The sequence below is a fragment of the Hyla sarda genome, chromosome 4 (genome assembly GCF_029499605.1).
Source record: "Hyla sarda isolate aHylSar1 chromosome 4, aHylSar1.hap1, whole genome shotgun sequence".
Taxonomy (NCBI): Eukaryota; Metazoa; Chordata; class Amphibia; order Anura; family Hylidae; genus Hyla; species Hyla sarda.
Genome location: NC_079192.1, coordinates 102,137,824 through 102,254,036, shown reverse-complemented (window position 1 = coordinate 102,254,036; position 116,213 = coordinate 102,137,824). Strand labels below are relative to the sequence as shown.

General features: G+C 44.7%; 2 protein-coding genes across 7 annotated transcripts; one reads left to right on the top strand and one right to left on the bottom strand.

Annotated features, from left to right (window-relative positions):
• Nucleotides 1–1,423: 1,423 nt before the first annotated feature.
• Nucleotides 1,424–11,751, bottom strand: LYSMD4 (LysM domain containing 4). Of its 2 annotated transcripts, none has more exons than XM_056569242.1 (4): nucleotides 11,566–11,751; nucleotides 9,434–9,506; nucleotides 3,438–3,723; nucleotides 1,424–2,162 (listed from the first exon to the last, which is right to left on the bottom strand). In XM_056569242.1, the coding sequence occupies exons 3-4, from the start codon at nucleotides 3,708–3,710 to the stop codon at nucleotides 1,593–1,595; spliced, it is 843 nt and encodes a 280-aa protein (XP_056425217.1). In that variant the 5' UTR covers nucleotides 3,711–3,723; nucleotides 9,434–9,506; nucleotides 11,566–11,751; the 3' UTR covers nucleotides 1,424–1,592. The 2 variants fall into 2 exon arrangements, with proteins under 2 accessions (XP_056425217.1, XP_056425218.1); XM_056569243.1 differs by having other exon boundaries at nucleotides 11,570–11,751.
• A 65-nt stretch (nucleotides 11,752–11,816) lies between these two features.
• Nucleotides 11,817–114,341, top strand: RNF212 (ring finger protein 212). Of its 5 annotated transcripts, none has more exons than XM_056571822.1 (12): nucleotides 11,817–11,851; nucleotides 17,388–17,539; nucleotides 26,501–26,562; nucleotides 55,170–55,244; nucleotides 56,673–56,729; nucleotides 86,927–86,976; nucleotides 88,543–88,607; nucleotides 101,446–101,536; nucleotides 102,314–102,356; nucleotides 102,441–102,501; nucleotides 104,082–104,118; nucleotides 114,112–114,341. In XM_056571822.1, the coding sequence occupies exons 2-12, from the start codon at nucleotides 17,428–17,430 to the stop codon at nucleotides 114,305–114,307; spliced, it is 849 nt and encodes a 282-aa protein (XP_056427797.1). In that variant the 5' UTR covers nucleotides 11,817–11,851; nucleotides 17,388–17,427; the 3' UTR covers nucleotides 114,308–114,341. The 5 variants fall into 5 exon arrangements, with proteins under 5 accessions (XP_056427797.1, XP_056427794.1, XP_056427796.1 ...); XM_056571819.1 differs by having other exon boundaries at nucleotides 11,830–11,954; nucleotides 114,112–114,340; XM_056571821.1 differs by lacking the exon at nucleotides 11,817–11,851 and adding an exon at nucleotides 11,892–12,006.
• The last annotated feature ends 1,872 nt before the right edge of the window (nucleotides 114,342–116,213 follow it).

Here is a 116,213-nt window from a genome sequence, read left to right as displayed (position 1 = left end):
TTTGGAATAAAATATTAAAAAAGCAGCAATTTTGGACTTTTTTAAAAAAAAATTTTACGTTCACGCTATTCACCGTACGGTATCATTACCTTAAATATATTTTAATAGTTTGGATATTTACGCACGAAGCGATATCAAATATGTATGTACATTTATTTTGTTTTACACTTTTTGGTGGTGAAATAGGGAAAATGGGACAATTTACGTTTTTATTGGGGGAGGGGGTTTTTCGCTTTTTTTTTTACCCTTTAATAGTCCCCATAGGGGTCTATTTATTGCAATCATTTGATTGCTAATACTGTTCAGTGCTATGCATAGGACATAGCCCTGATCAGTATTATCAGTCATCTTCTGCTCTGGTCTGCTCGATCTCAGACCAGAGCAGAAGACCCAATGAAGGCAGCGGAGGCAGGTGAGGGGACCTCAGTCTACCGTTCTGCATGATCGGATCGCCGCGGCAGCACTGTGGGCGATCCGATCATCCATTTTAGTGTCTGCAATGCTGAGGGGTTAATGGCGAACATCCACGCGATCAGCAGCCGGGACCTGCTTGCGCGTGATCCGGGCATTGCTCCGATGCTCGCTGTTATGTATAGGACGTACATTTACGTCCTGTGTTGTTAAGGGGTTAAAACGCCAATACATTTTGAGCCAACGACAGTTTTTAGTCATTGCAGGCGCCATTCCAACCCCCTGCAGGAAGCTGCGGCCGACGCCCCCTCCATTTATCTACATGTATGTACAGCAGACTCCTGGGGCCCTATTCCAAAGGTTAGGGGATAAGTTATAGATAAGGGGGGGGGTCCAACTGCTGGGACCCTCCCCCTCCCATCTATAACTTATCTCCTGTCCTTTGGATAGGGGCTAAGTGATTTTTTACTACACTACTCCTTTAATAGCCATTATTATAGACCAACCAGACCAACCAGCAGATAGCGTCTACTAACCTTTGACTGTGAAACAGAATACTCTCATGTAACATGATGTCCTGCCAAGTCAGTGAGACATCCACACAGCAGTGAGTGGGATCAAGTCCTGGCATCATAAACTAGAGTGTCATCTCTGTTCACACAGGGCATTTTTTTTTTTTTTTTTACACTTAACCAACATGGTATTTTACTTCCATGTCTAGAAGTACAATACTAGTAAAATATATATCTGAGGGAAACACTAAACCCTGCACTGTTCTGTAACGTTCCAGCTCTGTATTCGGGCAATCATTCTGCTGTGCAGATTAGAATATTTCACCAAGGTTATAATGCTAAATCAATCGCCATAGCAACACACGTAAACATCCTGATAAGAAAGAACCAGGGAAAGCCAAGATATAGTCTGCAACATCAGGAGATAATGGGGACTAGCAGCACTTTATGACCATCTGGAGCATTCTACAGTCCTGGCATCAGAGGATTTAGTAAAACAGATTAAAGGTATAGGAGGCGAGCCCAGTGTTGATCTTCTAAAACACCTACAATGAATGCTCCTGGGGTAGTCAATGGTAAACCTCACCAAGCAGCACTGTAGAGTTAATATACTGGTTTACATAAAGGCAGGATGCAGTGACAAGTTAGCTCTAAACGTTCTTTCCCATCTTAGCCTCCTGTATCAAAAGGTCTTTGAGCATAATGTAAGGGTCTTGGAATTTGTCCTGCCAGATCTCTGCTTGTGTTTGGCATAGCGGAGACTGCGGCACTGGCAGAGTGTAATTGTTCTTGGCCTTTCCATGTTTCATAGTAAAGGATATAAAATACTGGCAGCACTATTCCAATTAAAAGCATAATAAAAACTGCATTCCACCATCGTATGCCCCAGTCTGCTCCTAGACTGGGGTCTTTGTGTGCGAGGATGGAGGAGAGCTGATGGCTGCTTGTACCGAGATCTAATGATTCACTGAACAGCTCCTGGTTCTGAGCTGCAGCTTCAATGTTCTGGTCTATTTCCCGGAAGTACTGAGTTATATCTCTGTTTTCCGTCACAGTGACTGATGCCTCATCGCCAGACTCAACCACAACGTCTATAGAATCTTCTGATGGGCCTTGTGCGCTGGCCTCCTCGTACCGCTCTGTCAAAACGCTATGAACCTTGACCGGAATCTTAATGGTCTTTAAGGCGTACATATCCTGCTCTGTCAAGAAGTTGTTTATCCTCTTAATATCGGCTACCTACAGAAGGAAATTACGTATTATTAGGAAAGGTTAATGCTGTTTGCAGAGAAAATTACAGTACAAGCAGAGTTACATAATGGTAATAATAGCAGCAGCATAGGACATCAATATAGGATCGGTGGAGGTTCAGACTCACTGCAACAGATGGGTAAAGGTGCCACAGTATATGCAGCCATACTCATATAGTTGGTCATGCTCAGAACAATGATTTTTTTGTAGTGGATGTGCTTGGTACTGCAGAACAGTTCTAGTAAGATGACCGAAACTGAACTATGTGTATTGCCATGCAGAGCCGCTATAAAATGGAAGGAGCCATACCTGGTCATAAAAAAAAACGCAGTGCTTGTTTGAGTGCTATGGCCCATTCCAGCACCCCCATCTATCAGTTGGACCTTAAAAGGGGTACTCCCGTGGAAAACTTATTTTTTATTTTTTTTTTTTTAAATCACCTGGTGCCAGAAAGTTAAACAGATTTGTAAATCACTTCTATTAAAAAAAAAATCTTAATCCTTCCAGTACTTTTTAGGGGCTGTATACTAAAGAGAAATCCAAATAAGAAATGCATTTCCTCTGATGTCATGACCACAGTGCTCTCTGCTGACCTCTGCTGTCCATTTTAGGAACTGTCCAGAGCAGCATATGTTTGCTATGGAGATTTTCTCCTGCTCTGGACAGTTCCTAAAATGGACAGCAGAGGTCAGCAGAGAGCACTGTGGTCATGACATCAGAGGAAATGCATTTTTTGGGGGGGATTTCTCTTTAGTATACAGCCCCTAAAAAGTACTGGAAGGATTAAGATTTTTTAATAGAAGTGATTTGCAAATCTGTTTAACTTTCTGGCACCAGTTGATAAAAAAAAAAAAAAGGTTTCCACCGGAGTACACCTTTAACGCCAGTTGGTTGATGCCAATGACCTAAAAATTGTCCATGATGTAAAAAAAAAAAAAAAGCCAAAATGTAAAAGGCTAAGTTGGGACTATGGCATTTCATAGCGTAATTACAATGCAGCACAGTCCCATTGCTGTCAATTGGATTTGGCTGCACAGTGCACGCTATAGTATTTTTTAAGGCAGAGCTTTCCCGGTGAAATTCTGCCGCAAAAACAATGATCTAATTCAGTCAGAGGAGTACATTGTAGTCTATGGGGACTGACAATGCATACGCTGTCCTAGTCTGAACCTAGCCTAGGACCAGTTTCTGGCAATACCTTTTGACGTTCTTTAAATGTAAAAAAAAAAAAAAAAAGATTGGAATATCGACGTAAGTAACTACCTTGCAGCCATACTGCAGTGCCAGTTTGTTAAGGTTGTCATTCTCTGTAAGGTTATGTTCCAACAGAACGATGTCCCCGACTCTTTCCCTTGATGGAGTCTGTCTGTGTAGCTCCCCTCCTCTCGCTCGCAGCTCTGTAACGTCAAGTTCGTCTTCTGAAAAGCTGTCGAGGTCTGCTGACCCATTGGTAAATGTGTAAACATGGCTTCCCCGAGATGAATGGATCGTAGTCGGGGGGTGGAAGGAGTGAGAAGGTTCCTTCTTCAGGCGCATGGTTGTTACATCCCTGCATAAGCAAAGCAGACAGTGAGTATGAACTAACTAAAATAGAGGTCAGGTATCTAAACTACCGGAAGGAAGACAGCAGCAAACTAACACATGTTGTAACCTTTAAAGGGGTACTCCACTGGAAAACATTTTTTTTTTTAAATCAACTGGTGCCAAAAAGTAAAACAGATTTGTAAATGACTTCTATTTAAAAATCTTAATCCTTCCAGTACTTATCAGCTGCTAAATGCTCCATAGGAAATTTTCTTTTTGAATTTCCTTTCTGTCTGACCACAGTGCTCTCGGCTGACACCTCTGTCCATTTTAGGAACTGTCCATAGTAGGAGCAAATCCCCATAGCAAACCTATCCTGCTCCGGACAGTTCCTAAAATGAACAGAGGTGTCAGCAGAGAGCACTGTGGTCAGAAAGAAAGGAAATTCAAAAAGAAAAGAACTTCCTCCAGAACATACAGCAGCTGATGAGTACTGGAAGGATTAAGATTTTTAAATAGAAGTAATTTACAAATCTGTTTAACTTTCTGGCACCAGATGATTAAAACATAAAAATAAATTCCAGTGGAGTATCCCTTTAATCTGAGTATGTATCATGTAGCCTTAGGCCAGTGTTTCCCAACCAGGGTGCCTTCAGCTGCTGCGAAACTACAACTCCCAGCATGCCCGGACAGCCGAAGGCTGTCCGGGCATGCTGGGAGTTGTAGTTTTGCAGCAGCTGAAGGCACCCTGGTTGGGAAACACTGCCTTAGGCAATCACATCATAAATGACATGGGCAGGGCCTCCCCAACACTGAAGGTAGAGGCACTGAAAAGGTCTTCCTATTTCAGATTGTACTGATAACCTTGTGGATGGCTGGATTGTGCCTTATGTACCCATGTACAGTAGGACAAACACATTCAGCAACACATGACACTATACAAACAGAAGGCTCTCATGGGTGGATGCCTGCTTTCTACATGTCTAGGTGTACAAAGCAAACACAAGGGCCCTTGTCACTCTTAGGCCTGTTTTAGGTTATGTTAACACGTAGTGTATACACTGTGGATTTTATGCTGTGCAAATCCATGTAAATAAATGAGCAGCATAAAATTCAGTGTATGTACTAATACTCTCAAACTGAGTTTCTATTTATCTGGATTCTGATGGAGATTTTGTGTAACTAAATGTGACCTGTGGTGAATTAAAGGGGTAATCCCCTGGAAAACATTTTTTTTTTTTTTAATCAACTGGTGCCAGAAAGTTAAACAGATGTGTAAATTACTTCTAATTAAAAATCGTAATCCTTCCAGTACTTATCAACTTCTATTTGCTCCACAGGAAGTTCTTTTCTTTTTGAATTTCCTTTCTGTCATGACCACAGTGCTCTCTGCTGACACCTCTGCCCATGTCAGGAACTGTCCAGAGGAGAAGAAAATCCCCATAGCAAACTTCTCCTGCTCCAGACAGTTCCTAAAATGGACAGAGGTGTCAGCAGAGAGCACTGTGGTCAGACAGAAAGGACATTCTAAAAGAAAAGAACTTCCTGTGGAGCAAATAGAAGCTGATAAGTACTGGAAGGATTAAGATTTTTAAATAGAAGTCATTCACAAATCTGTTAAAAAGGGGTATTCCAGGATTTTTTTTTTATTTGACTATGCTACAGGGGCTGTAAAGTTAGTGTAGTTCATAATATAGTGTCTGTACCTATGTGTGACGGTTTTCTTACAATTCTTCTGTGATTTCCACCCCAATATGTATTATTAACAGCATACAAAATTACTGTTATCTCAGTTTTTTCCCAGGTTGCAATGCGGCCAAGACCTGACTCACTAGTCAGCTGATGACAGGGAGCCTGTCTGCTTCAATGGGTGGAGTGACCACTGGGTGGGAGAGAGATCAATCTGCAACTAATGCAAAAGCTGTAGGCACCCTGATTGAAAACCACAGGTCTTTTGAATGGATGCAGCTCATTTATGTTTCAATGGGTGGATTGGCTGATGTGTGGGAGGGAGGAAAATGGAATTATGGGATTTGTAGGCAAAGAGGAAAACTCAAAAAGGAAATACCAGTTCACAAAAAGCTAGCCACAGTGTTATGGTAATCTCATGACATAGTCATTTAGCCCCAAGTCAAACGCAGATCCTTCCTAAGCATGTCTATTACTGTCTGCCAGGTACGTACTAAAATCACCGTAATGGTGGATAACCCCTTTAACTTTCTGGCACCAGTTGATTTTTTTTTAAAAAGTTTTCCAGAGGAGTACCCCTTTAACAAGTAAATGTCCAATATTGGAAAACATTTGTGCCTAGTTTTGTCTAAAGTGTAGGGGGATCTTAACCCCTTGAGGATCTCCTCCCCTTCTAAAAACTATAACCATTGATTTTTGTGCCACCAATTTTACTTTGTAATGACATCAATCATTTCATCACAAAATCAAAAGCGAAACCAAAGAAAAAAATTAAATTCTACGCAGAGCACTTTTCAGTAAAAATGGCACCTTATCTTTATTCTGTAGGTCCATACGGTTAAACTGAACATTTTTTTTTTTTTTTTAAGGGTGGGAGGGGTGTTAGGAGTAGTTATGGAACATAGAGGTAGTTTAGAACAGTTTATTTGGTGACAGGTACTTTTTAATACTCTCCAGTGTTTAAATCTGGCAGTTTTAGCAATCTAAAATTGCGAAATAGCAAAGAAAAAAAAAAGAAATAATAATTCAGGTTACTACATAATGTCAACCACTAAGCAACCGGATTGTGTTTTTATACAACGCAACGTTTCAACCCATGTAGGTTTTTATCATACATGTTACGTGATATGGTAAACACCATCGTTTGTGCCATGGAGGAATAAAGAAAATATACAAAATAATAATAAAATAATAAAGAAAACCCCCTCTTCATGATGAGCCTGTTACGCTGCTCTTGCTGGACTATTTAAACCTATCAGCAGCCGGGACCTGCCGCCCATGACCCGAGCTCGCGGTTATGTATAGGACATAAATGTACGTCCTGGTGCGTTAAGTACCAGCTCACCAGGATGTAAATTTATGTCCTGCGTCGTGAAGGGGTTAAAAAAAAATGGTGACATTCCCTTTAATGGGATGTAGATCTGGGGAGTTTCTTAGCCATGGATGCAAGAATTCAATGTTTTTTTCACCATCTACTTAGTTATGACTTTTGCCTTGGGACAGTCACCATCCTCCTGCAAAAAGCATTTATCACCAAATTGCTACTGGATGGGTGGGAAAAGTTGCTTTTGGAGGCGACCCCACACATGAAGGGCCCCCGCTTACTTTAGTGTTGGCATAACACAGAACTCATGTTAGGGCCCAGCTTTTCTTATAGGTGTCCCAAACAGTTTAAAGAGTGTTAAAGGGGTTATCCAGGAAAAAAACTTTTATATATATGTATCAACTGGCTCCAGAAAGTTGAACAGATTTGTAAATTACTTCTATTAAAAAATCTTAATGCTTTCAGTACTTATGAGCTGCTGAAGTTGAGTTGTTCTTTTCTGCCTAAGTGCTATCTGATGACACCTGTCTCGGGAACTGTCCAGAGTAGAAGCAAATCCCCATAGCAAACCTTTTCTACTCTGTGTAGTTCCGAAGACAAGCAGAGATGTCAGCAGAGAGCACTGTTGCCAGACAGAAAAGAACAACTCAACTTCAGCAGCTGATAATTATTGGAAGGATCATGATTTTTTAACCTCCTGGGGACCAAGGGCATACCTGAAGTGTAGTGTAGTGTTTTTAGGGTACAGTCACACAGGCGGGGGTTCACAGTGAGTTTCCCGCTGGGAGTTTGAGCTGCGGCGGAAGCTCAAACTTGCAGCAGGATACTCACTGTAAACCCCGACCGTCACAAACCTCTCCAGCTGTTGTAAAACTACAACTCTCAGCATGGAATGACAGGCCTTGCATGCTGGGAGTTGTAGCTTTGCAACAGCTGGAAGCACACTGGTGAGGAAACACCGAGTTAGGTAACAGACAAACTCAGTGCTTCCCCACCTGTGTGCCTCCAGCTGTTACAAAACTCCCAGCATGCAGGGTCTGTCAGTGCATGCTGGGAGTTCTAGTTTTGCAACAGCTGGAAGCACACTGGTGGGAAAACACTGAGTTAGGTTCTGTTACCTAACTTTGTGTTTTCTCACCAGTGTGCCTCCAGCTGTGGCAAAGCTACAACTCCCAGCATGCACTGACAGACTGTGCATGCTGGCAGTTGTAGTTATGCAACATCTGGAGGGACACAGTTTAGGGACCACTGCACAGTGATCTCCAAACAGTGGCCCTCCAGGTGTTGCAAAACTAAAAATCCCAGCATGCCCACACAGCCATTTGCTGTCTGGGCATGCTGGGATTTGTAGTTTTGCAAGATCTGAAGGGCCACAGCTTAGAGACTCTAAATTGTGGTCCTCCAGACCACTTACCCAGATCGCCACCGCTGAAGTTCTGCGCCGCCGTCGCAGGATGACGTCATCGAAGCCGCCCCCTGCACCTGGATTAGGTGAGCTCCACCGTTTCCCCGCTCTGCCCGGACACCCATAGGTGGGCAGAGCGGGGTAACTGAACTTTAACCTCCCCGCCCCCTTTCTGCGATTGGTCGGTTGCTTCTGACCGATCAATTGCAGGGATAGGAGGGGTGGCACTCCTGCCACCTCACTCCTATCCCTTCAGGGGATCGGGGCTGTGTCTGACAGCCCCGATCCCCCTTATTTTCCGGGTCACCGGAGACCCTTCTGACCCAGAATCGCCAAAAATTCAGACCAGCAATTTGCGGCGATTGCCAATATGGGGGGGGGGTGCCTGCAGAATGATTTCCCCCTGTGTCCTCAAGAGGTTAAAGGGGTTTTCCAACTGTGCAGTGGTCCCTACCAAATGTTATCCCCTATCTATCTATCAGATTGCAGGAGGTCCAACTACTGGGATTTTAGGAACAGTCTCCAGCTGCCCCATTTATTCCCTATAGGAAACGCCGGTGTAGTGCCATATTTTGTGTTTTGCTGTGGAATGTGTTACAGAACTAAGACAGCTCCATTGGCTGACATGTGCACAGCCACCCCCTACCATCTATTCCGGGGGGGGGGCGGTTGTGCGCATGTCCCATGTTTACAAATATACTGTCTCAAACACCGTTCCCTTCAGTGTGACTTCGGCTAGGTGTCATAAGCTGAGCGGTTGGCATCTCATACAGTCCCCGTTATGGGATCGCACTGCGGCTGACATGTGACACTCTCCCCGCTATGGGGACTGTGCGCCCGCGGGTGTCATAAGCTGAGCGTAGCGGCTGGCATCTCATACAGATCCCCCCCACAGGAGCACGGTCCCCATAGTGGGGAATCAATTACATTACAGTCGCAGCGCTTCGGCTATCACAGCAGGAGACATCCTCTTGCTGTGGTAGCTGAACTCACACTGTAGGGAACGGTGTTTGAGACAGCATATTTGTGGTCACGTGACACGCACCCCCCTAAGGAACCAATAGTAGGGGGCGGGTGTGCGGGTGTCAGCCAATGGAGCTGTCTTAGTCCAGCACTGAAAAGAGCCGAGTCATGTAACACATTCCACGGCAAATCACAAAATATGGCACCACACCGGCGATCGCCTTTTACCGTGTTCTGGTTATCTCTGGCACTGTTCATGTCCAGTACATAACAGATCCACTGGCCCCAGATAATACAAATACAACACAGTCTAATATCAGCTCGGCATATAAAACGTACAGTCAGTATACTTACAAGAAATACTGAAATACCGCTCCTGTCAACCATTACCGGTGGCCTTCAAGCTGAAGACAAATATCCATTAGCACTGGGGGAAAAGACAAACAGAAAAGAAGAAACTCAATAATATATATATATCTCAACTGGCTCCAGAAAGTTAAACAGATTTGTAAATTACTTTCAGTACTTATGAGCTGATGAAGTTGAGTCGTTCTTTTCTGTCTAAGTGCTCTATGATGACACCTGTCTCGGGAACCACCCTGTTTAAAAGCAAATCCCCATAGTAAACCTCTTCTACTCTGTGCAGTTTCCGAGACAAGAAGAGATGTCAGCAGAGAGCACTGTTGCCGGACAGAAAAGAACAACTCAACTTCAGCAGCTGATAATTATTGAAAGGATTAAGATTTTTTTTAATAGAAGTTATTTACAAATCTGTTTAACTTTCTGGAGCCAGTTGATATAAGAAAAAAGTTTTTTCCTGGAATACCCCTTTAAAGTGGTGGTCTGCCTGTAAAATCCCAAGCCCTTCACGCTCAAAATTCACAACTAGTTCCAGTTTGCCGCCAATTTGTTCTTGTGAAATCGGCTGTAAAAAGCCGCCCCGAAATGCATACGGAGTTATTGCAACGTCTTATAGGGTGACAACATTCAGTAACCTACCCAAAAAGTTTGGAGTCTGTTTCACAGCAGCCTAGACTTGGCATTTAACATTAAAAAAAACTAAAGGAAATACACGGTTAATATTCGGCGCAAATATACCACACTAGGCCATGAGTGTGAGAGTGAAGTGCCAAAAATGGCCTATCCTTATGATGGACCATTAAAGGGGTACTCTGGGGGGGGGAAACTTTTTTTTATTTATTTATTTATTTTTTTTAAATCAACTGGTGCCAGAAAGTTAAACAGATTTGTAAATTACTTCTATTAAAAAAAAATCTTTATCCTTCCAGTACTTATTAGCTGCTGTATACTACAGAGGAAATTATTTGCTTTTTTTTTTTTTTTGTCTTGACCACAGTGCTCTCTGCTGACATCTCGCATAGAGAGGTTTGCTGTGGGGATTCGGAAAGTTCCTGATATGGACAGAGGTGTCAGCAGAGAGCACTGCGGACAACACAAAAAAAAAAATTTAAAAAAGAAAAGAATTTCCTCTGTAGCATACAGCTGCTAATAAGTACTGGAAGGATAAAGATTTTCTTAATAGAAGTCATTTAAAAATCTGTTTAACTTTCTGGCACCAGTTGATTTTTTTTTTTTTTTTTAACACAGGAGTAAAGGGGGGGGGCAGACTTTCAGCACCCCACCCATCAGCTGTGTGAGAGGGCCTGTGCCCCCTTCATTGCATAGAGGTGTGATGCTCCTGGGAATTAATAAAGCAAGTTATCAGCCAGCCCTCCAGTCATTCTCTATGGCAGCATTTCCCGACAAGGGTGCCTCCAGCTGTTACAAAACTACAACTCCCAGCTGGAGTTGTAGTTTTGCAACAGCTGGAGGCACCCTTGTTGGGAAACACTGTTCTATGGGGCTTCTGAACATTGCCAAGCTGCATGCTGGGAGTTGTAGTTTTGCAACAGCTGGAGGCACCTTAGTTGGGAAACACTGTTCTATGTGGCTTCTGAACATTGCCGAGCTGCATGCTGGGAGTTGTAGTTTTGCTACAGCATTAAACTAACCTTGAGAAATAAGAGCTGTCAGGAGGACATTATATGCTGATCCAAGTGTCTCCTCAATCAGGGTGCCTCCAGCTGTTGCAAAACAACAACTCCCTGCATGCCCGAACAGCCTTTGGCTGTCCGGGTATGCTGGGAGTTGTCGTTTTGCAACAGCTGGAGGTACCCTGATTGAGGAGACATTTGGATCAGCATATAATGTCATCCTGGGAGTTGTAGTTCTGCAACAGCTGGAGGCGCACTGGCAGGGGAAACACTTCACTATCCTCTATGGCAGTGTTCCCCAACCTGGGAGTCTATAGCTGTTGCAAAACTACAACTCCCATCATGCCCAGCCAGCAGTGCCACAGGTTGGAGGACACTGAAGAGAACACTTGCTGTGTATGTCCCGTCCTGTGTTGTAGCCTCAAATACTATTCGGCAGCCATTTGCAGATTACATAAAGCGCAGGCATTCAGCTGAGGACCAGTAAACTACCTGCCTAGTGTTCTCCGTCCAGACCGTAGCAGGCCCTGGATCCCCGGACTGTGCCGCCCCCCGGGTGCCTCGTCCCTCCTCCCCTTCTTCGGTTCTAGTTGCTCAGCCGGGTCCCAGCCACCTGGACTGTACATGGAGAGACGATGCCAACCAGGGGAGATACTCGACCAATCAGATTCAGGGACGGTGCTGCTTCAACCAATCACAGGTCACCTATCTCTCTAACTGGCCAATGGGAAGGCAGGATAAAACTGCAGAGCCAATGGGAGGGAGCGGAAGTGGTGAGGTAAAGCTCCGGGCAGGCGAGGAGCCGGGGCTTTGACGTGTCTGTGGATCTGTAGTGACTGGGGCTGAGACCTTTGATCTGGGAGGCGTCGGCCATGATTTTGGTTGGTTGAGACGATTAGATGTCTAGAGGGCAGGTAGAAAGTCCAGTATAAGGTACCCAGTGGCGGGAATGGCTGCTAACAGAATAATAGCGAAGGGCAGCAACTGGACATAAGGCTGGGACTACTCAACCCAATGTCAGTGTCAGGCAGCTACAACTAATAGTAGTGGACCCAAAAGGGTTCAGCCGCCATCACTGATGTTCAGGTTAATATTGGGCATCATTGACATAATGTGTAGAAGTCCACAAGTTACTGTCCTGGTGATGTCCCATATAAGACAACTAACGCCATTGTGTGTGAAAGGGACAACAGGAAGTCTGGCTCTATTGGTTACATAGTTTGTAAGGCCAACAAAAACCTATGTCCATTAGGGGTGTGAATCGCCAAGAATTTGGCGATTCGATTCGAATCGCGATACCAGTGTGGCGATTCGATATATCGCGATATATCGCGATACCGTCTAGGTGACGATACATCGCGATATATCGCCCACCTGGGAGCATTCATAGATCCCAATAGACGCCGCTGTCAGCTTTGACAGCGGCGATCTAGTACTCCGGTGCTCACTTTTCTCATGTTATCCCGTCCGGGCTGCAAAATAAAATAAAACGCACTTTCTCTTACCTGCCAACGAGCCCGCGGAGCTCCGGTACAGGTGTTCGGTCCCCGGGCTGTATTCTTCTTACTTCCTGTTAGTCCGGCACGTCACATGGAGCTTCAGCCTATCACCAGCGGAGGCGGGACATCGCTGCGGCTGGTGATAGGCTGAAGCTCCATGTGACGTGCCGGACTAACAGGAAGTAAGAAGAATACAGCCCGGGGACCGAACACCTGTACCGGAGCTCCGGGGGCTCGTTGGCAGGTAAGATAAAGTGCGTTTTATTAAAAATTCCACATCCCTAAAAGAATCGATTCAAAAATATTTTGAATCGATTCTGTATCGGCAAATGAAAAATCGCGATTATCGCGAGAATCGATTTTTTCTTACATCCCTAATGTCCATCATATTACCCTGTGGTGTTCCGCCTAGATCCCAGTAGTGTTCCTGCTAGTCCTTTGTAGTGTTTCGCCTTTTACCCTATAGTGTTCCTCTTAGTACCCTGTAGTGTCGCAGTACCCTGTAGTGTTCTGTCTAGTACCCTGGAGTTTCCTAGTACCCTGTAGTGTTCCACTTAGGTCCCTGTAGTGTCCTGGCTAGTACCCTATAGTGTTCTGCCTAGTACCCTATAGTGTTCTGCCTAGTACCCTATAGTGTTCTGCCTAGTACCCTGTAGTGTTCTGCCTAGTACCCTATAGTGTTCCTCCTAGTACCCTATAGTGTTCTGCCTAGTACCCTATAGTGTTCCTCCTAGTACCCTGTAGTGTTCTGTCTAGTACCCTGTAGCCTAATACCTTATAGTGTTCCTCCTAGTACCTTGTAGTGTTCTGTCTAGTACCCTGTAGTGTTCTGTCTAGTACCCTGTAGTGTTCCTCCTAGTACCTTGTAGTGTTCTGCCTAGTACCCTATAGTGTTCCTCCTAGTACCTTGTAGTGTTCTGTCTAGTACCCTGTAGTGTTCTGCCTAGTACCCTATAGTGTTTCTCTTAATACCCTGTAATATTCTGCCTAGTACCCTGCAGTGTTCTGCCTAATACCCTATAGCCTAGTACCCTGTAGTGTTCTTCCTAGTACCCTATAGTGTTCTGTCTAGTACCCTGTAGTGTTCCGCCTAGTCTTTTATAGTGTTCCTCTTGATACCCTGTAGTATTCCGCCTAGTACCCTAGAGTGTTCTGCCTAGTAACCTATAGTGTTCCTCTTAGTACCCTGTAGTGTTCTGTCTAGCACCCTGTAGTGTTCAGTTAGTACCCTATAGTGTTCTGTCTAGTATCCTATAGTGTTCCTCTTAGAACACTACAGGGTACTAGGCCGAACACTATAGGATACTAGACAGAACACTACAGGATACTAAGAGGAACACTATAGGATACTAGACAGAACACTACAGGGTACTAAGAGGAACACTATAGGGTACTAGACAGAACACTACAGGGTACTAGGCCGAACACTATAGGATACTAGACAGAACACTACAGGGTACTAAGAGGAACACTATAGGATACTAGACAGAACACTACAGGGTACTAAGAGGAACACTATAGGGTACTAGACAGAACACTACAGGGTACTAGGCCGAACACTATAGGATACTAGACAGAACACTACAGGGTACTGTCTAGTACCCTGTAGTGTTCCTCTTAGTACCCTGTAGTGTTCTGTCTAGTATCCTATAGTGTTCTGTCTAGTACCCTATAGTGTTCTGTCTAGTACCCTATAGTGTTCTGTCTAGTACCCTGTAATGTTCCGCCTAGTCTTTTATACTGTTCCTCTTGATACCCTGTAGTATTCCACCTAGCACCCTATAGTGTTCTTCCTAGTCTCCTATAGTGTTCTTCCTAGTCTCCTATAGTGTTCTTCCTAGTCTCCTGTAGTGTTCCACCTAGTCTCTTGTAGTGTTCCACCTAGTCTCCTGTAGTGTTCCACCTAGTCTCCTGTAGTGTCCCACCTAGTCTCCTGTAGTGTTCCACCTAGTCTCCCGTAGTGTTCCACCTAGTCTCCCGTAGTGTTCCACCTAGTCTCCCGTAGTGTTCCACCTAGTCTCCCGTAGTGTTCCACCTAGTCTCCCGTAGTGTTCCACCTAGTCTCCCGTAGTGTTCCACCTAGTCTCCCGTAGTGTTCCACCTAGTCTCCCGTAGTGTTCCACCTAGTCTCCCGTAGTGTTCCACCTAGTCTCCCGTAGTGTTCCGCCTACTATCCTGTAGTGTTCCGCCTATTATCCTGTATTGTTCCACCTACTATCCTGCAGTGTTCCACCTAGTACCCTGTAGTGTTCCGCCTAGTCTTTTATAGTGTTCCTCTTGATACCCTGTAGTATTCCGCCTAGTCTCCTATAGTGTTCTGCCTAGTCTCCTGTAGTGTTCCACCTAGTCTCCTGTAGTGTTAGCCTACTATCCTGTAGTGTTCCGCCTATTATCCTGTAGTGTTCCACCAAGTCCCCTGTAGTGTTCCGCCTACTATCCTGTAGTGTTCCACCAAGTGCCTTGTAGTGTTCCGCCTACTATCCTGTAGTGTTCCGCCTACTATCCTGTAGTGTTCCGCCTAGTATTCCAAAATAAGAGATCTCGAAAATTACACTCCTCAACACTGAAATTGCAACACCATGAAGGTAAAATCATAAAGTTATGGAAATCACGTGATCCAAAGACATGTTAATGATAAGAAAATGGAAACAAAATATTAAAAACATCTCAATTCGTTCAGTATAGAGTATGAATGCCACACACAGAAATGCATGCACTTACACACCTTGGCCAGCTATCAATGAGGTTTTTAATGGTTGTCTCAGGGATGATTTGCCACGTTGAATGCACTTGAGCATACACATCATCAAGATCTGATGCTGGCAGCTCGCTTTGTACTGCTGACCAATTATGTCCCTGATGTGCTTGATGTGAGACAAGTCCAGAGACACTGCAGGTCAGGGTAGCAAGTTTACGCCATTTCAAGGTTGAGGAGTACAATACAGACACCCAAAACAAACAAGGACCCCTGACTAGGCTTCGTAAATAAATGACTCCAGACCAGACTCCTAAATAATTCTACCTTAAATACAGACCAGACTACCTATAAATACAGACTCCCCTTACCAGACTCCTTCTTAATACAGACCAGACTCCCCATGAATACAGACCCTAAACAAGACTTCCCATAAATACAGACCCCAGACCAGACTTCCAAGAGATACAGACCCCAGACCAGACTACTAATACAGCCCCCCTAAATACAGAATTCAAACCAGACTTTCCATAAATGCAGACCCCAGACCCGACTTCCTATAAATACAAACCCCAGACCAGACGAATCCCCATAAATACAGACCCCAGACCAGACTTCCCTTAAATACAGACCTCAGACCAGACGAATCCCCATAAATACAGACCCCAGACCAGACTTCCCTTAAATACAGACCCCAGACCAGACTTCCTATAAATACAGACCTCATACAAGACTACCCATAAATCCAGGCCACCTGACCAGACTTCCCATAAATACAGACCCCAGACCAGACTACTTAATACAGACCCTCTAAATACAGACCCCAAACCAGGCTTTCCATAAATACAGACCCCAGACCATACTTCTAAAAAAATACAAACCCCAGACTGGACTTCCCATAAAAACGGACCCCAGACCAGACTACTCATTAATACAGACCCCAGCCCAGACTATTTACTACACACTTTAAGGGGTACTCCAGTGGGGAAAAAAATATTTATTTATTTATTTTTTCAAATCAACTGTTTCCAGTAAATTAAACAGATTTGTAAATTACTTCTATTAAAAACTCTTAATCCTTCCAGTACTAATCAGCTGCTGTATGCTCCACAGGAAATTGAGGTGTTCTTTTCTGTCTTACCACAGTGCTCTCTGCTGACACCTCTGTCCATTATAGGAACTGTCCAGAGTAGGAGCAAATCCCCATAGAAAACCTCTCCTGCTCTCGACAATTCCTGACATGAACAGAGGTGTCAGCAGAGAGCACTGTGAACAGACTGGTCAGAACTCAACTTCCTGTGGAGCATATAACAGCTGCTAAATAGGATTTTTGAATACAAACCCCAGACCATACTACCGCTGAATACAGACTCCCAGGCTACCCATAATGCAAACACCAGACCAGACTGCCCCTAAATACAGACCCCCCCCAGACTACCTATAATACTCACCCAAGACCAGACTAGACTACTCCTAAACTCAGACCCCAGACGATGCTAAAATAAATACAGACCCCAAATCAGTCTACCGATAAGTACATTACCAGACCAGAAATATTGCTAAATAGAGACCCCAAAACCAGATTAACCCTAAATACAGACCCCCCAGACTAGCTAAATACTGTACAGATCCCAGACTATCCCTAAGTATAGACCCCAGGCCAGTTTATCACTAAATACAGACCTCACATCAGACTACCTTTAAATACAGACACCAGACCAGATGTACAGAGACTTGCCTTTCATGTTCCTATACTCTCTAGGGTTAAGAGCAGTGCAGGAATGGGGCGATGTGAGTATATTCTGCAGCCAAGAAATTTGCCCTTTCTTCCCAGACTCTCGCAGATCTCTTTTTTTTAACAATATTTTGGGAGAGTTGCCAAGTATTAGGAGCTCTGATGAGTAATGCAAATATTACTTACATATTATGGATTAACATTTTCTTATTGGCTTTCTTCATGATGGTTCTCTTCCCTTGTATATACTCTTCTATGGTTGTCTGAATCCAGAGTATTTGATACTCCTGTTTATCTTACTATTAGATGTGTTTATTATTGGATTTGTTTGTATAATTCCCTTTTCACTAATAAAACAACATTTGTTGTTTATTTTTTTTTACAGATTTCAAAATCTCCTTGTCTGATCACGCTTAGCTGATGAAATGTGTGATCTGCAACGATGTAACATCTGCTTTCGGCAGCCTGGCAGGGAAACCTCACGATCTGCGATATCAAGCTGTGGTCATGTCTTCTGTGAACGCTGCCTGCAGAAGGGTACGGTAAATAAGAATGACGTATATGATTATATATTATATCTATGACAGAACAGATGGGTAGTCGATCACAAGGAATCATTGTTTTATTCTGAGACAGTGTAAACTTAGTCTAAACAGTATAAGAATATTCTAGATATTTTAAGTGTATCATGCTGTTGGACTGTGACGTAGCTATAGGGGTCACAGAGGTTGCAGTTGCAACTGGGCTCCTAAGCCAGTGGGGGGGGAGGATCTTAGGACATAGCACGGAGGGCACAGGTAGCACAGTGTGAGGAAGTGCTGCCTGCCACTCCTTGGAGCAATGTTTATCAAACAGTGTTTCTCTAGCTGTTGCCCAACTATACTTCCCAGCATGCTGGAAGTTGTAGTTTTTCAACAGCTGGAGACACACTGATTCAAAAACACAGCCTTATGGGGGCGTGGCCTAGACGCTGAGCCGAACGGACGCATGCTGAACTAGCTCCACTCTGAACCGTGTTGTTTAGCATCCTGTCTTCATCCTGGACCTCAGAACTTTGCCTCAGAGACTTCGGAACCGCAGTGGATCGGTGGGGTCCATCATGCCAGCTAATAAGAGCGGTGTGGCGGCAGCCGCGAAGTTGCAGGGTTTCGCGCGCGGCCATGACCAAGATGGCGCCGGGCCCTCTTCCTCCGCTCCTGCTGAGCCGGTCGCTGACTCTCGCCCGGAGACTCCCTCTACACTGGCCGCTGTCCCAGGGGAGGTGACCCTAAGTGAGGTGTCTGCGCAACTCCTGGCTGCCATTACCATGTGCAAAACTTCCCTGACGAGTATGCTGGAAGAAGTGAAGATTGATATTGGCCTAATCAGGCAGGACCTGCACAATCTCCGGGACAGGGTGAGACAGGCTGAAGATCGTATCTCCTCAGTCGAGGACTCGGTGGCGCCCTTACCTGCTGCGATATCAGACCTGGAGCGCACTGCGTCGCAATGGAAAGAGAAGGCAGACGACCTGGAGAACCGGTTGCGGAGGAACGACCTCCGGATTGTTGGCCTACCGTAACACTCTGGAGGTCAGGACCCCGGCTCCTTCGTTGAAAAGTGGCTGCGGGAGCTGTTGCCTGACGCCCCGTTCACTACCACCTTCGCGGTGGAGAGAGCACACCGGGTCCCGACTCGCCCTCTACCGCCAGGGGCCCCGCCGAGGCCGCTTCTAGCTAGGATGCTGAACTGTAATGACCGGGACATCGCCTTACGACTGCTCCGTCGTCTGCCAGAGCTTACCTTCAATGGATCTGCAGTGTCGATATTCCCTGACTTCTCCCAGGACCTGCAGAAGAAGCGTGCCACCTTCCAAGCGGTGAAGCGGAAGCTGAGAGACATGGCAATCCCTTATTCTATGGTGTACCCAGCCCGACTGAGGGTCGTGGACGGTGAGAGGGCCATCTTCTTCATTACCCCACAGGAGGCTGACGAGTGGGCCTCAAGGAGGCGCAATGTGAGGCGCTGAGGTCTTGCGCACCATCTGGGCCCGGCTGGGCCCTGCCGCCTATTGCTCTGTCTGGTACTCCCGAACTGCCAGTGAACTGTGAGTACTGCTGTCTACAGTGACTTTGCTTCTGGGACCCCTGGTGTGCCCCTGTACCCATCTCCCGGTCCCCTCATGGCCTACTCCCCCATGTGCATATACATTCTCGGATGCACCCAACTGCCACCTTCACCCGTGGACTTTCGCCCTCCGTACCTGCATACCCCACCTGGATACCCCACCCGACCTCGCTGTCCTACCCCCCCCCGTTTCTTCCCCCCCATGGACTGCCCCTCAGTAACTGTATGTTCCCTCTCATGCTGGACCCATGCAGACCCCTTCCTCACGCTGCCCTCTGCCCAATGGATCCTGCATCCTCCCTGTACCGTTTATCCCTTTCCCCTACGCTGGACTTCCCCATAGGGGACCTGGTACTCCACTGGTGAATGTTGCCATACACCTGTGACTGAAGCAGTTCTGACGACCTGTTACTGCTCTGCTGATGGGACTTGAAGCCCGGTTGATACCTCAGGACTGCATGTTGTTCTGCACTGCTCATACTCACTATACTGTGCGGTGTATTGCCCGGGTTATAGCCCACCCGTATTTCCTTTTGTTTATGTACCCTAGTTATTTGATGGCACTGCTGTTTGTCCCTGACGGCAGATCGCGAGGTCTCTTTTCCCTGCGACCTTGATTAACACGGTTCCCCCCGTATTATACATCTCTTCTGGGCCTTAGGCTAATGGCCTTATGCATGTTGCATCTGTTTATGACCCTCTTGTTTTGTCTTTGTCTAGTGTTTTGTGTCTGTTTCGTTTTGTGTACGTCCCGGTCGTGCTGCCTGCCCTTCTTCCCTCTTTCCTTCACTCCTTATCTGTGGTTTCCCTGCTCTTCTACCCCCTTCTGTCATCCCCCTACCTGGCCCCTCTTCTACTTACACATCGGGTACTCGTTTTACCCCTGTTTCTCTTCTCTCACCATTCCTTTAATTTCAGCTTCACTCTCTCCACATGGCGAATGTTAGGTACCTTTCGTGGAATGTGAGGGGTCTTGGCTGTCCTCGTAAGCGATCTCTGGTGTATGCCACTATACGTAAGTACCAACCAACTGTGGTTTGTTTGCAGGAGACGCACTTGATTGCCCCTAACACTCGGTGGTTGTCTAGGCCCTGGGTGCAATGGACGCTACACTCTTGCCACACCTCACATTCCAGGGGAGTCTCTTTTATGATACACAAATCCCTGAGGTGGGAGGCGAGGTACACTCGGGTCGACTCTGAGGGCAGGTATGTGTTCATTTTCTCACTTATTGACAATTCCCCCTATGTCCTCTTGGGTATTTATGTCCCTCCTCCTGGTGCCCTGGAGGTTCTACACCAAGCTGGAGTTTTCGCTGCCTCTTTTCCAGGGGCTAGAGTTCTCTGCATGGGTGACTTCAATAATGTGTTGGACCCGGCTTTGGATAGGAGAGGGGTTGGCATTGTTCCGTCCTCTTCCCCGACTCTGCTGAGTGCCCTGGTTCAGGAATTAGGTTGGAGGGACACCTTTCGGCATTTACATCCCCATGCCCGTGTATATTCCTGTCAGGCTGCTAGTGGCACCTCCCTTTCGCGCATTGATATGGTGTTGGGTAACCCGCTTGTACTCCCTATGGTCCAGGCTGTAGCATATGTCACTAGGGGGGTCTCCGATCATTCCCCTCTCCTGCTGACCCTGCAGACCCCTGGCCCTTCTAATATCCGAAGCTGGAAATTAAATCCTTTTTGGTTGTCCTTATTTGGCCCTCATGATGGTATACCTGTACAACTCTCCATGTTCTTTGTAGATCATAATGGGGTTGACGACCGCATCTTAGTGTGGGAAACCACTAAAGCATTCCTACGGGGGTGTTTACAGTCGGCCATATCTTATATTAAGAGGGAGGCGATGAGGGAGGAGTCTGAGCTGGGGGACCGTTGTGCTGACCTGGAGAGGACTTACATCACTGACCCGACCGATGACAATAAAACTGTATGGCTACAGGCGGGGTGACAGTACTTACATTGTCTGCAGGAGAAAGCGGCTCGTAAGCTTTTTTTTACCCAACAGAAGGCCTTTGAGATGGGAAATCAGTCCAGTAGATTACTGGCCCACCTTATTCACCAGAACGCCCAGTCTCCGACGGTACTACAGGTCCGTTCGGTGGATGGGACTGTGTTGACCACTACTTCCCAGATCTCTGACAGATTTGTCTCCTTCTACTCTGATTTATACACCTCTCAGGCCACCTACTCCTCACGGGAACTGTCTGACTACCTGGACGACATCACATTCCCTCGACTGTCCGCTGTCAGTGCTTCCTCTCTGGAGTCGGAGTTGACTATAGAGGAATTGGAAGATGCCTTGGGTGCCCTGGCGAGAGGTAAGTCGCCGGGCCCTGATGGCATTCCAGTGGAGGTTTACCAGCAATACAAGGAGCAGCTGGCTCCGGTACGTGTTGCCCGAGTCCTTTTATGATGCTACTATAGTGGTCATTTTGAAGCCGGATAAGGACCCCTTAGAATGTTCCTCATACAGACCCATTTCCCTAGATTATAAGTTGCTCGCTAAAATACTCTCCCTTCGGCTGAATCGAGTTATTTTGGAAATCATTCATGCAGATCAATCAGGCTTTATGCCTGGGAGGTCCACATCTGATAACATCAGGAGGGTCCAGACACTCACCCAAATAGGTGCTACAGGGGGGAGGGATTGGGCGCTGGCCTCTTTAGACACGGCTAAGGCATTCGATTCCGTTGAGTGGTCCTTCCTGCTGGAAACTCTTCGGAGATTTGGCTTCGGACCTAACTTTATAAAATGGATTTCTCTTTTATATAGATCCCCGAGGGCACGTATGTCCATCAACGGTGCTCTTTCTCCTTATTTTTCCCTGGGCAGGGGCACGCGACAGGGGTGCCCTATCTCTCCCCTATTATTTGCTATTGCTATTGAACCTTTGGCCCTCCGGATCCGTCAGCATCCGGGATACGCTGGTATAAGCATTGGCTCGAGGGAGGATAGGGTAGGCCTGTATGCTGACGACATGATCTTATTCATGTCTGATCCTGCGTGCACTCTGGCTTTGGGGATCGGCCTCATTGACAACTTTGGGGTTTATTCGGGTCTTAGGATCAATTGGAGCAAGTCGGTGTATATGCCCATCAGAGATTCTCAGGTAGGGAATTGTTTACATGGCCTGCGGGTCGTAGATCAGTTCAAATATTTAGGCATCAATATCAACAGGCGGTTTGGGGAGGATCACCAGACGAACATTCTACCTCTTCTATCCTATGTCCGTACCAAATTCCGGACCTGGGCTGCCCTACCCCTTTCTTTGGCGGGCCGAATTAATCTCATCAAAATGGTGGTCCTCCCCAAGTGTCTTAATCTGTTAGAGCATGCTTCAGCCATAGTACCAGTCTCCTTTTTTAAGCAGCTGCATTCTCTCTTTCCTCCGTTTATATGGGGCTGTAATAGAGCCAAGCTAAAACTGACCACATTGCAAAGACCTAGAACTCAGGGAGGTATGTCACTACCCGACCTACAGTTATATTACATGGCTGGCCAGCTCAGGTATCTTAGACACTGGGTCTCTTTGCAGCCCCTCCCCAATAGTGAGCATCACCTCGCCCATAGTCTACACCTCTCTCATTTGTGGCCCGTCTTGGAGGGTAGGATTGGCCTGGGGGGGCCCTTGACTTCCTTTGCATAGACTGGCCCTGAAACTCTGGACCTATGCTAAACGTTTATTTGTCTTTACGGACAACCTGTTGGATCGACAACTGTGGCATGATCCTACGTTGCCACACTTCTCTGACCAACTGGACCCGCACTTTTGGAGGTCCTATGGTGTGATCTCCATTAGTGATGTCTATGACGGTAGTGCCTTTAGGGACTTCCAGTACTTTATTGACGTTAAGTCTGTCCCCAGGCGATCATTTTACCGATACCTCCAGCTCAGACACGCCTTTCAAGTACAATTCCCTAGGTCTAGTGCTCCATTCTCTCACTTCCCGGTTATTGGGGTGTTCACTACTCAGGGGCCTCGGGGCCTTATATCGGCTCTATATACTGCCCTTTTGAATGCTAAGTGGGGGGGGAGCCGCTGTCGGTTGAGGCGCGCTGGAGGAGCTGTGTAGCTGACATGACCAATGAGGAGTGGGATGATGCCCTCTCCTCACATCTGTATGTCTCACCTTCTATCAACAACCGACTGATTCAGCTGTACATGTTCCACCAGTCGTACCTCACCCCGATACGCTTGGCTAAAATGGGTAGGTGTCCAGACTCATCTTGCCACCATTGTGGGCATCCTGACTCTGACTTTATGCACATGATGTGGTCCTGCCATTATATAGCATCATTCTGGTCCGAGGTGATACAGTTTCTTAATACCTTAACTCGACGACCAGTGCCGATGCTCCCGAGGCACTGCCTTCTGGGTCTTTTTGATGAGGAACTGTGGTCGCCAGCTGAGATTATCTTCCTCGGGGAAGTTCTTTTCCTTGCACGCAAGGCCATAGCATTGCGTTGGATGGACTCTAGGACTCCCACAGTTGCTGGTTGGAAAGCCCTCGTGAACACCTCAGTGAACTATGAGTATCTGGTTTATAAACATCGTAAGAACCCTGCCAAATTCTATAAAATATGGGCGACCTGGTGTGCCTCCCCCCATGCCCAATACACGGTCTCCAGGTTCTTGGCAGCAAGAGACCTCCTTCTATCACAGTCTTCTCCCCCGGCTACTTGATTTCTCTTTTCTCGTCTGACCTAGGCTGATACTCCCCCACTTCTTTGTTTCCCTCTCTCCTTTCCCCTCTTTCTTTTCCTTTCCCCCTTATTTTCTCTTGTTCCCCTCCCTTCTTTTTTCTCTTTTCTCTCCCATCTCCCTCTTCCTTTTCCCCCTTCCCTCCTGACCTGGATGGATTTGTGTGGTGTTTTGTGTTTGTAGTGTATCGTCTTTGTGTTTGTCTTTGTTTCCCTTTCCATAGTTCTTGCGTTCCCACCGTATGGTGGTTGGTTTCAATGTTTTCTGTGTTTTAGTTGATTCATTGCTGATGTATCTGCTCGTGTCATGCTGATGATTGATCCTCCTTTTTCCGGCATGGCGTCTAATGATACCTGTATTTCTCACCGCCAGCTTTTGATATTCTCCGTCTGTATTTATTGTGTTTAGCACTTACATTGCAATAAAAACAGTTTAAAAAAAAAACACAGCCTTATGGTATGTTCCCTCAAGCACAGATGTACCTGTGTGAGTCACAGCCCCCTACTTCAATGGTAGCTTCAGCTTTGAAACGTGCTAAAAATGAAGTGACATGTCTTTTCAGCGAATCTCCTTCTTTGACAACATTATCTTCTCGTCTGGCCAGTCCGTGAAATAACTTGAGTAATGTAAAACAAACATACAGCTGCTGGGACCCTACCCCAATTTCTGGGTCGGCACTGCAGCGTTCTATACACATGGAAGCTTGGAGCTTCCATGTTTGTGATGTCACGCCTCGCCCCCTCCATTCATGTCTATGGGAGGGGGACAGCTAGAACATAGACATGAATGGAGGGGCTGTGATTGCCAGTTATCCGGCACGGAGCAGAGTTCGCTCTGTTAGCTGGATGACTGGGGTGCCGCGTAAATCGGAGTGGGTCACAGCGGCTGGATCCCCACAATCAGAAATCTTATCCCCTATCCTTTGGATAGGAGATAAGATGTTTAGGTGCAGAGTACCCCTTTAAGGACAGGAGATTAGAGTATTTTTTGTCATTCTGTACAAAGGCTGTTTATACATTTCTGAGGTGTTTGGGTTTAGTTGTCATTTTCTTCTTTCTCATGTAATATACCCACACAAATTATATATTGGTTTTCTCGTGCACTTTATATTAGTGGCACATGCTATTTTTATTAATACATGCAGTGTTTTTTCAAAATATTGTGAAAAATGTGAACAATTCTGGCGTTTTTTTAATTTTTTTTATGGTATTCACTGTGTTTTATCTTTATTCTGCAGATCAGTAAGATTATGGCAATACCTAATTTTTATAGCTTTTTATGTGCTTTTTCCTTTTCACAACAAAAGCCTTTTTTCCCCTTTTTTGTGTTACCATGCTCTGTGCAGGATAATTAACATTATCGCTTTATAGTGCAAGTCATTATAAACATGGCAATTCCTATTATGTATAGTTTTTTTAATGATAATACAGTGCTTTATTAGGAATGGGGCATTTATTTTAATTTTTTTTGACACTTTATTTATTTATTGAAAAACATTATTTATTTTTTTTGTATCAAACCAATCAAATTTATTGAAAGAATCATGACAATAATGTACATGTCCCAGCCTCAGCCTGGCGGCCAGAATACTGACAACAAAACAGGTAATAAACATTAACTTAGGCCAACAAGCCCTACATACCAGCCAGTATCAGTAATACATAATAGATAACCATGGGTTCCACACCTTCCGAAACCTGTCAACACCATCCTCCCTCATAGCAGAGAGCTTCTTTGAGAGAAGGATATTATTTACCCTTGCCAACACTCAAAAGAAAGGACTTGAAGAAGATATGAAAATAACTCACGGTACTCGATGTTCATGCTTCATTCATTTATTCCCACAAGAGGTCACTCCCGACACGATAAGTGACCCCTTGTGGGAATAAATTAATGAAGCATGAACATCGAGTGCCGTGAGCTCTTTTCATATCTTCTTCAAGTTGATTCGTGCTGTATCTCTATACATCCTCACTGAGCACCGGCATATGCCATGCTTAAGACTGTTGTACAATTGCATTACGGGTTGAGTCGAAGCGAGGTGTGTTTATAGGTGGAAGAAGACAATTCCGTTAAAAAGATTCACTTTACGGCCCAATAGGCACTTTTATTTTTATATATTTTTTTACCTGTTATACTATGTTGCAGTACATCAGTACTCGGCAGACATGATGCAATCAGCTGGCCTCCTGCCATGGCAACCATGGAGACCCCGCGATCGCATCACGGGGTCGCCGATGGGGACAAGGGGAGCCCTGTCAATCCCTTAGATGGCATGATCAGTACTGATCACGGCATCTATGGGTTTAATGCTGCAGAGACGGAAGCGATCTTGGTCTCGGCAGCTGCTGTGGGATCCCGGTTGTGATTGACAGCTAGGTCCCGCCACTGAAGGTGCAGAAAAAGTACTTTCTCTGAGTGATGGATCAGGTCCATCACATGTTGGAATCGACATGTTTTTGCGTGACGGATCTGATCTGTCTCATGTTGGGAAGGGGTTAAGAGTACATTTACACAGGCATAAAATGTGATGTCAGTTGCCATTATATGTGAGCTGGGAGAGCAGTGTGGCTTCCAATTTATATAGAATCCATGATGCAAATGTGAACACTGCCAAAAATTATATTTAAAAAATGTTGCAAGGTTAATACATTTATGATTATGTATTTCTATTCTCATTGTAGGAAGAAAAGGAGAATGTGGTGTGTGCAAGGTTCCTTGCCGCACAATATTTCTTACAGATGAGGTACGTGCAGGATATTTTGGTCACCTTCTGTATGTGTAGGCATAACAGGCAGACTTAGGTTGCTTTCAGATAGCTGTAATATGGCTCAATGTGGTAGATATATAGATTTTATTTCAAGAACAGAATCAGATCCCTTTAAAATAAAGCAAATGTTTTATTGAATGTTTCCTTTATTTGTTTTAGGGGACACTGTGCTTATTGTGGGGTCTCAACTTTGGACCAGGTGCTGTGCAGAGAATTCCAATACAACCCCATGCAAAACACAGGGTCATGTTCATTCTGTTCTTGTGATTGCAAGGGACCGATTGACTACACTGGGAGCTGAGTTTCAGTAACCCAGCAGTCCACTACACAATGTATGGCGCTGTCGACCTTGAATATTAGTTAGCAATACATGTTACCTGGAAAACTCCTTTAGGTCTATTCACACGTGCAGAATCTTGTTCATATTTGATGACCAGAATTTGATGATGTGTTCGGTCATTTAGTTTACATTGAACTCTGCAGCTTCAAATACGTGCAGGATACTGTAAGTGTGAATAGTTTCTTAAAGGAAAACTTTTTTTTTAAATGAACTGGTGTCAGAAAGTTAAATAGATTTGTAAATGACTTCCATTAAAAAATCTTAATCCTTTTAGCACTTTTTAGCAGCTGTATGCTACAGAGGAAATTCTTTACTTTTTAAATTTCTTTTTTGTGTTGTCCACAGTGCTCTCTGCTGACACTCTTTTTATTATAAAAATACAAAACTTATCCAATACAACAAAAAAACAAGCTTAACCAGCTATAATATAAATAAAAAACAAAACCCCTCCTAACCGGCCAGCCCAGTTTTACAAAGCAAAAAGAAAACAACAAAACCACACTGACAAACATACCGAAAATGAACATAAAACAGCACAACTTGGCTTATCAAAATATAAACATAAAATTAGCACTACCTGGCTGTAACTCAAACCATCCCAACCTAGCACTCCACCCAACCAACTTATATACAAACGTATACATACTAACTTACACACACTGAACCACAACCCACTTTAGGCCCAAGTGCATATCAGCTTATATCAGCTTAAAACAAAACAAAAAACTAGCGTGTGCATGCATTAGCCCACCACCAGGAAGAAGGATGGCAGACTTGATACATCAAAATAATTTTAAAGAAATCTGTCATCAGAATCACCCGCACTAAACCTGTTACACAGGCTTGTAGTGCGGGTGATCCTGATTAAAACGCTCCTTACCTGGTTAAAAATGGTTCAGCGCTTCTTAAGATATCTATATTTTTAGTTTTCTGTTATTCCCTGGCTTGGGACTCAGTGGGAGGTGTTATCATCTGAGACTCGGCCACACGTCATTATAGCTGGGCGGAGCTGCCTCCCGGCTCATGAATATTCATGAACTTATCCTCGTAGTCTAACTCCTTTTTCTAGGTCTGGTGGGGAGGGCCGCGAGGATAAGTTCATGAATATTCATGAGCCGGGCGGCAGCTCCGCCCAGCTAGAATGACGTGTAGCCGAGTCCCAGATGATAACACCTCCCACTGAGTCCCAAGCCAGGGAATAACAGAAAACTAAAAATATAGATATCTTAAGAAGCGCTGAACCATTTTTAACCAGGTAAGGAGCATTTTAATCAGGATCACCCGCACTACAAGCCTGTGTAACAGGTTTAGTGCGGGTGATTCTGATGACAGATTTCCTTTAAACTCTTTTCCTAACTCCCCCTACAATTCTCCCTAATTCTATCCCTCCATTAAAACTAACCCTACTCTCACCCTATCTCTATCCCTATAACACTTCCCCTATCCAAAATAAAGGTACTCTACCCAAAAGATCTAGTACCTAGGGCACATCAAAAGAAAACCCTCTCCACAGGAGAGAAGCCCTACTGGTACCAAGACTGCCATACTCCAAAGACCTGATCTTTCCGAGGTCTCCGGTGATATTCCTACAGACCTCCAACTCGGAAAGGATTTTCTGTTGGGTCGACACTAAACACTGTGCGTTCCACGTGTAGTACCTAACCACTAAGCTAACTAAGAATAAAGTGCCCCGGTCTCGGCCACCCAAGTTCCTAAATGCCCCATAAGCCCACTCCAGGTAGGTAAGGCTGGCAAGTTGTTTCCAGCCGATGGAACTGCCCACCCGGTTGTAGACCCCTATATTAAAGGAAAAATTAAGTAGGAAGTGGTCCATGCTTTCCAGCGTGTCCCCACACTCTTCTCGGGGACATCCCTGGTCATCAGAGTTCCTGTACTTCAAGTTGTCCCTTACATATAGCTTCCCCTGAAAGCAACGCCAGGCCAAGTCCCAAAAATTCTGGGGGATCCTTTTCATGTTTAAAAGGTACAACCCCACCCTCAGATCCCGACCTGGGCAGTCCCTGAGCGCCAGAGGCTTCTGGAAGTAGGTCAACGGAACCCGTTTGTCAAGGAACTGCCTTGACTGGGTCCTGATCTCCCACACTCCCAGACCCCACCGACATATCGCCTTCAGAGTCGGGGTAGCGTAACCCGGAAGATATCCATGGCGCGTTCGGAGGTCCTTCACTCGCCCTCCTCTCTCCCATTCCTGGAAGAAAGGCCAAAACCATTCCCTGCAGGAGAGTACCCACGGAGGAGCCCTCTCTTTCCAGAGATTTGCAATGTTAGCTTTCAAGAAGGTGTTCGTAAAGAACACCACCGGGTTTACCATAGATAAACCCCCTAGTCTCCTCGTGCGGTACGTAACCTCCCTCTTGACTAGGTTCATCCTGTTTCCCCATAACATCTGGAAAAACAGGCTGTAGATCCTAGTGTAGTAAGCCTCTGGCAAGATACATACACTGCCCAGATAGATAAACAAGGGGAGCAGGTACGATTTGATCACGTGTACCCTCTCCCTGAGGGTCAAAGACCAACCCTTCCACTTGTCCACCTTCTGAGTGGCGCTTACCATCCCAGTTTTTGATGGAATAATCATCCTGGCCGAATGTGATGCCTAAGACTTTTGCTGATTCTTGGGGCCCTGGAAGGGTGTCCGGGAGATCAAACGTGGGATCCCCCCCTCCCACCCAGAGACTCTCACACTTATCCCGGTTGATCTTAGACCCGGATGCCTCCAAATAGCGTTCCACCTCCTACATCACCACATCGACCTCCTCTCTCAAGGAGACGAAAATAGTGACATCATCAGCGTACGCCACTACCCTCTGGTTGGCCTCCGGCTCCGCCAGACTCATCCTGACTGCCGCCAATGGTCCACGACTCACCCTCCTAAGGAAGGGATTGATCGTGAACACATATAACAGCGGGCTCAAAGGACAACCCTGACAGACTCCGGACCCCGCTCTAAAAGAGTGGCGAGACCACCCGTTCACCAGTGGGAAACTCTCTGCCCCTGCAAACAAGATCTTAAGCCAATTAACAAAAGTACTCAGTAAGCCATATCTCATGGGGACAGACCAGAGGTACTCGTGGTTCACCCGATCAAATGCTTTGGCCTGATCCAAGGACAGCAAGTACCCCTTCCAGAAACCCGCACTACTCCGCTCCACTGCCTCCCTGACACTAAGGACAGCACTTAAGGTGCTTTGGCCTGGGACAGTGCAGTGCTGGGCCTCCGAAAGGAGCCGGGGTGCAAACTTCACCAACCAATTAAACAGTATCTTAGCCAGAAGCTTCCTGTCCATAATCAGAAGAGCTATGGGCCTCCAATTCTCAATACGGCTGGGATCTTTACCCTTTGAGAGAAGAATCAGGGCTGACCTCCTCATTGACTTTGGCAGAGTGCCCGAGGAGAGACACTCATTGAGTACCTCAGTCAAGAGGGGAGCTAAAGACTCCTTAAAGGTCCTGTACCACTCAGATGTTAAGCCATCCGGACCTGGCGACTTCTTGGGGGCAAACCCCTCGATCACCAGTCTCACTTCCTCTTCCCTGATCTCTTCTGCCAAAACGCCAAGAGAGGGGTCTACCCCTGGCTCAGGAATGGCTTCAGCCAGGAAACCCGACATCACATCCCGATGCAGATCCTTCCTTCCCAAGAGGTGCGAGTAAAAGGATCGGACGACCTCCAAGATCCCCGATCTGGACCGATTCAGAGATCCCGTACTATCAATCAGTCCTGAAATTACTTTACTACTCACTGACATCTTGCAGTTTCTGTAAGGGTCGGGCGAGCGGTACCTCCCGTAATCCCTCTCAAAAACCAAAGATGTGTGCCTATCGTACTGACACCTCATCAGCAAGGACTTCACTCTGGAGATATCCTCTCGGCTACCTCCAATCGAGACGAGAAGTTTGAGTTTCCTCCTCAGACCCTGATACAGGCGATACCTGTTCAGGGACCTGAGGCTCGAGAGCTGGCGGAAGAACCCTGCAACCCGCTTCTTGAATATCTCCCACCACTCCCACCTGACTTACTACTACATAGGTCCAGTAAAGGTACCTGACTCTGAAGAAAATCCTCAAAGGACTGTCTTATCTCCGCTTCCTCCAGGAGGGACGAATTCAGCTTCCAATAACCACGGACACTACGGAAGAGACGGCTTCCTCCTTTAAATAAAACCTGTCTATCCTAGACCTGCGACTGCCTTGATAATAGGTGAAACCTGCGTGGCCCGAGGGGCTCCGGATGTGGGCATCCTCTAGGCGAGCTTTTCTAGCTATGCTAATCAGTGCCACACTATCGCAAGTCAGCGGACCATTGGAGCCTCTCCAATCTTGGAACCTCGTGACATTATTGAAGTCCCCTCCAAAGATCACTTGCCGACTCGTAAAAAGAAAGGGCTTAATCCTCATAACGAGATCGTTACGGCCTGCTTAGTTTGCGGGGCATAAATGTTAATGAGCCAAAGCTCTTGTCCCTTCATGAAGACATCTAAGATCAGACACCTCCTCATTTCTAATTCAATAACCCGTCGACATTCAAGGAGCGGTAAAAAGGACCGCCACCCCACTATACGACTCAGCCGCAAGAGACCAGTGGGAGGGACCGCGCCTCCACTCTCTTCTGGCTTTTACCATAGAGGCTAGATCTGACAACCTGGTCTCCTGCAAAAAGAAAATGTTGACTTCAACGCGGCCGAGAAAATCAAAGCCGTATCAGACTTTATGCTGGCACAATTAATAGATGCCAGCGTCAATAGGGTGAGTGCCGCCATACAGGGTGATAACTTCACCCTTTATTTCTTTTTCCCCTTCTTTTTTGCCCCCTCATCTCCCGAAGAAGACGAGAGGGCTGGACCACACTTAGACCTTTTTTTGGATTTCGATTGATCCATTTGATCTCCGTCTCCATCCAGCCCCGGTCTAGCCCTGCCCTCCGAGGAAGGTGTCCCAATAGGACAGGGCCTAGTTCCCCCCAGAGGCTCTTTCTTCCTAGGCACCCGGTCCTCGCCTTCCCCCTCCAAGGAGGGGGAGGAGATGGTATCGAGGATGAGGTACCGTTTTGACAGGTCAATCAGAGGGGGGCAGTCAGGCTTCCGTCTTGGACCTGGCACGTAGTACAAGGAACAGAGGACTCTGACCTCTTATTTCTCCCTTTCCTTTTGCCCTTATCTTTCTTTTTAGGCCTCTCCCCACTCTCCTCATCCACACTTTCATAGTGGGAGGAATCAGAAGGGTCGGCCATATTGCCCTCCTCTTTGCGCAGCCTCCTGATCTCCTCATCCAGCACATTCTCCTCCAGGGCTTCAGCAGTTACAGGGCCAGCTTCAGGAGCAGGGGCTGAAGCTACCCCCGCCACCTGGGCACTCTCCAACTCCCTACTCCTTCTACGATTTTCCTCCCGCCTTAGTTTGGCGGGGCCCTTTTTCCTCCTCTCTAGCCCTGTTGCACCCCCATCCCTGCCCATACCCTCCCCAGCCGAGGCAACTTCACAGCTCTCCTCAGCCGGTGCGGCCGCTGCACGGGTGAAGGCGCTAGGACAATGGCTGAAAGGGTGTCCGAGGACACCACACAGGTGGCACCGGATCTGCCGACAGGATGCAGCCAGATGACCCACCCCACCACACAAAGCGCAGACCTGCACTGTACACGCTGCACTAAAGTGGGTGGGGCTGCCACACCTGTGACAGACCTTAGGTTGCCCCTGGTAGAAAAAGACACTAAACCCCATGGCCAAAGCCCTGGGTAAAAAAACCCTATTGCTTACCCCTAAAAATTAACTTTTATTCGATACAGGTAAAAGGTCCCAAAACTGAAAAATGTTAAAACTGATACCGGGTGTACCTAGTGCTTATAGTATCAAAATAAAGAGAATAGTATCCACCATTTCTCCAGAAAGTTAGCCCTGCAGTGGCTAATCATATGAAAGGTAACACACTGGTATCACTTAAAAACAAAACACTATTGCTGCCTCGACATGTTTCGCCGCCTCCGCGGCTTTTTCAAGAGGCAATGGTGGCAATTTTTAGGAGTAAGCAATAGGGGTTTTTTACCCCGGGCTTTGGCCCTGGGGTTTAGTGTCTTTTTGGTTATTGACCCCTTACTACCCCAAGGGTAGTTTTGTTTAATTGCCCCTGGTAGAAGACCCGAATCCTATCACGTCCAAGGAAGGAGGCTTACGGAATGTGGGCAACCGTACTCCCTGAACGCTTAAGTTTGACAGAAAACGTCCAGGCCCCAGACCAGATCCCGTGCTCAAAGTTTTTCTTGGGCATGTCCGTCACATCCCCATACCGTTCTAGCCAGGTCATGATGTCATAACAAGAAAGCGACTCATTACGGGTCAAAACGTTCTTGACTCTGTTCTTGACAGAGTTCTGACGGGAAATCGTCTTTACGGCGAAATCCCGCCAGCCGGGCTCAGTCTTCGCCACTTCGTAGTTTGACCAGAAGAGTTCAAGACCCTCTGGCCGAACGAAACTGACATCAAACTCAGACGAACCGTAGGGGGGAATCAGGGCGAAGATGTCACTCGCCCTGAATTCCATCTGAAGGAGGAGCTCAACCACTTTAGCGCGAGGTGGGCACGCATCCTCGCCCCTCCAAATCAGAGGGACCTCATTCCTATGATTATTGTCCTGCCCGGGTGTCGGGAGGGACCAGACCACCTCCCCATTCCACTCTCGGAACGGGGACACCCCTGAACCCCCGGCAGTGACATTAGCATAGCTCCTAGGAGCAGTCACTACCGGGAGGGCAGCCGGACCAGAACCAGACCCAGAACCACTAATAACACCATTCACACCACTACTCTCATCCTCTTTATTTCCATCCATACTACTACCACTCCCATCAACATTCACTCCACTGACACTCCCACATGCACTCCTCTCACCCACAACACTACGACACCCATCAGTCTCACATCCTGCACTCTTGTCCTTATCAATATATTCTTGGCTGGCTGGGACCTGTAGTATGGCTGGATTTAGTATAGTCTTTCGTGCTAGCTTAGCCGCTGCTGGGGTCGACGCCGATGGCTTCTCCTCCATGGCTGATGTTACATCCTGATTCTGGGGCTGCCCCACCGAGCGCACCCCAGCTCCTCCCACAGTGCCAGCACTGACTTTGCCCGACAGCATGGGCTCTGTGGATGATCCCGGCGCCCGGACACTCCCCCCCCTCCCTCACAGAGGAGTGCCCCGAAAACACACTAAACTCGGAGGACCGCACCCCGAGCGCACGGATCCAATGCTCTCTGCCACCGGTGCCCAGACACTCCCCCCCCCCCACCCTCACAGGGGAGTGCCCCGCAGCGCCGGTAATGCCCACAGCACTCGGGGAACCGCTCCCCGAGCACACGGCGGCATAACTCTCCTCTGGCATTTGGACACGCCCCCTGCCACCCTGGGGTGGTCCTGTAGGGCCAGCGCTGCCTACCGTGAGCCCATCCTGCCCATCCCTACCCGCAGGATGGGTGGGCTTTACATTTATTGCATCTGCAGCCATTTCTGACGCCATGCTGTACCCCCCATGCTGGCTCCGTTCCACCACAGAAATGGGGCTGGCAGTCTGGGGGGCCCAGCAGCCTGAACCAGCTTTGCAGGTGGCCCAGACTGCTGGAAAGGAACAAACACATACTGCACAGATGTCTTCTGTTTCTTTACTTTCCTCTTCACTGCCACATCCTCACATAGGTCATCCCAAAGGTAAAATTTTGGAGGTGGGTTGGGGACTCCTGCATGACTATAGCCCTCAATAAGCCCCCAGCCTCACTCTCCACATCCTCCTCCTCACTCTCACTCGAAGGAAGCGCCACCTGGGCAGGTTCAATGTAGCTGTCAATAACCTACAAAATTAGCCCAAAGATATAGTCAAAAAATTCATCTTTATTATGTATACAAAAACAGGTAGAAAAAACACCCATAAAATGACCCACCCTTAAAAAAAAACCAACACAAAGCTAAGCAGGATATCACTGGGATATATACAGTAATCGGTAATGCCAATATACAGTCTAACAGTATTAGTTTGGTCAGCACATAAGAAAACAATAACTTAAATCAACACAATACCTAATTGTGACATGCTGACGGCTTCCCAGTGATGATCCTGCAATGTAGCTGTCCTGGGTTGTCTGGATGTCACAAGGTTCAGCCACAGGCACAGCATCTTCCTCCACCCTTTCCTCCTCCTTTTCTTCTTCACCACCATCAACACTATCTTCACCGCTACTACTCTCCCCATCATCCACCTCCACCTTACCTGGGGATTTCATGGCGGCAAACCGATCTTCATTCACAAGCTTCTCCTGGAAGACACCGCTCCCCTCCAGGATTTCTGCCATCCTCTCCTCCAGCTTTACGATCTCAGCCTTCAGGGCTGTGACTCTTTTCTTCAGCTCTGGCTTATTCCTCCTGGACCCAGAGCTTGCCAGATTCTGGGCATCATGCAGCTCCTCTCTCGCCAGCCTGAGCTCCTTACTGCAGTGGTCATATTCCGCAAACCTTGCGGCCATGCGGGAGCAGTAAGTGGAGCTGGACTCTTTGGGCCCTCTTTCAGCCCACATCTCCACACACTTTCTCCCAGCCTTTCTTCCACTTCTGTATCTCTGGCTGGCACCCGTTGCCGGGGGATCAGAGCCTGCATTACTGCAGACTCTGCCAGATCTTCTCCCCCGGGCCAGAATGGCTGTTGCTGTTTGCTCTCCACCCCCCGCCAGCCTTGAAGAACGGGAGGTGGAGGCCAGGGACGCCATGCAGGGAGGCTCTCCCGAGGAGGCTGCCACACTCCTGGGGAGGCTGATGAAACACCTGCTCTGGTCTGCTGGAAGTCTCTGGAGCACACAAAGAGAAACACCCAAATGATCTGCACATTGAACTGCTCTGGATTACAGGAAGTGCTCTCTGCTGACACCTTTGTCCATGTTAGGAACTGTCCAGAGCAGCATAGGTTTGCTATGGGGATTTTCTCCTGCACTGGACGGTTCCTGATAAGGGCATCAGGTGTCAGCAGAGAGCACTGTGGACAACACAAAAAAAATAGAAAAAATAAAGATTTTCCTCTGTAGCAAACAACTGCTAAAAAGTACTGAAAGGATTAAGATTTTTTTTAATAGAAGTCATTTACAAATCTGTTTAACTTTCTGGCACCAGTTCACTTAAAAAAAAAAAAGTTTTCCACCGGAGTACCACTTTAAGTAGTATCGTAAAAGTGAGGCTACATATAAACGCTTTGTAGCATAACACCTGTGATATCCACTATTGCCACCCATTGGAATACATTAATTTAGGCTGGGTTCACTCTGCGTTTGTGCATTAGCAACCAATCAGATCGCTTCCTTCATTAAAAAAAAAAAAAAAAAAAAAGAAGGCCTGTGGGACTTCCGGTTCATGCACGTGTTTGAGCGGTGGCTCTGCTCCTGACCCCGCTATATTCTCCGTCCCCATCATCCATACTTGCTGCACGGGGGACTCTTGTGCACCCTCCCGTGCTCCTACTTCCCGGCATTGCATGGAGAAATTTCTCCACCGCAGTGGAGACTCCAGACTGGACCCGCCCGCAGCCCGCCCAGCAGAGCACATGGCGTCCACCAAGATGGCGGCGGATGCTGCCTTACACCACAGCAGCTCCTCGCTGCCCTTGTCTCATGTGATTGAAACACGAATGGACACGCAGGAATCCACAGACAACCTGCAGGAGCCGCAGCAGACAACCTGCAGGAGCCGCAGTCAGTGGTCGGGGATGACTAGTACAGGGATATGGCTGAGGCGGTGGCTCCTGCTGCCTGAAATAAAAGTCTCAATGGAGGAGGCGATGGCCAGGTCTATCTCGCAACTGCAATTAGAAGTCTCATCCCATGCTTCACAGCTTACAGAATTGGAAAAAAGAGTCTACTGTTTAGAGGAGGAGGTGGGGCTAGCAATGCCAGTGTGCGACTCTTAAGTCGCTCGAACCAATTCCTGAAGGAGAAAGTGGAGGACATGGAGAATCGCTCCAGGAGGAGCAATCTGCGCATAGTTGGACTGCCTGAATTCATTATGCTGCACCATCTTGCTCAGTTATGTGCTAAGGAAATTCCTGAGGCACTTGGTCTTAATATTGTTTGTACAGTTGAAAGGGCGCATAGAATAGGCCCACCACTGCATCTATCGGCTCAGTCACTGGCTGATGAACCTAAGCCTCGCCAGGTTATCATCAAATACCTGAATTATGCCGACAAAGAATGCATATTGCGCTCATTTAAGAAGTCGCAAACCCCACTGATGCTACAGGGTCAGAAACTTCTGCTCTTCGGTGATTATTTGGTGGATGTTACTAAACGTCCCAAGGCCTTCTCGACTGTATGCTCATCTTCACTTTGTCCTGCAATATCCCGCTAAACTGAAGATCTTCTTTCTGAATGGAAACTCATAGACCTTCACAACTCCGGAAAGCGCTACTGCTAGGCTGGTCTCCCTGAACCTACTGGATGGCGGATCCTGTATGCAGCAAAAGCACCGTCGCATGGAAAAGGACTCTTCCTTCCCACTACCTGAACTTACCTGTCACCTTTGGTGTTCCAATGAGAGGCACTTGTTGTGCACAGATTTAATCCCTTTTGACTGAGAGGTTCGGCGCCTCCTGGCGCTTTATTTTAGTTTTTTATGTTTTACTTTGTTCAGTTTTATGCTTTTTCCCCGGCTGCTGTGATATCCGGACGCTGGACCTAAGAGTTTTAACAGCCATGCAGGGGGGAAATGTGTTTGAGGAGTTGCTCAATACTCTTCTTCATGGATGTTTTATTTTTATTTGTTCTTGGAACCGCTCCACCACCCTTCTCATATAGCTCAGTTTTGCTGCGCCTGTTACTTATGCTACCAGGCGGGGGGGGGGTGGGGGGGTGGGGGGGAGTGTCTTTCTTTTGTTCTACTGTATTATAATCCAATGTTTTCTGCCTAATTATTAGTTCTTATATACGGGCAAGGGGTGCAGGGTTACTTATTGCTGTTATATCGGCTAGGTTGGGAGGAGGGAACGGGAATGCGGTGTAGCTAAATGGTTCTGTGGAGTGAGGGTACAGTGCGCCCTCAGGGGTATGTGGAAGAAGTGAAGTCCGCTATGGTCTTGAGCCTCATGTTTGCTGAGTCTTATTTGGTCTCTGGGTATGCTTAGTGTTTGGCAAGTTTCTCTTTCTGTGGCCTTCTCTTTGGCTGATCTATGGCTCTTTTTCATGTGTTTCCTTCTTCTCCTCTTCTGTTTTCGCTCTTTCTTTTTTTTTTTTTTCTTCTTCCTTACTTCACTGCATCGCCCCATTCGGTTGTCTGCTGGAGCTCACATTATATCTCTGTTTCCCAATTAGTAGTATATCCTGAAAGTAGTGACATGGAATGTCAAGGGTCTGCAATCTCCCGCCAAGAGGCCTATGGTCCTTTGACATCTTAAAAAACTAGAAGCTGATATTGCATTATTGCAAGAGACCCATCTACTCAAATCTGATTTTTCTAGGATTAAACAAACATGGGTAGGGGAGGTGATAGGTCCGCCATCAGATTACATTTCTCTGTGATCTCATCTGACACAGACACTGAGGGTCGCTTGTTGCATGTTCTCTTAGACACGCCTGTAGGTAACTTATCTTTATATAATGTGTATGGTCCGAATATATCTCATCAAGCTTTTTTTCTCTTCTTTAGAAGCCAAGTTGTTGCAGGACGGTTCCCGCAACATTGTGGTCGAGGGGGATCTCAACACGGTACTTAGAGTGGAGGAGGACAGAAAGCGCAGCAGAGACTGTGTAACTGCGAGTTCCAGGGGGGATGACTCCCTACTTCTCTTTACTGAATCTACGTTTCTGACAGATGTGTGGAGGCATTTTAACTCTATGGTTCATGAGTATACGCATTTTTCCCATGCACAAAACGCCTGGTCTAGAATAGATTATGTCCCAGCGTCTCGGGGTCTTCTGTCGAGGGTAGAGGAGATGCTTATTTCTGGCTTAGTCATTTCAGATCACACCCCTGTATGCCTTACATTGCAAGATGTCCATCCCACATGTACAGACATTTTGTGGAGGTTCCCTGCTTTTCTGGCTTCTTTTTCATTTATTTTTTAAACTGTTTATTAAAGGATTTTCAAAATTTTACAAGAAACGGTTAAACATCATCAAGCAAGATAAAATTGTTAAGTGAACAATGAGAGAGGGTCCTCAGGACCCTAAACATCTTAGTATCTCCAATAAAACAGTAAACGGTATATTAAACTCACGACCGACTGGAGATGTACATGTGGTCGTTACTGCTCGTCAGGTCCAATGCACTATCACCCCGGTTAACATACACATGAAAACAACACCCATACGGACACACCACACACAAACAAACAAAAAAGGGAGGGGGGGGGATGGAGGGGAGAAGAATGGGAGAGGGGGTGAGGAAGAGAAGGGAAGGAGAAAGAAGAGTCAGGACGCCCATACCAGCCGCATAGGCGTCATCTTAGAAAAGGAGACAAGCACGGAGAATCATCCCCTGTCATCAGAAAGGCGAAGGGGGCTCAGGGAATCACTAAGCGGAGCCAAAGAATACCACTCCGTGTGACGGAAAGGCAAAACAATTTCATCAATTTGAGGTTTAGTCAGGTGGGTGACCAGAAATGTCCTCCACTTAGCAAAGAATTTCTTGGCGTTACGCTCGCGGTGCCTCTCCGTGTCCAGTCTGTCGGCTTCCAAAAAATCCTTAAAGGGGTTCTCCGATGCTTAAACATCTTATCCCCTATCCAAAGGATAGGGGATAAGAGGCCTGATCGCGGGAGTCCCGCCTCTGGGGACCCCCCGGGATCATGCACGTGGCACCTCGTTTGTAATCAGTCCCCAGAGCGTGTTCGCTCCGGGTCTGATTATGGGCGACTACAGGGCGGCTACCACGCCCCCTCCCATAGGCTTGCATTGAGGGGCGGAGCGTGACGTCGCACGGGGGCGCAGGCGTGACGTCACACGCCGCCCGCCCTGTGGTCGCCGGTAATCAGTCCCGGAGCGAACACGCTCCCGGGACTGATTACGACACGGGGTGCCGCGTGCATGATCCTGGGGGTCCCCAGCGGCGGGACTCCCGCAATCAGGCATCTTATCCCCTATCCTTTGGATAGGGGATAAGATGTTTAAGCACCAGAGAACCCCTTTAAGATCTCCCACCAATGCCGCTACAGATGGAACGACGGGTGTGATCCATTCCCTTAGAATGATTCGTTTAGCTACTAAGAGAATAACATGTACAAATCTGGGTAGGGAGCGAAGGCCCGCTAATTCCGCTATCTCGGAGTCCACAGACTGAAACAGGAGGGCACGTTGAGTCAGTGGCATGCCTACCTTCCAGTATTTGGTGATATAAGCTACAACCTCCTTCCAGTACGATTTAATTTTCTCGCATGACCAGATGCCATGGAGGAAATCTGTGGAAGGCGTTGCGCATTTGGGACAGGACGTGATCCTGTCAGGAAACGCATCTGAAGCCGGGATATTAAAACCCAAGTAACCGAAGTGCATCAATTTAAAGTAGGACTCCCGCCACCGTTCGTTTATGACATTTTGCCTGACCCTAGTCCATCCGTCAAGTATATATTCCCTGGTGTCCGGGTCCTGTAGTATTGCCTCCCATTTAGCAAAGATGGTGTTTTTAGAGACCTTCAGAAGACGGTCGTTAAAGCTTCTATATAGGGTAGAAATGGACACTTTCCTGGGCTGTGTCCCTATCAAATTCTCCAGGGGTGAAGGGTTCACTACTGAGGCCGGAATCCGCAATCTGGCCTGACAAAACGAGCTGTGACATCTGGAGAAAATGAGAGGGGAGCATGTGGAATTGTTGCATTAGTTCAGTCGGGGTCAACCACCGACCCCCTTCAGCTGTCATCAACTGGTCAGCAGTGAGTAGCCCCCTACAATTCCATAAGTCAAAAAGTGCGCTCTCTCTGCCGGGAGTAAACTCCGGGTGGCCCCACAGGTTGAGCCTCCCAGACATCAGAAAAGGCAAGTTATAGGCTTTGCGAATGGATCGCCACGTTACCACCGTGTCCCTGATCAGGATAGAGCATTTTATATGGGCGGGCAGGCTTTGTAATCGGGAGTGCAGGCAGGATGCCAAGTTCCACGGGTACGCATAGTCCTCCTCCACAGCGTAATTGGAATGGTAGCTAGAGGTATGTAGCCAGTCCAGAACATGGCGGAATATGCATGAGAGGTTATAACCTCGGAGATTGGGGAAACTCACTCCCCCATCCGCTCGGTGAAGCATCAATTTCTGGAGAGAGATGCGTGGGTGCTTGCCCGACCAGATAAAACGGGAGAAGGCTGAATTGAGGGAATTTACTTCTTTGTGCTTCAGCAGTATAGGCAAGGTTTGCAAAGGATACAGTAATCTAGGAAAGCTGATCATCTTCACTAGGTCACACTTGCCTAGGAAGGACAGCGTAAGATGACTCCACTTCTGCAATTCGGTACGTATCTGCTGAAAGAGTGGGGGATAATTCAAAGTATATAGAGAGGATGGGGACTTCCCTATTTTAATCCCCGAACAAAGTACGGTATGAAGAAACAGGAAAAAACCCTTTTCGTCGGCGCTGCTCGGATGGTGCAAGAAAGTGGATGGTACCCAGAGTATTATGTAACAATATTTTATTGAAACACATACAAAAAGGGGTACAGACAGGACAAGACGCGTTTCGGGAGTGAGCCCTCCCTTTCTCAATTGTGGACATATGCAGTCTGATGTGACAGGGGATGTGGTACATATAAATACATTTACAATCTGGTGCCAAAAAACATTCCGGCACAGGTCAAAGGTAGAACATAAGAAAAAAGTGATGCTGCATATTCATTTCGAATAAAAATGGTTATTCGAAATGAATATGCAGCATCACTTTTTTCTTATGTTCTACCTTTGACCTGTGCCGGAATGTTTTTTGGCGCCAGATTGTAAATGTATTTATATGTACCACATCCCCTGTCACATCAGACTGCATATGTCCACAATTGAGAAAGGGAGGGCTCACTCCCGAAACGCGTCTTGTCCTGTCTGTACCCCTTTTTGTATGTGTTTCAATAAAATATTGTTACATAATACTCTGGGTACCATCCACTTTCTTGCACCATCCGAGCAGCGCCGACGAAAAGGGTTTTTTCCTGTTTCTTCATACCGTACTTTGTTCTAAGACCTCTGCCGATCCCTGCGAGGACATCGGCCGCAACCCGCAGGCTGCAGCTCCGGACTACCGCTCACTACCCCAACACGGAGGGGTTACATGCATGAACCCAAGGTTCACTCAAGGTGAGCATACTACTTAATCCTTCGCTTTAATATATATCATCGGAATTACACGAGGCGCTGTCCTCCTTCTTTTGCTTTTCTATTTTAATCCCCAGATAAGTGATAGAGGATTTAATTAAACTCCCAGGTACATTAATCACGTCCCAATATTGCATGGGCCTAGGGGCGCCTAAAGGTAACAGTTCACTCTTTGATTGATTCATTTTATACCCCGAGAAGGTTTCAAAGCGGGACAATGTCGACATTAAGGGCGGGTAATGGGCCTTCGGGTCTGCCATAAAAATTAGAATGTCATCGGCAAAGAGAGTCAAATTGACCTCTTTCTATTGTATGACTGTACCTCGATAAGTTGGCGACTCCTCGAGATGCCTGACTAGGGGTTCAAGTGTAATATTAAATAGAAGTGGCGAAAGTGGGCATCCCTGTCGTGTCCCCTTAAAAAGGGGAAAGGAGGGGGATAGGTAGCCAGATGTAAACACTTGGTAAAGGGGAAGTGTATAGACTATGAAGGAAGGTCCTAAAATCCCCTACAATGCTCATTCTGTCCAGCACCATCCCGAGCCAGTCCCATTTGACAATATCAAAAGCCTTTTCCGCATCTAACGCCAACAAAGCTGGGAGTTCGCCTGGCTCGGGATGGTGCTGCACCCTGTCTAGGACCGCCAGAACCCTCCGGATATTAGTCACCGCTGAGCGATTGCGAACAAAGCCCACCTGTGACGAGCCGATGAGCGAGGGTAAGGAAACACTCAAGCGGTCAGCCATGATTTTCGACATCAGTTTGAGGTCCTGATTAATCAGGGATATGGGGCAGTAGGATTGTGGGAGTAAGGGGTCCTTACCGGGTTTCAGGAGGAGTTTGATAGTCGCAGTGTTCGAGCGTAGGGTAAGAACGTCACTGTGTAAGACATGATTGAAGTAAGATGTCAAAGGAGCCGCCACCTGATCCACCAAGATCTTATAGAACTCGCCCGTGAAACCATCGGGTCCAGGGGCTTTGGAGTTGTGCAAGTTTTTTATCGTGGTACGCACTTCCTCCTGAGTAAAATCAGCGTTTAAGGCTTCACGCTGGTTAGAAGTCAGTGAGGGGAGGGTGACTGACTCCAAAAACGCCTCACCTGCAACCATGTCAGCGGGCGAGGACGCATATAGTGTGGAATAATACGAATGGAATATGGAATTAATGGTTTTGGGGTCTGAGTGGGTCACCCCCGCGTCATCTCGCAGGGAAGAAAAGTGTTGGGGGGCGCTCAGAGTCGGGCATACATTGCCAGGCACTTAAGCTCCGACCACAGGTGAAACGTAGTTTTCGCGGCCTTCCATGCCTGGCACGCCTCAGCCGACGGACGAGCAATGTAAGTGGTATAGGCCTTTTGCAAGGAATTGCTAGCTTCTTGAAAGTAATTAAGTGATTTCTTTTTTACCGTTGACATGTACGCGATTAGGCGACCACAGAGGACAGATTTAGCGGACTCCCAGTAAAGCGGGGCATCATGTACATGAGGATTATTATCCCAAGAGTATTCTAGCCACCAATTTCTCAGTGAGTCCGCAAAATTGTCGCCTTTCGCCATATAAGCCGGCAAGCGCCACTGGAAGTCAGACCCTTTCGGAAAAGAATCTGCCACTGACAAGGAAATGGGCAAGGGATCCGAAATAACCATAGTGTGGACTTCTGTGTCCGCCACCCGGGGTACTAGATCAGGGGACACAAGCAGATAGTCTATGCGAGACCATGAGGAGTGGCTGTGTGAAAAGTGAGAATACTCCCTGCTGTCTGAGTGCATCAACCCCCACACATCCCTTAACCCAGAGGATTCCCCCTCCTATCTTCCACCGTCACTGCCACTGCGTTCATGTCACCCCCTACAATTTTGCTGGGGAGTGGGTCGGTTAGGAGTCTGCCAGCTAAGGTCTGAAAGTAAGGCCTATTATCCCCATTGGGGGCGTAACAGGAGTAAAGGCTATAGTCACGGCCCTCAAAAGTTAAACGTACCCACGTCCACCGCCCCTCTGAATCTGACTCGTGTTGCACAACCGTACCCCCGAAATTCCTGTGAAGGAGAATCAATGAGCCCGCCTTACCTCCTACCGCCGGGGAACCCAGGACCGATACTACCCATAGCTTAGACATACGGGTGATATCCTCCGCAGCCAGGTGTGTCTCCTGCAGCAACACCACGTCAGGATGGAGTCGTTTCAGATGTCGGAGAATCTGTACCCTTTTATTGGGGGAACGGAGCCCCTTCACGTTCCAGGATATGATTTGCATGCTACAGGAGACCAGGAGAGAAAAGCGTGAATCAGAGATCGGGAGAAAGGAGGGAGAGAGGGAGGAGAAACGGGGCAGTGGGGGGAGAGAGCAGAGGAAGGAGAGAGATTTAAAAAAACAAAAAAAACACTTAACAGATCACACATGAGACTTGTTCAAGCGGAACACCCCAGATAAGGGGCAAACTCAGCACTATGTGCGTAAAGATCGTCGGCCGACAATCAGCACCGTGCTTGGGACTTCGCTTTTTTCTGCCAGAAATCAAGCGGGCCCCCTGACCACATTTACAGTTACTAATATAGCTAAACAATCCCCAACCAAACCCCCTCCCCCAGGACAAACTCCCCAGAAACGTCCAGAGTGAAACAGCCAGACACTAGTAGAGAAATCTACAAAGTCCCACAAGTGCAACTGCAGGAATCCATGGCTACCAGGGGCAACGTCCTAACTCTCATGAAGTCACATGACTTTCAGGGTAACAGCCCAGCAACCATCGGCCTAGGAAAGCCAGGTCCTTCCACGCAGTGCGGAGAAGAGTAAGGCCGAGAAGCCCAGGAGTGCGGCAGGGAGGTGGGTCAGTAAGTACTCCGAGGAGGGCTCCGCCGTCTAGGGTGGCAGCGGGTCCTCGGGGCCCCCTAGGGACCCTCTCAGACTATCTGGGCTAGCGGGACTATGCAGGGCCGCCTCGGCCGCCGCCGGGCTGCGGAACACCATGGAAATCCCATCCTCATGAAAAATACGTACAATTGCAGGGAATTATAGTTGAAACTTTATTTTCCGATGAAACAGGTCCGAGCAGATCGCGCTGAAGGCTCTGCGTCGCTTGGCAACAGGAGCAGAAAAGTTCTCGAAGATAAGAACGCGGCAGTCCCTGAGAACTAGTGGCCTTTTGCGGTGCCTAAATGCCCTCAAGATATCCTGACGGTCATTGTAGTCTACCAATTTAAAGATGACCTGGCGGGGCCTATTTTGCTGGCCCGATTGAGACATGCGCTGGTCACCACTTCTGTCTTGTCCCAGTCTGTCAGCACATTCCACCCTGCAGTAGTGGTCCAGGCAAAAAGCCTCAGTCAATTCAATCTCACATAAGTGTTGTAAATCAGAGGACGGTATCTGCTCCGACAGCCCCACAAGGTCGCAAATTGTTACGCCTCGAGCGGTTCTCCAGGTCATCAAGTTTGGCCCTTGCAAATTGGCATTCTCTTGAGACAGTTCTGCAATTTGGTTAGATAAGTCAGAATGGCCCGCCTGAAGTTCAGTAACGTCGGAGTGCATCGCAGTCACGGCCACATTAGTCTGGGATGGGTCCTGCCTCAGCGAAAAGGAGGCCTGAAGGGTAGCTTCCAGGGATTTTTGTATATCAGGTACTATCTGTGCCATAATCTGCTCTGCAAGCAGCTTAAAATTAATAGTATGTGGTGCCAGAACAGCTGAGGGGGGAGCAGGCCCACCTGAAGGACCAGCGGCAACCTGAGACAATGAGGGGGAGGCCAGCAATGACCCCTCCTGCAACAATGCCAGTGGCTCTGGTGGATGAGGTGGATTGGAGGACTTCCCAGGTGCCATGGTGCCTCTCACGTCAGTAGAGTGGGCCAGGGAGAGAGATGAAGTGCCCTGATGCAAGGTAAAGTCTCGGGTGGGAGACGGCACCTCCAGCAGGGGGGCAGCAGACCCCATAGAAAAGTCACTGACCTGCGCCGGCGAATAAGGGTCTCCTGTGAACGCAGGCTCCTCATGCGATGCGCCTGGCTGCTTCCGGGATGACGCGGCTTCAGGGGAAGCTGAGGTGAGGCCAGCAGACGTCGGGCTCCGGTGGGCAGCGGTCCTCCCATAGGAGAAGCGGGACAGGCGCTTCCTCGTTTGCAGATGTGCTGCTGCTGCCTTTCCACGCGGTGCAGCCGCGTGCTTCACAGATGCCGAGCAGGAGGACGAGGAGGCTGGCGATTCCCGTGTGTTGCAGAGCAGGTAACCCTCCATGCAGCAGGTCAGGGAGTGGAGAAGGGGGTCCGTGAGCTCCGGGGTCCAGGGGGAATCAGTCTAGCAGTAGAGAGAGCCGTTTAATGTCAGGAAGCGCGGGAGCTCACTCAGCCGTCTCCTCTCATGGCAGCGCCGGAACCTTTTTTGGCTTCTGATGCAGACTTTCTTGCTCAGTTGAAAGGATGGTGACTAGACTACGCCTCCCAGCTTTATTTTGGGATACTGCGAAAGCAGTTCTGAGGGGTCGTATTATCGGCTAAGTAGCTACTAAAAAGAAAAAGTGTGGGACGGCCTATGAAGCATATACTGTTAGGTTGCTTACACTACCTTCCTAGGGTCGCCCTCACCAGAGAATAAAGATTTGTGGGTGGAGGCTAAAAGGGATTTTGAAGCTAACTTGGAGGCCTGGGATAACATTTTCAGGGACTAGAGGTTGGTAGATTTTTTCAAGTTCGGGAATAGGGCTGGCAAATTGCTTGCTCGTATGTAGGGATCGACCGATTATCGGTTTTAAATAGCCGATAACTTATACCGGAATATCGTTATAAGTTATCGGCTATCGGCCTGAAAGGTGACAGATTATCGTATGTCCAAACTGCAGAGAAAGGGGGAATTTATTAGGGAACTGGTAGATGAGGCAGGCGACAAACATACTCACCCCAAAGCCATCAACTTTGTTCTTCAACAATTCTATCAACGTCTCTATGCTAATGTCAAAGTGGATGAGCAGGGCGGACAGCGTTTCCTAGACGCTCTGTCTGTTCCCAAGGTTGCTGAGGAGGATATAGCCAAGCTCAATTCCCCTATAACAACTGAGGAGGTGTCAGCGTGCATTAAAACCCTTTCCTCGGGGAAGGCACCCGGACCTATGGCTTTGTTCTATAAAGTTCTATAAAGCTTTAGAGGCTGATATTTGGAGCCCTTTGGCCACACTTTTTAATGCCATGTTGGGGGGGACGACCCATTATGGGTTCAAGCAAAACAATGTATATAAAAGTCCTTTACAAACAGGGGAAGCCATTGGACCAACCAGGGTCTTATAGACCCATCTCCTTAATAAATCAAGGATTGAAACTGTTAGCTAAAATTATGGCCAATAGGTTAGCCATTTTTTCCCTGGCCTTTTTGGTTGGCATCAGACTGGCTTTGTTAAGGGTCGATCTGGGGTGACCAATATCCGCTCAGTACTAGCAGCGCTGGATGTAACGAGCAGGAGGGAATACTGCACAGACCCGGCTGGCCTCTTGGCCATTGAGGCGGATAAAGTGTTCTATAATGTGAGTTGGACCTGGCTGCGTAGTGTCCTCGACTGCTTTGGGTCCTCGGGTGCCTTCCGAACTTTTATAGATGCCCTCTATATGTAACCATTAGCTAAAATTTCCACACCAGGTTTACTATCGAGTAACATCCATTTACAGAAGGGTACCAGGCAGGGTTGCCCCCTGTCACCCATCTAGTTGAACTTGCCCTTGAGCCATTAGCGGTATATATCCTGACCTCGCCCATGTATAAGGGTTTCATGGTGGGTGACCGAGAATTGAAGTTAGCATGTTTTGCAGATGATATGCTGTTGTTTATGAGTTCCCCTAATACCCAGCTATACGATGTGCTTGATATACTAGCTACTTTCGGTACTTATTCTGGCAACGTTTCGAAGTGTCAAATCCTCTACCTGAGTGAAGGGAGTCATAGAACATCTTCTACTCTTGGTGTGGAGGTGGCTGTGAATCATATCATGTACCTGGGTATTAAGATTGGCCGACACCCTGCCTCCCTATATAAACTTAATTATATCCCCCTTCCACAGGATTTTACGTGATCTCACCAGATGGAAATCTCTTCCCCTGTCCCTTTTTTGGTAGGGTCCACTTAGTGAAATTGTTAGTTTTGGAAGGCTCCTCTACCCTCTACAGATGATTCCTTTATTGTTGCATCATTCGGATGTCTCTCTTCTGCAGAGTTTCCTTTGGAACAGAATGTCTTCCTATGTCTTCCCAAACCTGAGGGGGGTCTGCAGATGCCGGACATTCGATTCTATAATTTGGCGGCACTACACAGACATGCCAGGGACTGGATGTTGCATACATCCTGGTTCTCTAATTTGTGCGTGGAAAAGAGGCTGGCATCACCGTGGGATTTGGGTGCTCTCCTCCACACTCCTGCAAACGGTAAATCGAGCCTTCTTTTGAAAGACACGATTGCTGCGTGGAAGGCTGTTAGGAAGCTCTTTGGGCTTCCCTATATAATGTCCTTGGGTCGACCCTTCTGGAACTCGCCTTCTTTTCCTCAAGGAAGGGATGAAAAGCTTTTTTCTTTCTGGGATCGTGCAGGTATTAGGCAGGTAAGACGTCCTGTCGGGCGCTAACGGCTCTCTGCTCTCCTGGGCTGAATTAGCCGATCAATATGATATAACGGCTGCACAAGCCTTCCAATTTCTCCAGCTAAAGTCATATTTGTGCTCCATGCCGAGCTGTCAGAATTTCTATGCCAATGACAAGGTTTTTTACGCTTTTATAGGAGGGGCGGAGAGCCGTCAGTCGTTGTCGGACATATATTCTCACTTGAAGTGATGGCACTTCATTCTCTTTAACCTCTTAAGGACCAATGACGTCCTGGGACGTCATGGCACCCTGGGCCTTAAGGACCAATGACGTCCCAGGACGTCATGGCTTTTTCCGGTCCCTGACGCTCGCCGGGCAGAGATCGGAACCGGATGCCTGCTAAAAACCTTCAGCAGGCATCCAGGGCAAACGCCGAGGGGGGCCATGTAGGCCCCCATGTCGGCGATCGCCGCAAATCGCAAGGGAAATCGCCCTTGCGATCTGTGGCGATACCGGGCTGATCGGGTCTCTGGGAGGGGGGGGGGGGCGGTTACTTCCTCCCACCCTGCCCGGCCCCTGGAAGTCCGGAGAGGACGGGAGGAAGACCGGAGGACGCAGCGGGGGACGGGGGAGTGCTGGGGCCCGTCCCCGGTACTTACCTCGTCCCTGAAGACCCGGATCCCGGCGATGAAGATTGCGGCGACAGGTGAGTGGATCTTCAGCCGCGGTCGGGCCCTTTACAGAAATGCACGTCGCCGTAAAGCGACGTGCATTGCTGTATTGGGACCCTGTATACTACAACTCCCAGCATGCCCAGACACTGTGGAGACCACTGTGCCCTTCCAGATGTTGCAAAACTACACATCCTCAGCATGCCCTTACTGTCCAGGCATGCTGGGAGTTGTAGTTCTGTAACATCTGGCCCTTCAGATGTTGCAGAACTACAACTCCCAGAATGCCTGGACAGTTTTGGCATACTGGGAGTTGTAGTTTTGCAACATCTGGAAGGGCACAGATTGGGAACCACTGTATTAGTGGTCTGCAAACTGTAGTCCTCCAGATGTTGCAAAACTACAACTCCAAGCATGCTGGGAGTTGTAGTTCGGCAACATCTGGCTCTAAAGATGTTGCCAAACTACTACTTCCAACATGCCTGAGAATGCTGGGAGTTGTAGTTTTGCAACAACAGGAGGCACACTGGTTGGGAAACATTGTCTGTTTCCTAACTCAGTGTTTCCCAACCCGTGTGCCTCCAGCTGTTGCAAAACTATAACTACCAGCATGCACTGATAGACTGTGCATGCTGGGAGTTGTAGTTTTGCAATAGCTGGAGGTTCCCCTCCCCCCCCTGTGAATGTACAGGATACATTCACATGGGCAGGGGGCTTACAGTGAGTATCAGGCTGCAAGTTGGCAATGCAGCAAATTTTGTGCGGCAGGTCAAACTCGCAGCGGGAAACTCGCTGTAATCCCCCGCCCGTGTGACTTTACCCTAAAAACACTACACTACACTAACACAAAATAAAATAAAAAAGTAATAAACACTACATATACACATACCCCTACACAGCCCCCCTCCCCTCCCCAATAAAAATGAAAAACGTCTGGTACGCCACTGTTTTCAAAATGGAGCCTCCAGCTGTTGCAAAACAACAACTCCCAGTATTGCCGGACAGCCGTTGACTGTCCAGGCATGCTGGGAGTTTTGCAACAGCTGGAGGCACCCTGTTTGGGAATCACTGGCGTAGAATACCCCTATGCAAATCCCTAATTCAGGCCTCAAATGCACATGGTGCTCTCACTTCGGAGCCCTGTCGTATTTCAAGGCAACAGTTTAGGGTCACATATGGGGTATCGCCATACTCGGGAGAAATTGCCTAACAAATTTTAGGGGGCTTTTTCTCCTTTCACCCCTTATGAAAAGGTGAAGTTGGGTCTACACCAGCATGTTAGTGTAAAAAAATAATTTTTTTACACTAACATGCTGGTGTTGCCCTATACTTTTCATTTAGACAAGAGGTAAAAGGGAAAAAAGCCCCCCAAAATTTGAAATGCTATTTCTCCCGACTACGTAGATACCCCATATGTGGGCGCAAAGTGCTCTAGGGGCGCACAACAAGGCCCAGAAGGGAGAGTGCACCATGTACATTTGAGGTGATTTGCACAGGGGTGGCTGATTGTTACAGCGATTTTGACAAATGCAAAAAAAAAAAAACCCCACATGTGACCCCATTTCGGAAACTACACCCCTCACGGAATGTAATGAGGGGTGCAGTGAGAATTTACACCCCACTGGTATCTGACAGATCTTTGGAACAGTGGGCTGTGCAAATAAAACATTTTGTACAGCCCACTGTTCCAAAGATCTGACAGACACCAGTGGGGGGTAAATGCTCACTGTACCCCTTGTTACGTTCCTCAGGGGGTCTAGTTTCCAAAATGGTATGCCATGTGGGTATTTTTTGCTGTCCTGGCACCATAGGGGCTTCCTAAATGCCACATGCCCCCGAGCAAAATTTGCTCTCAAAAAGCCAAATATGACTCCTTCTCTTCTGAGCATTGTAGTTCGCCCATAGTGCACTTCAGGTACACTTATGGGATACCTCCATACTCAGAAGAGATGGGGTTACAAATTTTGGGGGTATTTTCTGCTATTAACCCTTGCATAAATGTGAAATTTGGGGGGAAACACACATTTTAGTGAAATATTTAAAAAAAATTTTTACATATGCAAAAGTCGTGTAACACCTGTGGAGTATTAAGGCTCACTTTATTCCTTGTTACATTCCTCAAGGGGTCTAGTTTCCAAAATGGTATGCCATGTGGTTTTTTTTTCCTGTTCTGGCACCATAGGGGCTTCCTAAATGCAACATGCCCCCCAAAAATCATTTCAGAAAAACGTACTCTCCAAAATCCCCTTGTCGCTCCTTTGCTTCTGAGCCCTCTACTGCGCCCGCCGAACACTTTACATAGACATATGAGGTATGTGCTTACTCGAGACACATTGGGCTACAAATATAAGTATACATTTTCTCCTTTTACCCCTTGTAAAAATTCAAAAATTAGATCTACAAGAACATGCGAGTGTAAAAAATGAAGATTGTGAATTTTCTCCTTCACTTTGCTGCTATTCCTGTGAAACACCTAAAGGGTTAAAATGCTGACTGAATGTCATTTTGAATACTTCGGGAGCTGCAGTTTTTATAATGGGGTCATTTGTGGGGTATTTCTAAGATGAAGACCCTTCAAATCCACTTCAAACCTGAACTGGTCCCTGAAAAACTGTGATTTTGGAAATTTTGTGAAAAATTGGAAAATTGCTGCTGAACTTTGAAGCCCTCTGGTGTCTTCCAAAAGTAAAAACACGTAAATTTTATGATGCAAACATAAAGTGGACATATTGTATATGTGAATTAAAAAAAATGATTTGGAATATCCATTTTCCTTACAAGCAGAGAGCTTCAAAGTTAGAAAAATGCAAAAATTTCAATTTTTTCAAGAAATTTTGGAATTTTTCACTAAGAAACGACGCAAGTATCGACAAAATTTTACCAATAACATAAAGAAGAATATGTCACGAAAAAACTATCTCGGAATCAGAATGATAGGTAAAAGCATTCCAGAGTTATTAATGTTTAAAGTGACAGTGGTCAGATGTTCAAAAAACGCTCTGGTCCTAAGGTGTAAAATGATATAACCTACACTCTTCCTCAGAAATGTGACACCAATAGAAATGGCAACAAAAACCACCTATGGTAATACTCCTACAATTGTCACCATAAAATAATCACCAATAATGCAAGATTCATGCAAAAAATAGTATAAACTTTATTAGGTTAACAATTACAAACGAAAGGACAGACAACCCCACCCCTGGTCCTTAAGGGGTTAAAGGATACCGTATTTCAGTCCTGGGAGAAGGAGCTAGAGGTTCAGGGTGCCCCGTCTAAGTTGATTCTGGGTCTCTTTCAGGTCAGGAAGGCGGTTACAAGTGAAACCTGGAGGGAGACTCTTTTTCATATCCTGCATAAAGCTACCTACGCCTATAATCTCTCTTTCCGGGACGCTCCGGCGCACTACTTGCGTCCAAAATGTGATTTAGAAAAGGCGGGACTGTCCGGCTCTCTTAGCCATGTGGACGGAAGTGGAGGAGTTTATTGGGGTGCGTTCACACTGAGTAATTCCTCTTGAATTCTCCTCTGCCCATTGACTTTAATCTTTTTTCTGCTGTCCTGTTCACACTGCAGAAAATCTGCTAGCAGAATTTCGACGCTGAATTCCTTTCCGCTTGAAGAAAGAACATGTTCATTTTTCAAGTGGAATCCGCAAGCAGAATCCAATAGAAGTCAATGGTAAAAAAAATTCTGCCCAACATCGTTTTCAAGCAGAATTCAGAAAAGTAAATTAAATAGCCTTCTCCTTCATTCCTCTTCATTTCCGCATGGAAATTCCGCTAAGATTCTGCTTCATGGATAAAATGACAGAAGGCAACAATTTCCTGACTGAAATTATTCCTTGTGAATTCCTCAGTGTGAACGCACCATAAGACAGGTGTGGAATGTGGATGTCCCTCTGAACCCCCTGGGTATGATCTTTCATTACATTCCCAGGGGATCACAGGATACTTCAAATAGTCTAGTGGCAGTAAAAGGGGTACATCTCATGTTGTCAACAGTTAAATGTTTATTGGGTTTATGGTTACAGAAGGAGATTCCCACTTTGACATAGGTAGTGGAGACTATGAAGGGCTTACTGTTTATTGAACGGATAGAGACCTTACGTAATACGGAACTTAGGGCGGGAAAGTTTTTCAGGGACTGGAGGCGGTTTCTTAAATTCGCCTACCCGCCCCATGAGATTATGAAACTTATGTCCGACTTCTGCCGTTCTTTTTGGTATTGCAGGGTATCTCTGGCAGGTACACTCGGGAGATTGTGGGTGGAGATTTAAGACCGTGGTATCTCACACTGGTGACGGTTTGGGGTGGTGCAGCGAAACTCTCTTATTTCTTATCTTTTCTTTCCTTTTCTTTCTCTATTTCCTTTGTTTCAGCGTCTATTCTATATGGTGGTTTCTCTTTCTCTTGTCTTCTTTGTCTCTCTTGTTCTAGGAATTTTACCCTGCTGTCTGTTGTAGGCAGTGTCCCTGCACACTATTCAGCTCTAGCCTTTAGTATGGCTAGGGATTTTCTTTGTTTTCTTTCTTTTGCTTGTGTGGCGTTTTTGAAGCTTCTCCCCTTAATTGTTCAGACATGGCTATTTTCGCACTGTGTTCTTTTGGGGATTTACTCACCACTTTGTTCCTTGTTTTATTATACTTTTATGAATATTGTAGTTGCCACCCACTATCAGACTATACGACTCTGCATGTTGTTGTAATGTTCTTTCTTGAAGTGTTTATAAAATATTGTTGACTACGTAGTTGACTACACTTTTGTATACAGCAAAATAAAACACAATTAAATCGTAACAGTGAAACATAAACAGTAAGCTTGGTGTGAACCCAGCTAACTCTTTTTCATGTTTCTTGACCACAACACATATATTGATAATAGTGAAAAACAATTGTCTACATATTATGCTTGGTGGAGTTGCACATAATGAATCGAACAGCTTTCACCATATAAATGTCTGCAGCCACTGCCAAAAGGGTGTTGTAGGTGCATGTAGTTCGTTTTAGGCTATGTTTACACAGTGTAAAATAATGTCACCTATAAGGCAATACAACAAAGAATATGTTGCCGAGGCCACCCACTGGGAAAATCCAACACCAACAACAAAAGCGTCAGCAACAAGAATGTATGAAACATTACAAAAGTTTATTTATTGAGAATCATATAAAAAATGCATCATAGCAATTAAAAAGCACAGTGTACACAGCTGGAAGAAAAGGCAGAAACATACAGGCTCAAAGTGAGGGGTATTTGGATGAAAAGAACACTGACAAACGTTGCATAAACAAGGGACTCACATGAAGAGATGCAGACAATGCACTGAAGCTCAATAAACTGAGTACAAATGCAACAACAGTCAGAGAAAAGGACAAGTGTATATTACCACAACCGAGCCATGTAGTTACCTGCACCTACCCCAACGCACATTTCACGCCAATGCGCTTCGTCAGGGGGCAAATAGTGTAAAATAATAGCAAAAATCGAATAATGTGCATAATAAAAGTCTATGGAAAAGTGCACACACTGTTTAAAAACCTTTGCCACTGTGCCACATTTCCATATACTTTAATTAAATATATTATTAATCTACAAATATAAACTTATATTGTTCCTATTTTACGGATGTATTATGCTATTTATTTTACAATATGTGAACATAGCCTTAAAGAGGCTGTTTATGAATTTGTTTCTTTCACAGACTGATCCTGAAATAAAAATGCTATTTATGGATATAAATGTGCTTTGCAAAACGTTTTCAAGTGAGCTGACACAAGTAAGTACCAAGTTCACAATACTGTTCAAAAGGGAACTGTTTAATGTTAACATATCATACCGTATAAACCATATACAGTTGTGCTCAAAAGTTTGTATACCCTGGCAAAAATTGTGAAAATGTTGCATTGATTTAGAAAATCATGTAAATAAACTGTATTTTATTAAAGGATAGTGATCATATGAAGCCATTTATTATCTCCTTTTTAAATCAGAAGAATGACATAAATCACTCAAATGGCTGATCAAAAGTTTACATACCCCTGAATGTTTGGCCATGTGACAGACGCACAAGGTGACAGATACAGGTTAAAATGGGTATTAAAGGTTAATTTTCCACATCTGTGGCTTTTTACATAACAATTTGGGATTGCCACACTGAGCAGGCTAGATACTGAGCGATGGGGAGCAGGAAAGAACTGTCAAAAGAACTGTGCAAAAAAGGTAATAAAACTTTATAATGATGGAAAAGGATCTAAAAGATATTTGAAGCCTTGAGTGTTGTTCAATCACTTATTCAATTCATAAGTAGTGGAAAATTCAGGGATGTCTTGAGCACAAGGACAAGTTGACCCTCCAGTAGTTATAGAAAAAAGGTGAAGGTTCATTACAGGTCTCCTGGCCTTAAAGAGGTTATCCTGGGGGCTGCAATGACATTAAAAACACACATATCTACCTACCTCACAACCTCATGAATCTCCCTGTGAAGTCTTCCATTCCCCACTGAATGCTCCGGTTGCTACTCAGCAGTGACAGCCCAGCCAAGTTATATAATGGCCATGAATAGTGCTGCTTCTCATGTACACACACAGGACAGCTTATCTTGAAAAGTCTCTTGAAGCAACAGGTACAACATAGCTATAACCACCATGACGAATCCTGTTTCTAACAGATCCTGATCAATACTGTCAATCCGCTTTCATTTTAATGGCATTCTGGCATTTTTGCTTTGCAAGTACAGTGCTGCAGACTGTTGTACGTATGCTGTCAAAAATACCGGGAAGCTTGAACCCCTGAATAATAGTGTGAACAGAGCATAACTAAAGGGACACAAGTAGCTTTGCAAGCGACTTTTGTGTGGCTCTTGACATGCCAGTTCTGTGCTTACTGCCTAAAACATTTCTCTAATGATTTTCATAGGAAGAGATCATTACATGCAAGTTCCTGTAAGGGCTTCAGCAGTTCAGTTTTGGATGAGTTGTATGTTACACAAAACACTGTGTCAAACAGAGCTGAGTAGTATAAGTCTTTCTTTACTACTTTTTTTGTTTAGGATCCCTTCCAGATTTTGATCATACCATGGCAGCCATAGTGCAGGACCATGTAGGATACAATTGTGTTGTTTTATGAAGCACTATGGATAAAACAATTAATAAACAGAAATGCTGATATTTTTTTAGATGATTCTTATGAAACTACTCATTTGCAGGTTATAGAATTTCAAGAGAGTCATAGGCATCGAATACTAGCACATTACAAAAGAAAAGTAAGTATCTTCAGACAGAAAGAAGGAAACTTTCACAATTTATATTTTCATTGTATTTTTATCTGTTGTTATGACACTAAATAGGACCTCTCATCTCTCCTGAAAGGCCTGTTGTGGTAAATGCTGTAATTCCTATGAAATTCTGGATAATATTTTCCTATAAACTGACAACTGGTACCAGGGGCGGTTTGACCAGCCAGTCCAATCGGATGTGGTTCAAGGGCCCAGCCAGGAAAAGGGCTTGCTGCTACAATTAGGGATCCAGGACACTAATTCTGAATTCCCAGGCATGTGTCCAAGCTCTGCTTTCAGTAGTTTGCGCTCATGTGCATAGAGCTGAAAGCTTCCTTTGAGTATGAGCCGCATCTGCGGCCTACACTGGGAGGAGATGTGACATCAGTCTTCCTGCACTGTTATGTTATGTCACACATCGGCGCCTGCACTGTGGAGAAAGTCCAAGCTGTGCTGTGCTGGACAGCCCCTGGATGCAGGCTTGCACGGGCTGATTGCGTTCTCCCACTGTTCATTAAACACCCTGTGCAAGTCTACATCCTTCAGTAAAAACCCTGCATAAACTAAATCAGCCTGTGCAAGCCTGGGTCCTTGGGCTGTCACTAAACAGAGAGCACACTAAATCAGCCCGTGCAAGCCTGCATTCTCCGAACGCAGGGAGAGATGAGGGAGGTGTGTACGTCCACTCTCCCCCTGCTCTGCATTCGCTCTGCCTTCCCCCCAGCTCTAGGCTTCGGAAAGCTTCGGAGAGCTGAGGGGAGGAGCGGATGCAGACTTGCATGGGACGCAAGTCTGCACCTCACACTAGTGGGTCCGCGGCTGCTGACAGCCATCGAGACCCGCCGTGCATGAAGTGAGCGCAGCTCCTGCGCTCGATTCATAGCTGCGCCTTAAATGTACGGCGCTGTGCACAAAATACCTCGCTGCAGCGCCGTACATTTATAGTGCATGTCCTTAAGGGGTTAATTTTGTGTGTAGGGGTGGGGCATGAGGGGGGATTTGGATGAAATAGGGGTGATGAAGAGGTGTGGCCAGGGACAAAATCTCATAGGGAGCCCTTGCTTTATTTGGTCCGGGGGCCCTGAGTGTTGTCAGTCCACCCCTGTGTGTGTGTGTGAAACACATGAAAGAGGAATTGGCCAGCTTCAAGTATCAACACCTGCCCCATGGCGGCACTTCCAGCAACATTTACGTCTCACTACAGTAGGAAACTCTTTCACGGTGCCCAGCATTCTAAGTGGTCAGAGCTGTATGAGCTTCTTAATGCAATACAGATGTGTGTACATGAATGCTTCATATTTGCAAGTGATATGCCTATATAATAAGTCAAATACAGCAAGGCCTTATTAAAAGGAAGGTATCTACAAAGCTTATACAAAGACACATTAAACCATTATAGATTTAGTCTTTATAGTTTCCCTTTCTGGATTTTTTAATGACTTGGGGGGAATTTATCAAGTCTCTGCACCCGTTTCTGAGGTAAAAAAATAAAATAAAAAACACCATTTCGTGAAAAACACAACAGATTTACTATAATTTATGCCGGAAAAGTGATGTAAATTGGAGCTGAAATGTACTTCAGCGTCTAGCCGTTGTAGATTGCAGTCTGTGGCATACTGCACCTGCAGTGGGTTGGCCACCTTTACCACGACTTTTAATATAACCCGCCGCCATACTCTGTGTCCTGGAACTCACCGGCACCAAGCCGCATTCTCTGCTCTATGGCCCAGATTTATCAAAGAATATCTACTGTAGAGCTATTTTCCCACGTTTATTTGAGTGGTGGGTTTGACTAGCATGCATCTTATTTATCAAGAAGGTGCAGTAGGATGATGAATTTTGCACAGCTCTGCTGTGGGTGGGAAAAGCTCTACCACATACACTTTTTCTAGACACTTGTGAGGGAGGGAAGTAAACACTTTCCCGGGTCCTGAATTTGGCAGGTTAGGTGTTTTTACTTACTTTCACGGAGCTACCTGGACATTTTTACTTGCATTTTAGACGGTACAATCAAATTTGATTGTGGTGTCTAAGGGGTTAAAGCCAGGCATCACCATGATCGGTGATGTCTGGAATTAGAGATGGGTCCTAGTGGCAGATAGCCACCAGGACCACCCAGCTATAACCTGTGCTCAGCTCCTGAGCGCGTGTCATAGAAGGGGAGTGGGACGCTGTCGTCCACAAGAGGTTAAGGGTTGAATTGTGGAAGGTAGAAATTATTCTCACACCTACTGGTAGCTTTGCGCCTAAAAAAGCACCTTTGCGCACAAAATAGCGACTTTTGACAAAAGTCGCAAATGATAAATACATGACCACTGCATGGTCAAAAAGAAAAATTTCTACGGGTAGGCAAAAAGAGTAAAACTGTCTATATCAAAAGGTGCATAAAAGTCTCAAAATATGCTGCTTGCGCCTGAACTGCGCCTAAACATAGACAAAAAAATGCTCTAAAAGCAATGATAAATCTCCCCCTATGTCTCTACTTTGGACACACTCCTTCTGCTTCTACCACTGCTGCATTTCCTGCCCTGTCCTCTAGGGGCCGCACACAAGCACTGGCTATAACTTTATGGGTCAGTTCACATTTCTCTAATGTTTCCCTCACCAATCCCTGTCAGGCACCACATATATTAGGTTGCTCCACCCATCTCCTGTTGCCTGAGCAATTGTGTAGTTTACTACTAGCAAAGGTGTCTGAATTCTGTCCTGCTAATCCATGTTCCTGACCTGTCTGTTATCCTGATGTTACATTTGTCTTATCCCTAGTTACGTTTCTGATTTTCCAGTGTATGATCCAGACTGTCGACCACGGCTGTGCTTCCATCAAGCCTGCACCACCTGGCTGCATTTGAGCTTCTCAGCTCTGTGTTACATTAACAAATTTGTACCTGCTTACTCCTGTACAGACTAGCTAAAGACAAGGTGTGTACAATGTTGTTCTTTACTAGAACAATAGAAATAGAAGTCATTAATGGTGTGTGAGAAACCACTGTGGAGATCCAATGTTCTCTTGGATTGGCCAGGATTTTTTGTTCATCCCTCTTCAGGATAGGCCATCTGTCAAGATCACACCCTATCGGTCCAGCTACGATGCTAGAGAGAGTGTGATGGTGCAAGGGTTAAAGCCGCCAGACCTCTGGGTATCCACTACAAGTCCCAGCAAGTCACCAAATTAACCCTTAGATAAACGTGTTTTACCAGAGCCTCTTTCAGAAAGGTGAGCTCATATATTTAGAGATCAAAGACCAGAGCTGATTAATTAAACATTTAATCTGATAAAAGGTATCACAGTGCTAAATATATAAAAATACAGGAACAAATTACATACAGGTATAACAATATATAAAAGAGTTTAGCAAGGGAAGTTCAGAAAACAAAAATGAAGTTCTTACAGCATGATGATAAAGCAGTCCATGAGAGAGCTGTTCTTAGGATGGTCTTGTCAGCTTGTGGCCCAGCTTTTAACACCCAACTTTTAGTCTAGCATTGTTTAAATATCATATCTACTCTCTTGGGAGGGAGACTCCATTCCCCCCTCCCCTCTGATCCCACCAGGGGGTCTTCTCTCTTCCTGACCCCTTATCTCTTTGATTATATGATGAGACCAGAGTGCATGACTTCAAAAAAGATTTTGACTTCAAAGGAGATGTAACCAAACAGCCAGACCCCCCAATAAAATGCAATACACAAAAACACAGTCTGAATGACCTCTCACCCATGGATTGGATAATACATCACACAGTTATAATTATAATACACATATAGGATTTTAATAATCAGGCCTTGGGCCTGACACCTCCCCCTTAACATGGGGACAGAGAGATCTTGCCTGTCCAGGCTGATAAATCTGTCTCCCTTAACCATCTATTTCTTTTTTTGACACCACAGGCTCTGCATTCCCAGGCAAAGATGGCACTGAAGGGGCCTAGTACCTGATTAAGCTGCCTCCTCCTTTCATCTGATAGCTGTGGATTGATCTCCACATCCTGAAGGGATCCCTGGCTCTTAGCTTCCTCCACTAGGTCTAGTAGGGGATCACTACCCAGCCCTTCCTCTGGTGCACTACATACACTGAGTACCACCTTCTCAGGGTCATAGTATGCCATATTAATGTGGTACTGTCTCTGCCTCTGACCTTTCTCATCAAGGGCAACTACATATGTGGTGGGTTCTAGGCGCTGCAAAATGGGGAAGGGACCCTCCCAGGCAGCCTGCAACTTATTCTGCCTGATGGGGTTAAGAACCATTACCTTCTGTCCCACTTCATAGACCCGGTCCCTTGCATTGCGATCATACCAGTACTTCTGCCTGGACTGTGCTGCTGTGAGGTTGTCATGTACCAGCCCGGTCAATGTCTGCATCCTGTCCCTGAATCTCAGAACATGCTCCACCACAGAAGTCTCAGGGGCAGGTAGCCCCCCTTCCCATTCTTCCCTAACTAAATCCCGGGGTCCCCGCACTTTGTGACCATATAATAACTCAAAGGGCGAGAAACCTGTAGGCTCTTGGGGTACCTCTCTGTAAGCAAATAACAGATGGGGTAAATACTTTTCCCAGTCTCCACCCTCCGATTCTACAAATGTTTTTAGCATTTGTTTCAAGGTGCCATTGTTACCGGACACTCTGTCCAACCAATGTAGAGGGTTGTGATCAGTTATGACAGTAAAATCCCTGCCATACAGGTATGGCTGTAATTTTTGCAAAGCCCAGACCACAGCTAGACATTCCTTCTCTATGACCGCATAGGCCACTCCCAAATCTCCTGCCAGGGGGGTCTCATGGGCCAACCTCAGCAGCTCTTTCCTGTACTGCCTAGGAACCACTAACTGCCTTTCTCTCTCCTGGGCCCCTAGCATGCCTTTGGAAAGGGACTCCCAGTACAAGATATAATTTTCCCAATATACCCGATGCCCATCTGTGTCAACACCTGTATGTTCAGCACGTTGTCTCAGCCCTTCAAGGGAAGGGTCACTGCGCAGAGCTTCCGTAAATGCTCATTTCCCTCCCCCCATCTTGTGGCATCAGGGAGCACATTTCCCCCAGGTGAACTAGCATCTCCACCTTCGTCTGCAGTGGCTTGCAAGTCACACAGCTTGCCCCTTGCATCACCATCCTCCCTTCCTGTTAAAGCTGCAGCCCTGGCATGCTGCTGACGCGTTACCACTGCCACCATTGGTATGCCTCCCTGGGGTTTACCTCCCTTCCCCTCAGTTCCAGACATAACAATACAGGCATCATACACAGGGCTATCACTCCTTCCCTCCTGCTCCTTAGGCTCACAGGATTGGGATATATCACTCACTGCTGGTCCCTCATCCTTACATGTCACCAGGGGCACACCAACCCCTCCCCCTAGCCCATCTCCACTAGGTTTTGGCATTGGCAATGCATTGTCACCTTATTTTACAATACACCCCATTTCACTTTTGTAAAACATTACTGGTTCAGTCACAGGTAAACAATTATCAATCCCCTCCACCCCCTCCCAGTTACCACATTTCGCAGTGTCTCCCAAAGTCTCGCACAGTACCTCAGAATGAACAGGGCTCTCTCCTAGCCCATCCGGTGTGCAGGTAGTGTCCTCTGGAGCATAATGACAGAGCATCCGACCCAAATCATTCCCCAGCAGAACATTAGCAGGGATGTCCTCAGAGACCCCCACCTCCCGCAAACCTTGGCCTGTACCCCAATCCAGGTACACACGGGCCATGGGCACAGCAGGCCGCACACCTCCAATTCCTTTTAAAGCCATGGTTCTTCCAGGGATGATGTCCTCTGTATCCACCACTTCAGGCCGCACCAAGGTAAAGGAGGCTCCAGAATCTCGTAAACCCACTGTCACCCGGTCACCCACAGTTACACTCTGCAGGTTACCCGCTCTTTTCTCCTCTGCTCCGGACACCAGAAGAACGGCTGTGTGTCCTCCAGCTACTGGTGGAGAATTCTTTTTGTTGGGGCAAGTGGCACTCAGGTGCCCAAAATTGTTGCATCTGTAACACCGGCGGGTGTCCCCCTGACCCAATGTGGCTCCTGTTGCTTTTGGGAATGATGGCAAGAATTTCCCGGCTGACCTGGTGGTGCTTTGTGGTTGTGTGGCTCCCCTCCAGGTACTTGCTCCAGCTTGTGCAGATTCACGCTTTGCTGCTGGCGCCCGGTTGTTGGCAAAGTCATCTCCTAGTTCTGCTGCTTCCATGGCGGTCTTGGGCTTGCGGTCCAAAATCCACTCTCTGGCTTCAAAGCTCTGTGTTTGGAGAAACTGATCCAGGACCATCAAGTCCTCCAGGGCCTCATAGGTAGTGACCTGTAGGCCCCCAGTCCATTGCCTGAATTCAGTCCTTAGCTGACCTGCACCTTCAGTGCAGCTTTCTGTGGCGCTTTGTTGCAAAGTCCGAAACTTTTTCCGATAAGTCTCTGGAGTCAGATTAACCCCTTAAGGACACATGACGTACTGGAACGTCATGTGTCCACTCCCGATCTATAACGCGGGGCCACGGCCGGGACCCGTGGCTAATAGCGCGCGGCATTGATCGCTGTGCCGCGCGCTATTAACCCTTTAGACGCGGCGTTCAAAGTTGAACGCCGCGTCTAAAGTGAAACCGAAAGCATGCCGGCTAGCTCAGTGGGCTGTTCGGGATAGCCGCGGTGAAATCGCGGCATCCCGAACAGCTGACAGGACAGCGGGAGGGCCCCTACCTGCCTCCTCGCTGTCCGATCGCCAAATGACTGCTCAGTGCCTGAGATCCAGGCATGAGCAGTCATGCGGCAGAATCATCGATCACTGGTTTCTTATGAGAAACCAGTGATCAATGTAAAAGATCAGTGTGTGCAGTGTTATAGGTCCCTATGGGACCTATAACACTGCAAAAAAAAAGTGCAAAAAAAAAGTGAATAAACATCATTTAACCCCTTCCCTATTAAAAGTTTGAATCACCCCCCTTTTCCCATAAAAGAAAAAACACAGTGTAAATAAAAATAAAAATAAACATAAATGGTATCGCCGCGTGCGGAAATGTCCGAATTATAAAAATATATCGTTAATTAAACCGCACGGTCAATGGCGTGCGCGCAAAAAAATTCCAAAGTCCAAAATAGTGCATTTTTGGTCACTTTTTATATCATGAAAAAATGAATAAAAAGCGATCAATAAGTCCTATCAATGCAAAAATGGTACCGTTAAAAACTTCAGATCACGGCGCAAAAAATGAGCCCTCATACCGCCCCATACACGGAAAAATAAAAAAGTTATAGGGGTCAGAAGATGACAATTTTAAACGTATTAATTTTCCTGCATGTAGTTATGATTTTTTCCAGAAGTCCGACAAAATCAAACCTATATAAGTAGGGTATCATTTTTATCGTATGGACCTACAGAATACATATCAGGTGTCATTTTTACCGAAAAATGTACTACATAGAAACGGAAGCCCCCAAAAGTTACAAAACAGCGTTTTTTTTTAAATTTTGTCGCACAATGATTTTTTTTCCCGCTTCACCATAGATTTTTGGGCAAAATGACTGACGTCATTACAAAGTAGAATTGGTGGCGCAAAAAATAAGCCATCATATGGATTTTTAGGTGTAAATTTGAAAGAGTTATGATTTTTTAAAGGCAAGGAGCAAAAAACGAAAATGCAAAAACGGAAAAACCTCCGGTCCTTAAGGGGTTAAAACTTTTGATCAGGGCAGATTTTATTGCCTCATAGTCCTGGTCACTCTCAGAGGGAAGCGAAGCAAACACATCCAGAGATTTCCCTCGCAACCGTGGGGTTAGATATCGTCCCCACTGTTCCTTAGGTAGATGGAACTGCCGGCAAACCTTTTCAAATCCCCTCAGGAACACATCCAGATCACCATCTTTCTCCAACATGGGGAAATGTTCCAAGCAGGGTTTGTGGTCTCCTTGATCCTGCACATCACTGCATGCAGATAAAGCATCCCCTCTCAGCCTCAGAACCTCCAGTTCATGCCTTTGCTGGGCCTCTCTTTCTGCGGCTCGTGCCTGAGCCTCTCTTTCTGCGGCTTGTGCCTTGGCCTCTCTTTCTGCGGCTCGTGCCTGAGCCTCTCTCTCAGCAGTTTGGTACTGGAGAAGCAGTTGGAGTTTCATATTGGCATCCACATTCCCAAGGTGTTGTAAGGCAGTCCGCATATGAGAGTCCAAGGCGTCATGTGGAGTACTGTCCTGATGGGGAGTAATGTTGTATTCCCCAGGAGATATCAGTCCTTGGATGGCAGTTCCAGCTGTAGGACTTTGTCTCATGTCACTCAGCTCTTCTGCACGGGCATCATACTCCACAAGATCTGCAATAAGATGTTCCTTGTTCTTTCCTGCAGTAGGGATGTCCTTTTCTTGGCACATTAGCTCCAGTGCAGGCTTGGACTGCTTGCGATATGCCTCCATATTTCCGAGATGAGACAGAGGAGGTAAAACAGGAGATGGGGAGGACAGAACTGTCTTGCACTCTTTTTGAATGTCTTTTAAACCAGCACTGAGCTCTGTCTTTGGAATTTACACACAAGAATATGTATGCAATTTCTTTTTAGTGCTAAGATTTCCCTACAGGTAAAATCCAGCAAGCACTAAAAATCTCTAAATATATGCCACCAGTTGTCATGATCACACCCTATCGGTCCAGCTACGATGCTAGAGAGAGTGTGATGGTGCAAGGGTTAAAGCCGCCAGACCTCTGGGTATCCACTACAAGTCCCAGCAAGTCACCAAATTAACCCTTAGATAAACGTGTTTTGCCAGAGCCTCCTTCAGAAAGGTGAGCTCATATATTTAGAGATCAAAGACCAGAGCTGATTAATTAAACATTTAATCTGATAAAAGGTATCACAGTGCTAAATATATAAAAATACAGGAACAAATGACATACAGGTATAACAATATATAAAAGGGTTTAGCAAGGCAAGGTCAGAAAACAAAAATGAAGTTCTTACAGCATGATGATAAAGCAGTCCATGAGAGAGCTGTTCTTAGGATGGTCTTGTCAGCTTGTGGCCCAGCTTTTAACACCCAACTTTTAGTCTAGCATTGTTTAAATATCATATCTGCTCTCTTGGGAGGGAGACTCCATTCCCTCCTCCCCTCTGATCCCACTTCTCTCTTCCTGACCCCTTATCTCTTTGATTATATGAGACCAGAGTGCATGACTTCAAAAAAGCCTTTGACTTCAAAGGAGATGTAAACAAACAGCCAGACCCCCTCCCAATAAAATGCAATACACGAAAACACTGTCTGAATGACCTCTCACCCATGGCTTGGATAATACATCACACAGTTATAATTATAATACACATATAGGATTTTAACCCCTTCAGGACCAAGCCCATTTTGGCCTTAAGGACCAGAGCGTTTTTTGCACATCTGACCACTTTCACTTTAAACATTAATAACTCTGGAATGCTTTTAGTTATCATTCTGATTCCGAGATAGTTTTTTCGTGACATATTCTACTTTAACATAGTGGTAAATTTTTGTGGTAACTTGCATCCTTTCTTGGTGAAAAATCCGTAAATTTGATGAAAAATGTGAAAATTTAGCATTTTTCTAACTTTGAAGCTTTCTGCTTGTAAGGAAAATGGATATTCCGAAAAAAATAATTTTATTCACATATACAATATGTCTACTTTATGTTTGCATCATAAAATTGATGTGTTTTTACTTTTGGAAGACACCAGAGAGCTTCAAAGTTCAGCAGCAATTTTCCAATTTTCACAAAATTCTCAAACTCAATATTTTTCAGGGACCAGTTCAGTTTTGAAGTGGATTTGAAGGGTCCTCATATTAGAAATACCCCATAAATGACCCCATTATAAAAACTACACCCCCCAAAGTATTCAAAATGACATTCAGTCAGTGTTTTAACCCTTTAGGTGTTTCACAGGAATAGCAGCAAAGTGAAGGAGAAAATTCTAAATCTTCATTTTTTACACTCACATGTTCTTGTAGACCCAATTTTTTAATTTTTGCAAGTGGTAAAAGGAGAAAATTTTTACTTTTATTTGTAGCCCAATTTCTCTCGAGTAAGCACATACCTCATATGTCTATGTAAAGTGTTCGTCGGGCGCAGTAGAGGGCTCAGAAGGGAAGGAGCGACAAGGGGATTTTGGAGAGTACGTTTTTCTGAAATGGTTTTTGGGGGGCATGTTGCATTTAGGATGCCCCTATGGTGCCAGAACAGCAAAAAAAAAAACACATGGCATACCATTTTGGAAACTAGACCCCTCGGGGAATGTAACATGGGATAAAGTGAGCCTTAATACCCCACAGGTGTTTCATTACTTGAAAAGTGCTCTGCTGGCGCACTACAGGTCTCAGAAGAGGAGTAGTCACATTTGGCTTTTTGGAAGCAAATTTTGCTCTGGGGGCATGCCGCATTTAGGAAGCCCCTATGGTGCCAGGACAGCAAAAAAAAAAAAAAACACAGGTGTTTCACGACTTTTGCATATGTAAAAAAAATTTTTTTTTACCTAAAATGCTTGTTTTCCCAAAAATTTTACATTTTTAAAAAGGGTAAAAGCAGAAAATACCACCCAAAATTTTTAACACAATTTCTCCCGAGTCCGGCGATACCCCATATGTGACCCTAAACTGTTGCCTTGAAATACGACAGGGCTCCAAAGTGAGAGCGCCATGCGCATTTGAGGCCTAAATTAGGGACTTGCATAGGGGTGGACATAGGGGAATTCTACGCCAGTGATTCCCAAACAGGGTGCCTCCAGCTGGACAACGGCTGTCCGACAATACTGGGAGTTGTTGTTTTGCAACAGCTGGAGGCTCCGTTTTGGAAACAGTGGCGTACCAGACGTTTTTCATTTTTAATGGGGAGGGGGGCTGTGTAGGGGTATGTGTATATGTAGTGTTTTTTACTTTTTATTTTATTTTTTGTTAGTGTAGTGTAGTGTTTTTAGGGTACAGTCGCACGGGCGGGGGTTCACAGTAGTTTCTCGCTGGCAGTTTGAGCTGCGGCAGAAAATTTGCCGCAGCTCAAACTTGCAGCCGGATACTTACTGTAAACCTCCGCCCATGTGAGTGTACCCTGTACATTCACATTGTGGGGGGGGGGGGGGGGGGGGACGACATCCAGTTGTTGCAAAACTACAACTCCCAGCATGCGCTGACAGACTGTACATGCTGAGAGTTTTAATTTTGCAACAGCTGTAGGCACACTGGTTATGTATCACTGAGTTTGTGACCTAAATCAGTGTTTCACAACCAGAGTGCCTCCAGCTGTTGCAAAACTACAACCCCCAGCATGTACGGTGCATGGTGTACGGTGATTGCTGAGATTTGTAGTTTGCAACAGCTGGAGGCACACCGGTCGTGAAACACTGAGTTAGATAAAAAAAAACTCTGAGTTTCACAACCATTGTGCCTTCAGCTGTTGCAAAACTACAACTCTCAGCAGTCACCGACAGCCAATGGGCATGCTGGGAGTTGTAGTTATGCAACCAGCAGATGCACCACTACAACTCCCAGCATGCACTTTAGCTGTTTGTGCAAGCTGGGAGTTGTAGTTATACAACAGCTGAAGGTACACTTTTCCATAGAAAAAATGTGCCTCCAGCTGTTGCAAAACCATAAGTCCCAGCATGCCCATAAGGGAATGCTGGGAGTTGTGGTTGTCTGCCTCCTGCTGTTGCATAACTACAGCTCCCAGCATGCCATTTTTGCATGCTGGGAGCTGTTGCTAAGCAACAGCAGGAGGCTGTCACTCACCTCCTGCTGCTGGTCCGGGACACAGGTCAGTCCCTCGCTGCCGCCGCCGCTGCTCCTGGGGCCCCGATCCCAACATTGACGCTGGGGATCGGGGTCCCCAGCTCCCGGGGTCCACGTCCCGCACCCGCTCACGTCCTCTGGAAGAGGGGCGGAGCGGGTTGCGGGAGTGACACCCGCAGCAGGCGCCCTGATTGGTCGGCCGGTAAACCGACGAATCAGTGCGATCGTGAGGTGGCACCAGTGCCACCTCACCCCTGCAGGCTATGGCTGTTCGGGGCCGTCAGAGACCCCGGAATCGCCGCAGATCGCTGGACTGAATTGTCCAGCGATCTGCAGCCATCGCCTACATGGGGGGGCATAATGACCCCCCTTGGCAATATGCCGGGATGCCTGCTGAACGATTTCAGCAGGCATCCGGCTCCGGTGCCCAACCGGCTAGCGGTGGGGACCGGAATTCCCACGGGCGTATGGATACGCCCTCGGTCCTTAAGGGCTCGGAATGCAGGGCCCTATGTCCTGAAGAGGTTAATAATCAGGCCTTGGGCTTGACACCATCAATATCTGATCAGTGGGGATCCGTCAACCAGCTGCCCCCCCCCTCCTTTATAAGCTTTCTGCGTAGAGCGCAGGCTTACTATATATATATATATATATACATATATATATAAGAGTAATAGGTAGTCCAGCTCACCTCCTTATAGCCAATTGTGCACGGACCACGCCACGGGTAATGCAAAACAGAAGAATGTCCAGCACAAGATCCGTGGAGGAATGCGTGCTTTATTTAGTTAAAAAGCGCGGTCATACAGGATAACAGGTGTGATGCGTTTCAGCCTCCTGCGAGAGGCTGAAACGCGTCACACCTGTTATCCTGTATGACCACGGTTTTTAACTGAATAAAGCACGCATTCCTCCACGGATCTTGTGCTGGACATTCATCTTATTTGCATATATATATATATATATATATATATATATAACTAATGTGGGAAGTGATAAACCAGGTGGCACTACTGTCAAGGCAGGTAATGAGAGGGTGAACTATTGTATCAGCATTAGGAATGCCCAGGTATTGGGAAGAATAGTGATAATGGAGACCATTAGTAAAAGTCGTCGGTGGTGCTAGGATAAAGTTAAGGATAGATGCGTCACATATATGGTCCATGGAAACAAAAAAAGATATCCGCACTCATCCCAGGATTCGCGACTTTATCCTATAGAGCAGCCGGCGGGTCTCGGCGACTGGTGATGCAGCGCGTTCAGAGGCTATTAGCGGCAATTTAGCGCACAAAGCGATTCTTCCGGCCTCAAGTCACGTCATCACGCTGTGCCTTTTAATTAAAGGTGAAGTGTGGTCACATGATCACAACAGGTGAGCAAGGATACGGGTGCAAAACATAAAAGAGCACAATATTAGAATAAGCTTCAGAACTAGACGCAAAAATTCATTTGAGAAAAGAAATAGAATAAGAACCGTATATTATAAGCTGATTTAAAGAAAATATAGTCCAAAAGGCAGTAAAAAATTTGGTAGTTGTCCATAATACAAATTCAACATCAATACTGACCATATAAAATGAGGACATTCCTTTTGTTCCATTCATGATCTGATTACCTGACGCACGAACTATGTAGTATATTTTGTTATATGCAGCTGTCTGTGATTCTATATAGGAAAAACGATTAGACCTCTTAGAATACGAATACGTAAACATCTTTATTCTATTAAAACAGGCATCGGAGCTTTCCGTTTTATTCAACATATGCGTGAAGTACATAACAGACAGTATCAGATTTGGGGGACTAGAAGTGATCAAACACCTTCCCTCCACTTTAGACCGTGAGACCCGCTTGCTTCGCTCTGAAGCAATGTGGATACTTCGATTGGATGTGCAGGGTCCACTTGGCTTTAACAACAGAATCAATATTGCACCATTTCTTTAAATCAGCTTATAATATACGGTTCTTATTCTATTTAATTTCTCAAATGAATTTTTGTATCTAGTTCTGAAGCTTATTCTAATATTGCGCTCTTTTATGTTTTGCACCTGTATTCTTGCTCACCTGTTGCGATCACGTGACCACACCTCACCTTCACCTTTAGTTAAAAGGCACAGCGTGATGACGTGACTGGAGTCCGGAAGAAGCACTTTGTGCGCGAAATTGCCTTTAATAGCCTCTGAACGCTCTGCATCACCAGTCACCAAGACCTGCCGGCTGCTCTATATAGGAGAATCAAGTCTCGAATCCTGCGGTGAGTGCGGATATCTTTTTTTGTTTCTATGGACCATATATTTATATATATATATATATATATATATATATATATATATATACATATACAGTCATGGCCGTAAATGTGGTCCAACATTCCGGCTGAGAGTTGTAAGAAGCTTATTGATGGTTATAGGAAGTGACTGATTTCAGTTATTTTTTCCAAAGGGTGTGCAACCAAATATTAAGTTAAGGGTGCCAATAATTTTCTCCAGCCCATTTTTGGAGTTTGGTGTGACATTATGTCCAATTTGCTTTTTTCCTCCCTTTTTTTGGTTTAGTTCCAATACACACAAAGGGGGGCATTTACTAATCTTTTACTATGTAGTCTGGTTTTTACCCTGTTTTTTTCTACTTCATTTTTGACTATGTGCGACAAATTTACTAAATTGTTGCACGGCATTAATAAATTTGGCACACATAGGCAAAAGTGGGAAATTTACTTCATGTAGTAGAAAAAATAGTCTGTTCCTTTTTCCTGCTGTCTGAATAGGTTTGGCTGCTGGTTTCCTTCTGGATCTTTTGTTTTTGAGTTTTTTTTAGCTTTTTCACCACATCTAAATAATTCAATAACTACAGTGGTCCCTCAAGTTACAATATTAATTGGTTCCAGGAAAACCATTGTAAGTTGAAACCATTGTATGTTGAGACCATAACTCTATGGAAACAGGGTAATTGGTTCTAAAGGCACCAAAATGTCATCCAAAAATAGGAAAAAGTGACAAAGAAAAATAAGTAGATAACTGATATAGATAAAGCAAATCCTTACATATAAAAGTAAGAAAGATCTGCTGGGAGCTGTAACTCACTGTCTATGTCAGTGTTTCCCAAGCAGGGAGCCTCCAGCTGTTGCAAAACTATAACTCCCAGCATGCCTGGACAGCCAAAGGCTGTCCGGGCATGCTGGGAGTTGTAGTTTTGCAAAAAATGGGGCCACCCTGCTTGGCAAACACTGGTCTATGTAGAGGACAGGAGCTTCTTCAGGGGTCCTGTACAGTACAGGCAATGTCCAAAACAAGTAATGGAGTTGCCCTCACCTGGTGTCCAAAAGAGCAGCTAACCCTGATACAGGTAAAGTGTACAGAACATGTAATACCAGTCAGTGCATACACTTCAGTAATACAGGGGTTTTACCAGTGAATGCCCATTTTGATTGGTTGGTTCTTCCAGCCATTGACACGTTTTACAGATCTGGACTGTCTGTAGCATTGTATGTTGAGTCTGGTTTCAACTTACGATGGTCCAGAAAAGACCATTGTATGTTGAAACTATTGTATGTTGAGGCCATTGTAAGTTGAGGGATCACTGTAAATTGTAGTCATGGCTCAGAAGTGGTAAACGGCGTTTAGTGTGTGTGTGTGTGTGTGTGTGTTTATTACATTTTTTTAACACAGTTTTTTTCTCCCTAAATGTACTTACACTTTTTTTTTTTTTGGTTACTTCTTCTACAGATCTGTGTATCCTGTGGACTCCTTCGGATTCGGTGGACTACTTCGATGACCAGCGTTTTTCTTTGCTTGATGTTAATAAAATGGTTAACGAGGGCTTGTGGGGGAGTGTTTTTTGTAATAAATTTTTTTTAAAACCTGTTGTGTTTTATTTTTATTTTACTTTACTAGACAGGCTTAGTAGTGGAAGCTGTCTTATAGACTGAGTCCATTACTAAACCGGGCTTAGCGTTAGCCACAAAAACAGCTAGCGCTAACCCCCAATTATTACCCCGGTACCCAACACCACAGGGATGCCGGGAAGAGCCGGTACCAACAGGCCCGGAGCGTCAAAAATGGCGCTCCTGGGCCTAGGCGGTAACAGGCTGGCGTTATTTAGGTTGGGGAGGGCCAGTAACAATGGTCCTCGCCCACCCTGGTAACGTCAGGCTCTTACTGTTTGGTTGGTATTTGGTTGAGAATAAAAATAGGGGGACCCTATGCTTTTTTTAAATATATTTAATTATTTATTTAAAAAAAAAAAACGCATAGGGTCCCCCCTATTTTCATTCTCAGCCAAATACCAACCAAACAGTAACAGCCTGACGTTCCCAGGGTGGGCGAGGACCATTGTTACTGGCCCTCCCCAGCCTAAATAACGCCAGCCTGTTACCGCCTAGGCCCAGGAGCGCCATTTTTGACGCTCCAGGCCTGTTGGTACCGGCTCTTCCCGGCACCCCTGTGGCGTTGGGTACCGGGGTAATAATAGGGGGTTAGCGCTAGCTGTTTTTGTGGCTAGCGCTAAGCCCAGGTTAGTAATGGACTCTGTCTATAAGACAGCTTCCACTACTAAGCCTGTCTAGTAAAGTAAGAAAAAAACACAACAGGTTTTAAAAAATTTTTATTACAAAAAACACTCCCCCACAAGCCCTCGTTAACCATTTTATTAAAATCAAACAAAGAAAAACGCTGGTCATCGAAGTAGTCCACCGAATCCGAAGGAGTCCACAGGATAAACGGATCTGAAATGAGAAGAAAACAAAAAAAATGGGTTAGTACATTTATTATCACCTGCTCACACATCTCCCGCCCCGCACGACTACAACTGCCAGCATGCCCTTACAGTAAGGACATGCTGGGAGTTGTAGTTGTGTGGTGCAGGAGATGTGTGAGCAGGTGATAATAAATGTGACAAGCTTGTCCCCTGCCCCCAGCTGCAGGACTACAACTCCCAGCATGCCCTTACAGTAAGGTGGGGCGGAGGCCGGGCACAGTGTTTCCCAACCTGGGACTTGTAGTTTTGCAACATCTGGAGGCACCCTGGTTGGGAAACACTGTTTTAGGCCAGTGTTTCCCAACCAGGGTGCCTCCAGATGTTGCAAAGCTACAAGCCCCAGCATGCCTGGACAGTCAAAGGCTGTCTAGGCATGCTGGGAGTTGTAGTTTTGCAACATCTGGAGGCAACCTGGCTGGGAAACACTGGCCTAAAACAGTGTTTCCCAACCAGGGTGCCTCCAGATGTTGCAAAACTACAAGTCCCAGCATGCCTGGACAGTCAAAGGCTGTCTAGGCATGCTGGGAGTTGTAGTTTTGCAACATCTGGAGGCAACCTGGCTGGGAAACACTGGCCTAAAACAGTGTTTCCCAACCAGGGTGCCTCCAGATGTTGCAAAACTACAAGTCCCAGCATGCCTGGACAGTCAAAGGCTGTCTAGGCATGCTGGGAGTTGTAGTTTTGCAACATCTGGAGGCAACCTGGCTGGGAAACACTGGCCTAAAACAGTGTTTCCCAACCAGGGTGCCTCCAGATGTTGCAAAACTACAAGCCCCAGCATGCCTGGACAGTCAAAGGCTGTCCAGGCATGCTGGGAGTTGTAGTCTTGCAACAACTGGAGGCACCCTGGTTGGGAAGCCTGCGCAACTTACCGGCTTCCGTAGGATCCAGCGCTGCATGACACTGCCGCGCGACACTGCCGCGCGACAGTGCCGCGCGACGATCTCCGACAGCGATCGTCGCTGGAGCCTCGGAAGGGTAAGTGAACCTCTTCGCCGGTCCCCTTCATCTGTTTAGTTTTGCAACAGCTGGAGGACTACAGTTTACAGACCACAAACCAGGGGTCTGCAAACTGTGGTCCTCCAGCTGTTGCAAAACTACAACTCCCAGCATGCCTGGACAGCCAATGGCTGTCCAGGCATGCTGGGAGTTGTAGTCTTGCAACATCTGGAGGCACCCTGGTTGGGAAACACTGTTTTAGGCCAGTGTTTCCCAACAAGGGTGCCTCCAGCTGTTGCAAAACTACAACTCCCAGCATGCCCGGACAGCCAATGGCTGTCCAGGCATGCTGGGAGTTGTAGTCTTGCAACATCTGGAGGCACCCTGGTTGGGAAACACTGTTTTAGGCCAGTGTTTCCCAGCAAGGGTGCCTCCAGCTGTTGCAAAACTACAACTCCCAGCATGCCCGGACAGCCAAAGGGTGTCCAGGCATGCTGGGAGTTGTAGTCTTGCAACATTTGGAGGCACCCTGGTTGGGAAGCTTGCGCAACTTACCGGCTTCCGTAGGATCCAGCGCTGCGCGACACTGCCGCGCGACACTGCCGCGCGACGATCTCCGTCAGCGATCGTCGCTGGAGCCTCGGAAGGGTAAGTGAACTTCTTCGCCGGTCCCCTTCAGCTGTTTAGTTTTGCAACAGCTGGAGGACTACAGTTTACAGACCACACACCAGTGGTCTGCAAACTGTGGCCCTCCAGCTGTTGCAAAACTACAACACCCAGCATGCCCTGACAGCCAAAGCCTATGGCTCTCAGGGCAGGAGCCCGGGCTGACATTACAGTGCAGCCGCCCGGGCTCCTCATACGGCCTCCCCGCTACCCCCCCCCCCCTTGTCTCCCGTCCGGGCTCCTCATACGGCCTCCCCGCTACCCCCCCCCCCCCTTGTCTCCCGCCCGCGCCGCTCAGCTCCCGCTGCTCCAAGACTACAACTCCCAGCGTGTCCTCACTGTAAGGCCATGCTGGGACTTGTAGTCTTGCAACAGCAGACAGATGGGAGTTGTGTGGCGCTGGCAGGTGAGAGGGGTGGGATGTAAATCACTGTAGTGACTGTAGTGTCCTGGTAGCGCAGTGAGGGTAGCGGGGAGAAAGTATGTCGGAGCCCGGGCGGCAGCAGCTTTTCCTGCTCCATGTTGGAGCTGGAGTAAATTTAGTCAATTTTTACGGCCGTTGCGACAGTTTATTGCGCAACTGCGACTGTCTCAGTTAATAAATTCCTGACCACTGCAAGTCGAAACTGAAAACTTGCGTAAATTAAGCGGGAAAAAAAAATTTGACTTTCTAGCTCTTGCTAGGGAAAGTCGCACAATTTATAGGGTAGGCGCAATTGCGACAATTTTGCGCCAAAAATAGTCAGAAAAAAATGACTAAACCCCTTAGTAAATGCCCCCCAAAGGGAATAAGCATGTGTATAGCAAAACATATGTTACTGCAATTCTTTTTTTGTGATAAATACTTCATTTTCTATAAAAATTTCAGGGGTGACAACATTTGCAGCCATGAAGGTATATGTGTATATATATATATATATATATATATATATATATATGTAAATGTACATATATACACTGCTCAAAAAAATTAAGGGAACACTAAGATAACACATCCTAGATCTGAATGAATTAACTAATTGTATGAAATACTTTCGTCTTTACATAGTTAAATGTGCTGAGAACAAATCACACCAAAATTGTCAATCGAAATCAAATTTATCAACTCATGGAGGTCTGGATATGGAATCACATTCAAAATCAAATTGAAAACCGCACTACAGTCTGATCCAACTTTGATGTAATGTCCTTAAAACAAGTCAAAATGAGGCTCAGTAGTGTGTGTGTGGCCTCCACGTGCCCGTATGACCTCCCTACAACACCTGGGCAAGCTCCTGATGCCAGTGGTGCAACATGGGGTTGGTGGATGGAGTGAGGCATGATGTCCCAGATGTGCTCAATCGGATTCAGGCCTGGGGAACGGGTGGGCCAGTCCATAGCATCAATGCCTTACTCTTGCAGGAACTGCTGACATACTCCAGACACATGAGGTCTAGCACTGTCTTGCAGTAACCCCTTAAGGACGCAGGGTTTTTCCGTTTTTGCATTTTCATTTTTTCCTCATCACCTTCTAAAAATCATAACGCTTTCAGTTTTGCACATAAAATTCCATATGATGGCTTATTTCTTGCGCCACCAATTCTACTTTGCAGTTACCTTAGTCATTTCACCCAAATATCCACGGCAAAACAGAAAAAAAAATCATTATGTGACAAAATTGAAGAAAAAATGTAATTTTGTATCTTTTGGGGGCTTCCATTTCTACGCAGTTAATTTTTCGGTAAAAATAACACCTTATCTTTATTTTGTAGGTCCTTATGGTTAAAATGATACCCTACTTATATAGGTTGGATATTGTCGTACTTTGGAAAAAAATCATAACTATATGCAGGAAAATTTATATGTTAAAAATTCTCATCTTCTAACCCCTATAACTTTTTTTTTTTTCTGCGAATGGGCCGGTATGAGGGCTCATTTTTTGCACCGTGTTCTGAAATTTTTATCGGTACCATTTTTGTATTGATTGGACTTTTTGATCACTTTTTATTTATTTTTTCATGATATAAAAAGGGACCAAAAATACACTATTTTGGACTTTGGAATTTTTTTCCGCGCACACCATTGACCGTGTGATTTAATTAACGATCTATTTTCATAGTTCTGACATTCCCGCATGCGGCGATACTACATATGTTTATTTTTATTTACAGTTTTTTTTATGGGAAAAGGGGGGTGATTTTTAAAAGGGGGCAAACTTTTATTAGGGAAGGGGTTAAATGACCTTTGTTAACTTATTTTTTCAAATTTTTTTTGCAGTGCTATAGCTCCCATAGGGAGCTATAGCACTGCACACACTGATCTCCTATGCTGATCAGTGAGATAGGGGCTTGATTGCTCAAGCCTGTAGCTCAGACTTGGAGCAATCAATCGATGATCGGACACCACGGAGACAGGTAAGGAGACATCCGCCTGCGTCCCAGCTGATCGGAACATCGCGATTTTATCGCGATGTCCCGATCAGCCCGACTGAGCTGTCGGGAAGCGTTTACTTTCGCTTTCAGACGCGGCGGTCAACTTCGATCGCCGCGTCTGAAGGGTTAACAGCATGCAGCACAACGATCGATGCCGCGCGCTGTTAGCTCAGGGTCCCGGCTATGATTAGGCATGACCCCGTTTTAAACACCAGGACCGGGCTTAGGGCGTACAGGAACACCCTACGTCCTTAAGGAGTTAATTGAAACCCAGGACCAACCGCACCAGCATATGGTCTCACAAGGGGTCTGAGGATCTCATCTCGGTACCTAATGTCAGTCAGGCTACCTCTGGCATGCACATGGAGGTCTGTGTACGTCCCCCCCCCCCCCCAAAGAAATGCAACCCCACACCATTACTGACCCACCGCCAAACCTGTCATACTGGAGGATGTTGCAGGCAGCAGAACGTTCTCCACGGCATCTCCAGACTCTGTCATGTCTGTCACATGTGCTCAGTGTGAACCTGCTTTCATTTGTAAAGAGCACAGAGCGCCAGTGGCGAATTTGCAAATGCCAAACGTCCGGCACGGTGTTGGGCTGTAAGCACAACAATCCCCACCTGTGGATGTCGGGCCTTCATACCACTCTCATGGAGTCTGTTTCTGACCGTTTGAGTGGTCATATGCACATTTGCTGCCTGCTGGAGGTCATTTTGCAGGGGTCTGGCAGTGCTCCTCCTGCTCCTCCTTGCACAAAGGTGGAGGTAGCGGTCCTGCTGCTGGGTTGTTGCTCTACTACGGCCTCCTCCACGTCTCCTGATGTACTGGCCTGTCTCCTGGTAGCGCCTCTATGCTCTGGACACTATGCTGACAGACACAGCAAATCTTCTTGCCACAGCTTGCATTGTTGTGCGCTCCTGGATGACCTGCACTACCTGAGCCGCTTGTGTGGGTTGTAGACTCTGTCTCCTGCTACCACTAGAGTAAAAGCACCGCCAGCATTCAAAAGTGACCAAAACATCAGCCAGGAAGCATAGGAACTGAGAAGTGGTCTGTGGTCACCACCTGCATAATCACTCCTTTATGAGGGGTGTCTTTCTAATTGCCTTTAATTTCCATCTGTTGTCTGTTCTATTTGCACAACAACATGTGAAATTGATTGTCAATCAGTGTTGCTTCCTGAGTGGAAGTTTCATTGTGTTGTTTAAGTGTTCCCTTAATTTTTTAGCAGTGTGTGTGTGTATATATATATATATATATATATATATATATATATATATGTAGTATAAGAAGAAAGCCTATAGTAACTACCACTTGTTACTAGGTTGCAAAATTGCTTAGCAGGGACAGTAAAAGTAAACCTATTTGTGCAAAAATGATAAAATTATCTATAAAAATACATGTACAAAGTAAAATGTCAACAGTGCCGGCCAATCATGGCTTTGAGCAGCTAATATATATCAGTGATGTGAGGTTCTATTCACATTACTGTCCGGCCGAAGTAAAGAGCAGGGATGCGGAGCGGTGCAGCATGCCGCCCGCATCTCAGGAATATAAGTGACGATCACAACAGGTCTCAAAAGTAAGACACGGCGACCTGTCCCAAACTGCAGGTACTGCTGCTCCCAACATGTAGCGCACTCTGTTCCATGCTGGGAGTAGTAGTAGGAACAAAATAATGTGCAGACATATAGTTAAAAAAAATATACATATTACACTTTACACTGCTTTTACATTAAATTAATAAAAGGCTTTATATACAACATTGTTATTAAAAAAGTAAACAAAAAAATAGAAGAATAAATTTTAATTTAAAAATCACATGGACGGACCCCTTAGCCATTTTTAATATTGTCGGTGCATTTTTCAGTACCTGACCGCTCACATAGTTACATAGTTACATAGTTAGTATGGTTGAAAAAAGACATACGTCCATCAAGTCCAACCAGGGGATTGAAGGGAAGTGTGTAAGGGGATAAGGGAAAGGGATGTAGTTTTATTATTCTGCATAAGCATTAATGTTATTTTGTTCCAGGAATGTATCTAACCCTGTTTTAAAGCTGTTAATTGTTCCTGCTGTGACCAGTTCCTGAGGTAGACCGTTCCATAAATTCACAGTCCTCACGGTAAAGAAGGCGTGTCGCCCCTTTAGACTAAACCTTTTCTTCTCCAGACGGAGGGAGTGCCCCCTCGTCCTTTGGGGGGGTTTAACCTGGAACAGTTTTTCTCCATATTTTTTGTATGGGCCATTTATATACTTATATACGTTTATCATATCCCCCCTTAAACGTCTCTTCTCAAGGCTAAACAATTGTAACTCCTTTAATCGCTCCTCATAGCTAAGATGTTCCATGCCCCATATTAGTTTAGTCGTGCGTCTCTGCACCCTTTCCAACTCCGCAGTGTCCCTTTTATGAACAGGCGACCAAAACTGAACAGCATATTCCAGGTGAGGCCATACCAATGCTTTATAAAGGGGGAGTATTATGTCCCTGTCCCTTGAGTCCATGCCTCTTTTGATACATGACAATATCCTGCCGGCTTTGGAAGCAGCAGCCTGACATTGCATGCTATTTTGTAGTCTGTGATCTACAAGTACACCCAGATCCTTCTCTACCAGTGACTCTGCCAGTTTAATCCCCCCTAAGACATACGACGCATGCAGGTTATTAGTACCCAGATGCATAACTTTACATTTATCCACATTGAACCTCATTTGCCAAGTGGATGCCCAGACACTTAGTCTATCCAAGTTATCTTGTAACTTATGCACATCCTCTATAGACTGTACCGTGCTACAAAGCTTGGTGTCATCTGCAAAGATAGAAACAGAGCTGTTCATACCATCCTCTATATCATTGATAAATAAATTAAACAGCAGCGGGCCCAGTACTGAACCTTGGGGTACACCACTAATAACCGGGGACCAATCAGAGTACGAATCATTGACCACCACTCTCTGGGTACGATCCATGAGCCAGTGTTCAATCCAGTTACAAACTAAAGTTTCCAAGCCCAAGGACCTTAACTTACCTGTCAGACATCTGTGAGGGACAGTATCAAACGCTTTGGCAAAATCCAGAAACACTATATCCACAGCCATTCCTCTGTCAAGGCTTCTACTCACCTCTTCATAAAAGCAAATTAGATTGGTTTGACAACTTCTATCCTTAGTAAACCCATGCTGGCTATCACTTATAATACTATTATCCCCTATGTATTCCTGTATGTAATCCCTTATAAGTCCTTCAAACAATTTACCCACAATGCAGACTTACCGGTCTATAATTGCCTGGCGAAGACCTAGAGCCCTTCTTGAAGATTGGTACCACATTAGCCTTGCGCCAGTCCCTTGGCACAATACCAGACACCAGAGAATCTCTAAATATCATGAACAAGGGTACAGATATTACTGAACTTACCTCTCTAAGAACTCTTGGGTGTAGTCCATCCGGCCCTGGAGATTTGCTTACATTTACTTTACTTAACTTACCTTGTACCATCTCTACATTAAGCCAGTTCAATACATTATATGATGTGTTACCAGCACTGACCTGGCCAATGTCAGCTCCTTCTTCCATAGTATATACAGAACTAAAGAACCCATTCAGTAGTTCCGCCTTCTCTTGATCGCCCGTGACAACCTCCCCATTATCATTATTAAGGGGTCCTACATGCTCTGTCCTTGGTTTTTTTGTATTTATATATCTAAAAAAATATTTAGGACATAAATGGTTCCCTGCTCGAATATTTCAAATAAAACTTTAAACATTTGTGCCCTACAATTTTTCTATCCCTACTGTATCTTTTTTCGATCGTTTAAGTAAAAAAAAGAGTTAAAACCCACGGCAAAAACGCCAATGTTAAAACCCATATTACTTTTTTGGGAAGTTTTTTCACTCCCATACACTTTTATGGGAGAAAAACGCCAAGATTTTTTCCAGAAAAACGCCAAAAGGATTTAAAAAAAAATGCCAAACTGAAAAACGGCAGGTGCATTTTGCAGTTCCCTATTGACTTGCAGCTGGTCTGGTCTCCATTGCTGCAGATATATTATATATAGTGGTGAATATGAGGGCTGACTATTTTATTGACTGTCTGTTATTCCCCCTATTAAATGAAACTGCAGTTATCCTCATGGGCATAATGGCTGATAGAAAACAATAGCTTGCATTAGCCGCACAGCCAATAGAAATATGATGAAATTACATTCACTTTCCTTTTTACATAAAATAGACTTAAATAAACTTACAACGCTAAAGCTGCTCCTACCCAACACATTCTATGTTTCTATGGCAAAAGGTCGAAAAGTTCACGGGGGCCGAATACTTTCACTATGCACTGTATACAGTGACCCTCCCGACCTACGATGGCCCCGACATATGATGAAATCGACATACGATGGCCTCTCAGAGGCCATCGCATGTCGATGTCAGCATCGACATACGATGCTTTTTCATGTCGGGGCCATCGCATTAAGTGCTATCCGGCAGCGCCAAATGCTTAAGCTGCTGCCGGATAGCAGCTTAATGTTCCCCGTGTGGTGCGGTATTACTTACCCCTCCACGATGCTCCGGGTCCAGCGCTGGTCTTCCGGCGTCTTCTCGGCCCTCTCCGATGACGTCAATACGCTGCTGCGCACGCCATCCAATAGGAATGGCGTACGCAGCGGCGTAATGACGTCGCTACACAGGCCCAGAAAGGCCTTGCGGAAGACAGAAGAGGACCGGAGAAGACAGAAGAGGACCGTAGAAGACAGAAGAGGACCGGAGAAGACAGAAGAGGACCGGAGAAGACAGCGGAGGACCGGAGAAGACAGCGGAGAGCCCAGCGGAGGTCCGGGATCACCATCGGGAGCGGCGGGGACACCATCTCGAGCGGCGGGGACAGGTGAGTACAGCTTGCTATACTTTACATTGCACGTATCCCTCAACATACGATGGATTCGACAAACAATGGCTCGTTTGGAAAGAATTACCATTGTATGTTGAGGGACCACTGTATATATATATATATATATATATATATATATATTATTTTTGATTTTTATTTTTTTTAGGAGTTGGGCACGATTAGATATTCGGGTGGAATAGGGGAAGGGCAGAGGTTCGGCCAGGGGGAAGAGTCTTACACACTGTCCAATTGCTGCTACTTGTGCAGAGATGCAGCCCTGTGATAAGGGGAATGGTAACACCCACTGGTAATTTATTTGTTAATTTCAAGGAAGAAGAACAGAATTCTGAGTTAAAAGAAAAGATCCTCCAAAATTGTTCTTTTATGGAGTATACACACATGTAATTTAAGGTAACACGGATATTTTAGGATAGCATATCCTTATCAGGATCCGTGGGGTTAAACGTTTCTGACAGCTCTCTCTCTCTGCTTTGTTTTGCTTTGGGCTACGCCCACCTGTCTGGGCTGGTCAGCTTACCTTTATGTGAGCATCTAGTCTGGGCCTATTTTAGCTGGCAGTCTACTCCCAATCTTTGCCTGCTAAAGAGCTCTGTGTACTCCTAGCTAGCATTTATATTGTATCTGTTACATCTGGCATTTTTACCCTTCTACTGCAGTGGTGTAGCTATAGAGGTCGCAAAGGTCGCAACTGCGACTGGGCCCCATAGCCTGGGGGCCCCTGCCACTACACTGTAAGCACTACTGCAGGCCAGCCAATAGGCTGGCCCTCTGGCATTGCGGGAGGCCCATCGCTGCCTGCCCTTTTCTTTGCATTGTTTTCATGCTGGCCCGATCCCTTTCAGTCCGTGCCAGATCTGAGAGGTGAGGGGCTGCTGGGAGCAGACCGTGCCCCACGCAGGCACGCATGTCAGCTCCAAGCCCCTGACGCATTCTCGTCTCCAACCCTGCTAGCGTCTTTCATCCCTGGCAGTACTCACAAGCATCGGCCTCATACACCTAATGTCTGCAGTAGGGATCGACCGATATTGATTATTTAGGGCCGATACCGATAATCCGTGAACTTTGAGGCCGATAGCCAATAACTTATACCGATATTCTGGTATAAATTATCGGCTATTTCTCTGACCCAGCCCCCCCCCCCCCCCCCCCGGCCCCACAGAAGCAGCTGTAGATCAATGATTTAAAGCGGGCGCTTTAAATCAATGAACTGCAGCGGCTTTTGCGGGGCCAGAGACAGCCGCCGCCCGCTTCTCTCCCCCTGCCTGTCCTGGGGTCCTTCTGAGTCCAACCACCACCATCACTTCCCCCCCTCCCTATCGTCTGGCCAGAGACCGCCGCCGCCTGCTTCTCGCCCCCTGCCGGTCTTGAGTCCAACCACTGCCACTGCCCCATTGCCTCCCCCATCCCCGGTTTTATAATTAACTGTTCCCGGGGTCCGCGCTTCTTCTGGCCCCGGCGGCGTCCTGAGCTGTCACTGTGCGCACTGACGGTGACGTCACGCTGAGGACGTCACTCGTCATTGCGCAGCACACAGCAATAGCGCAGGAAGCCGCTGGAGCCAGAAGTAGCGCGGACCCCGGGAACAGGTAATTATAAAACTGGGGATGGGGGAGGCAATGGGGCAGCGGCGGCGGTCTCTGGCTGGGGGGGCGGGGCATTATCGGCAAGGTAATTGTCCATATCGATAATGTCCGAAATCATGAATATCGGCCGTTAATATCCAAACTGATAATTGGTCGACCCCTAGTCTGCAGCAGCCTCCGACTCGCATTCTCAGCTCCTGGTGGCGGGCCGCGCAGGGGGTGGTGTCAGGGATGATGTGTGTATGCATATATGATGTGTGTGTATGCATGTATGATATGTGTATGATGTGTGCATGCATGGTGTATATGCATGTATAATTGTGCATGCATGGTGTATGATGTGTGTATGCATGTATAATTGTGCATGCATGGTGTATGATGTGTGTGCATGCATGGTGTATGATGTGTGTGTATGCATGTATGATGTGTGTGTGTATTTATGTGTGTGCATGTATAATGAGTGTGTGTGTATGATAGACAGGACCGGTCCCTTAGGCGCCAACACTGCTGAGCAGGGAAGGGGCGGCTGGGGGGGTCGCCACAGCTGTGGTGGACTGGCAGCGACAGGCAGCAGGGCTCTGTGCATCATGACTCTTGAGTCGTGATGACACAGAGTAAACATCCAGGGTGGGGAGGGTTAAATTACCTGCTGCTGGTCCTGGCTAACGTGTGCATGTCATGCTAGAGACGCCGCTGCTGAATATTCTGTGATAAAGCTGTCATGTGACCAATAGAGCAGCAGTGATAAATGTCCCTTGCGTAACCAAAGTGCAGCGGAGCATGGCGAAGGATGCTGGTCAGGAATGAGAGGAGAGAGGGCAGAGGTACGTTTCAGTGTGGGTCGGTGCATCATGGTTCTTGTTGCATGGGGTGGCACAGCATATGGCGGTACAGTATATATGGGGGCACAGTACGGTGGCACTGGCACAGAAATCCTGCCTATGGTGCCAGTGCCACAATATATAGAAAGGGTTCAGTGTGGTGGTAGTATTATATTCAGGGGTACAGTGTGTGGCAGTATTATATTCAGGAGTACAGTGTGTGGCAGTATTATATTCAGGGGTACAGTGTGTGGCAGTATTATATTCAGAGGGTTCAGTGTGGTAGTGTTAAATTCAAGGGTACAGTGTGTGGCAGTATTATTTTCACAGGGTACAGTGTGTGGCAGTATTATATTCAGATGATTCAGTGTGGTAGTATATTCAGGGGTACAGTATTTGGTAGTATTATATTCAGAGGTACAGTGTGTGGCAGTATTATATTCAGAGGGTTCAGTGTGGTAGTATTATATTCAGGGGTACAGTGTGTGGCAGTATTATATTCAGGGGGCGCAATGTGTGACTATTATATTCAGGTGGCACAGTGGTTGGCAGTATTATATTCAGGTGGCACAGTATCTGGCAGGGTTATAATGATTATTGTGTTTATACAGAGGATGAGGATCTGCTTACAAAGTAAGGAGCTTATGATGTCCGTGCGTCAGACACTAATGAGAGAAGATGGACGAAGTCACCGCGGTCTCAACCAGATGAAAAATAAATAAAATACGGAAAGACAACAAAGAAGATGTCACCGTGGTTATGGACCCACTACCTAGGGCGGGTACGTAAGTAGGCAGGGACAGGGGGAGTGGGTGAGAATAGTGTGCACTCCTTCCCTTCCCAGACGTGACATTTTAGCAGGCCCACATACCTGCATTTGCCTTGTTCCTGCATAATGGAAGCTATGTCTGCTTTGGTGGAGCAAATGTAGGGCTTGACTCAGCTGGTCCAGAATTTAGCTGAAAGACTTCAGCAATATGAGTCTTCTCAGTCTCACTCAGTATTAGTCCAGACCTTGACTAAGATCAGGAGCAGTTGGTTCAGAGCTTGCTAGCCAGAATTCAGAAGCTGGAGTCCGCCCGAACTCAGCTGTCATCTGTTCCTGTTTCAGCTCCTGCGGAGCCACAAGTTAGTCTCCCTGACAGATTTTCTGGTAACAGCAAGATGTTCAAAACCTTTTGTGAGAGTTGCAAATTGTACTTCAGGTTAAGACCTACACATCTGGTACTGAGGCCCAAAGAGTGGGTATAATTATGTTTCTTTTGCAAGAGGTCCCCAGGAATGGGTATTTTCCCTTGGTTCCTAAGCTCCGGAGTTGTTGTCAGTGGATGCCTTATTTGCAGGATTGGGTCTCTTGTACGCTGAACCGGACCATGCTGCGTACGCTGAGAGTCAACTGCGTACATTAAATCAAGATCGCAGACCAGTAGAGGAGTACTATGCAGATTTTAGAAAGTGGTGCATGGCCTCCAACTAGAATACTCCAGCCTTGATTTGTCAGTCCAGACTAGTGTTATCTGACACCTTAAAGGACATGCTTGTAACTTATCCCTCTACTGACACCCTTGACCAAGCCAAGATTTAAGCTGTACGTTCTTCATCCTCTGTCTCTCCTCTCCTGCTTGATTCCTGTTTCCAAATCTGTGCCTGAGGATGAACCTATGCAGATAGGGTCCATTTGTACCCCGGAAGAACGCAGGAGGTTTCGTCAACTCCCAATCCTTGTCTGCTAAAGCTCTGTGTACTCTTAGCAAGCATTTATATTGTATCTGTTAAATCTGGCATTTTGACCCTTTGGCTCCGCTCTCTGACTCTTCTACTGGCTTTGCGAATTGGCTTATATGTAACCTCTTCGACTCGGACTGTGGAGAGCTACTTATTGTGTGTATGTTTAGTTATTTTTCTGTTAGTCCAGAGTGATTCCATTCTGTGTCCCGACCTCCGTCTGCATTATAGTTTATTATTTTGACTGGACTGCCCTAGTAGGGACCGTCACTGCGGTTATGGTTCCGCTACCTAGGGCGGGTACGTAAGAAGGAGTGTGCACTCCTTCCCTGCATAGACGTGACAATCTATATATATAAAAATATAATAATATAATATATATAATATATATATATATATATATTTTTTTTTAAATGTACAGTAAAGAAAACATTAACATAGTTGTATTACAATTTTTACAGCCATTCCCAGGTTACACTTTCCATTACTATCCTATAAGTGTCACCCTGGCTACAGACTCGTCCATTTATAATCCATTTGGCACCTTTTCTTGTGTCTTTTTCTCAAGATTTTTGTTGTAGTTCCATATTCCTTTCTAAATGCAAGCATATGAAATTTATCACATTATAACTTTCTTGTTGGTTTAGATAGCAAAGTTAGAAGAAACAATTAAGGAACTTATTCAACAATTACAAAGGTAGGAGTCTGTCATTATATAAGAAATTTTCTTTAGCTTTTTATTTGTTTTATTTAAGTACAGTGATACCTCAAGTTACTATATTAATTGGTTCCAGGATGACCATTGTATGTTGGGACCATTGTATGTTGAAGCCATAACTCTATGGATACCTGGTAATTGTTCTAAAGACCCCAAAATGTCATCTAAAAATAGGAAAAAGTGAGGATTAAAGAAAACTAAGTAGATAACTAATACAGATAAAGCAAGTCCTTACATATAAAAGTAAGAAAGATCTGCTGGGAGCTGTAAATCACTGTCTATGTAAAGGACAGGAGCTTCTTCAGGGTCCTGTACAGTACACAGTATCCTAAAAAAGTTAAATGAAGCCACCCCCACCTGGAGCAGCTATAGTATAGAACATGTAGTACCTCCCTGTACTGTAGGGGGTGCTACCAGACACCAGTCAGTGCATGCACTTTAGGAATACTTGTGTTTTACTAGTGAAATGCCCATTGCAATTGGTCGGTTCTTCCAGCCATTGACACGTTTCACAGATCTGGACTGTCCGTAGCATTGTATGTTGAGTCTGGTTTCAAGTTACAATGGTCCAGAAAAGACCCCTGTATGTTGAAAATATTGTATGTTGAGGCCATTTTAAGTTGAGGATCACTGTATAAAAATATGCATTCTTAGCAACAAACAACTCCACTATAGGTAACCATACACTTTCAATAGCTGTTGGCCACACAGTCATTCGGCTGACAGCTATCTCTCCTGATTCCAGCCAAGCATTCTAGTGTTTAAAAGTGGTACTCCACCGCTAGACATCTTATCCCCTAAGCAAAGTGTAGGGGATAAGATGTCTGATCGTCAGGGAGGGGTTCGACCGCTGGGACCCCCCGTGTTCTCCGGGCAGCACCCCGGCATTCTGAAATTTTTTTGTTCAGGACACTGGGTTCTGGCGGCCGTGGTCATGACTTCACACCATGCCCCCTCCATTCATGTCTATAGGAGGGGGCATGACTGCACCCCGGTGTTCTGAACATTTTTGTTCAGAACGCTGGGTTCAGGCGGCCGTGGTCGTTACGTCAGGCCATGCCCCCTCCATTTGTATCTGTGGGAGGGGCGTGACGAGCGATCATAGTTGCCATGCCCCCTCCCATAGACATGAATGGAGGGGGCGTGACGTGATGTCACGACCAGGCCTGGGGTGCCACCCGTAGATTGGGGGGATAAGATATACAGTGCAGGGTACCCTTTTAATGGGGAGAGGCGGGATAAGCCGCTGCCAGAGTCCATCTAGGTAGCTTATTTTCCTAAGAGATGCAGTTGTAATCCAACATGCCCCATTCCTCTCTCTCTCTCAACTGTGGGTGGAGAGTCAAGAAGTCCCCCATACAAATTTGACAGCCATCCAGTCCTTTCAAAATCAGCAGGTTTGGTAAGCTTTTATCTAAAAGGTATGGGGGCCTTAAATCTTTGCACTAACTAGTTATAAATATTACGTATTGTTTATGCTTTGGTAGTATTTAGTGTTTTAATTTAAGCTCACTCTTAGATCACAATCTTCTTTTTGAGTTACAGTTTAAGAGCTTCTCCATCTTACAGTCGACTGTCAGCATGTAATACATTAAGGAATATGGACTCAAGTAAGTTAAAATATACAATATATATATATATATATATATATATATATAGATATATATATATATATATATATGTATATATATATTACAATATATTCAACTATTCTGCGCCCCCTTGCAGATTCACTTCTATATTTTTGTTCTCATTGGTTTTTTTGGTTGGCCTGATGACAAGATATTGATATTCTTCCACTGTCATATACAGTGGTCTCTCAAGTTACAATATGAACTGGTTCCAGGACGACCATTGTATGTTAAAATTATTGTATCTTGAGACTCTTGATAACTATATGGAAACCTGGTAATGGGTTCTGAAGCCCCAAAATGTCATCCAAAAATAATAAAAAAAAGTCAGGATTAGAGATAAATAAGTAGATAGCTAATACAAATAAAGCAAGTCCTTACATATAAAAGTAAGAAAGAGCTGCTGGAAGCTGTGTGGACATACACAATGCAAATATTATCATATGCTATTGGGACAGTCACATGATATCATGTTGCAATATTGCATAATTTTATATACTTTAAGACTTAGAGCAACTGTAAGGCACAACAGCAGAATTAATGCATGTATTTTAGGTTCTGTTCACACTGGCACCATGGCTTTAGTTTTACAAGATCCATGGCAGCTATGACTGATAAGTTGTGATCTTTCATGAACTGTTTGATGGATCAAACATGATAAGTTAAATTGTACCTGTCATTTAAATAAAATAAAAAAACTAAAACTTATGCCACAAAGATGTGTCAAAAGTTTTTATCGATCAGGGACTTAGTGCTAACACCCCCACTGATCAGGAAAATCAGCAGGGATAAGTACATGGTAGCAAACTTTATTCCACACCTCTCAGCAATCTTTATCTCTTCCCCATAGACTTATAAGACAAGAAAAAATTGCTCCATGCTTTTCTCCCCACTCGTTCTCCTGATCGTTAGGGGTCTCAGCACTGAGACCCTGACCAATAAAAACTTTTGACATGTTTCTGTGACATGTAAAAAGCTTTTATTCCTAAATGACAGATTTCGGGTCAGACAGGACCCTTAATCATGGCATACTAATTTTACAAAGCACGAAGTTTAAATAGAAAAATACAAGGTCACGTGTGGAGTGACATCATTAAGAGTTAAAATAATTACATCAAAAACATGGAATGGATTGCACAATAGAGATACATCTGTGGAACATTGAGATTAAACCAGTACAATTCACCTTTAATCATAAAAAGTATATGATACTATAAACGATGAATCCCATGTAAATACTCTAAGCCCCAAAATTACAGGAATATTAATAGAATCATAATAGAGACGTGAGTCCTGTAAATTCGGAGACCTGAGGAAAAACTGCTCAGCAGCGAACCAGTATATTTAATAAGTAAGAATCAAATCATGTAAAGGAGGGATGTATATATGATATATATACAAAAACCAGTCCTCAAGAGCACTGAGGGTAGGAATGAGGAAAAGAAAGAAAAGTTTAGGATCCAATAAAAGTATATTTATTATAATAAAAATACGAACGATCGCCCTGCAGGGCCCTTGCAAAAGCGAAAGGTGTATGTGATATTAGGTAAAATAAATGTAGCACTAATCAAACGATAATAAAAATATATATATCCACTATAACAAGTTGTGTTGGTATAAATAGATATATGATTCACAATTCGTCACAACCAACAATATTGTAGAAAAGTAGTAGCAATAAATTCCAATGGTACTGAAATTATATCAGAGTCTCCAGTAGCATAAATCGTGCCGTTTGTGACTGTATTGCGATGCGCAGTTGTATCAATAAATCCAGAAGTAAAGTTTGTAACCTTGTTGCAGTTTTGAGATAGTTATAACATAACTGTATCAGCGGTGTTTGTAAAGGTAATGTTCGTAACGGAACGGTGCACAGCACCACTCACCCTCCTCGGCAGATCTCAGATGCAGGCTTGGTACGGCAGTATCTTAAGGTAGCGATGTCTGTCTGTACTTGCGGTGCCTTGTTGAGGTGCAGTCTGGGTGAGTGGCTCTCCGGTGGGCTAAGAAGTTCCCGGGTTGGCACGGAATGGCGTCCGGCCTCGTGGGGTGATGTCCGGGAGTTCTGCCGCCCGGGGCTGTGATGGAAGATTACAGGAAGCAGGTGCGAATCTGAATAGGGCGCTAGCAGTTCGCACGTCACAGTGGTCCCAATGATAGGGGCATCCAGCAGTTGCAAATTAAAAATAGTGGATATAGTCTATTTTCAAGTGATGTACACTTAATAGAGTAGTGCTTGATCACGGGTCAGACGCGTTTCAAGGCCGCGGGCCTTTTCTTCAGTGACAAGAAATATAAATACCTGGTGAAAAGGTCTGTATTTATGTAGTCTACATTTAGTGATGTCATAATGATTAAGGTAACAAGTAAAACATGGGTAAGAGAAACTCAAAGTTTATTGCAAAATAAGGGATGGATCCAATAAGATAGGATAAAAAGTAGATTGAAGAGAGAGAGAGAAAGAAAGAAAGAAAGAAAGAAAGGAAAAGGAGATGTATACAATATACTAGACATGGCAATGAAGGTATGTTCATTCATGTGATATATAAATAGATTACACTAAAAGCGAAAATTAAAATATGAATTAAAATATGAAAAAGTAAGTTTAAATAGGTACTCATGTGAAAGTATGCAATGGTAAGAATTATGTAATATTATATATTATAAAAATACATATAATATAGAATATATGTAATAGGCATATGATAAAGCTATATAAATTAGTGTGAACAATATGAGAATATAGTTGAATAAATATGGGTATATAAGTAAATGATGAAACTATAAAAATGTGCAAATTATGAAAAAATATAGAAAAATTTAAAAAATGTAAAAATATAAAAAAATATAAAAAATATGAAAAATATGGGAACTATGGAAGGGAGGGAAGGGAAAGGATCTGGACAAACAACCGAAGGAGGCTTGACAGTAGAGAGTTCTTGGGGAGGCTCAGACCCAGGAGCCGTCACTGGGTCGATAAACGACCAGCCAGTGACGGGTCGTGAGGGTGAGCCGCACTCCAAGATGGGATCAAAGGAACCCGAAGATTTCGAGTTCTGCATTGAGTCCCCTCGGCTTGATAGTATCAAAGTCGAATATCTTTCTTGATTCGGCTTTGGACATCTTCTTGATGTAATCGCCACCACGCCAACATTTTCTTACATTCTGAATTGCTAAAAAGGATAAATCTGATGGGTTATGGTTATGTTTCTCTGCAAAATGTAGTGACAATGGGTGTGTTTTTAGACCTCTTTTTATATTGTAGATGTGTTCCGCCATCCGTGTTTTTAATTGTCTTTTCGTGCGGCCTATGTACTGTTTCTGACATGTACATTGGATTAAGTAAATAACCCCCTTGCTGTGACAGGTAAGACATTCTGTGATTTTATGGGTATAATTGTTGGATGTAGATGTAATTTCGGTAATTTTTTTGGGAAAGTTTGTAGTTTTGCAGGCTGAGCAGGTGCCGCATCGATGGAATCCCTTGCTATGTAGCCATGTAGATGATGTTAGGGAAACTGTTGATTGTTTTACTGTGGGGGCAACTTGAATGCCTAAATTTGGAGCTTTTGTGTATACTATCGGCGGGTGTGGAGGGATTTTTTGTCCAATGATTTTATCCTTCAATAAAAAGTGCCAGTTCTTTTTGATAATCATTTCTATTTTCTTATAGTCTCTATTGAAAGGTAATATAATCTTAGGTTCATCATTTTGAGGTAATATCTTACTTTCTTTTGGGACAAAGAAAGAGGATCTATCCAAGGTACGGACTTGGTTAAAAGATTTGTCTAAAACACTTTTTGGGTACCTTTTATCCAAGAATTGTTCCGTAAGGGCTTGGGCCTCTTCTTCAAATTTAGACTGAGAGGTACAGTTTCTCTTTAGTCTGCGGTACTGTCCTGTAGGGACATTTAAAAGCCACCTGGGTAGGTGGCAACTATTAAAAAGGATAAAACTATTTTTAGCTACAGGTTTATGGTACGTACTGCAGATCAACTTACATGTGTCTATGGTAATTAGAAGATCGAGGAATTCCAAAGTGCCTGTGCTTATATGTGGAGTAAAATTTAAGTTAAAATTATTAATATTAATTTCTTGGATAAAAGTTTCCAACAAGTTTCTCGGGCCTTTCCAAATAAAAACTATATCATCAATATAGCGCCGCCATAGTACGAGATCCGCGCCAATCCTGGGAGAGATGAATTGTTGCTCCCAGGCAGCCATAAACAAGTTAGCGTAGCTGGGCGCGAATCTCGTACCCATGGCCGTGCCAGTAGCTTGCAAATAAAATTCATTTTCAAAATAATTATGTGTTAAAATATAATTAATAGCTTGAAGGATAAAATCAATTTGTTCCGATAAAATGTCTCCTTTGGTTAAAAAATGTTGCACTGCTTTTAATCCATCCGTATGATTAATGATAATATACAAAGAGCTCACATCTAGTGAGGCAAGAATATAATCTGATTCCCATTTGATATTTTCTAGTATCTGTACAGCTTGAGTAGTGTCTTTAAGGTAATACTGAGTTGTTTGAACCATGGGTTGAAGGAGGCGGTCAATCAGTTGAGAGAGATTGGATGTAAGTGAATCAATGCCTGACACTATGGGGCGACCAGGGGGATTGGTGGGATCTTTGTGAATTTTGGGGAGACAGTAGAAAACAGGTAACCTCTCCTGAGTCCCCAAAATAAATTCATGCTCTTTGGGTGTTAGGATGTCGGAATCCAAAGCCTTGTCACATAATATTTTTAGTTCTTTACTGAATTCTGTTGTGGGATCTGATTTTAATTTAGTATATGTGTGGGTATCTGCTAGTTGGCGTAGGCATTCTTTCTTGTATTTTTCTGTATCTAATATCACGATCCCACCCCCTTTATCCGCGGGGCGGATCGTGATATTATTGTTTTTTTGTAATTCTGATATGGCTTTTTTCTCTTTAAAAGTAATATTGTTATTTTTGATGTTAGTTTTGATGTTTAATTTTCTAATATCTGTTTCAACAGCTTTTTTAAAAGTGAGGATGTCTGGACCTATTTTGTGTTTCGGATAGAAGGTTGATTTTAAAGTGCAGTTAGTGTGGTTGTATTTTGTGTTAAAGGATGTGGGGTTAGTGATGGGTTGTTTAATAAAATATTTTTTGAGACATAGCTTTCTTACATATTTCTCCACGCCAATATATGTGTCAAACCTGTTAAGCGGTTGACTCGGTGCAAATTTCAGACCTTTGTTAAGTAGTTTAGTTTGTGTTTCAGTTAATGGGATTGTACTTAAATTAATGATGTTGGAATTCACTATGTGGTTTTTCCTATTTTCGATGGTGGTTGTGCTCCTCGCTGTGTTTCGTTTCTGTCTTCTTCTAACCCTCTTTTTTTTGGGGTGTTGGTGTGCAATGAGAGGGTTGGAGGTATCGGATGAATTTCTACCTGCACTGATTGTGTCTTGGAATGGTAGATTGCTGGATTGTAGGTGTGTGGATAACGTGTGGTGGGTGGGTGTCGTGTATAGTTGGGTGTCCTTGGTGGGTGATAAGGTTGGTGTGTAAAGTGTGATCTGTGATAATTGTTGTGTGGTTGTGGAGAATACCTGTGTTGGTAATGGTGAGTGTAACGGTTGTGTCTGTGGTAGTTTTTTGGTGATTGATAGGGTGACCTTCCTCTCTGTCTTCCTAAAAAATGATAATCAGTGTTGGTATCATTCAAAGGAGCAAATCTATTGTGTGTTGGTATAGTGTATTTTGTTCGGACTTGTTCAGTTTGTGGTTGTGTGTTTTCTACTTCATTACTTTTAGTAGGTGGTGTATTTTTCTTAATCTGCCAAGAAAGCTTTTTTGATTTTTTCTGTGTGATTTCTTTTTCTAAAGTGTCTAGGCGTTTCATGGTGAGATTTTCATATTTTCTATATTCCTCATCTACAGTGTAAGTTTCTAAGGTGGCTTTCATTTGTTCAATTTCTTTGTCCAGATCATTGACCAATTCCCCCCTTCTTTCTATCACAAGCTTAACAATATTAATTGATTGTTCCTTCAGCAATTTGTCCCATTTGATAGTAAACTCTGGGCTATTCAGGTCTCCTGCAGCATTTTTGAAAATGGTGAGACCTTTTGGGGTAAGGCCAAGATTAAGATATTGCTGCAGGCTTTTTACTTCCCATTGTTGTTTGAGACGTTTACATAATGTGTTTTCTAATTGTCTAAAAATCTGTGCGATTGTTAATTTATGTTCGATGTTGTTAGTAGAGCATGGAGGATTTAGGTTAAAATCATTGTCAGAAAAGCAATACTCGTCAATAGATCTTTTTTTGGACTCGAGGTGTGTCCAAATATTCATTCTAGTAATAGAATATAGAAAAAGGCAGAAGATAGAAAGAAAATAGGAAAAGAAGGATGTATACCACTAGGGAGCACTTAAAACACTGGGTGAGTAATGAGGGTAAAATGTATCAAAAATGTGTAGCTCACTTAGGATATGGGGAAGAAGAGGGGAGGGGGGTGCTCGAGGTTAAAGGTGATGCCTTCACCCAATAGGCCTAAGAAATATATGTAAAGGAGGGATGTATATATGATATATATACAAAAACCAGTCCTCAAGAGCACTGAGGGTAGGAATGAGGAAAAGAAAGAAAAGTTTAGGATCCAATAAAAGTATATTTATTATAATAAAAATACGAACGATCGCCCTGCAGGGCCCTTGCAAAAGCGAAAGGTGTATGTGATATTAGGTAAAATAAATGTAGCACTAATCAAACGATAATAAAAATATATATATCCACTATAACAAGTTGTGTTGGTATAAATAGATATATGATTCACAATTCGTCACAACCAACAATATTGTAGAAAAGTAGTAGCAATAAATTCCAATGGTACTGAAATTATATCAGAGTCTCCAGTAGCATAAATCGTGCCGTTTGTGACTGTATTGCGATGCGCAGTTGTATCAATAAATCCAGAAGTAAAGTTTGTAACCTTGTTGCAGTTTTGAGATAGTTATAACATAACTGTATCAGCGGTGTTTGTAAAGGTAATGTTCGTAACGGAACGGTGCACAGCACCACTCACCCTCCTCGGCAGATCTCAGATGCAGGCTTGGTACGGCAGTATCTTAAGGTAGCGATGTCTGTCTGTACTTGCGGTGCCTTGTTGAGGTGCAGTCTGGGTGAGTGGCTCTCCGGTGGGCTAAGAAGTTCCCGGGTTGGCACGGAATGGCGTCCGGCCTCGTGGGGTGATGTCCGGGAGTTCTGCCGCCCGGGGCTGTGATGGAAGATTACAGGAAGCAGGTGCGGATCTGAATAGGGCGCTAGCAGTTCGCGCGTCACAGTGGTCCCAATGATAGGGGCATCCAGCAGTTGCAAATTAAAAATAGTGGATATAGTCTATTTTCAAGTGATGTACACTTAATAGAGTAGTGCTTGATCACGGGTCAGACGCGTTTCAAGGCCGCGGGCCTTTTCTTCAGTGACAAGAAATATAAATACCTGGTGAAAAGGTCTGTATTTATGTAGTCTACATTTAGTGATGTCATAATGATTAAGGTAACAAGTAAAACATGGGTAAGAGAAACTCAAAGTTTATTGCAAAATAAGGGATGGATCCAATAAGATAGGATAAAAAGTAGATTGAAGAGAGAGAGAGAAAGAAAGAAAGAAAGGAAAAGGAGATGTATACAATATACTAGACATGACAATGAAGGTATGTTCATTCATGTGATATATAAATAGATTACACTAAAAGCGAAAATTAAAATATGAATTAAAATATGAAAAAGTAAGTTCTTCCCCATATCCTAAGTGAGCTACACATTTTTGATACAAGAATCAAATCATGTCTGAGATTCAACCCAGACGGTTCTCTGGTATTAAGTAAGAAAATCCAGTAGGATTCCCTGTTGAGCAATTTTCACCTCAGATCACCCCCTCTGATGTTATTTTTTACTTTTTCAATCACATTAATTCTCAGTGAGGAAACATCACCATTATGTTTGTCTCTGAAGTGTTTAGACAATGAGGATATATTAAATTGATTATTCTTAGCATCAGCTATATGTCGCCGTATTCTGACTTTAAGGGCATTAGAAGTACAGCCCACATACTGACATTGGCAGCTACAGCAAGACGCCAAATAGACTACAAATGTGGTATTGCAGTTTGCATACGTTCTATTAGCAAATTATTTCCCTGTGGAGAAGGAGATGAAAGAATTGGATACCGCTATGTGTGAACAGGTGATACACTGCATATGACCGCATTTCTATCTACCTGGATGTGAAAGCCAAGTAGACATGCCTGGAGTTTTATCTTGTGTTAGAAACAGGCTAGGAGACAGTTTGTGCCCACTTGTGACTTTAACCCCTTAAGGACCAAGGGCGTACAGGTACGCCCTTGGTCCTGCTCTCCTGATATAACGCGGGGTTACACAGTAACCCCGCGTCATATCGCAGCGGGCCCGGCATCATAGTGAAGCCGGGACTCGCCTCTAATAGCGCGCAGCGCCAATCGCGGCGCCGCGCGCTATTAACCCTTTAGCTGCGCGCTCAGAGCTGAGCCGCGCGGCTAAAAGTGAAACCGAAAGTGGCCGGCTAGCTCAGTCGGGCTGTTCGGGATAGCCGCGGCTAATCGCGGCATCCCGAACAGCTGACAGAACAGCAGGAGGGCCCATTCCTGCCTCCTCGCTGTCCGATCGCCGAATGACTGCTCAGTGCCTGAGATCCAGGCCTGAGCAGTCATGCGGCAGAATCGTTGATCACTGGTTTCTTATGAGGAACCAGTGATCAGCATAGAAGTCCTATCAATGCAAACATGGTACCGTTAAAAACTTCAGATCATGGCGCAAAAAATGAGCCCTCATACCGCCCCATACACGGAAAAATCAAAAAGTTATAGGGGTCAGAAGATGACAATTTTAAACATATTAATTTTCCTGCATGTAGTTATGATTTTTTCCAGAAGTCCGACAAAATCAAACCTATATAAGTAGGGTATCATTTTAATCGTATGGACCTACAGAATAAATATAAGGTGTCATTTTTACCGAAAAATTTACTACGTAGAAACGGAAGCCCCCAAAAGTTACAAAACTTTCAATTTTTCAATTTCAATTTTGTCGCACAATGATTTTTTTTCCGTTTCACCGTAGATTTTTGGGCAAAATCACTGACGTCATTACAAAGTAGATTTGGTGGCACAAAAAATAAGCTATCATATGGATTTTTAGGTGCAAAATTGAAAGAGTTATGATTTTTTAAAGGCAAGGAGCAAAAAACGAAAATGCAAAAACGGAAAAACCCCCGGTCCTTAAGGGGTTAATAATCTTTTTTCTACTATTTTGGATATCAACAAGTGGGCTCGAGATCTGACAGTCAAAAGACATTTTTCTCTATGTGAGGACTCACAACGGGAAACTGTAAATGGGGATACTTTATGTAATACTGGGGATGTTATATGTACTGATTTTTTTAGATGAATACAATTTACTTTTGTTGCATGCATTAAGTGTGGATTCAGGTAATTGTGTTAGTTCCATTCCATCTTTTCATACATCAAACAGCAGGTTCTATCCACTTACATCTTGTACTACAGCCTTAGATAGGTATCAGGAACTTGTAGAAAGGGATTTAGTCCAGTTACATGCCTCAGTGAAACAACATCATTCCCATAGCAACCTGTGCTCAGCGGAACAAACCGCCCTATAATAAATTATGGATAATAAAGATCTAGTAGTAAAAAATGCTGATAAAGGAGGTGCGGTGGTTGAATACCCATGTTTTGCTCCAATATTGGTATTTATTCCCTCTATCATATTGTTATTGCAACTATTCTCTCTGTCTCCATTAATAATGATGTCTGTGGCTACTCTGTTCAAACTCCCCCCCCCCCCCCTTTGCTGGTTTCAGTATTCGGGTTTTATTAGGTATGTGCTGATTCTGTACGAGTATCTATATTATGGTTTCATAGGATGCAGTATCTTCTCTCTTTTGAGAGAGTGATATACTTTAAATGATATATACACTACTATTATATATTTTTTCCCCTTTATGGGTAATATGTGATTACTATACAATTTACTGTTCACTTTATTTATAGTGAGTATATTTCCCCCTATGAAACCATATTTATAGTTCATTCCTTTCATTTTTCTCCCTCTGGTTGCCAGGGGAGTTTTTCTTAGAGAATGATTGTGTTTTATAATTTTCTTTTTATGATATTGTGGTTATATTTAATAAACATTGATATTTTTATATTGTCTAAGAGTGTTACCCTGTTCCGTCACGTGAGGGTGACTGTCCTTTACTCCTACTTCCTTTCTTTTCTTTTTTCCTTTTTCCTTTTTTCCCTCCCTTCCTTTCTTCTTTTTTCCCCTATTCCTTTTCCTCGTCTTTTTTCTCTTGTCTTTTCCTCTTCTCTTTCCGGGCTTTACATGTCACCCCCGCGTCACGAAAGAGGAGGAGGACCCAATTCTGCCGCGGCCGGATTACTGGTCGTTGCTTGAGGGGCCACCTATATAAGGTTTGTACTCACTGTATGTTAGTGTATGACTAAGGTCCAGTTTTAGGACCGAAACGCGTCACCTTGTCATGTTCTCCTGGTCTTTTTTGCTTTTATTGGAATAAAACATCCTGTTCTCTAATACTCGCGCTGGACATTCTGCCTTTGTTCGTTGTTTCCAGTCGGTGCTGCCCACACCGGTCCTGCGCGACGGGCTGAGGGAGTGAGCTGGACTACACATATCTTTGCTTGCAGTTACTTATTAAATATACTGGTTCGCTGCTGAGCAGTTTTTCCTCAGGTCTCCGAATTTACAGGACTCATGTCTCTTTTATGATTCTATTAATATTCCTGTTATTTTGGGGCTTAGAGTATTTACATGGGATTCATTGTTTATAGTATCATATACTTTTTATGATTAAAGGTGAATTGTACTGGTTTAATCTCAATGTTCCACAGATGTATCTCTATTGTGCAATCCATTCCATGTTTTTGATGTAATTATTTTAACTCTTAATGATGTCACTCCACACGTGACCATGTATTTTTCTATTTAAACTTTGTGCTTTGTAAAATTAGTATGCCATGATTAAGGGTCCTGTCTGACCCGAAATGCGTTGGTTTTATGTGCTGACCATGTGTTCGAAATAAAGTTTCCTGCTTGCATCCCATCGCGCTGGACATTCCTTGCTTCTTGCTACAGTTGTAGACCGGTGGCACTGCCGGTCAGTCCGGGCGAGGTGTGGGAGACGCAGCGGAGGTGAGCCGTCTAATCTACCTGATAAATGACAGATACAGTTTAAGGTTTATGGGGGTTTGGCCCCTATTGATTCATAATAGGTCTGTCAGGTATCTCTTACTTTTCACTAGACAGAATGTTGCAGCATATTTAGCTATTATTACCTACAAACAAACAACGTAAACCTGCTGGAAAAGAACTAACAGATGTGTGAATAGAGCTTAGCTGTTTGTTTTTTTGGATGAATGCATTCCTTTATAGCAGACTGTGAGTATAAGGTGCGAAAGTGTTATTCCAGATTTTAGCTATACAAGGGAGAACCTTAATTTGCTTAAATTGTAACACCTCTTTAAATTCAGAAAGGAATAAAGCCCTCATACTTAATATATGTGGTATCTTTTTGTACATTTTCCTGTTAATTGGTGATATTTACCTCTAGAGAAGACTATCCTTCTATCCTGCAGTGCTCATGTACTCTGCATAACAAAAGTCTAGCCACGAGACCTGATAAATGTTAGGTCACATGACAGAAAGCTGGATGGCACTAATCCACAGTCTGGTCCAAACTAAACCAGCAGAATTTTTCCCAAGTATTAAAAGCAGCAATGTATATGGAGAGCACAGCATGAAGTAACTTAAATCATACCTATAATGACTGTCCTATTGCAAGGATTTCTATTTAAATTTCCAAGCATCTTCTAATCCTGTGACTTGCTCAGAGACTGGCGCACTCTGGAGACGCATTTGCCGAAAGTTGCAAAAAGGTCTATAGGGCTTTCGGCAAATGCTTTTCAGAGCATATTAGTCTCGGAATAAGTAACAGGATCAAAAGTTGCAGGGAAATTTAAAAAGACAGTCATTTAATGTACCCTTTAAAGTGTGTCTGTCATTTAAAAAATGTTGACATGTCAGAAGTTTTGATTGGGAAGGCTATGAGTGTTGAGAACCCCACCAATCACTAAAACAAGCTGTGAGAGAAGGGCTTGCTTTGTGTTTATCAGACCAAGAGGGTCCTATAGACTTATTTTGTGTGACAGCATGCACTTCTCCTCCCTCATTCTACTTATCATTCAGTCTGAATACTCAAAAAATCAGAACGATCAAACGTTTTGGTATGTCTCTATGACATAATGAAAGTTTTTAGTTTTTTTTTTCAAATTGCAGTGCCAATTTAAATCAATGCGAGAACAGTAAAGCAAAGCATTTGTAAAGTCAGGGTGCATATCACGTTTTGGGGATACGCAGCTGGATCTGGCAGGAGAATTTGAAAACCAACCGCAGCAGACCATGGTTTTCAGTCCGGCAACAAAGATACTATCCAAAAATGAGCTGACCGGAGTCACCAGCTGACTCCATCCGGCTCATTCAAATGAATGGGTTGCGGCAGGGGTCCATCGTATCCCCAGAACGTGATGTGAATGAGCTGTTACTTGACTTGTGACTTTAACTGTGAAAGTGGATTTGTGGTTTATCTCCCACATGATAACCATGATAAGTAAATCACAGTTACTGAAATTATTTCTAGGAAAGTTTTATGCATGTTTTTGATTTTGTTTCATATAAGAAATAAAACATCTTCTTTTATTTTTGTTTCAGTACATTCCGACAAGTATTCTCCATCTTTATCACAAGTGTCCAGTACCAGGAAGTATGATGTGCCAAGGTCTCAAACACAGACCTCAAATACGTAAGTCCCTGTAGATACAGTACATGTATAAGTGCTACAGAATCTGTTGGCGCTATATAAATAGTATTATTATTACCAAAACATCACATATTGCTGCTTCTGCTGTGCCTTGTTGGCTGATTAAACAGAGTAACAGCTCATATTTTCAGCCACTGCTGCATTCACTGTCTAAGGGACTTCCAAACATTGCTGAGCACTGAAGTCTGCTATATGTGGTAGTCCTATAGACAGCAGATGGAGCAGTGGCCGAGTATGGAGGCTTGTCATTGGGGGTGGTCCCAGCAGATGGACCCCAAAAACCATCTAGATATCCCCTATCCTGCAGATATCCTGGGGTGATTGATGGGAGGTGGGAGTGAATATTTAGCCATCCAAAAGGTGTAAACTTTTTGGTTCTCATTACTGATTGTGTCACAATAAAAGGTATTTTGCACTTTCAGAGTACTATGCATGTTGTTTTGATCAAATGGTAAAAATCTGTTTAAGTCTATTTGAATTCCAGTTTGTAACAATAGCAAATGGGCATAAAGTCTAAAGTGGTGAAAACCAATGCCATTCACACTTCTAGACACATCGCATGTAAAAAAAGCAGTGTTATGTTGTGCATTATTTTACATATGGATGTAACTTAGAAGCAGCTGGTCCCAGATGCTTCTTTATATCTGTAAAATTGCCCTTGGCTATCCTATGCTATTACAGTGTTATTGCTTTCTTCCGTAGTATGTAGTTTTATATTGTATTTATTGTGTAGTGTACTAATACTTTGTGTTCGGGCAGGGTTCAGTCAATGGACATCACTTCTAATGCACCCAGAAAGAATGTAAGTTCATGTACATATATAAGCTATACATTATTAATCACATTTCTGTAAGTAATTTCCTGATGTTATGATTTGCTTATACAGTTCACCATAGCTGGTCCAAATAGATTGTCATTGATAAGTCCCCCTTCAAGCGGGCTCACAGGTAGGCTTATGTTTATGATTGTTATGTGTAATACTATTCTGTTTTGCATTCCTTTTTACATACTATATGTCCTTTTACATTTTATTTTTTTTCATGTTTTATTATTTACTGGCAAAAGTCACATGGTATTTTTTGCTGAATGTTTCTGAATGGTAAAGAAAAAGAATACTAAGAGTATTTTCTATTGCCTTTTTCTCTGCTGCTTAATCTTTGCTAGTAAGTCAATGATAACATAATCAGCAAAAAATAAAAAACAGCATATCAGCTGCAGATAATACACAGCAAAATCTGTGTGTGTGAATGCACCCTCAGGCCACACTGGACAGAAATGCTTACAGATTTTCTGCAGTGGGACATCCACAACATTTAGGGTACGTTTACACTTACAGTATCTGCTGCATTTTTTTGCAGCTGATTTTTCTAAACATTGAAGTCAATGGGCAGCAAAATCAGCAGCAGAAAATCAGCAGCAGATACTATACGTGTAAACATACGCTTACACAGGTAAAAATATATGCACCAAATCAAGTGGATTTTCTGTGGACAAAACAACTATTTAAACTGTTATGCAGATCTGCTGTATTTCCACACCAACATTTTAACTTCCCCATTTAAGTCAAAATGAAAAAACAATAACAAAAACCAATAACTTAATAACAAAAAACAATAACGTAAGTATACATGCTGCAGGTCAATTTCCACATGTATTTTATGTAGATTTTTCTACAGCATGTGAATGGCATTTCTTAAAATCATTCACTCTTCTGCTATTGTAATGTGCTGCAGATTTTCCACATAGAAATCGGCAGCATATGCTTTGGTTGGTAACATACCCTAAGGCCATGTTCACATGTTGGACTTTCCATGATGCATTCGGCTTTGGAGAATGCACTGCAGCAAAGTCCCGTTGAATTTGATGGGATTCTACTGCACTGTGCACATGGCGAAATTTCTGTGCAAAATGTTTCTGGCATGGAAATTCCGATTTCCGTGTCAGCAGAAAGAATGAACATGTTCATTTACTCTGTGGACTCTGCACAGAATGCATAGCCATGTATGAGACCGTGCATTCCTGTGCGGTCCTAGCGCCGGCATGTTTTTGTCAGCGCCCGCAGTTTGCGGAATGTCCCCACAGAGATTCTCCATGCGGACATTCTGTAGTTTGAGCATAGCCTAAGGGTATGTTCTCACATAGCATATACACTGCAGATTTTGTGCTTTAGATTTCAGGTTGCAGATTTTAAGCTGTGATAAATTATACCAGAGGAATATTGATAAAGAAATAATTGAACACAGCATAAAAATGCAACAAATAATCAACATCATATACACTACAAGTGAACATACCCTTTGAGTAAATTTACTCAGGACAGAATAGTTGTAGATTTTCAGTGGAATACGGTGCACACTGCATGAATGAGATTTTACATTTACACACCCATTGTTTTCTTCTGTATACACAGCAATAATAATCAGAATGTATTTTGCTACAATTCCACCACTGATTTGCTTTACAATCCGGGGTGGATTTGCAATAGGAAATATCAAAAGCAAAACATCTTTAAACTTTTATTTTCCAGGTTCCTATAGAAACAATCCTAAAGGGGGATCCGTAAGGTAATTCATCTAACTGGATATTTCGTGGGCACAAATATCTCAGGGTCTGTTCACAGAGGACTGAAGGCGTATGTTAGGTTCAGAAGTCTAAACAGGGACACCAAACGCATGCCCCAGGCGCAGCTGTATCTATACATTCATTTTCTGTGGCTGCCAGCGTAAAAAAAAATTGTTACCTTCATTTTTTTATGTGTAAAGTGCAGTCAACACTTTTTTTTTAAGATAGTTTAAAAAAAATTGTCAATTATAGCTGCCAAACAAATGCAAAAGAAAAATGTGTATATTAGATGAGGGCTACGTACAAGCCAAATAACTAGATCTCAAGGAAATAATATACAGAAAAAAACTAAAATAGAGCTAAGAACTTTTAATGTTTTTACTATAAATCTACCAAATAAAAAAAATAGTGTAGTCCCAATAGTAGATTAAAAATACACAAAAACAGGCCTGTCACCAAAGACCATAACGTACCAAGTGGTACAAAAAAATAAGTAATACAATATGCCATGGATAAAGTAACTAAAGTCAGTACCTTAATTAAATTACCTGTAAAAAATTAGGCACCCATATTATGGTATTATGCCAGGAAGAAATGCATGTTCCCTACACGTTTCTGTCCACATCGATATGGGATCACATTGGGGACATCTTCAGGGGACCTTATAGCATGGAAAAGGGGTATACAATGACAAACAAGACAGATATGTTTTTCCTGCCATAATATCATATTATGGTGGCCTATTTTTACAAGTCCTTTATTTAGGGTACTGACGTTAACTTACTTTATCCTTGGCATATTTCATTACCAGTTGGTATTTTATGGTGTTTGGTGACAGGCCTGTTTTTGTGTATTTTTAATTTACTGCTGGGACTACACTGTTTTCTAATTGGTGGATTTTAATAGTAAAAACATTGTAAAACAAGTTGTTTTACAGCACCAGTATTTTTAGCACACAAATGCCAAGTGGGCATTCTTTTGGCATAGGTCTGGCTAATGGAACTCTTATCTGCACATTTTCTGTCTATGTTGAGAGTATTTCCTAGTATTTTACAGTGCTTTAGCCCGAACGGTAACATGAGTCTTACTAGAATATTTTTTTTCTATAAAAATATAATTAACATGGCAGTAAAATATAAGGAAATGTGTAGAAGTCCTGTCAAGCTTCCTTTCTTTTTTTCTGCATTTACTTTTAGAGCCATATCACCTTAGTAATCTAAAAATGCTTGCTGCCTGACAACCACAGTAAGAAGCCTGTGTATGGTTGTTATGCAATGTGTCCTTAGTAACCAGACTATGATATTGACTTTTAAGGGGTACTTCGGTGGAAAACTATTTTTTATCAAATCAACTTGTGCCGGAAAGTTAAACAGATTTGTAAATTACGTCTATGTAAAAATCGAAATCCTTCCAGTACCTGTATGTTCCACAGGAAAATGTATTTCTTTCTTGAGTTCTTATCTGTCTGACAACAGTGCTCTCTGCTGACACCTCTGTCCATGTCTGGAACTGTACAGAGCAGGAGAGGTTTGCTATGAGAATTTGTTCTGCTCTGAACAGTTCCTGACATGGACAGAGGTGTCAGCAGATAGCACTGTGGTCAGACAGAAAAGAACTACATAACTTTCTGTGGAGCATACAGTAGCTGTTCACCAGTTCATTAAACCTGTTGGGGACGAAGGGCGTACCTGTACACCCTCCGTATTTCTGTTCAACACCGATTGGACTGGGATGACTGCTGATATCTATCAGCAGGCATCCCGTGCAAATGCCTAGGGGGGTCCTGAGGCCCCCCCATGTCGGCGATCACTGCAAATCGCTGGTCAATTCAGACCGGTGATTTGCAGCGATTCTGAAACAATTTGCCTGGAAAATAAGAGTGATCAGAGCTGTCACAGACTGCTCCGGCCATTCTAAAGGATAGGAGCGAGATGGCAGGGTTGCCACCTCCTCCTATCCCATGCCATTGGTCGATCAGGACTGACCGACCAATGGCAGTTGGGTGGGGGGGGGGGGGGTTAACGTTAATTTTTCCCGCTCTGCCCACCGATTGAAGTCCGGGCAGGGCGAGGTGGACATGGCTGGTGGCATCTGATAAGCGGTGGCGGCATCAGAGTGGTGGCGGCAGGAGGAGTGCGGCCGCAAAGTGCGGCGGTGGCGGAGGCTGCAGTGAAGATCGCTGGTAACAGTGATCTTTACTGTGACCTTCTAAAAGTTGCAAAACTACAACTTCCAACATGCCCAGACAGCCAAAGGCTGTCTGAGCATGCTGGGAGTTGTAGTTTTGCAACATCTGGAGGGCCACAGTTTGTAGACCACTGTGTAGTGGTCTCCAAACTGTGGTCCTCCAGATGTTGCAAAACTACAACTTTCAGCATGCTCTAACTGTCTGGGCATGCTGGGAGTTGTAGTTTTGCAACATCTGAAGTGGCACAGTTTGGAGACCACTATATGGTGGTCTCCAAACTGTAGCCCTCCAGATTTAGCAAAACTACAATTCCCAGCATGCCCAGACAGTCAGTGCATGCTGAAAATTTTAGTTTTGCATTATCTGGAGGACCACAGTTTGGAGACCACTACACAGTGGGCTCCAAACTGTGGCCCTCCAGATGTTGCTAAACTACAACTCCCAGCATGCCTGGACAGTCTGGGCATGCTTGGAGTTGTAGTTTTGCAACATCTGGAGGGCCACAGTTTGGAGATCACTACTTAGCAGTCTCCAAACTGTTCTTCCCCAGTTGTTGCATAACTACAACTCCTAGCATACCTTTCGGCTGTCAGTGCATGCTGGGAGTTGTAGTTTTTCAACAGTGGGAGGCACACTGGTTGGGAAACACTGAGCTAGAGTCTGTTTCCTAACTCAGTGATTCCAACTCGTGTGCCTCCAGCTGTTGCAAAACTACAACTCCCAGAATGCACTGACAGACCGTACATGCTGGGAGTTGTAGTTTTGCAACAGCTGGAGGCACACGGGTTGGAATCACTGAGCTAGAGTCTGTTTCCTAACTCAGTGGTTCCCCACCAGTGTGCCTACAGCTGTTACAAAACTACAAATCCCAGCATGCATGGTCTGTCAGTGCATGCTGGGAGTTGAAGTTTTGCTACAGCTGAAGGTTTGCCCCCCCCCCCCCCCCCCCATGTGAATGTACAGGGTACATTCACACGGGTGGGGGTTAACAGTGGGTTTCCTTCTACAAGTTTGAGCTATGGCAAATTTTCAGCTGCAGCTCAAACTCCAAGTGGAAAACTCAATGTGAACCCCTGCCAATGCAAATGTACCCTAAAAACACTACACTGCCCCATAATAAAAAGTAAACACTACATATACATATACACCCCTTACACTTCTCCCCCCCCCCCCTCCCCAAATAAAAATGAAAAACGTCTCATACGGCAGTGTTTCCTAAACGGAGCCTCCAGCTGTTGCAAAACAACAACTCCCAGTATTGCTGGACAGGCTGTGAGTCTTGCAACAGCTGAAGGCACCCTGTTTGGAAAACACTGCTGTAGGGTTTTGGTGGAGACAAGCCCCATCCTTGTATCTGGGTTTGCCCCTATTGCAAATTCCTCATCTAGGCCTCAAATGCGCATGGCACACTCTCACTTCGGAGCCCTGTCGTATTTCAAGGAAACAGTTTAGGGCCACATATGGGATATTTCCGTACTCAGGAGAAATTGCATTACAAATTTTGGGGGTCTTTTTCTCCTTTTACCCCTTATGAAAAGGTAAAGTTGGGGGGCTACACCAGCATATTAGTGTAAAAAAAAAAAAATGTTTACAATAACATGCTGGTGTTGCCCCATACTTTTCATTTTCACAAGAGGTAAAAGGAAAAAAAGACCCCCAAAATTTCTAACGCAATTTCTTCAAAGTACGGAAATACCCCAAATGTGGAAGAAAAATGCTCTGCGGACGAACTACATGGCTCAGGAGTGAGAGAGTGCCATGTACATGTGAGGCCTAAATTGGTGATTTGCACAGAGGTGGCTGATGGTTCTGACAGAAACGCAAAAAAAAAAAAACACATGTGACCCCATTTTGGAAACTACACCCCTCACGGAATGTAGCAAGGGGTTTACACCCCACAGGTCTTTGACAAATTTGTTAAAGTTGGACATGAAAATTAAAAATGTGTTTTTTTCCCCTGAAATGCTGGTGTTACAGCAGAATTTCATTTTCACAAGGGGTAATAGGAAAAAAGCCCCCCAAAATTTGTAGCCCCATTTCTTCTGAGTAAGAACATACCCCATATGTGGATGTAAAGTGTTCTGCGGGCGAACTACAATGCTCAGAAGAGAAGGGGCGCCATTGGGCTTTTGGTGAGAGAATTAGGCTGGAATTGAAGGCCACATGCTTTTACAAAGCCCCATGGTGCCAGAACAGTGGACCCCCCCCCACATGTGACCCCATTTTGGAAACTACACCCCCACGGAATGTAATAAGGGGTGCAGTGAGCATTTACGCCCCACAGGGGTTTGACAGATCTTTGGAGCAGTGGTCCATAATTAAATTTTTCATTTGCAAGGCCCACTGTTCCAAAGAGCTGTCAAATGCCAGTGGGGTGTAAATGCTCACTGCACCCCTTATTAAATTCTGGGAGGGTTGCAGTTTCCAAAATGGGGTCACATGGGGGGGGTCCACTGTTCTGGCACCACGGCGGGCTTTGTAAACGCACATAGCCCCCGACTTCTATTCCAACCAAATTCTCTCTCCAAAAGCTCCTTCTCTTCTGAGCATTGTAGTTCCCCAGCAGACCCCTTTACATCCACATATGGGGTATTTCCATTCTCAGAAGAAATGGGGTTACAAATTTTGGGGGGCTTTTTCTCCTATTACCCCTTGTGAAAATGAAAAATTTGAGGTAACACCAGCATTTTATTGAAAACCTTTTTTTTTTAAATAATTTTTACGTCCCAATTTAACGAAAGTTTGTCAATCACCTGTGGGGTGTTAAGGCTCACTGTACCCCTTGTTACATTCCTTGAGGGGTGTAGTTTCCAAAATAGTATGCCATGTGTATTTTTTACTGTTCTGGCATCATGGGGGCTTCCCAAATGCGACATGCCCCCCAAAAACCATTTCAGCAAAATTTGCTCTCCAAAAGCCCAATGTCGCTCCTTCCCTTCTGAGCCCTCTAGTGCACCCACAGAGCACTTTACATCCACATATGAGGTATTTCCTTACTCGAGATAAATGGGGTTACAACTTTTAGGGGGCATTTTCTCCTATTACTCCTTGTGAAACTGAAAAGTTTGGGGTAACACCAGTATTTTATCTAATCTAAAATCTAATTTTTCATTTTCACGTCCCACTTTAACGAAAGTTCGTCAATCACCTGTGGGATGTTAAGGCTCACTGTACCCCTTGTTACGTTCCTTTTGAGGGGTGTAGTTTCCAAAATAGTATGCCATGTGTTTTTTTTTTTTTTTTTTTCTGTTGTGACATCATGGGGGGCTTTCTAAATGTGACATGCCCCCCAAAAACCATTTCAGCAAAATTCTCTCTCCAAAATCCCATGGTCGCTCCTTCCCTTCTGAACATAAAGACCCTCAAATTCACTTCTGAACCTAACTGGTCCCTGAAAAATTCTGATTTAGAAATTTTCAGGAAAAATTGGAAAATTGCTGCTATACTTTGAAGCCCTCTGATGTCTTCAAAAAGTAAAAACATGTCAACTTTATGATGCAAACATAAAGTAGACCTATTGTATATCTGAATCAATATGTAATTTATTTGACATGTCCCTTTTCCTTACAAGCAGAGAGCTTCAAAGTTAGAAAAATGCAAATTTTTCTCATTTTTCCTGAAATTTGGGAATTTTTTCACCAAGAAATGATGCAAGTATGGACGTAAATTTACCACTAACATAAAGTAGAATATGTCACGAAAAAACAGTCTCTGAATGAAATTTATAAGTAAAAGCATCCCAGAGTTATTAATACATAAAGTGACAGTGGTGCAAAAAATACTCCCGTCCTTAGGGTTATAATGTGCTCCTTCCCCAAGGGTTAAAAGAATTTGTTTTTCACAAAGAGTTCCCCTTTAAGCTCAAAGTTGGATTTGTCATCAGTTTAGGAAGGGAAAAGTTGCTTGGCAGCATTTTGGTCTTGCCATAGTAATGCGATTTTTTTTCGGTAAATTAGTTTCAGAAAGGTTCTATAGAATGTCTTAGATCTGATCTTGAGATTTAGTGTGGTGAATTAAAATAATGATACAATGCATTTGGAAAGGTTTCAGAACCCTTTACTCTTTTTACATTTAGTTATGTTTTGGTCTTGTGCTAAAAGCAACTAAATAAAAAAATGTTCCCATCATTCTGCACTCAATACCCCATAATAATAAGGTGAAAACAGAATTGTAGACAATTTTTGCTAATTTATTAAAAAGAAAAAAACTCGAATTTCATTAGGACATAAGAATTTCAGCCTCCAGTCTTCTTGGGGTTGATGCCACAAGGTTTGCATACCCGAATTTGGGGATTTTCTATCATTCTTCTCTGCAGATCCTCTCAAGCTCTGTCAGCTTGGATGAGGACCATCTGTGGAAGCCATTTTTAGATCTCTTCAAAGATATTCGACTAGGTTCAAGTCAGGGCTCTGGCCGGGCCATTTAAGGACATTTATAGAGTTGTCCAATCCTGTGTTGTCTCGGCTGTGTGTTGAGAGTCACTGTCTTGTTAAAAGGTGATCCTTAGGCCCAGTCTGAGGCCCAGACCAGGGTGATGAGCAATTGCTGGTTTCCTCCAGACATGATGCTTAGCAATGAGGCAAAAAACTTTAACCCCTTCATGACCCAGCTATTTTTTTTTTTTCTGGCTCACGTTTTTTCCTCCTTACCTTCTAAGACCCATTACTTTTTTATTTTTCGACTGATAAAGTAATATTAGGGCTTATTTTCTGCGTGACGAGTTGTACTTTCCACTGTTAGATTTTTTTTTTTATCATACAATGTATTACAAAGCCAGAAAAACATTATAAGTAAGGCAAAATTGAAAAAATATGGAATTGCACAATTTTGTAGGGCAACATTTTTTGTGTAGTTCAAAATATGGTAAATCTGACATGCAATCTTTATTCTTTATGTTCTCACCCCTATGACTTTTTTTTAATTTTCCACCTATGGAGATGTGTTAGGGTTTGTTTTTTGTACCATGAGCTGTTTTTAACGGTACTAGTTTTGTGTAGTTCTGGCTTTATGATCACTTTTTATAATGTTCTTTTTGAGATTTAATGTAACCAAAAAATCAGCAATTTTGGCGTTTGGATTTTTTTTTAGTGTTTACGCCGTTTGCTGCGCAGAATCAGAAACTTAATAATTTAATACTTCGGACAATTATGCACGCGGTGATACCAAATATGTGTGACATCACGATACTCGGGCCTCTGTATCGTGAGTCATCAGACACAGAGCAATCTTCGCTCCGTGCAGCTAATGACAAGTGGGTGCTGCAGGACAGATTGTGGTGGGACCCCCGCGAACAGACATCTTAGGGGATAAGATGTCTAGGGGCGGAGCACCCCTTTTAGCAATCACAAAGCCAGGGAAGATGCCGAGGACAAAAGGCCTCAGGCTTCTCTAGCAACCCATAGCCCCCCCCCCCCCCGGGACCACTAGACACCAGGAAATAGCAGCATTTAATGTTTAAATGCTGTGATCAGTATAGCTCACAGTATTTAACCAGTTAAACCAAACATGTTCGTCATTACTGGCAGATGTCAGCTGCTGATAGCAGAGGACATCTCCCGGTCATGATGCGGACCTGACCCTCAGGCCCCCCCCCCCCCCTCATGTCCGCCCACTTGTATCTCACAGTCTGAGAGTCCTTTAGGTGATTTTTTTATTTTTTTTTGGGAAACTCCAGGTGGCTTTTCATGTGATTTTTACTGAGGAGAGGCTTCTTTCTAGTCACTCTGCCATAAGGCCCAGATTTGTGGAGTACTGCAGTGATTGTTGCCTTTGTGAAAGTTTCTCCCATCTGCACACAGAATCTTTGGAGCTCAGCCATAGTGACCATTTGGTTCTGTGGTCATCTCTCTTACTAAGGCCCTTTCCCCCCAATGACTTAGTTTGGTGGGGCGGCAAACTCTAGGAAGAGTCCTAGTTATTAAATCCTTTTTTCATTTAAGAATTATGCAGCCCATTTTGTACCATTCTCCAGATCTTTGCCTCCACACAGTCCTGTCCCTGAGCGCTGCAGGCAGTTGTTTCCCCTTCATGACTTGGTTTTTGCTCTGGTGTGCTTTGTCAGCTGTGGGACCTTATATAGACAGGGCTGTGTCTTCCCAAATCCTGTCCAATCCCCTGAATTTACCACAGCTGACTCCAATCAAGGTGTAGAAACATCTCAGAGATGATCAAGAGAACAAAGAGGCCTCCAGAGCAAAATGTTAAGGGTATGAGTACTTTTGTCATGTAAAACTTTAGTTATCCCTTTTTTACAAATTTTGCAAGAATTTGCAATGTTTTCATTATGGGGTATTGAGTGCAGAATGATGGAGAAAAACTATTTTTCTCCATCATGTTTTTTTTTTCCGCACCATAACAAAATGTGAAAAAAAAACAAAAAACTTTTTAAATGCATTGCATGTTAGGCAGTTTCAGTATTTTGTAATATGTGAAAAATATAGAATTTTGTTTGAACCCGTGAACATGATAAATAGGTCCCAGGAAAGCAAAACCCAAAAAAAAAAAAAAAAAAAAGCTTCAGAACACACTTTCAAAAGACACATAATGATAAATGTCCATCATAGAGTTTAAAGGGGTACTCCGGGTAGCCCCTAGACATCTTATCCCCTATCTATAGGATAGGGTATAAGATGTCTGATCGCTGGGGTCCCGTCGCTGCCTGCGATCTCTGCTGCGGCACCCCAGATATCTGATGCACAAAGCAAACTTTGCTCCGTGCTGGATGACTAGCAGTGCAGCGCCGGAGGTCTGTGACGTCACAGCCACGCCCCCTAGTGACAGCCACCACACCCCCTCCCATAGACTTGCATTGAGGGGGCATGGCGTGACATCACAAGGGGGTGTGGCTGTAAAGTCACAAGCTTCCAGTGCCGCAGATGGCGTTCTAAACGAACGCGGGGTGCTGCAGGGAGATCGTGGGCGTCCCAGTGGTGGGACCCCTGCGATCAGACATCTTATCCCCTATCCTCTGGATAGGCGATAAGATGTCTAGGGGCAGAGTACACCTTTAAGGCACATAAAAAGTGACATCACGGCCCCTCCATTCATGTCTATGGAAGCGGCCAACACGCCCCCTCCCATAGACATGAATGTGACGTCCTGAGGGGGTCGTGACCACTGCCGCAGGAACTCGGCATTTGTTTAGAATTCCAGGTGCTGTTGGGGGGGGGGGGTCAGCAGTGGGATCCCACGCTATTAGACATAATATAGGGGATAAAATGTCTAACAGTGGAGTACCCCTTTAATGCCCTAGCCAACGGCTTGGGATATGCCCAGGAGGCGGCTCTTCTTATTAGATTCATGGAGAGTCCTGTATGGAAAGCTTTCCAGCACCTCCCCTGAGCTATGGTTGACTACTCTGGATGTCTTCTGATTGGATGCTAGATCTGTTAATCTTATCTGAAGGGCAGAGTGAGGAAAAACCTCTCAATACAGAGAGCTCCATGCACCAAACAAGAATAGTCAGAACCTGGACATTCCCAAGTTGGTGGCCGGGGCATTAAACAGCATTTTTCATGGTCATGCTGCATAAATGAGACCTCAGGTTTGGGTGACTGCCCTCCACAATATCTGTATGGGGCTGCCAGCATTTTTATTGGTTCAAGGCTGATGACAGCCTCCCAATGAAACATCTAATGTATTGTATACCACGTTATTACTTGTATTACGATTTAGTGTTGTCATTGTGAATACTGTATATTGGTGGTCAATGTCATTTAGACTGTGCGTCTACAGTTCCAGTTCCAGATGATTTTTTTTTTTGTTCTTTACATTTTTATATTGAATTTATTTACCTCTTTCTCTACAGATCAGTTGTTGGATCTTCACAGAGCAATGTTTTCCGCCCATTTTCACAGTCTATATCACCAATAAACCCTGCAAGTATCTGGCACTCATCTAGTCAGAGATCTCCACAGGTGTTACCACAGACACCTTTGTCATCACAGCCACCCAGTGCCAGGCAGCCAATTACTCTTGCCAACATTTTGCAGCGTCGTCATTAACAAGTAATATAAAATAAAACATTTTAACTTTATTTATTTGAAGAGAAGTGGGTATATTAGATACTTAAAGGGGTACTCCACCCCTAGACATCTTATCCCCTATCCAGAGGATAGGAGATAAGATGTCTGATTGTGGGGTCCCGCCACTGGGAACCCCCGTGATTTCCCTGCTGCATCCAGCATTCGTTTAGAAGGTTGGGTGCGGCGCTGGAGGCTCATGACATCATGGCTGCGCCCCCTCAATGCAAGTCTATGCAAGGGGGTGTGATGGCAGAATTCTACAGCGGAATCCTATTGAAATCAAGGGGGCTTGAATTTCTGCAGAATTCTGTGATGAACGGAATTTCTGCGGAATTGCGGAAATTCCGCCATGTGAACATACCCTGAGGCAGCTCAACTGAAGGAGATCTGCTTTTATCACTTGTGGTTCATGTCAGAACATGTAAAACTGGTCAGAATATTAACTACATACACATGAAACTATAGAATACTGTCTGCCTAGTGTCCCCAGAAGAATTGACTCTAGAGAGCCCACCGTAAAGTTACCTGCAAATATTACCTGTTCCTCCCTTTAGAATGCAGCAAAAACACCACAAATGTACATCATTTGCACAAAGCCCGAATTTCTTATCTTTTTTTTCTTTTCGTTTTTACACAGTTTTTAAAACCGGCATTTTATTCAGTTTGTCGAGAAAAAAACTAAAATTTACCCTATAACTATTTTATTTTTATGTCCATGGGGCCGTATGACACTTTGATCACTTTTTTTGTGTAGTTACGCAATTTGCGTAACTCCCATTGACTTTAATGGGAGTTACGCTATTGGCAAACCCACTGTATATGTAACTCTCAGAGTTACATACTCAGAGTATCCTGAGGGTCTGAACCATTTGAACAACTCTGATTTACAGGGGTACTCAGCCCCTATACATGTTATCCCCTATCCACAGAATAGGCGATAACATGTCTGATCGCGGGGTGTGATCTCTGGGCCGGCGCTGCAGCGTTACTGTCATGGAAGCCGTCTGGGGCTAGTACACAGCCATCATGCCTGCACCCATGGATATGAATGCAGGGGGCGTGGCGGCTGTGTTCGCCAGTCATCCGGCACTGCAGAGTTCGCTCCGTACATCAGATGACTTAGGTGCCACAGCAGAGATCGCGGGGGTCCCCAGTGGCCAGACCACTGTGATCAGACATGTTATCCCCTATCCATGTCCAGCAGCGAAGTACCCCTTTAAGTGTTTGGGAATTACACAAATTGAGTAACTTCCCAGCTTTGGCTGCTTTCATCTTCGGACCACCTCCGATGCTGCATACAGGCCAGAGCAGCGAGCAGGGACAACCCCTTTAAACAGCTTTTTATTTTCACCACTTCTTTAGTCCCCGGGCCAAGGGTATAAGCAATCATTCGATTCCATATTGCAGCATTATCCCAGTCACTTGAATGAAGAAGTGGACTATGTTTTTGGTAGTTTGCTTGTGATTCTGAAATGATGCACAGGACATAAATGTTATAACTCTGTGTTATATTGTAACAAAGCAACAATTACATCACTTTTTTTCATCTCCATACAAAAATAGCACCACAAATAATTGTAAAGTGTACAGTACCATAGTAACAATGGAGCATCCTTAGCACAATACACAACACAAGCATTGCTGTGTTCAGTTAGCACCATTGTAAAATGCTACAAAAAGCTCATTTATCCCATGCAACAGACATACATTCAAACCATAATGTAAAGGGAACGTCACGGGTCAGGCTTATTCATAGTGTGTTACTGCATCAGATTGGACTGCTACATAACAGTAACTTTATCGTAAGTATTAAATACATTGGGAGATATAGTTATATTTTGGTTGGGAGATCCTTTATGGGTGACAGCAGTGGTATCTAACTGGA

What these genes read in the sequence shown, in the direction of transcription:
- RNF212 (XM_056571822.1), top strand. Translation starts at nt 17,428, where the DNA reads ATGTGTGATCTGCAACGATGTAACATCTGCTTTCGGCAGCCTGGCAGG. An exon ending in TGAACGCTGCCTGCAGAAGG is followed by an intron (nt 17,540 to 26,500) that starts GTACGGTAAATA and finishes TTCTCATTGTAG; the next exon opens with GAAGAAAAGGAGAATGTGGT. An exon ending in TAGCACATTACAAAAGAAAA is followed by an intron (nt 56,730 to 86,926) that starts GTAAGTATCTTC and finishes TTGTTGGTTTAG; the next exon opens with ATAGCAAAGTTAGAAGAAAC.
- LYSMD4 (XM_056569242.1), bottom strand. Translation starts at nt 3,710, where the DNA reads ATGCGCCTGAAGAAGGAACCTTCTCACTCCTTCCACCCCCCGACTACG. An exon ending in CACTGCAGTATGGCTGCAAG is followed by an intron (nt 2,163 to 3,437) that starts GTAGTTACTTAC and finishes TTCCTTCTGTAG; the next exon opens with GTAGCCGATATTAAGAGGAT.